Consider the following 144,179-nt stretch of genomic DNA (forward strand, 5'->3'; position numbering starts at 1 on the left):
AATGTTGTTGCATCTCCGTCTCGTATGCGTTAAAAACAAGTACAACTTGCGCCGAAGTTTCTTCGGCGCAGTCGAGTTTTCTGTACAGTATATAACAAGGCCACAGAAAGTAGATCTATCTTTCCGTGGTCTCGGTATAATGCTGTATGAGCTGCGGCCCATGAAACTCTCAGCCGGCAGTGGTGGCCTGCCCTACATCTTTGCCAGAAGCACGATTATGCTAATTTTAACCTTAAATAAAATCAAAACTACTGAGGCTAGAGGGCTGCAATTTGCTATGAATGATGACTGCAGGGTGGATGATCAACATACCAATTTGCAGCCCTCTAGCCTCAGTAGTTTTTAAGATCTGAGGGCTGACAGAAAAAAGTGCGGACGGACAGACAAAGCCAGCACAGTAGTTTTCTTTTCAGAAAACTAAAACACCAAGCATGTTTAAATAATTTTTTTTTTAACGAATAAGATTTTTGTTTCTTAAATGATATCGTGTAATACTAAATATCTACATTTTATCCTCGACTTTCAGCCATGGACAGAAACTCGCATGTTTGTCGCGGAGATCGTAGATGATAAAGGGAGGCTCACCATCGTCAAGTACTTTCAGCACGGGAGGTAATATCGTTTCGCAGCATTAGCTGTTTGTTGAAGCATTTCGAGGGCTAATGAATGCATGTTGAAATCTAAATGACGATCCTGATTTCCTGGCTCTGTGCTGACCTGGGTATTAGGCCTATTTATAATGTATGATGTAATATAGGACAGCTGTAAAAAAAAAAAAAAATCTTGGTATTTTAGAAAAATAGTGAATCGTGACGAAGCTAAAGAGTACTCGAAGGGAAATATGATGAGCAACACAAATCATAATTGTATCTGATTTGCTGGTTTCTTAAAAACCGCTTTAGAACTTCCTTTAATTAAAAATCTGTGTATGTTACTTTGAAAACACTATAGGAGTCTGACTAACATTTTATGGTGTTTGCCGATACTAAGCTAAAATAACCATTTTAAAATGTAGAAGTACTTGGAAGAGTAAAGCCCAAATTATTTCATGACTGAAAACAGTTTATTCATAGAGTATAAATTGCAAAGCAAAAATACAAGAGAATAACAAGGACACGAATTTTTGGTCTTTAATGAAAGTGCAATGCATGTACAGTTTGTTTATATTTCCGGTGAATAACAATTTTAAAGCAGCCTTAATTTTTGGTTTAAATTGCAATGGATGCTATCAAAGATAAGCTAGAATGATTTTATTCTGAAAATCATATAGCTCTTGTTTTCTCTAAATTTTTTTATTATTTTACTTATGTTTTTCTGTCGATATGACCTTGAATTAAGCACATTTACACAAGTAACACCAGCGTCTTCATTGGAGCCAAACATAAGCACAGTACAGTATAATACTGAATGACTAGTATCTTTCGTCTTCGAAGCAAGCTAAATTTACTGATATCTATTTGACTCTGTCCTTTGCTACGATGTAGTCTGTGAGAGCTCTTTAGGACCAGTTAGAACTCCCGAGTATAATCAGATGTGAGAAGATTTGACATTCGCGAAATTCTCTTTCTCAGCAGCATGATGACGCCTTCGTTCAACCAGAACAACGAGATCTTCTACGTGCACGACTCCACCGGGTGGTGGAATCTGTACAAGGTGAACAGAAGAGGCTTCGAGATCAACCTCACCAACCAGTCACAGGAAGTTGGCTGGCCCATGTGGCAGTGAGTAGGCGGGGGATTTTGGTCGTGTCATTCAGTGCCTAGTGTTGATGAATGCATCACTGTTTGTTTGGCATATTTTTTCATGACTGTTAACGCTGTTTTTTTCAGTTATTTCTTATTTTAGTTTTATTAGTTCCACTTTTTAAGTATTAACCCTTGGATTACTGTCTTTATATAGGTTATGCTTAGTTTTTTGACAGAGATAGAAAACGACCCTCAAGAACAATATTTTAATTTTGAATTACTTATACTTTACATTTACTAAAAGTGGTCATTTTTTTTCTCAGGTTTGGTCGTCAGGCCTACGACGTGAATCCTCGCATTGGACACGATGAAGTGGTCGCCATTTGTGGAAATGTAAGTTTAATACTTTTCCCTTATTTACACCCCTCCCCAAACATAATAAACATTCAGCTATTGAGAATAAGTTTACTTGACTAACTATTGAAATTCTTTTATACAAACTGTCTTTTTTCATCTCGGATAATTTAGTGTTGATAACACCAACACCCAGCTTTTTATGAGTTTCTGCATTCTTGCTCTAGCAGTGAAATCAACGCTGGTGAGTGAAATACCAGCACTGACCAACATTGTTTTCCTTATTCGTAGGACCTGACAGTGATTGACTCGATCAAACTCGAAAAGAGAATCCTCCACACTGGGTATTCAACGTACAGTCTTGGTGTTGTGTACGCTTTGGACGGCAAAAAGGTAAATCCATTTTAGAAGTTTACTGGTGTAACTTGACAGCAGCACTTTGACAGCTTGGTGCTGCAGGTGTTCAAAGAATAAAACTTAGATGTTTGCAAAATGCCGATGAATGCAATCAGGTCTCACCATTTTAAATGCACTATTATGTGATCTTTTCAGAAATGTCATGGTTTATTATGTAACCATAACTTTCATTGTATTGATTGGGACATGCGGTGCACTGTAGGCATTACTTAAGGTTCATAGTGCAACTGCGAGGTTTTCCTCCTGTTACACCTTTCAAACCTTTTACTGTCAGTTTCTGTTTCAGCGCTGAATGGCCTCCTAGGTCCCAGTGGTTGGCCTTTGACCTAAACTCTATATTCATTTTCAGTTCGTTTCACTGTTCATCGTAGATAGCAAACAAAATATCCACCAATAGTCAAATACTATGAAAGCTGTTCGGTAGTAATAGTTAAAAGTACTGCTAAATGCACCTGTTGTAAACGTGTGAATCAATCAACAGGTGTTCGTCGTGGCAGGAGACGAGATGAGGCCCTTCAGGCTGATCGAAGTTGACCTAGACACGGGAGGAGTCAGGAGCCTCAGGCAGCTCCTAAGAGACGCAGACGCTCCTTCGTCTCCATCATTGTCCTCGCCTCCCTTGCACCAGTTGGTCGATCCAGGATACATCTCGATAGCGAAGCAAATCCAGTTCCCTACGACGCAAGGCGATTTCGCTTACGGATATCTCTATTTACCGAAGGTTTGTTAGTAATGCTTAAAGTTCAGGCCAAGTATACACACATTCATCTTGGTTTTGGATGGGTTAGTTCCCAGCCGAGTGGTGTTTTTGACATTTGTCGTAGATGGGAATTTATCGTCGCCGCCAAATTTAAAATAAGGGGTTCGTGTCTAGTGTGATTTCTCTGTTACTGTCACAGGTTCTTTTTAAATAAAGTCTGACTAGATGGACAACTTCATGCTTTGATCAAAGTTAAAGTGTAATAATGAACGTGGAATTTTATGAATCCTCTTGCCGATAACCTAAACACCTTAAGATTCATTTAGTGAAAATTTAAAATTAATGTATCAACGTGTTGATTTACGTATCCTTTATGTTATTTTCTCGTATACTTGAGTGAGTGCGGTAATCAATGCAGCAGGTGTTTTGAAGTTCCAGTATAGTGGGAAGTTTAAGATCGTAATGAAAGGCATCTATGTTTTAACACAAGCTGAGTGTAGTTTTTCACTAGCATGTGCGGAGTGTAAACCTTATTTGGAAAACTTGAGCTTCGTTGATTCAGCGTACTCTTACGCCTGAGAATCTTTGTAACAATATATATATATATATATATATATATATATATATATATATATATATATATATATATATATATATATATATATATATATATGTGTATGTGTGTGTGTGTGTGTGTGTGTGTGTGTGTGTGTGTAAATCTTTATATATTATATATATATTAGTGTCCAAGTCACACCCATTCAGGTAAAGGAGAAAGTTCGTCTGATCTTCCAGCTACAAAATCGAGAGCAGTCACACCATTTAAAAGCGCAAGAAAACTTAAGAAAGACGTTAAATGAAGAAGTGATGATATATCTGATTTCGTGGAATTCAGAGATGAGGTTCAAGAGAAAGGCTTCGCGTTTCTTTCTAAGTGGTCATCCAGAATACATCAAGATGTTGACATATTTGATGGTTTTTCTTTGTTTTTTCAGAAGTATCTCTATATTTTCACATGTCTTTAGTTCCTGGGCCAGTTCACCGAATGGTTTGGGTGTCGTGGATTCGTGGGTCCATTTACATCTTTGTTGCATCTTTGCTCCATGTATGTATATTGACCCATGCTACTATTTGTAGCTACATTTAATGTGGTACATGGCCCGAGGTTTCCTACTTACTATAATTGCGATGTAGGTCAAAACATTGGTGAGTGAAACTACCACTCGGGAATTCGTTCATATTAGATTAGTTATCTAAATTGACAGGCCTTGTAACTTCGTTGGTAAGTAATGTTATACAATATAGAATATTATAAATTGCGTAAGTTTAATCTTGTGATTAGATGATCGTGTAGCAGCGTTATGTGTTTCGAGATGATTCTTCGGAAGAGCTATATTTTTCAGGTGATAATTAACGATTCTCACAACATTATTATCTTATCTGTCATGTTTAGTTCATAATTATTTCTTGTAGGTTTATCACTTCTTCAACGCTATCAATTTTCGCTGCTTTGAAGTCAAACCATTAGCGAGTTTTGTTTCGACCTGTTAAAACCCATTCATTAATTTCTTTTCTATTCAGCCTTTCAAGGCAATTTCCACTTTTATCTCGGGTATGTTATCTCAGACATTTTGCCTATAACGTCGGAAAACTGCTAAACTAGAATAACTGATATAGGTTCCAGATCACTGCCATTCGGTATTCTTCTTGTTGAGTTTTTACCGCAAATTACTCCACTTTCAGTTCGCGCATAATTTTATAAAAGTGAGCTAATTCCAAAAGCATTTTTTGTGCGTGTACAACCTCATTCCATTCTAAGTCTTGTATCACAGACTCGTGTAGTGCTGGGTCAAGTACTGCCTCAAGGTTCAGTATTAGTGTTGCACACTAAGACTAGAGAGAGAGAGAGAGAGAGAGAGAGAGAGAGAGAGAGAGAAAATTGTAGGAGCTTATTATCAGAGGTGTAGAGAGAGAGAGAGAGAGAGAGAGAGGATTGTAGGAGCTTATTATCAGAGGTGTAGAGAGAGAGAATTGTAGGAGTTTATTATCAGAGGTGCAGAGAGAGAGAGAATTGTAGGAGCTTATTATCAGAGGCGTAGAGAGAGAGAGAGAGAATTGTCGGAGCTTATTATCAGAGGTGAAGAGAAAGAAAGAATTGTCGGAGCTTATTATTCAGAGGTGAACTCCATCATTCGAGTGTCCCTTTCATGTCAATCCTGTCTGATCATGTAACAGAAAACAGAGCCTTCGTCTGCAACGCAAACTTTTCTATGTAACAAAGTTCGTGAAGGACGACTATATTCTCCTTTTTCAGAACAAGGATTACACGGCTCCTGAGGGCACAAAGCCACCATTATTGGTCAAGGCTCATGGGGGACCAACCTCTGCCGCTTCGAGGGTTATCAACCTTACGTACCAATTCTTTACTTCCAGAGGATTCGCTATTTTGGATGTAGACTATAGGGGGAGTACCGGGTACGGAACCCTCTACAGGAACAAACTCCATGAAATGTAAGTCTTCACTCGCCTTCTGGTCCCTTCTGTGAAAACCATTATCTGACAGGGGAACGTATTCGAGAAAAGCCAAATCTACCCAATTTTTTTTTTTTAAAGAAGGCTAAGTTTTCTATATTTACCAGACTGTTTTTTCATTGTTTTTTCTTTATTACCATATAATCTTTTTATTCAGAGAAGCACATTAGTTGGTAATATGCGATGAAAGTTTTTTCGCAATCCCTTGACTCATTTTAGGAAGAATGTTTTTCAGATAAATAAGAGTTAATTTTTTCCCATTCTTTACGCCCCCCCCTAAAAAAATATGAATTATGAAAAACTTCTGCATGAAAACATCAGTTACAGCATTCGGTCAACGCAGAATACCGCGTTAGATCATATCAACGCACCGTGAAATAGCTCACCAGTGCCATAGGTCACGGAATGCATTCCCATACTTGAGACCTGCAACTGATTTTAATTTATAAGTTAAACCTAACCCCTCCTGCCGTTGTTAGTAACGCACATTCTACCTACATACCTCTGAAACCTAAAGTACTGATCAAAGTTAAAGACTGTCTTGTTTAAGTATTTTTATCATCGTTATATTCGGTACAGAAACGAATATAAGAATTATCACGGCTACTTGATTGTGTTGCCTTCCCGTTACAGTTATCAATGATTTTGTTTTTTGAGGTGGGGAGTTTATGACGTGGCTGACGTGTTGGCTGGCTCAGAGTACCTGGTGAAGGAAGGCCTCGTTGACCGAAATATGCTGTGTATAGATGGCCATTCCGCTGGAGGCTACACCACCCTCTCGGCTCTGACCGTCACCGGCTCACCTTTCAAGGCTGGTTAGTAAACGAAGTGAAATTAGGAGTTTCATTAGGAAACAAGTTTCATGTTGAAATTATAATCTCTCTCTCTCTCTCTCTCTCTCTCTCTCTCTCTCTCTCTCTCTCTCTCTCTCTCTCTCTCTCTCTCTCTCTTCGTTGGCTGAGTCGGTTGAGCTTCAGACTGTCACTGGATGGGCCGGAGTTCAATTCCCCTGGCCGGCTGATGAAGAGTTAGAGGAATGTATTTCTGGTGATAGAAATTCATTTCTCGCTATAATGTGGTTCGGATTCCACAGTAAGCTGTAACCAATTGGTTCTTGGCCACGTAAAATAAGTCTAATCCTTCGGGCCAGCCCTAGGAGAGCTGTTAATCAGCTCAGTGGTCTGGTAAAACTAAGGTATACTTCTCTCTCTCTCTCTCTCTCTCTCTCTCTCTCTCTCTCTCTCTCTCTCTCTCTCTCTCTCTCTGTGTGTGTTTACAGTATGACAACAAATCGCATTTAGATGAGAGGAGGCAGAATCAGATTTCAGATTCCAAATTAGAACAGGTTTTAAATGTTGTTCATGTTAATAATGTCATGGACTTTTAAAAGATATTAAAATGTTTCAATGTTCAAACGTTTTTGTGCACTTGATTGTAAATGATTACTTCACTGCAGCCTAAGTTTAAACCATTCTTTCACGGCACTGAATAGCGAAACGGTCCTCGTGCCATGTCATCAGACCAAACTTTCGTAAAGAAAATCAAATGGAGAATCAATCACTTCATCGAGTTTGATATTTATTTTGAAATTCTGCTAAACACCTGAGACACTTTGATAATTCCAATAAGAATATTCTACTTTAGCAAGCGAAGGGAAGCCTACGCGCAGCACCGTTATGAAGCTACGTTTCTAGTGCATGTGCATGTACAGTGTATTTCAAAACGTAAGTCATAATCTTCTAAGGTTTAGTATGGCAGTGGTTCTTAACCAGGGGTGCGAAGCCGGTTCCTAAGGGGTGCGAGGATGCCTATGAATAATTAAAGCAAAATATATTTTTATATACGCATTTTATTTTTTCTGCAAAAATAAAAATAAAATATAAACAAAATAAACAATAATAAAAAAATAATGATAATAATAATAACACTTATTATAATTATTATTGTCATTTATTTCAGCAATTCAGGGGTGCGAGAACTGACTGCCGATTTGAAAGGGGCACATACATTGAAAAAGGTTAAGAACCACTGGTTTAAAGGCATATACCTTCGTCTTGTCAGGTGCGAGTTACTACGGCATCTCGGACCTGGAGCTTCTGGCGACAGACACGCACAAATTCGAGAGCCAGTACATGGAGGGTCTGGTGGGGAACATGGAGGAGTACAAGGCCAGATATGCCGCGCGGTCCCCCCTGAAGAATTCGGAGAAACTCGATGTTCCCCATGATATTCTTCCAAGGAACCGAGGATAAGGCGAGTGAAAGGAAAGGGTTCGTTAAACTTATTTATCTCCCATCTGCCGCAGTTGTTAAATCATCTTTGTGAGGTTTATGTCTTTTACAAAATAATGTTTCTATGTGATTTTTTATCGTGGTAGATTACGCACTTTGGCTTGCCAGTGGTGTTTTTAAGTTTGGAGTGGAGTTCTGTAACAGATTTTATTTCTTTCCAGACACTCGTATTGATCATTATATTTGATTGGTTAGGTTTTACATGTATGTGCGTCGTGTTTCTTGCATGGAAGAAGAAAATACAAATGTTGATGGATTTCCATTGTTTTCCCATTGGACAGATCGTTCCACCAAGCCAAGCCCGTGGAATGTATGAGTTAGTCAAGGGGAAGGGGCTTCCCACTGCATTCCTCTTGTTCGAAGGTAAGACCAAATACGGTATTCCTTGGCTCCTTTTTTTTTTCTTTTTTAGATTAATAAGCAAGTTGCATATTTTAAATCATCGTTTTATCCCTGTTCAATCATTCTGCTGAATTGTTCATTGTTTAATTGCTTGTTAGTTTCCTGTAAAAGAAAATTCTTGAGATGGCTCTGTCAGTCCGTCCGCACTTTTTTTGTCCGCCCTCAGGTCTTAAAAACTATTCAGGCTAGAGGGCTGCAAATTGATGTGTTGATCATCCACCCTCCAATCATCAAACATACCAAATTGTAGCCCTCTATCCTCAGTTGTTTTTATTTTATTTAAGGTTAAAGTTAGCCATAATCGTGCGTCTGGCAACGATACAGGACATGCCACCACCGTGCCGTGGTTAAAGTTTCTTGGGCCGCGGCTCAACAACATTATACTGAGACCACCGAAAGATAGCTCTATTTTCGGTGGCCTTGATTATGTGCTGTACAGAAAACTCTATTGCGCCGAATAAACTTCGGCACATCTTTTACTTGTTTATATTATTGATACGTATTGAGATTTACCCCCCAACATTCTCTTGTTCTGTTTACCACTATTTAGTGACTGCTGAGTTTTATCACCTAATATTCAGGTGATTGTTGCTTGTGGTGTTGGGCACTCTACGTTTGTTCTGAAAAGAATCCCTAAATGCTTAGTAGTGTTTCCCTGGGTACCGTGACTACCAAGGTGGCCCTGTTATTCATGAAGAGTACATTCATAGTTACCCACTCCACTTGATTTCTTGCTTTGCATATCTCATAGGTTTTCTGAACGCATCTGACAATAGTTGTTAAATGTCACTTCCTGCCGCAGTTGTGTATATTTAGCTAGCCAGTGTGCACTGTCCCTGCCTCTAGTTGGCATTGGGCTTAAATGTTATTTATAGGCCGCAGACGTTAAAGGAAAATTCTATATAATATATATATATATATATATATATATATATATATATATATATATATATATATATATATATATATATATATATATATATATATATATATCCTCTTCTTCGTTTTAACGTGCTTTTATACCCATTTTTATATGGGGTAAGCACAGTGTTCCTTCTTTATATATATATATATATATATATATATATATATATATATATATATATATATATATATATATATATATACATATATATATATATATATATATATAATATATATAAACAGATATATATATATATATATATATATATATTATATATATATAAACAGACTTGTTTTCTTAAAGAACTAACAACACTTCATTGCATTGCTTTCACCATGCTTGTTGCTACTCCTTGAATCACTGTTGAATACCGTGGAATATACTTACTGATTTCCTCTTCGCGTTCCTGAAATCCTCAGGGGAAGGCCACGAGTTCGTCCGAAGTGAAAGCCAGAAAAAATCGTTGGAGGGCGAGATCTTTTTCTTCGCGAAGATATTCAACATAACGCTGGGAGACATCACTTCTGACGTAAGTATTGGGAAAACGGATCTGATCTTCCGTTCGGATGGCTGCAGAATGTGACATTGGTCCCATATCTCATTCTGTGTTCTGAATTTGTTAGTGTTCGCTTCCGGTTGAAATTTTAGTGATCAGTCCTTGGTGTAAATTTACGTATGGACTTGGAGTCTGCATTACTTCCTTATTATTATTGTTATTTAAAAAATACTCATAGTAGCATGGGTCTTGAAATGGGGAAACAGATTCCCAGTTATGCATATATGTACATAATATGTTTAAAGATAAATCTGTACAGAGAGCTTTCTGGAATCTGTTCGTTTCCCCTTTTCAATCAGACGGGAATCGAACAGATTCCCGAAAGCTCTCTGTACAGATTTATATTTGTTCCTCTATTATTATTATTAGTTTTATTAAACAAAATGGCAGTTTCAACAGCATTTATTTTATATAGTAAACGCTCAGTTCGTCCTATCAATTGCTTTTCTTGCGCTGGAATGGTTGCAAGCAATTGGCTGATATTCATCTCCGGCACCCCACCGGAAATGAATATTGGTCAATTGCTTGCAACCATTCCAGCGCAAGAAAAGCAATTGATGAGACGAATTGAGCGTTTACTATATAAAATAAATGCTGTTGAAAATGCCATTTTGTTTAACAAAACCTGTATTAAAGAAGGTCTTTTTCCTAATATTATTATTAGTATTATTACACCAATGAAGGATATTATCCTTTATAAGGATAATATCGTGAAACAACAAATTTTTCGTTTCCATGTAGTTAATTCATTTCTCTTGTGACAGATCTTCATAGACAACCTGGACAAATGGCGAAACGAACCAAAATACACTATTCAGAAGATAACGCTTCAGTGACAGAGGATAACGCTCCAGTGACAGAGGATAACGCTCCAGTGACAGAGGATAACGCTTCAGTGACAGAGGATAACGCTCCAGTGACAGAGGATAACGCTTCAGTGACAGAGGATAACGCTCCAGTGACAGAGGATAACGCTTCAGTGACAGAGGATAACGCTCCAGTGACAGAGGATAACGCTTCAGTGACAGAGGATAACGCTCCAGTGACAGAGGATAACGCTCCAGTGACAAAGGATAACGCTCGATAATGCTTCAGTGACAGAGGATAACGCTCCAGTGACAAAGGATAACGCGTCAGTGACAGAGGATAACGCTTCAGTGACAGAGGATAACGCTCCAGTGACAGAGGATAACGCTCCAGTGACAGAGGATAACGCTCGATAACGCTTCAGTGACAGAGGATAACGCTTTAGTGACAGAGGATAACGCCTCAGTGATGTCGAGCCTCCGCAAAATAATGAATGGCCAGCAAGATGTACACTCTCCTTTATGCTGTCCCGCACAAGAAGCAAAAAAACCAGATTTTTATTTGAATGTTTATGCTAGGAAAACATTTAGTAATATAAATGAAGAATGACGTATGATTATACTGATCTTTGAATAATTAGGTGCAGCTTTAATTCTGCAGTTAGTAAAACGAATTGTAAAAATTTAACAAGGAGCATTTTACTCTTGAATGCTTTTTCACCAAAGAGTATGCAAGAACGAAAGTGTTAAATACAAAAAGTGACTCTTGCTGCGCAGCTAGAATTCATCAAAAATTATTTTATAGGAGAAATTATTAGCCAAAATGATATTACTCAATATCAAGGTCTGATAAGTAATTTTTGTTTTATGAATTCACCAAGAACAAATTAGATATAAGGAAAAGGCAAGCCTAACTTCTAATTGCAGTTAATTGTATGAAAACTCAAACATAACCGAATAAAAATAAAACCTTGAAAAAACAAAAATAAAAAATAAAATACTTGTGAGAAATTACAAAGATTTCATGACATAAAAGGGTGGTCCAGAATAGCAGAAATCAATTTATTTTTAAATTTCACTAAATAGCCATATGGTGAGTGGCTGTTGACGAACGAAATCCTTCATGAAGCAGGTAAGTTCAGTTGCAGTATTAACAAATGTAACAGAATAATTAAACAATCGAATTAAAACTCGTGCATAACCTGTTATTTATGAGTGGTTGTTCTCCTTGCATCAAATGGCACGAGGGTTCATCATTTTCAGTTTTCCGTAAACTAATTGTGTGCCGGCTTTGTCTGTCAGTCCGCCCTCAGATCTTAAAAACTATTGAGGCTAGAGGTCTGCAAATTGGTATGTTGATCATCCACCCTCCAATCATCAACCTTACCAAATTGCGGCCCTCTAGCCTCAGTAGTTTTCATTTTATTCAAGGTTAAAGTTAGTCATAATCGTGCATCTAGCAACGAGATAGGTCAGGCCGCCACCGGGCCGTGGTTAAAGATTCATGGGTCGCGGCTCATACAGTATTATACCGAGACCACCGAAAGATAGATCTATTTTCAAACTTTGTTTTGATGTATTACATATTTGTCATTATAAGGCTCGTTTCCTCAGCAAGTTGGACATAATTTGAAGTAGCGAAGATTCAAAGTTCATGCAAACGTTATTTTGGGGGCATCATATTTCTCGATAAATGGCGTACCTTCGACACTCGTTTAACCCTTAAAGATAATGGGGCACAAAAGACTGTTACTTGGTGCTTGAGAGTCCTTGTTCTTTGCAAGGCGAGCAGTGGGCTCTGACGTCATCAGTACTAGCTGGATCCTCGAAGGGAGTAGGTATACTACTGAGACATAGTACTAGCTCTCTGACAGCGTGTGTGCTGAGGTCTTGGAGACCCCAGAGTGACATTAGTGTATACCTGTTGGTAGTATCAAAGATCCCAGGATACCTACAATGTTCTTTCATTTGGGGTCTCAAAGACCCCATGATACCTACAGTGTTCTTCCATTTGGGGTCTCAAAGACCCCTTGATACCTACAGTGTTCATGCGCTGGGTGTCTGTAATACCCCAAATTGCTTATAATTTCAAGTGTTTTGGGTTATAAACACTGCCTGTATTAACGCTTTTATACTCTTCAATTGCTACCAAGAGAAAATGGGCCTAAAGAAGACAGAGAGAAGAGTGTTTATACAAAATTAAGCTCCCTGCTCGGTAAAACCCTGGGCCAAAGAAAGACTATGCAGAGAAAGAATGCCTAGGCAGTCTGTCTCCACAATTCAATCAGTTTTTGAGTTGAACCCCCCACCCCCGCCGTTTTAGCTTATGTTATTGAAAAGGAACCAAAGTCAAGGAAGAGATGTGCTCTCTGCTGTCGAGAAAGTGAGAGGAAGACTAAGTCTTTCAGCATTACTTGTCACAGACCGATCTGTATTGCTTCACACTACATTTTACAGTGTTCTTAAATTCATGAATTGCAAATATAAATTTTAACTAGTTTTGTTATATGAAAAGGACTTACAGTGAATGAATGGGAAAACGTAAAAATATGGATAACTATAACTGTTCTGTTACTCTCAATTTCCTTTTAGGTTTCTGGTGGTGTGTTCAGGGTAGTTGGATCTCATGTTTGATAAATTATGTGCACATTCCCAAATCACAAATAGGAGCGCCTACAGTTTAGTTGGCCAAGGCTGTCGTGTAGGTTCCGACTAGGAAACTGGCGGACGAATACAAACGAGACAAACTTTCCTGTAGTGCCAGGTCCTGACCTAACCAGATGTAAGCAATCTAACCTAACATAGAGCGGCGTGCCCTAACCTGGGGTGGGGGGGGCTTCGCCCTCCCTGGACCCCGCCCCCCCCTCCCCCATGAAAGCGTGATTGGTCAGAAGGTGTGCCGTAAAACTACCACACAAATATTAAAAAGAAATATTCCTGGGTCAGGCCGAAAAATACTGGAACTACTTACCTTGGTGGAGTGATTGCAGTCCGGGCAGAAGGTGTTGCGCGCCTGGCCAACTAAACTGTAAACTACCACACAAATATTAAAAAGAAATATTCCTGATTTTACCTGAAAACGAAGACATGAAAAATACTGTTTATTTTTTCAGTTGTGAAGTTTTTGTAAAGATGTGTCCTTTGATGCAGAGAAAGGGACAGGAACACTATAGTCTGTCTGCAGATCTGTCACTGACAGCTCTGTATTGCCCAGAGCAGTCTTTCCTGCACTGAGTGCCAGTAAGAATGGTAAAAAGCAATTTTTCGCTAATTCTGCATTTACTATCATAAATTATTTTTATCTCTTCCAAATATAAAATCTAATCGGTTTTGCTGTACGAACGAGCTTCTAGTGAATGAATTAGCAATGTAAAAAAAAATTATACATAATCATAATCCTTCTGTTACTCTCAACTTCTGGAGGTGTGTTGAGGGTAGCTGGCTCTTCTGTTTGATGAATTGTCTCCAGTCTCATGAAGAAAATCTCATATCTTTAAAAAGTCAAGTTTTTTCTTTATTTTTGCGTGAAAATGGCCATTAAAAATATTTTAATATTTTTTTGAATTCTAAACCCTTTGACCACTTACGCCTTCACCATAACCATAACTGAAGGTCGTATCAATAAAACATGTATGTATTAGTTCATTTATAATGACAAAATGAAATAAATTTAAAATGCACATTCATTAGTATTTTATTTAGCAGGGTCTGAAAGACCGCAGGTTAATGTTTACCAAACCAGAATATGAAGGTTACCTATTAACGGTTAACAATTTTGGGGTTCTGGAATATCTGTAAACTGAAGACCTGGACTACGTAATTCCTGGAATACGGAAAAAAATAAAAAGAGGATTTAAAACATCGGCACTTTAAAAACGATAGTTTAAAACAAGAAATATGGCAACAGCAAATCATATGTTCCACGGTAAAGGGAAAGTGATTTTACAAAAGAAGAGGAATTCGGAATGATGACGACAAGAAAGTGGATCGCTAAAAAGTAAAAGTTCCATTGGATGAGCGACCAAATTACAAGTATTGCTGAACGATATACTAAGAACCTTGAACATGTTTTGATCTATGCCACTTCCAAGAACTCGAAGATGGTGGAGAGAGGCTGAAAAACGCATGCAATTGTTTTGTTGTTTTCACAAGCAAGAACAAAGCATTGAATGTCCTAAACTTTGACAGCTGTCGAAAACTCAAGATTTTGCAACAAGCAGCCATATAGAATTAAAGGTAGTATTTCAAACTCTGGTTTATGTTGTATTTCTGGAAAATCGAGTGGGAAGTGCCTGATTCTGCTTTCAATGCCATCTGGGTATTGGAATTTGTTCTTAGCTTACAATTATTTTTGACCCCGTCAGTTTTGAAACGAGCATTCAGTAATTTGAACATTCTGAAAGCCCTGTTGAGTTCACCGCTACCGAATGAGCTGTCTACTTGAAAGTTGCTTTCTGTTGAGCGTCGAGAAAAGTTTATTCTTTAAAATTTCTGTGGATATTTCTCTTCTTGGGAAAAAACTCGACACAGTTTACTAGAGTGTTCGCTGTCTAGGTGATTTCTGCTTTGTATTTTACCGCGTTTTCCTTTATTAATTGCGCAATTGTTCCAAGTATACTTTGAAAACAATTTCAAATTATTTTTTTTTAATTGCAGTTCTCGGTTTATTTGCGCTTCAATTGATATTTTCATTATTATAAGAATATTGACGTTTTCCAGATTTACAATATGCACTTATCAACACAATACAACATTGTCGAATCGATGTTGCATTTTATTTGCTTGAAACCTTTTATTTTCTAGTGGTTCTTGTGTATTAAAGTTATATGGGCTGTTTGACAAGTTTCCCCCGGTAGAAATTTTAGCCCAGTCCAGTACTGGACTCGAGGGAGCAGGCTACTGTTGTTGACTTTAAGTGGACTTTTTAAACTACCAAAACTGATGGCCAATAGAAAGTCTGATCCCAGGGGAAAATTGTATTTCAGGTTCCCCAAATGTTTAAATAATGATGGACATTTTATGATGTTTAACCATTTTCGTCTATTTTTAGGTCAGTGGTGATTAATTCATTAGTTTCATCTTTTAACCAATCTCATCACGGCACTAAATAACCAGAAGGTTCACTACCATCTTATCTCACAAAACTTTCGTAGATCAGAGCGAATTAGTGCAAGTCGCTATCTTTTTAAAAGGCTTGACGGGACGATATATATATATATATATATATATATATATATATATATATATATATATATATATATATATATATATATATATAATATATATATATATATATATATATATATTGTGTGTGTGTTAACAAATGCAAAATACATTAGGTAAACAGTGAAACAGTGCCTATAAGAAGAATCAAGATAGTCGCTGTGGCTTATCATAACTCGCAGCTCACAATGTGCAATGCAATTCCCACTCGTGGTGACCTTGTTACATCACATTTATTTTGTATCCTGCTTGCCAGTTTTTTGGATGCACGCAATTTCAAGCACTTGTTCATTTGTTCAGTGATCTTTTAACAACCTTGATTGAATTCCGTAGGGTGAACATATTCAGAGAATATCTTGTTTATTTATGAATCAATTCAATGTTTCAGTTGCCAACTTCCTCGGTGCGTTCATATGGTAACTGTACCGCAGCGGAGTAGCGGTGTGCTGTCCTATGACAAAAGGTTATCAGTTAAATTGGATAATAGTGATTTACTGATAGTTTAAATTGTATGAATCTTTATGTAAGTGTGTGCATTATGAAGGCACAACAGTAAATGCGTATATAGAATTAATGTCATTTGGGTACATCGGCCACAGACCGAACACATATAGTTTACAGCTTCAAGGTTTACACCTCTGAACGTGTTGTCGCGTCGCCATGCTCGCGCACCCCCTAACCTCGTTAAGATGACCCACATGAACTTTGAGTCTGACAACAAGTGGTTGTGTAATGCCCCCTTCAGTGATTGTCAGCCTTAAGGAACCGTAGGTCTCTGCGACAAAATGGGTGGCAGAAACAGAGCGTATCAACTTCTGAAAGCTATTTCTTCGGCAACGTAAGATATTTGATGAATACTTAAGCTACGTCTTATAGCCATTTGCATAGGCATTAAATTGTACCTGATGTTGGGCAAATGTCCAGTAATTTTAGGGTTAGAGTAGACTGTCGACGTTCAATGCAAGCTACGCCGTGATTTTTTGGGAAGGACATTTTACTTAACTTTTATTTTACGCTTTTTTATCGTTATTATTGGTGCAAACTATTAGATTTTGTCTGATAACCTTACAGACAGTAATGACGGACGGGTTTCAGTGGAAACCTCGTGTGTTTGAGTAGGACAGTGAACTACACCAAAAAGAATTGTTAAAAATGCATATTATTGTTACATAACGAGACAAATTTTATAGCAAGCTTTAGTGATCCATAGTCACCTAACCTAACAGGCCTTCGCTGAGCCTTACCTGGCCATTCTTGCTTCACCTGTCTCTCCTTAATTTACCATACCTTAAGTTTTATTGTGATAATAAAAATACCGTTACAGTACATGTACTGTAATTTCGGCAGATACATGAACCAGCCCCTATATGGTCCAATGGGAATAGGCTATAAACTATTGTCTTCTACATTGGAGTATTCCTCAGCACGAGCTGAAATTGGTCATTGAAAGAGTAGTTTTATATTATGTTTCATAAAATCTACAATGACAAACATCCCCTACCCTCTCCTTTACCTGTCCAAGCTGTTTTGCGTTCACAGCACTGGGCAGGTTGATGCTGCGAACAGTTTTTCGTTTTCCAGTGTCAGGTTTAACAATGCACACTTTGCTGTGAGATTTATGTTGGCCACAGCTAAAGTGTGGGATAGTTTGTCTAAGTTTGTTATGGAATCCTCTGGCCTCCAAATGTTTAGAGTAAGGAGCAGTTGCATTGTTGCTTTCAGGTGACGTCTCCTGAATTCAGGTGTATCGGTCTCATTTTTTCCCTCTTATTTATTTATCACCTTTCTCCATTACTTGTCTCTCAGGCTGATTTCTGATTTCCCCGGGGGGCTCTCTAGGGTTTATAGTCAGTTGACTCTGTCGATAAGTTTTCAGTAAAGTTACCTGTCGCTAAGTTACCTGTTGTCCCAGGGGAAGCTAATTTCATACTGGCTCCTCCACCAGTGCATGCTTCTGTGGCAGTCAAAACGGAATTAGTTAACCTCAAACAACCCTCCCTCCCTGCTTATATCTTAGGCAGGGATGTAAGGGAGGACTTTGCTAAGTGGCTTAAACACATGAACTGCTTTGTGGGTGTTCCCCTAAACTCCCACTCCCAGAGATGCTTCTCTTCTAGGACACATTAAAGGAGAGGTGCAGTGCACACCATGGAGGACTGTCAACCTCAGGAATGCAGACAGAAGACGACCTCATTTGCACATCAGCATGTTGGAAATGCTAGCAATGCTACTAGCTCTGGAAACATCAGAGATCATGTGTGGTGGGCCTCTCCATAGTGTGATGAATAACACAACCCAAGTGTCATGGAGCAACAAGTAGGGCAGGGGAATGGTTTCCCCTCGTGGCTGTCAGTGGCGAACCAGATTCTCAAGTAAGCTTTTCTATCAGGAATGAACAGATGTTTACGTACCGCAGAAGGTCTTCCCGTGTGGTCGGTGTTGAAACATAACTATTTGCTCCATTGAGGTGATAAAAATGGATGTCAGAAATAGCTAAGTCCTGCCCTGGTAGGGCTAAGTTTGGCAAAAGATGTTGGATGATTTCTCTGACCCCACATGATGCAGTATTGCCATCCTCCCAATAGCCTCCTAGACGAACCCCACGCAAGGTTCCCAGACCAAATTTGGTATTTGACACGCTGCCTATAGAGCCGTATCCATTAAGGACATTTTTGCAGAAAAATTTCCTTTCTGTTCTGTTCTAAGGGTTTGTGTGTCCAGCTTGGTAATTAGCCTGTGCATATGACACTGTGCAGCAATAAAGCTTTTTATCAAGGCAGTTTGGTTTTTGTATATGAAGTCGATAATAACATAATTCTTTGACCTCTTCTTGAAAAAACAGCAATAAAGTTTATAGGCCCATATCCATGATAGTCCTATGGGACAGACACACAAGTTTGTATCTTTAAAAGTATATTTTCTAAGGCCTATGGGACAGACACACAAGTTTGTATCTTTAAAAGTATGTAGAATGGAATGGAATATAAAATTTAAGACAAAGGCCAAGCACTAGGCCCTATGAGGTCATTGAGCGCTTCAAATAAAGTTGAAAGTGAAGAGGTTTTAAAGTTGCAAGAGGAGGAAAACCTTGCATTTGCAGTATGAAACAATTGTTTTGGGAGGGTGGAAAGTGAGGTGGAAGAAAGAGAATATGAAATGAGGTAGAGTAAAAGGAGTGAAAGAGGTTCCAGCTGGGGGCTGAGGGGACGCTGCAAAGAACCTAAGTAATGCCTACAGTGCAGTGAGAGGTGCACTGACACCACTACCCCCCTACAGGGATTATGTATGTAGAGGACTACCTGTATAAGGTAAATTTATTACATCATATCCAAATGATATGATGTATGCGGTTACATTTAGAACCAAAATAGAAAGCTGCCCGAGACAGTGGTTTGTTTGGGACAAACAGTTGTATGGTTGTATAGTATTTACTTGGTACATTTCTGAAATTGTCTAAAAATTTTTAAAGACAGTTTTCTTCCTTTAATAAAAGTAGGTATGCAGTTGCATTTAGAATCAAAATAGAAAGCTACAAGAGGCACTGGTTTGTTTTGGACAAATGTTCATACAGTTGTACAGTATTTACTTGGTACATTTCTGAAATTGCCTAAAATTTTTGAATTATTTTTCCACTGATATTGTTTCATGAATATTGTAATTCTGTAATGTATTTTGTGTTTGATGTATATTCTGCATAAGTATATATTTATCTAATATCTTGCAGATGTCAGTGTCCAGCACATTCCTCGGGATGGTCCCAGATGAAGCGTTCTTCAACAAAAGCTGCCAAGTCTACTGATTATGCATTTGAGGTGAGGTAATCGTTTTATTTTAAACATGTAGTTTTGAAGAAAAATTGTAAATCTCAGTAAGTTCCCTTCAAAGTTGCAGTATAGATACAGTTGAAAATATTTTGGAAAATTCAAACCTAAGTTACTTTTTTAATATTTGATTCAAGTCATGAGTAACAAATATTTTGTGGTTAATCAGATGGCCTGCTCAACTGTCCGCTATGGGCCTGGGGTAACCAAAGAAATAGGAATGGATCTTCATTCAATGGGGGCCAAGAATGTTATGGTTGTGACAGACAAAACTCTTTCACAACTGCCCCCTGTGAAGCTTGTTGCCGAGTCGTTATCAAAGCACAATGTTAACTTTACTGTTTTTGATAATGTTCGTGTTGAGCCAACTGATACGAGGTTAGTAGTTTTGTAACATTTTTTTTACTTGGTACACTTTAAGCTGCACAACCAAGTTTAAATGAATAAATATAGCACAGGAGCCTTCGATCTTCAGCTGTACTAAGCAAAAATTACAAGTTTTAATGGTTGGCGGTCTTGCTAAAAGAGTACAGTATAGGTATTTTTGTCAGCTAACAGCTTATATGCTTTTAAAAGATATTGTTTCATCCATGATGACAGCCCTTATGATCTTGATATCTGTGTTCTTAACAAGGGAAACTAAAGCTGATATCTTCTAGGAAGAACACGTCTTTCACTGTGTAAGGGGAAGTGAGAAATTATACTACCTTTAACAAAATTGATATCTATTTCAGGACGAAAATATTTAAACATCAATGGAAATTAAGCTATTTATCAAATCCTCTTGAGCTAGATTCAAGACAAAAGCTCAAGCCTCTTTGGTCAGAAGAAAAGGACCTTAGTGAAGGCCGAAAGCTTCTGTGTTATATTTATTCACTTCAACTTGGTTGTATACGCTGGCTTTTTCTTAACCTTTCAAGACAAACACTAAGAATGTGTTTTTATTACGGAATGTGCTGTATGTTGCACAGTGTTAGCAGTACTAAAACTCCTTTGCAACATTCCTTCAGCCCATTGCTGCATTGCTTATTGCCTCGTACTTTTCATGTGTGCTTATTCTCTTTCTACATAAGCTAGTTTCTTCAATTTTACACCCCTTTGAGGCAGCCTTTGAATTTAAGAATCACTCTGTAGTCTGGTCAAGGGAGCGTTGTTTATGCTGTTAGGCCACGTTATATTAAAACTTGATATTACATGTATATGTTTGAAAAAATTTACTTCAAGTTCTAACTGGATATGAGTCATCTAATGTTTGTGGATGTGAACTTAATAAATATATGTGGAACTATGCCTTATGTCGTCCTGTGGAAGTGTATTTCATCTACTTCACACAAAGCATATCATAAGAAAAATAGTGTGTAACAGTAATTACAATAACGATGCTATCTTTGTAGATTTATTGTTTAATATAATTTTGATACTGTAATATGTGGTGTTGTCAGGCCCACGATCCTTGGTAGCAGCCAGTTCCTGGAGTTTCTAATCTGTGAAGAAATTTCTCAAACAGCGATTATTGTTGCTTTTCTAAAATGACCCAAACATCCCTCATGTTCACACCTTGTGGTGACCCTGCAAATTGGAGATTATGCAGTATCACAACAAGCAGCCACCTTTACATCAGGCAGAGCTGGTCTGATAGACGAGAAAATGGAAGAGGGAGGCGCATCTCTCAGTGCAACACCACTCGTCATTTTCTTGCCACCTTATAAAGAGCTTACCTCCTTCAGTTGGATTAACAAGATGCACAGCATCTGGGAAATTTTACATGCGAGTGATGGTTACTGAGAAATTGTAATTTATTACCCAATTCATAAAAAGACCCAAATGACTGTTACCAGGGACCTCTTATCAATACACTTTGCTTGGTCTTCCTTGCCTTTTGTCACCATCAAGAGACAATACCACTCATTCTGCCTGGAGAAGCTAGCATGCTGTCCCCAAAAAGTTCTTACTACTTCAGGGATGATGCCTTTTTGTAGTGCTTTCTGATGGAACAAAGGATGAATTAACTTTTTAGATGTTGAATTCCTCTAGACTATAGCAAGTTTCTGGATAGTCATATTGATATGATAGTTTATGGAATAAATTTTTAAAAACGCTATTTAATTCCAGCTTTGCTCCACTTTATACTCTTATGACTTTACGTAGATAGTCAGACCTGTACTTTGTCATACATGTTGTCACAACAGGCCATGGTGCAAGCTCATCAGTCTTGTTTTCATGGCACTCTGGAGAGTCTTCAGAGGTTTTGAATACTACCTTACTTGGTTAAGGTAAGCATTCTGTGTTTATGATTTTGAAAGAGAAGTACTTGGTACAAATGCCTTGCTTTACATTCCATAGGGTTTAGACTATACAAATTATTAAGTTACTGAAGATTTCTCTCTAACTCTGCACAGTCCCCTAGTGGTCTGTCAGACCTTATAGGCTTAAAAATATTAGAAATTACAGGATTCTGACCTCTCATCTAAAGAGCAATTCAAGCATAAGCCTATACTGTATATGACCAATGGGTTTTTGTTGAAATTGTTTTTAACACAAAGTACTTCTTTTATACAAACTCTTCAGTGACCAACACCATCTACTTGATAAGCCTAATCCTGCCCTGAAGAAAAAACTTTACAGTACGTAGTGCCGTATCTTGAATTTAAACTTAAATGGATACCTGATGAGATTTACAAGGAGAGTAATTATAAATAATCTCAAGATTGATTTTCTCTTGAAAAGGAAGCATAAGCTTTTAAATTAAGGATTTGTGTTTTGCTTTACCAATACCCTGTATGCTTCATAAAAACTGCATTAAGGTCTTTTTGCCCCTTGAAACTCATTAATCATATGGAAAGCTCCAGCCTCCCAGTTCCAAGGGTCTTACTGCCTCACAAATAGTGTCCACAAAAAGTAAAGTTTTTATTAATACAGTGAATAATTGAGAGTCCACAGGATGCATGTTTAGTAAGGCTATCTTCTTTTTCTTATGGCACATTAACAAAAGATTGGTGATCATGGGGACATAGTGACCACAATATTAGGTATATCTGTAATTAATAGGTTGGACGAAAAACTTTCATGTTGTAAAAATATAGCACTTTTACTTTCAGCTGTGAATGTTGAGGTTTTATATCTGGTTCAGAATTTTCTATTTACTGTGGGTCATCATCAATATGACAAGTATTGTGAAGTAACTTTGGCTATAATTGTTAATACTGTAATGCAGTGTTTTTATTTTATTGAAGTCATATTAATATTGTAACAGACTTTTGTTTCATTTTATTATCTGGTCTGTAATGTTAAGTCTATTATATATCATTTTCAGAGCTAAGCATCTGAAGATTTAAATATGCAACATGGTAATTTATTGTTTCCTTTCAGTTTCAAGGAAGCTATTGACTTTGCTAAAAATGGTAGGTTTGATGCCTACATTGCTGTTGGAGGAGGTTCTGTCATTGACACTTGTAAGGCAGCAAATTTGTATGCATCTGACCCAGAGGCAGATTTTTTGGATTACGTCAATGCCCCTATTGGGAAAGGAAAGCCAGTGTTTGTCAAGCTTTCACCACTCATTGCAGGTAAGTTGGGTTCAGTGGAAAAAGCTTGATGCTATTCTTGGCCATCCTTATTAACATTGATGTGCTTTGCCACTTTCTTGGAGTATGTAATGGTGTACTAGAGTTATTATTATTAGTACTGTAATTAAATAGGTATTATAAGTAAAGGTATTATCATTTGCAAATGCCATTGAGCAATGTTATTAGATACGTAGAGTCTAATTTGTACACAAACTGATTTATTTTACAATGGCCTTATTTGTAACAACTATCGATTATTAAGATAGGTTATTCTGAAATTCCAAATGTCATTTGTGCATATTTTTAGGAGTATAAAGGCAGTTAAGAACCTGTTCAAATTTGTTGTCCTCACATTTTATACCCTTGCAATTATGCTAAATTGTGTTGTTTTTATCTTATGGTGTTTTGGCATTGATGCCATGTCTTTACAGTTTTGTCTTTTTAAGCATATGTGCTTAATTAATTTCATTTTCATCACTCATAGACTTGCTGCAAACATGGTGTCCTGGTTCCACCCAAGTTCAATATTTCAGAGAAGGGAACTGTGTTGTAACAAGTATCTGTGGAGAGATTAATATAAATTTTCTCCTTTTGAGTGCAATTTTTATTTTTCTGAACTTTTTTGAGTTGCAGGTAAGATAAAGGCTCATTCTCTGAGATGCCCTCTTGTGGCCTTGGTTTTGACTGCCAAAAGAGTTAATGTTTGTTTCTTAGACACACTTTCTGATGGCCTTGGTTGTGGCCAAAAGAGTTAAATGCATCACAAGCAATATCATCATTAGCAGGGTGTTTAGTAATGGAGCAGAGCTATCTTTTTTGGTATCCGTTCGTGCTAAGAATGATCTGAAGACCAAAGCTCTTCTAAGAGTTTTTTTCTGTCTTTCTCTAGAAACTAACAGCTTGAGGAAGAAGAACCACTGGTGTAGCCCTTTTTGATTATGGCTCTAAGGAAACAGTATAGGAACCTATGCACTGTTAAGAACCCTGAGGTTCTTATGTCTAAGAATGCCATGGCTTTCTTTATTAAATCCTTAATCTTGGAAACACACCATGCATTGTTTGCAAGAAAATTGCACTTTTTTTGAAGTTAAGGTATACCTTAGTTTTAAACAGACCATTGAGCTGATTAACAGCTCTCATGGGGTCTGGAGACATTAGACTTATTTTACTGGCTAAGAACCAATTGGTTACCTAGCAACGGGACCTAACAGCTTATTGTGGAATCCAAACCACATTGTACAAGTAGAAATTAATTTTATCACCAGAAATAAATTTATATTTCTTGTATGAGGAGACTGGAATAACGGGCAATTAGGTTAGTGATTAATATAAGTGATACCGGAAGGGAGACCAACAAGGGACTTTTTTGGAGGTGAAACTACATGATGTCAGAGCAGTCCTGCATCCATTAGGTTTTCATCAGCACCCTAAACTAGCGTCAATTTTTGCATCACAGTGGAGGTGTAACTCTGTGTTCCTTTCGAACTACTGGAGGGCTGTTGAGATCCATTAGGAAGACTGCCATACTCTAGCACCTATAGTTTTGGCATGGGAGGGCAAACAAAGTTCATTAGTAAAGTAAGGTTGAACTTGTGTTGCAGAGCCATTAAGTTATTGAGAAACCCAAAATCTTGAGCACTGATTAAGAACCAGAATAAATTTTGTCTGGAATGTGGTTGTATTTTTCTAATGATTAGGCCATAGCAACTCAGTTAGGTAGGTGGTAACTCTTTAAGGATCATATTTACTTGTGGTTTTAGCTCCCAAAAGCTCTGCAGGCCTGTGGCACAGAGACCTAACTTGCCATTCGGCATTGACAGAGGGGAGTGGCTGTATTCAGGGCCCAAATAATGGTTTTTGTGATAAAATCAATTTTTTTAGTTACTTACCCTCTACCATTGAGATCCCTTCTCCCACCCCTCTTAAGAGATTAAGGGAAGAATAACAACCAAATAGAACTGCCCCTAATCCTCCAAAGAATATTGGTAACTATCGGGAGCATGCTGAAACGACTGTTAAGTTTTAACACTTGTTAAAGTTTGCTTTTTGGATAGTTGCAGATAAAGCAAATGATGGAGGATTAGCTTTGTTAAAAATGATTTGATGATAGAAATCATTAGTATTTAACAATGTACAGTAGATAGATACTTTACATTATGTAACAATATTATACTCAGTTGTTTGCTGATAGTAGATGAGCAGTTGGAACAGTTTTGTTCATTTATTAAAACCCTCAGTTTCTTGTTAGAACTTTAACACATAAAAAATTATTCACATACTTGTATTCTTTTTGAAAACCAAAAACATAGAAATCAGAAACCAGGTCTTTTCATTCCAGACCTGACAACACATCTTTAAGCATGAAATCTGACAAGTTGAGTTGCCTCAGTGCTCCAAGAATTTGTTTGAATGTTCAGATTTTCACATGCAACAGCCTTTAGCCAACTGTTTAAAAAAAATTAAATATTGCTAAGAAGTTGTGGAACTCTTATTGTCAGACCCCTGTCTGAGATTCACTAGGTGCCTTTAAAGATATCTGCAGATAAAAGGGGGATTACTGTTGATGGTCTAGGTATAAGGCTGTTCTTTTATTTTAAAAAGCAATATATAACTAATATTTATGGCACTAACATTTTTTTTTCTTGGATGGCACACTTATCCACATTTTATCCAATCTTTCAGTACCCACTACAGCTGGCACAGGAAGTGAGACCACTGGTGTAGCCATTTTTGATTATGAGCCTCTGAAGGCCAAAACTGGTATTGCTAAGGTCTTGGGAGGATGGAGACCAAGTCTGGATGCATCATAGACCCATTCTGACTCCTTTTCATGCCATGGAGTTAATGTTATAGTGGGTACGTAATAAAAAGTTACAATGAAAAAATAGCACTTTTTTACAGTAAAGGTGATGCATTAAACAGCAGTTCTATATTTACTACACTGTCATGGGAATGGGGACATTTGAGTTAATGGAAAGCTGAAAATATGTTACCTGAGGTTGCAGAGTAAAGCTTAAGAGTATATGGTTATAAGCAGTGTACAAGTAGATATGAGGAACTTTTATGAACAGAATTATATTTATGTATGAGGAAAGTGGAATAACTTGCAACAATTAGGTTAGTGATTAATATAAGTGATTTATGGAAGGGAGAAATTATATTTTTGAAATGAAACTCTCAGTCTCATTCCTGATAGCTATAAAGTATTACTTTATAGGATGATACTGTATAAACCAAAAATTTATGCTTAGATCATCTAGTTATACCATCTATTGACTAGTTGTACCATCTATTGACTGCTCACTTTCTGGTTAAACTGTGGATCTTGCATCTGTTGTTCTCAGTTTTGTTCCTATCCACACGAGTGGGGAGGTTGGGGTGCAGTTCATTCCATAACAGAAAGTAAAGGAACATTGGAGGTTGGAACTAAGTGTATTGAACTCTCTTAAAAATCAAATGACCCAAGAGAACAAAATAAATTTTGTTTGCCTATTTACCTAATGAAAGAATCCATCTCAGGTACTGCTGTCAGCCAAGGACCTAATTCATTAGGTCACAAGGACCTGAGGTTCTGGTGGGAGGTTCCTCCCTCTGTCCACTCTGAAACCATTCAGTTTGATGAGTGGGACAAGGGACCCAGATGTAACATCAGGAATCTGTTTTGACAGCCCCAGTGAGGCCAGGTGTTCCAATGTCCAAAACTCGACAAATTCTTAACTTCCTTCAGAACTAGGTTAGAAGTACCTAATCCTTCAGGATATTGGCCCCTTCTTTTTACCCCAAAGTATTATCAAGTTTTTCTTTTTTGGATAACATTAGAACTAGTGATTAGCATCTGTTAATTCTTTTAAAAGGGTGTATGAAAAGGAGGACATCAAGCACCATGGAAATAGTTTCAGATCTTCATCCAGAGAAGCAAAATTCTGTTTAATGATTCAGAGCTCTTTTTTTTTTTTGCTGACTCCATAGCTGAATGAATGGGGTAGAACAGTTTTGTTCTTTCTGGTTAAAATTTGTTGATTTGTGGGTATGCCAATATGCCTGGTTAATCATTTATTAGACTTATTGTATTCTTCATTCTTTTTTACTATATTGTATTTGTTCTGAAATCAGAAACCAGGTCTTTGGCTTGGTCTCAGATGTTTAGGGATCAGAGAGATTCTTCTCTTGCCTCATGAACCACCTCCAATTTTTTAGGTCCTCATGGGCTAATGAATTAGTCTTTGCATTCCCTTAAAACAGTCCTTTTAGCAGATGGGAAATCACTAAGTGAATCACGTCTTATTCCAGATGGTTGTTCTCTTGGAAGTTTGGTTTTGGGTCCTCATACATTCACCCACTTTCATTTTTCAGTGTGGGGAACAGCCATCATAATAGGGAGGTAAGATTAATTCATTTCAAAATTAAAATTTTTCAGAATAAAATTTATTTTTTTAAAGATAGATACTTACCTCTCTTTTATGATGAATTTCACCTCCAACCTCCACAATAGGTGCATGAGCCAAAGTTCACCCCAAAAAGGACAGGTCAGTAGATGGTACTGTATATCTAGGTGATTTGAGTAAAAATTTTGTTTTTATTTTGTTACCCTCCCAGTAGTGCTGGGCTTTATAGCTATCATAATAGAGAGGTGAGTATTTAAAAGTAAATTATAAAATTTCTATTTTGTCTTTTCAGCTTTGATGTCCTTTGCCATGCTTTGGAATCATATACAGCAATTCCATATTACGATAGATCTCCATGTCCTGAGAACCCAGCTGCACGTCCAGCATATCAGGGTTCAAATCCCATTTCTGATGTATGGTCCATACATGCCTTGGGAGTGTTGGCAAAGTATTTTAAAAGGTCAGTAATGTGCTGTTGCTTTTTTTTAATTAGAAACATCAGGGATATATTATAGAGTTAAACAAAAACTGAATTTTTATGGTCCTCTGTTGTATCGTCTGTATCTCAAGCTTAATCCATAGTTGGGTTTGGTGTTTTTATTGAACTTCCTCCAGCTGCTTCTGTCTTGAACAGCTCATTTCATGATTGGTTTTGGCAGATGTTTGTGGATGGATGCCCTTCTGACTCCAACTCTCCTTATTTATCAGGGCTGTTTTTACATATTCTGTTTTCCCCATGCCTAAACTTTTATGTCACAGGAAACTCATATGCTTAAGAATCAGAATTGGTAACTAATGTATAAAGTTTATTTGTATGACCTCATAGAATTTTTTTAAGCTGAATGCAGTAGACAAGCATATTCATGTAAGTCACATGTTAATACTGTAATTTGTGGTTAACTGTAGTTATTATTATATTTGAAATTGAATGTGTGTATGTGTGTGTGTAATTGTATTACTGAGTTTTGTTGATTGACTGTACTGTTTTCAAGTTCATGTCCTAAAATGCATGTCTTTCTTATTTTTCCCTTGTGTGTCTTGATGAACATATGTACATCTCAAGTAAATTGCTTAGAGCAGCAAAAAATTGCTTGCTCTTGCACATTCTCCCTCTATCTCCACTTGCTTGTTATTGTAAATTTGTTCATAATTTTTAGCAGGATGAAGTGAAAATAATTGCATCACAGGTAAAGTTAACAAAAATATTATAATCTTCATTCGATTTCATACAAAAATATAATCTTCATTCGATAATATAGTAAGAGTGGATATTTCGTTGTACTTGGGTGACCAAGGGAATGCAAATACGGTTATGTGTGTGTGTGTGTGTTACACATTTTTTGAACTAAAAAAAGATCAGGTTAGAGCATTATCAAAAGAGTACTTTAGCTCTAGTGGTTGTTAGTATAGGCAAAGTAATTAAGTTTTAAAACTCATTTAATATTGAAGTTCAACATAATTTAACTGAAACTGAGAAAATTCAAAGATAAAGGATCTTACTGTGTACTGGTAGAATATTTTTGAGCAATTCCTTCCTGTTTCTAATAATGAAGGATAAGCCTGTGAGTCATAGTGATGATTCGGACAGTGCAGTAATTGCAACAACTCTGATGGTGGGACCTGTGCTGTGAGAGCAACTATCTTAGCAGCATAGGCATGAAATTCAAGTACTGTAATGAGAAAAATCATGCAGTGGGAAAAATTTCACCTTTGAAGGCCAGTCAAAGTGGTGATGTCCCAGACAAGACTATGCCTGAAAAGACAATCTTCTTGCTTTTGTGTGGAGCAGGAAATTGGATTTCTGTTGTACTCTTTCAAAAGGAATAGAAAAAAATGTTGTTCAGCCAACAGATAAGAAGATCCTTTTATCATTCATTAGTGCTTTAATATGTGGTTGGTACTTTGTAAAGATACATACTCTTCCAAACCACTTTAAAAATGCACAGTGTACTGGTATCCAGTGGTAATGGTAATCTGGTTTTGATGCACCCTGTTCTTAAGTTCTGGTGAAAATTGGTCCACTACTCTGGGTCTGGATAATAAGCCCAATAAGCTTTAGGGAGCTTTACAGAACCAACTGCCTTCTTTCTTCCTTAATATACTCTGCAAGCCTTCCAAAATCAACAGGAAATAAACTTTTTCTTCCTTAAAAATATACACTTAACTGCATACCATAGTAGATAATTTCGCAATAATATAGAAAACAAGGCACTAAATTTACACTTATATACTTAAAACTTTCAAGGACCTATATTGCAATATGTATTTAGTCTGGATAAGCTTTTCAAATCAATGTTTTCTCGTTGTTATGTTTAAAGGTAATCATAACTAAGTTCCTTTTAAGAATGCCTGTAAAGGGTTTATTTACTTCATTATTGATGCATTTTTCAGTCAAGACTTTTGTCCTGTAAAATGCATTTACCCACTGTTTTGAGTACTTTAATGTCACTTGCACCTTTAAGTTTTATTTATTAAAAACTGTTGCCTATAAATTACAATAATTGATTATTATAGGATAAATTCAAAAGATGATTGTTAAAAGTTTGATATTCAAATTATTTTTTGTTAGTTTGCTTTTTTTTTTCACATTCATTGGCTCCTGATTGGTTTTAATTTAAATTATTCCAATTCTAATACTGTATTAGAAAAAACTTTCATGTAAAGCTTGTTACTTCAATTAGCTTAAAAGTGTATATTTTCTCATTTTTCAGATCTGTTTACAACCCTGATGACTTAGAAGCCCGATCCAAAATGCATCTTGCAAGTACATTTGCTGGAGTGGGTTTTGGCAATGCTGGAGTTCATTTATGCCATGGAATGTCATATCCAATAGCTGGAAATGTGAAAAATTTCCATCCTGAAGATTATGAGTAAGTGCCTCATATGATGTCTGTTGACATCTCTAAAAGTTTTTTCAGCATTTATTTGGTATCTGTGGGTAACCCTTATTCAGTGCACCACCAGATTTCCAGAGCCCATGGCTCCGAAGTACTGCTAGAATGTGGATTTTACTAAACCATCGTAGGTCATACACTAAACAAAGGATAATACACACTTTTTCAACAAAGACATAACCTTTTTAACATTGTAGTAAAGCAGGTTTATCTGGGGACCCAAAAGCTTGGAAATTGAGGTGACTGAAAAGAAGAAAAAGTTCAAGAAAAACTATGATATTTAGATCATAGACTGGCACACAAACTTTCCTGTTATTGCAGTGTTGGTCTTCTTCCACAGTAGCTCTGCTCTTTACCAATTACAAGCTGATGCTTTTAGAAGTCTCCAGAATTTCAGCATTTCAAATTGTACATTAGAGTGACTTTTTTTTAAGCATTTTGCATTCATATAAGTATGTAAGACAAATTAGTTTGCCTTTACATGTAAGAATAGATAATTTGAGGTTTTTGCCATAGTTATTTGTTATGATGGACAGAGTGAATATGACTTAAACATAGTTTGATTATATTCTTTTACTTGATCTAGTACATATTTGTTTTCCCCGAATATAAAATCAAATAAGATTAGCCAGTAATATTTACTTGGTTATAGATTTTGAAAATAAATATATTGATGATAAAGTATTGCAAACTCAAGAATTAATAGGGTAATTAGCTATTAATTTTTGGCTCTCCTATGAATTAATTTATTTTCAAAGTCAATAACCAATTAAGAGTTAAATTTATTAGTATTACCTACATATGCTGGATAATCTTGATCATCCATTTTAAATTTAGGGAAAACCCATACTAGATCAAGTAAAAGATTACAGTATAATCAAACAATGTTTTTCTTCCATCATTATTTTCTATTTGGCAAAAAGTATGTAAAGGCAAATTAACCTTTACAAGTTTCTCAATTTTCTTCCAAGAAACTCCTCCATGTCTGAATTCTCATTATTCTCACTCTCTTTGTCAACACTTATTTTTACCAAACATACTTTCCTCCATAATTCTTTCTGTCACCTTTACCGTTGTAGAGCAGAACAATTATTCCTCTCTCCTGTTCCTTCAGAATCTTTCCTTTTTATCCTTACATAGCCCATACTTTGGTTGTCAGTCACCAGATTTTCTCAAAAGCACTTGGAATTCTTGGTGTGCATCCCTCTTTATTTTTCCATGTTCTCCTTAAACTCACATCCTCAACAATCACTTCTACAAGCATTCTTAACCCTTCTCTAACTCTTTCTACAAGCATTCTTAACCCTTCTCTAACTCTTTCTACTACTGTGTCCTTCAGATCCACCTCTCTTCTCGCCTCCACATTCAACAGACATTAAAAATATTCACTCCAGTAGTGCAGGACAGCATTCTCTTTAGACAACATGTGCATCTATAGTTCTGAGACCATTTTTTTTTTTATTAACTTTCATCTTTACATTTACTATCCTATAGAACGGTTTATTCTTCCCAAAGTTCTTGCTTGCTCTTTCACATCTTTTCAATTTTTGCCTTTTTTTCTCTCACTTTCTTGAGTACCCAACCCATCTTCCATTGTTCCTACTCAACTCTTATGTCATGCAGTTGCACCTCAAGTGATAATGTTTTCTTTCGCTACATCTTTTGTTTCCTCATCCCACAACTTGATGTTTTTGTTCCCTCTTCCTACCATCCTATATTCCCTGCTGCCTGTATGGACCCCATCATAGACCATGTCTTTAGTCATATCCCAACAGTTATACATTGTCTCCTTGTTTACTCTTCTCACTTCCTTCCTATATGGAGCATATTGATTACACATAAAGCCTTTGTTTATCAATTGAAACACCTTTGACTGTTTTTAATCAGATACACTGGCTCTTTCTGTTCACAATAACATTTTTTACTCTTTTTATCCACACACACCACACATCCTTATATCATTCTTGGTTTTAGTCTGACATCACTGATATCGCTGATTTGACTGTTTTTTCTTATTACTGGAATATTTTGTAATTTTTTTATTTCTATCCATTTCATATCACTTGTTTTAGTCTCCCCTTTTTCATCTATAGTTCTAAATGCCAAACACCAGCATTTTTTCCATTAATCTTGACATTGTTAAAGGTCACACATACCTGTAAAGGTAAACATTGCATTTTCTCGTATTTTAATCCAAGTTGATTGATATATACAGGAGAGTACAGTAGGTGATTATTTTCATAAATATATATTTTGTACCTTGATCTACAGTCCCCACAGTTTGACTTGGCACTATGGGTGCCATTTCAAGCCCAGAACCAAACCATAAAAAATCAAATTTGTAATATGCTTTGGGACTGATTCACTCAGTTTTTATGAATCCACTGTTCGTCAAAGGGATTGGAATTTTTCCCTTGCCACACTTTAAAAGGGTTGCCAGCAGTCACATGAAAGGTTGCTTCTTCAGTGGACAACCCTCTTTTCCACTCATTTAAACCTCATTCATTTTCTGGGTATCAGTTAAACCCAGCTTCCTTTTAGCAGGCACTTTCTTTAAATCCAGCTTCTTTTTTGCAGACACTTTCTTAAATCCAAGCCTCTTGTTCAAATAATACTGATTGGTAACAAACTGAGGGCCTACAAAGGAAATCAGGATTTTCCTTCTTAAGCTGCCTGGCACTAATGGTCAGATTTGCTGCATCCTCTCTCTTTGTGAGGTTAAGGGTCCTAGGGGTTACCAGGACTTGGCTCCCCCATGGTGTGCTTAGATACCTCCTTCCTCCCAGTACTTCTTGAGAAAGGTCAGTTTGTCCAAGGCTTCACACCAATCTGTCGGATAATTTAACCCGTCTTTAAACTCAACTTGAAGTACTCAATAACACAGACTATGCCATCATGTGATGTACTACTGTATAAGAACTTGCCATGTTGCACTGATTCATGGGAAGTATTTCCAACCAATATCTCTCAAGTTCAAACAGGCAAAATTTCATTCAAAGTCATTCATGCATTCTGCATGATTGTTTTCTGGCCTTGATTCTTCCCTTCTCCTATTGCATTTGAGAATATGGCTCATTTGTTATTTAATCAGTTAATTCCCAATCGGTTTTTCCCGTGGATTTTGAAAGCATTCTGATGCATGAAAATAGATGTGGGATAGCATCTATCCCAGGCTCTGCCAAAAATTTATTCAATTTGTCCTAAAGCATATAAAATTGTAAGAATATACTAAGTATTAGTATATTAATAGGTTAGTGTTCCATAAAAATTTCATTGTTCTAGTACTGATATTTTTTTTACTAATTTTTTTCATTTCCGTGTTGGGCTTCAAATTGCATAGTGCCAAGTCACTGCATATTCCAAGGTTTCATAAATATATACTTTCTGCATTCATGTTTCTGTTAAGGTCACAAATAGAAAGGACAAAATTTTTCCCCTTTTTCTTACGGAACTTGGTAGCAGGTGCCTTACGGGTTGGTGATTATCCATACTCAAGGGGACTGTAGATAGAATCTCTGATTTATAAGAATGAATGCCAGGCTTACATAGCTAAATTTATTATTAAATAAATGTAATTTAAGAGAGTTTTAAATTGTATTTGTTCTGTATATTGATTCTGCATAGGTTATGTATATGTAATATGTACAGTACTCAGTTTATTAATAACAAAAGATAAAGGAAATATCAAAATTATAACCATCTGACTGATGCAATTAGGCATACTGTGTATTAGTAATTTCTACTGCTCAGCAGTAAATGATACTGTTGAAGCTATATTTCCATGGAACCTCAAATGTACAATACTCTTGAAAAATTTTAAACTATAAGTAAGCTATAATGCCAGAGTACTCAAGGTTCGTTGAGTGTTTTTGTATAAGTGTGATAGAAGACATGATGGATATGGCAGTTTTTGCTGAGCTTAGCTTACCTTAACCATCATATTTTTTGCCAATTTGATTGCATTTTTTTATATGTGCATTTAATGGAAAAATTATACTTCCATGTTGGCACCATGAATAGACATATGTTCATTATATCTTTTCATAGAAAGTCAGTTTCAGTGTTATCTTGTTCTGTCATTAGGGTTGAGCATGCCATTATCCCTCATGGATTGTCAGTCGTCATGACAGCGCCAGCTGTGTTCCAGTTTACCTCGGGGATGAATCCTGAAAGGCATTTGGAAGCAGCAGAGATCCTCGGCAAAGATGTTACCAATGTCAAAAGGGAAGATGCTGGTAAGTGACAGGGTTATGGAGGCTGTTTTGATATTCATATATTACCAGCAAGTGGGTGAACACATGAACTGTTACTTGGGCTTTATTTTCGAATTTGCAGTAGCACTTTAAAGCTTACTTGTTCCTATGGGGATACAAACATCATGCCTTTCATATGTGGAGCATCCTCCTGCACATGCACTGGACCAGCCATGTACTGACTAACGAAAGGCGGTATCCAGGTGGAGATAGGCAAGAGGGGATACCCATTTTGACCCAACCGTGCCCATTGTCCTTCTGGCCGTAATATAATTCAGACATGCTTTTTGCCTTGTCTTTTTCCATGTGGTGGCTGTTTGCTTTTGTGTGAATTATTGTGCTTCAAGTACTAATTTTGTGTGTTTTTTCAGTGTTTTTATGCTTGTTGGTGCTTTGTAACAATGGAAAGCAGACAAGACCAATGCCACTTTGTGGATCATGGTCAGGTCAACCTTGTAATTGTTTTAAGTCACTTATTGCAGTAGATCTGCACACACTGTATTTCTTTCAGAGACATAGAGTACTCTTATGATTCCCCCTGTCCTGAATGTGCTGCATGGTCTTATCCACAATGGGAAGAGGAGGAGAAAGCCTTGAGAAGGACACTTCGCCCAGCTGAGACCTCATGCCGAGTCCTTCCAGGTTAGACTGCTCAACTCCTACCCGCTCAGGGTGGTCTTGCTCCTCTCCCAGGGCACATAGGGACTGATCCCTTTCTCAAAACAGATCTTCCTTCAAGCCCTTGCCTCAGCCAAGAGACTGGAGAGTCACATGGATTGTTATACCTCGTCTGGCACCCACAAGGGTGATGGTCTCTTTCTTTCTCTTGTATTCCAGAATTTGTGTCTTGAAACACAAAATCCTATAGATCCTAACTCTAGGTTTGAGAGTTTTTCAATTCCCTCCCTCCGGAAATTTGTTTTTGGGGAGCCAGACGAGATGTGGCTGGGCCTGCTTTGTATCCTAAAATGTGACTCAAGAAGGACAAAAAACCTCAGAGCATTGTGTGATCACCTTTTCATGAGTATGGGACATTGCAAGGAGGAGGTATCCAAGCTCACCATCTTATGGCAGCAGGAGGTGATCTCCGAAGCCAATGAGTCCCCCAATAGTACAGAAGACCTGCCATCTTGCCACAAGTTCTTCTGGAAGAACTTCTTGGCCCAACAGGTAATGAGGGTGGCAGTTTGGCACTGTCAAGACTACCTTTACCTCATTTAATTAAAGAATGTCACCCACAGGTCTTGTGACACCTTTTCAGTGAGGCCTGTGGTGTCTGCTTAAGTAGTGTAACTACCGGGAACCGTCCGTCTATCTCATGGCTCATTCGAGTGCTTGGTCAGTGTGCAACTTGTGAGGGGAAGAGGTGGTGTGAGCACCAACCTGTCCTCTCTCCCACAATCCATACTTGTAAACACTCATGCCATAGAATAAGTTGGACCCAAATGAGACCAAGTAGGTAAGTGACGCTGTGAGGCCTTGTTCTACTGATGTATCATCTTCATCGTTCAGCCCTCTTTTGTTGTGTACACTCAGTCTAGAATATTTATTTCCTCATCCATTAACTCCAGTCTTAAAGCTGACTGAATATGATTTACATAATTACTGAATTCTGTTATATTTTGTATTGTTTAACTGAACCTCAGCTTTGTCATGTCACATGATTCAAATTGCTGAATTTGTTTCTAACACCTTCAGTCTGCCTCCTCCAAGGATTAAATTAAAGGCGGTTAACCTGATCAGATTTCAGCCTTAGCTCTTTGCACCATAGTCTTTCTCTCTGTTGTAAGATAGCTTCTCTATTTCCTCTCTAGGTACTATATAGGACATTTTTTTTCCTTGTTTTGAGCAGGCACATAACATCACTACAACAATTTCTTCCCACTTTTACTATGTGGAGATCAGCTATCATTGAAATGGATGATTCAGTACCTTTGTATTTCCCATTTGACCAAGTTTTAGAATTTGCTTCATCTATTTGTTTCCTCAGATAGTGACAAATCTGTCATTGCCTTCATTGTTAAATCCCCCTTTTTCCTGTAACCCCATGGGGTATCTCCTACAATGTGCTTGCACTGGCACACTGTAGGTAGTAGTCGAGGATCTTTGTAACCTCCCTTGAACCTCGGCTACATCTGTTTCATTTGGTTTCTTCTTTGCTCACTCTTCAACTTTTTAACTTAACTCCCATTTACACCTTTCAGGCTAGCCCCTGCTTCTACAAATGTGAATCAGTGGTGATGTTCAATTCCATTATCATTATCATGGTCTAAACTAGGTGAAGTATTTAGTTTAGTGTGTTCCATTAGCTTCTAAGTAAAGAAAAAAAGGTGATGCAGATGTTCTTGGGGACCTAATCCCCTAATAAAACTGTAATCCTCTTTTGGAGTTACTTCTGGATTAAAATGCTAATATCTTCCAGTTAATATTAATCAAAACAAATTACTTACCTTTCTAATTATTAAAACTCAAAACTCAAAACTTTCCAAAAATGTTGACTATCTTTTTCTCTTTTAGGAATGTAATGTAATCTTTTTTGTACTATTTCAGACTTTCGTTTTATTTTATGTAAGTATATTTAACAGGTAGATTGATGTTGAATATAATAATTATTTACCAGATGTCTTCATTAGAAAATGACATTAAATAAATTATTTACCAGATGTCTTCATTAGAAAATGACATTAAATACTGTATTATTAACATAAGCACTGTTAACTAAAATACATAAGTAATTATATTTTCATCAATAGGTCTTGTGCTAGCAGATGTCCTTAGGGAATATATGCATACCATGAAGGTAGACAATGGTCTTGGAGCTCTTGGCTACACTGCAGATGATATTCCAGATTTAGTGAAAGGAACACTACCTCAAGTAAGTTTATTGAGTTTTGGAAACTAATATGTTACTAATACTTACATCTGTTTGCAATAATAGTGCTAGAATACAACATTAAAGGGTAAGCACATCACTTTTTTAATGTTTACATTAAAAAATAAATGAAAGTACGTGTATATGAGGAAACTAAATCCAGTGGGAAAACATGATTTAATTAGAGCTTCAAACTTGATATTGGGAATATTTCAAAAATGGGTGTGACAGTTTCATCTCTGAAAAAAGACATTGTTGTACATCTGGAAATTGATGACATCACTGCATGATACTGAAGGCAGTAAAAGTATGCAAATGCCATTGTGTTTTTGACAAATTTAGTAAACTGTTGCATTAAGGGTGCTTTCTGTGATGTCTGGAGAATGTAATATGAAAAAAGCCCTCCTTCTTTCTTGTATGATTATTTTTGTATGTTTACATGTGTCACTATCTACATACTCCATTCTTTGGTTACTAATTAAAGTTGAATAATAAAATTGTTTGGAAAATATCTTTACAGGCATACAATTAAATTTCTGAGTATACAAAATAAGACTTATTCAATATGGCTTGCAGATACAAGAAAGGAATCCATGTAATTATATAATTAATGAATGGGAAGCAAAAACTTTTATGAAAATTCATTTAGAGTTACCCAAGCCAGCTTGGGTATGATTGATTGAGAGGGATTACTGTTGAGGATATAATGGCTGTAAAAATCATTACAATATTGTAGATTTTATGAAATGTTGTAAGTGCATTTCCTAAAGGACAAAAGAGATTTATTTAGTAACCTAAAGTAAACTCATTGGATTTAGACTCAATTTTCAACTTATCATTATATGAATTCATTTCTTGTTTATAATAAGCTTTGTCAAATGTTTTGCATTTTTCAGAATTGTGCAGTGATGTCACACTCTTAGAAGATTAAATGCAAACATGCAAATCATAAATTTTAGACAGTGGATATATATATAGAGTTTTTTTATATATAATCTCAAAAATCTGAAAGGCACCCTAGGTACATTGTGCTTACCCTCTAAAGACTGAAGAAGATAGTAGAAGATAAGAGTAAGAAAAATGGTTGATGCCATGAAAATTTACTGAAGAGACTGTGTACAATAAAGAAAATATAAGAGAACAGCTTTGTAAACAGCTGTTACATTCTATATTTATCGATCTGCCAGAGGCATTCAAAAGCCTACCAAGTCAGTTATTTAATAGGAATTACTAAGGCAGAGGTAACCAGAAAATGTGACATTCCTCTACTTACAAACCTTCAAGTTACGAACTTTCAGATGTGAACAACTGTGATCGTAAATTAAAATTTGTTTGGAGTGTTCTGTCTGCCACCCGGAAGTTCAAATGTTGTATCTGCTTAGTTACAATTTTTGCTGCTACCCACGCTGAACAGCACTGTAGCTGATGCCAATACACTGTCCTAGATTCTTGAACCTATGCAAGTGGTAAGACATCTCTTGTGCTCTGATTTATTCTTGTGATTATCTTTCTTTCATGGCTAATGGCAAGCATAAGGCAAATCAAGATAGTGGCAGAGGTAAAAAGTGGCAAGCTATCTCAATGGAAACAAAAGTGGCAGTTATAATGAAATTAGAAGGTGGTCAAAAAATGGCTGAGGTAGCATGCCATTATAATAAGAATTGCTCAACTACTGGCACAATCTTTAAAACAAATATTGAATAATGGAACACGTAAAAAGTGCTGTGCCAATGCAGTCAACAATTATAAGTTAGGGAAATGGGAGGGTGTTAGAAGAATTTAAAAATCTTTTGGGTATCTGGATGGAACACCAGAGACAAAGGTGTGTACCACTTAGCCTCATGCCGATGCCGATTCAGTAAACAGCTAAAAGCCTTATTGATGACCTGAAGGCTAAGGCTGCTAGTCATGGATGGTTTCATCACTTCAAAAATTGGACTAACTTGCATTGCGTGTCCATTGCTGGTGAGGCAGTGAGCGCCGACAAAGCAGCAGCCAAAAAATTCCCTGAGATGCTCAAGGAAACAATTGATAATGAAGGTTATACCTCCCAGCAAGTTTTTAATATTGACAAGACAGGTCTGTTGTGGAAAAAAAATGCCAGACAAAACGTACATCAGCAGTAAAGAGAAGATGATGCCAGGATTTAAGGCGGTGAAGGATAGGCTAACTTTACTGCTGAGTGGCAACACATCAGGAGACTATATGCTAAAACCTCTCCTGGTGTATTGCACTGCAAATCTACAGGCACTCTAAAATGTCACAAAAAGTGCTCTACCCATAATCTTGTTGTCTAATAACAAATCCTGGAACATCTATAAGTCAAATCGACTTTTTGATATTCCTAAAGTCCATCAGGAAGCTGTTGACCTCTACCATCAAAGGGTATAGGTCGATGCTCAGCTCAGTCTTTAAGCACAGAGGAATGGGTCTGTCTTCTAATCAAGATTTCAGCGACTTTATCAAATCCCTCGATACATCTAAGAAAGAAAGTTCTTCCAACATCTCTTGGAACTTAGACCTTGTACTGAAATGGCTTTCAGGTCCTCAATTCGAACCTCTCCGTTTTGTTTCCCATAGGAATCTCACGAAAAATACTCAAAATCTTTTTAGTGGCTCTCGCTACTGCCAAATGTATTAGCGAGTTACAGGCAATAGACAAGAAAATGGGTTTTGCACAAGGGAACGCAGTTTGCTCTCTTTCTCTTGGTTTCCTCGCAAAGAACGAGGACCCTTCTAAACCCTGGCCTAGATCCTTCATCATCAAGAGCCTTATGGATATCTTAGGACCTGAGGAAGAAGAAAGACTCCTGTCCAGTGAGGTGTTTCAGGTACTACCTTCATAGGACAGAAAAGATTAGAGGACCTTCGAGTAACCTCTGGTGCTCTGTTAGAAACCCAGTTTGCCCACTCTCCAAAAATCTCATATCCTTTTTTCTGAGAGAGTTAATATTAGAAGCCCACTCTCAGATGCAGGAAGAAGCCTTTCTCTTACTTAAGGTTAAGACTCACGAAATTAGGGCAGTCGCAACTTCCATCGCTTTTAGACATAACTTGTCTCTTTTAGGACTTTTATCCATGGCTGGCATGGTGCTGGGAGAGGAAGCATAGGGAAACTCTCTGTTCCTTTGCTATCCATTTGCCTTGACTTAAGGATTTGAGTCGATGGGAAGCCTGGGGGTACATTGTACCTGGAGCACCCACCAGTTTCATTTTTTATTTTGTAATGGTTGGATTATGGTTTTAATTCTGTGGTGTAGGTGATAGTGTTGTTGCACTATTTTGCATTCTGGTCTTCACCCAGGGCAAGGGCATCCTTTTAAAACTTTGTCAGCATAGGGTTCCCACTAATGTAGGGGTAACCCTTGGCTGCACAACCACGTCCACTACAAGTTGAGAGAAGCACCCACTACCTACCTGCAGCAGCTCTCTCAACAGGTAAGGAAACAACAAACATTTATTCAATGTTAGCAACCTTTCTATTTCAGTCATTACTTATTTAATGCTTTGGAGTAGAATATGTCCATGCTCTTTCCCACATCCTAACAATGTGGAATCAGCTATGTAATTACTTGGTAAGTTACTTACAGTATATTAAAATGACATTTTTATGATAAAATAAAGTTTTATATATACTTACCAAAAGTAATTACACGATCAGAGCCTGCCCACCTCCCCTTGCATGGATATTAGAGCATGAAACGAACTGAGCTCTTTGCTAAGGTGTCTCCTTGAGTCCCAGATAGTGGGCGGGACCTTGTCACCTACACTCTAACGATTGTAGCGCCACTGTGTGAATTTTGAATTTTTAAACTGCCATAGGTTAGGGAACCAATATCTATGTAATTACGTGGTAAGTACATATAAAACTTTATTTTATCATAAAAATGTCATTTTTATGCCTTACATGCATATGAAGAGCTAGTTAATAAGAAATGGAGGAAAATTGTTACTGTGGGGAAGCTGCACAGCACAAAGACTCTAGACAGATGGCAATGATCTTAAAAGTCATGTCATCCATCCATACAGCCTCCAGAAGTGAACCTTGCAATGTGAGTCCCTTCTCTCTTTAGTGTGCTCATGCCAATCCATCAACTTGAGCTTAATGCTTTGGTAGGACTTCTCTAGAGAAAGCATCCTATATCTGCCCAACTCCACTAGTCAGAGATTGGTACTCTGACTACTTCATGAAGCATACCTACAGGAACAAAAGCTTTAAGGAACAACAGGAATGGAGGAAAATAACATCTGGTCAGCAAGTTAGAGGTTTAAGGCTTGGGACTAACATATATCCAGGGCATTCACTGGGTCTTCCAATCCATGGTTTTGTACAACATGACCAGGCACCATAGCAGGGCCAGAATCTGATGATGAGGAATGTGTCAGTGCCTGATGATGTCTCATCCAGGAAGATCAACTTCAAGGCGATTTCAGGCTTCGATCCTGAGGGCTTCAGGAATCCAGGAAGGACCTCTGATGGCCCCAGTAATGAGTAAGGTGAAGTTAGATGAGACTTCACCCTGATCTTGCTTTGAGAAGGTCTTCTACTGCTAACAGGCTCCAGAATGGTCGAATCGAAAAGACATGTTCTGGCAATCAGTCACCATCATCTGTTACAGGGCTGGTGCAGAGAAGGAGAATGAGGCACCCTCCATCAAGGCAGTCAAATATCCCTTTTTTTTTTTTTTTTTTTTTCTTGCAAAAGGTAAGACATTGACATGAGTTCACAAAGTATAAGCCCAAAAAAGCATAAGGAAACACCTGTGGAAGCCACCACAGAATGCATTTTGTCTGAGTATGAATTTCTGTTCTCACACACCAAAATCACATGACATATACGAGTTACACTCCTCCAACCCTCTCACCATCAAAAAGTCAGTCGGCTTATGGCATTTATTACAAGTTAGTCAGCTTACACAAAGTACAGAGTGACTTAATCTAGTTGAACAGTTGTCATTAGAAAAGAATTTTCCTTACTCCAGTGTTCAGTCCTCTCTCTATTCTTTGTTGAGGCAAGTTCCGTTAAATTCATAAAGCCTACTGCACTGAGAAAAGTGCAGGCAAGGAAAAAGCAGTTTCAGTGTGCTGTAGTTTAAGAGTGAAATTCTTTTGGTTAATTTGGGTAAAAATAAACCTTGTACAGTTGAATTCATTGCATATCCCGTTATAAATACATTCTTGATCACATTTTTTTTTTTTTTCATTTCAGCATCGAGTGACTAAGCTCGCACCACGTGAACAGAGTGAGGAGGATTTGGCATTACTTTTTGAAAATTCTATGATGGTGTACTAGAATTTTTTTTGGTATTGTTTTTATACTGAAGACGTCTTCAGAGATGTGGTAGGCATGTGCATATATAATTTTCTTATTGGGATACAATATAAAGTGGCACCTCAACACTACAGATGGTTGGATTCTTCCCCATTTTGTAAGTAACAAAACATTTTAAGTAACAAAGATTGGCGTGTAACCTACAAAACTTGCCTAGTCTATAGCGTACTAGTTGACCAACCCAGCATTGCCTGGGATAGGTCTGAATGACAAACAATAAACTTTCTCTCTCTCCCTCACTTCTTCCCCTCTTTCCCCTCCCTAACACCCCCCCCTACTCTCTCTCTCACTTTTTCCCTCTTTCTCCTCCCCAACACCCCCTCTGCTCTCTCTCTCACTTTTTCCCTCTTTCTCCTCCCTAACACCCCCTCTTGAAGTGCAGGTGACTGCAGTTCTGGTTGATGCCTTGAGGCAAGAAGTTATCTCTGGAGGGGAAGCGTGTAACATCACTCCAAGGAGATAGTTGTCATCTAACCATTAGGCTCAGACTTGTCTCTCTTCCCTGAAAGAGGAAGGGAAGCAACGGGGGTCCTTGTCAAAGACCAGGACCCCTTCAATCTGCATTGAAGGGAATGAAGAAGCAGCCACCCATGAAGAACCAGCCTCCTCGGTGACGAAGGTGACCAAGAACAGCTTGCAACTGCCGAGCTGGTTGCACCTGTTGAGATGAGGCCAACCTTGCTGTTGTATCTGGTAGCCTTGCAAATGCTTATTCTTGCTTGGGTGAGAGTTTGGACTTCTCAAGTCCATGCAACTCTCAGGCTGTGATCAAATCAAGAAGTCATACTGACCTAGAGACGCGGGAGAGGTCAGAAGCTCACAACAGAGATGGGCACAGAGCCGTCTGCTCTGAGGAGGTATGAAGTCTTCCCGGGAATGAAGCGGAGGAACTTGCAAAAGGATTGACGGGTGAGTATTCAGAAATACTTGTCCTTCAAACCCAATGAAGGAATCAAGCCTGACTCCTTGATAGTTGCAAATACAGAGCATGTTTCTATCTTGAACCGAGCCTGTTGAACATTTCAGGGAAGAAAGATCTAGGACTGGTTTCCAATTACCCGTCATTTTCTCTACAAGAGAGGGACGATTGTAGAAACCAGGAAGCGAATTGTACAATTAACACACTGTATTCATCCAGCACCACCTTTAATTTCCCCACAGGAAGATTTTTCAACGAGCCAGAATGAATTTGTGGACATGGACCGGACGGTTGATGAGGAGTGGTAGGAACTCGAAGGGAAGTTGATATCCTACTGAAGGACATCTACTACCCAGGTTTCAGCCATTGTAATATGATGCTTAAGCTACAGGTACTCCCCACCAGAGACCGCACATGGGGAGGGAAGCCATCTAGGTATCTTATTCTTTCTTACCCGTACCTCCTCTTCAGGGAAGGAAAGGTGTTTGAAAGGGAAACCTTCAATTGCTTCTGTAGTCCCAAAGGGTCCGAAGAACTTCATTCTATTGCAAAACTTGGTTGTACGATGGCCAGTGGCTGAGACCGATCTCAGAATGTATCATTCTGAGGGTGACTTGAAAGAGAAGAGGATCAGTCCTGGCTCTTGACATTTCTACCTGGCACACTTTGGGTTCAATGTGTACCCCCCATAAATGGATCGGTACTGTCGAGTCTCGAACGCTTCACTAAAATTTCCGACTCCAGTCGACACTACAACCGAGTCAAGAGAATTTGAGGGAACCAGAGAAGTAGGTGTAGAATACTTCGAGCTGATCTGAAGACTGAAGGTTTTATGGTAGGTGAAGGCCACGGACGATCTGTGGAAAGAGAAGACGACATCCTGGAGAACAGTTGTATATACAAGGCCATGAAAATATCTGCTAGAGCTACGAAGGGAAGACACTGCAACTGCACACTCGAGGAAGGTGGTCCAATTGTATGAGTCAAATATCAACAAAACACCTGAAGACGCATGGCCATGGGGCCTGTCAGAGGCATGGCCGTCCATAATGTTTACAGAAACTTAACTGTCATGGCCGTCCATAATGTTTACAGAAACTTAACTGTGATCGGAAATGTATGGCGGTCCGAAGAAACCTGTTCTGTGGAAACTGGAACTATCCCGACTCTGGAAGAGAATAGATTGCCAAAGTTGAGTAGGAACAACTTAACAAATACTCCTATCCTACCTGTGGAATGTCAAAATGTTCGTGGATAAACACGGCTGTGAAAGTTTGTTACTCATGCAACGACAGCTGTAAGGGTCTGGGAGAACGATCTCATTCATTTGGATGTAGTCGTTACCGAAAACAGACATTGGCTGCTCCAGGAGATTGCTGCAAAATTACAGACATGCGCAGGGAGGAATGTATAGATGTGCCCTGATCCCACCAAAAGATGAATGGGTGCTGTGCCCCAGATGTCCATGGAAGTGCCATTAATGCCCCTCACCCGACCGTGGAGGTAGAAGCACTCTCAGAAGAGCAATCGTTCGCCAGGGAACTCTCCATGAAACAACATGAAGGGGGTGGGGTTACAGATGTGTCAGCCAACCGTCCACACAAACGTGGTGGAGGGAAACGTTCTCTGAAGAGCAATCCATCCACTATAGAAACCTTCATGTGAACGTAGGGGAAAAAACTCTCAGAACAGCCATCCTGTTCTCCAAAGCTACGTGAGCATGGATGGGGGCCCGGGCCCGGACGTGCCTTGCCGTGGCAGCGTTCCTGAACAGGAATGTACAGGGATGAAGAAGCATCCACATAAACTGACCGTCACTAGGCTAAGAAGAAGAGGCTCCAAGTCCATGTCCATAGACAGGGGAGAGCATAAGGAGGAGATAAAATCAGTGAAAACAACCAACATTTGTAGAAGGGACATGACCATGCAACATCAGCACGGCCACGCTTATTTTCCTTGGAGAGCAAATCTTGCAAAGACATTTGGCAAAAGTGCAGCAGAGAGATAAAGTACTTTCATTTTTTAAGCATAGATTTAACAATTTACAGCAGGTACATTACATCATGTAACTATTATTGTACAGTACACCACAGTCAGAACTTTTAACATGAAAAAAATAACCAAAAATTGCAAAACTAAGAGCACAAAGGGTTTTTTTTTAGCCAGACTTAACAAAATATCCATCAATGAACAAAATCAGCATGAGAAAATATAACCACACATATTGCAAAATTAAAAGCATGAAAGTAATTTTTTTTCCAGACTTGATAAAACATCATTAAGGAACAAAATCCAGTAAGTTGAGGTGCCAGTTATTTCATATTACTGTATATTGAAATGAATGTACTTTCCTATGGTATTTGCATTAAAAACAATTACAGTATTGTACAGTATTTTTCATATTATTCTTGAAATTTTCAGTGTCTAGACTAGAACAATTTGCATTAAAAACAATTACAGTATTGTACAGTATTTTTCATATTGTTGAAATTTTCAGTGTCTAGACTAGAACAATGTAATAAAAATCAAAATCATTCAAACTTTTAATTTCCTTATCCTTTTATGCTTATAAAATTCATTCTGATAGCAATTCTAGAATATTAACTATTACTGTATAACTGACTTTGTGACTTTGCCTTCATTTATTTTATTTTTTACTCTATTTTATTGTTTACTCAGATATTTAAAAGACAGGTGTTACACCCTATTTATGAAAGACGTTTGAAACTTGTTGGTCAGATATGACATTGGTCTATCTTTTAATGTGGTTCAGTATGTTTAGGTGTACTTAATCGTATCTGTGTATTCAAGCAAAGTAATGCTTTATAACTACCCAGATGTTGTATGGAATGGAATACTGTATAAAACTTAGGTCAAAGACCAAATGCTGGGACCTATGAGGTCATTCAATGCTGCAAGGGAAATTGAGAGTAAAAGGTTTTAAAGGTGTAATGGAGGAGGAAAACCTCACAGTTGCACTATGAATCAACTGTTAGAAGATGGTGGAAAGTAAGATGGAAGAAAGAGAATATGTAAAATAAAAGGAATAAAAGGGGTTGCAGCTAGGGCTGAAAGAGTATTGCAAAAGACCTTTAGTAACACCTACAGTGTACCACATGAGGTGCACTGACACCACTAACAAGCTCCCCCCCCCCCTGGGATACCCAAACTGAGCAGATCAACTTCAAAATTTCTAATTAAAACATGTAGTCAATTAGTCAGGACCACCAGAAAAAACAGGAGCTGCCTGAGGAAAGGTGAAAATGCCATACAATTTGTGCATCCTCTGAAGCATCAGGAGCACCAGTCACAGCCAGTGCAGGCTACAAGGAGGCACAAGGATTAGATACAGATAATACAGCCTCCGAAGAGGCGGGACTGCCAGCTACAGCTGGCACAGCCTCTAGAGGCGGACACACCAGGTATCACTGGTGCAGACTCCAGAGAGGCCGTAGTGCAAGGTATAGCCTATCTGGCACGACCTCCGAAGAGGCAGGAGTACCACAAACAACTAGCGCATCCTCTGAAGGGGCAGGAGTGCCAGAAATCACTGGTGCAGCCTCCGAAGAGGCAGCAGCGCCAGAAATCACGGGTGCAGCCTCTGAAGAGGCAGGTGTGCCAGAAATTACTGGCGTAACCTTCAGAGATGTAGGAGTGCCAGAAATTACTGGGGCAGCCTCCGAAGAGGCGGGAGTACTTGCCGCCACTAATCATCCCTTTGCATTACCAAAGAAAGCACTTTTGATAGCATTTACATTTCTTCTATGGTTCACAGCAATAGTACTCGAAAAGGATATTCCTGGTCAAGCATATTGGCTTAAAACTTTCTGTTTAGCCTTTGTAAATGTGATGTGTTAAAGTGTTACCCTTAAGGTCTGCATCTCCTTTTCAATGATGTACACATCACAATTCTGTGAAGAGGATGGATGATTCTCTCCACAATGTATACGAATACACTTTGCTTCTTTAAAACATACACCATGCTTTGGTTCATTTCACTTAACACGTGGTAGTCGCCTTGTAGCTTCTGCCTACAATGCTAAAAAGAAAGTTTCCAATGTTAGCATTAGTGTTAGTTGCTTCTAAGTGTCATGCTATATCACTGGAAGCTAAGGTGTCTAAGATAAACAGTATGAAAAGAATGAAAAGGTTGCCTCCATACCTCATGCTTTCAGCTTGAGTCAGAAGACAATATCAACATGGATGAGCACATAGACATCATCATCAGATACATGAAGAATTTTTCTTTGGTTTTTCTTTACATTAGCATTAACTATAATGAATAAACTTATCGAAAAGACAGTGAAAGCACTGAACTATCATATGAATGATTGTGTTAGTGACATTCTGGGGTTGCTTATAAGGGTTTATCAGGTGTCTAGGTAATTTTTCAAGAGGTTTATTTGACTTGAGTTTTTTTTTTTTTATTTAAGTTGTAGTTCTTGTAAGGAATAATAAGAAAGGTAAAGTGTTTTTGCACTACTTATAATGGTAACCAGCTAAACAAATTGCTTTATAAGAATTACATTCTGATGGCAAAGAGGAACCAATTAGGGAGACAAGTAGTGCTGCACTTCAGCGGGCACAGAGATAAAGAAAACAATTAAACTGGAAATTGTGTTCTTTACTTTTAAAGAATACCAATTAACAAACTTGAAATTTTGAGGCTAATTATGTAAACAACTGCCAAGTCAGAGTCAACAATTTCATGGGCAAAACAGCTATGTAGCAAACACGAGCGTTAAAACACAAAGCGATTTAGCACATTCCATGAACAGGTAAGATAAATTTATGTAAACAAGTTATTGATATGCAAGAGACAAATTATCAGAAATTACAAGTAAGTCCAGGGACACAAATTTAGATTTTTTAATACAAAAGCAACAGAATGCAACAATCATGTTGACTAAACAATTCAAAATGGACTTACAGTGAAAACCCCAAATTTCAAGAACACTTTTCAAGGCCAAGTGTCAAACAACAATCAAGTCAAATGGTACAAAAGTGTTACAAGAGAGAGAGAGAAAGGAGAACTGAAATGCAAAATTCTTATGTACAAAATTTCAAACAGCCAAAATTATTTTTAAGTTGGTTAGCCTAGTCATAATTTTGAACTGAATCGAATATAGAATTTAAGCCAAGCACTAGCGCCTATGAGGTCAATTCAGTGCTGAGACGGAAATTAACAGTAAAAGGTTTGAAAGGTGTAACGGGAGGAAAACCTCTCAGTTGCACTATGAATCAATCGTTAGGAGGGGGTGGAAAGTAAGATGGAAGAAAAAGAATATGAAAGGAGGTACAGCTAGGATTGCAGCTAGCGGCCGAAGGCACGCTGCAAAGAACCTAAGTAATGCCTACAGTGCACCGCATGAGGTACGCTGAGTTTGACTATGCTTATGGCTTTGATTTTTTCCGAGCTCCCTCCCAAGGATGGCAGCACCATCCTAACTTACTTTTTTAAAACGGTTAACCATTCCCTTTTTTTTTTAGTATACCTCACATTTCATATCAGATACATCAATCTAGAAAAGCCTTAACTATGCAATCCTACATCCTTGAGTTGGTCAACAACATGACAGATTTACACACAGTAGCTTCATTCCTAAAGTCATCCCAATCAGACAGCAACTATCTACTTCACTCACCTCCCCTCTGAATTTAAGCTTTGTAAGACAATGAGTTGTTTGATATGAATAAACCATTGCTCTACACAGGTTGGATCTCTCTTCCAAAAGATGATCAGGTAAGAGAGCCAGGAGTCTTGCCCTGACTCAGGGAAGATCTCTTTCCAAATATGGCACCAGACACCTTTTTTGTTTTGTTGAATGTATACAGTTGCCTAATTTAAATCAAATGAAAGACTATCTAAAACAATGGTTTGTACATATATATATATATATTTATATTTTGAAAATTTTTCGTATACAAAAACCAATTTCTCTACTGTTACCTGCAAGTCCCTATGGCGTATTTGTGACTGCATCCATCCAAAGATATTGGCGCAAATGTAAATCACACTTCACACAGTATCAGTCAATTCCACAAGGCTATATATGGAGACTTTCTGTCTGGCTTTCCTAATGTGGATGATTGCAGATGTTACTAATTCTGGCATCCATACCCACTGTTCACATCACTTCAGTCCCACACAAAAGTGAAGTGGTAGTCAGTACTCATACACATGAAATGTCTGGGTGAAATTCAAATGAGAAATTATCATAATTAAATGGCAGCCTGAAAAGTTGAATGCTGACTGTACCTACTATCCTTGAATTCCATATAAGTCAACTGTTGTTTCCCTATACAGTATTTGTGTTTATGAAGTAACAACACCAAAAACATATATTATTGTTACAGTTTCTGACATTGCCAGTAAGACTACAATAAGAAAAAAATTTAATTACTAACATGAGCAAATGCAAAGTGTAGTTGGTAGTTATAATTCATGCTCTAAAGCTTTGCAGATTTATGAACATGTGAATAAACTATTTACTATGAGTACTAGATGCTTCTGCTTTTAAAACCTGTTACAATCTTCACAATGTGAAGTGAAGCAGTGGGGCAGATTCTTGCAACCAAAAAGTAACCTACTGTTCCAGAACAAACATTCAGCTGTTCTTTAAAGAAATTAGACAAACCACTGAGTAAGGGGATATTTAAGTAATGCACTAGCTTTTCAAGTCTCCAAAGAGCCAGGAATGAAAACGATCTGAGAAGCAATTTCCCACAAAATACGCATTCCCTTGGTTTTAATTAGCATAATAAGATCTCAAACCACAATTCAAGAATTTTATATACACTTTTTTATGCATACATTATATAACCGCGTGAAGCTGGAATCAGTACATTAGAAGTGCTACACACTATATTGCAGTACACTGCAATTAGAAAGTTATTCACAATCTTACAGCTTATGAAAATATACTCTTGTCAAGAGCCATGGTAAACAGACATAATAAAAACAAAGTCTGTGTAATTGCACTGCATGTATACACCATTCCTGCCCTTAATCACACACATTAAAACATGTGCTTATGCAAATATTTATGAATTTAAAAAAATGTCAAAACTAAGCAAATAAGAGAATAAACCATTCAAGGCTACCACTTGATCAGAAGAAAATAACAACTCAACCAATTAATCCTTACCTACAAAAACTGTAAACTTGAAGACGAATCACAATAAAACAATTCTTGGAGCCAAATAAACTCAAGAGAACATTATTTTCTGTTTCGTCAGTTTTCCGGTAGTCTCTAGCAGTCCATGAAACTTCATCAGCTCTCATTAATAATATCCCAAACTGTAGGAGGAACTTCAACTTCCCAATTCATGACATGGGCTACAAATTAAGTAAAAATAAACATTTACTAGATTTTTGTGTATATTATTATAGTATATTACATTAGAACCTTGATTCAGAGACAATGTATATAGATGTTTGTGAAACTTCATAAGTAGCCCCTCAACTTATCACATATATATATATAGTCTATTCTTCAACATTCACTATATTCCACAGCTAACCGTCATTACAAATAACTTCTGTCTGAAACTAAAGAGTACTGTACATGTATCATTTAATTTCATCCAGATGAATCATTTCTAGTAAAGAAGGCTAGCAAAAACCAGCACAGTAGTGAGGCTGATCAGTATACTAGTCTTAAAAGTTGAGGGGTTACTGTATCTAAAAAAAAAAAAAAAAGTTCAAGTTACCCAAATAATTTCAGTTAAGAATTACCCACTGGTTTATTTTTGTTTTGCAACAATAGAATCAAGTACAGAATGTCACTGGAGCACAAACAATAACATAACAAAAAGAATACTATGACACGCTTTTTTATGATTAAGAGATCCACAGTTGTACATACATATGTATCTTTCTACCTATAACATCTTGAAACATGCAAAATCTGTTGTTTCAGTTATAAATATACAAAAGTATACAAAACTGTGGATATTTTACCCACAAACAATAACAATGTTAGATATCTATATAAAAATACTGTACAACATGACTAACCAATGAGCAGAAATATTTTATACTGTACCAAAATAAGTTTGTTTTTTCTTGAATGGTGCTTAAGCATTCAAAACCATGTTATATCATACTATAATAGTGGAAAGAATAGATACTTAACTACCACTCTCAACAAAACCATGCAGAGGTTTTGTATTCACCCGTAAGTTATTGATGGATTTCTACAAAAGTTTTGGACGGGGGGAGAAATGGGCAAGGGATTAGATACAGGTGTGGTCCAGGATATTTTTCCCATTCACAAGGAATCTTAAAACTTCTCAATAAATTTTCATAAGCTAACAATGAGTTGGTCAAATTTTGAAACAGGCCCAGGTACCAAACCTGGATTTTTCTCTTTTAGGACCATTTTTCTTAATTTTTTTGTTAATTCTAATTAAGTCATAATTATGTGTAACATAAAATCCAGGTTACCTAAAAGATTTCTTGTGGATACAGATAATTAACTGGAACTGTGGTTTTAGTATACAGGTACATGCTGGTACTTTTTCATAGTTTACTTGTGCAGTGTGCTGCTAATAGAACAAAGGTTCTTGCAACATCTCTTCAACCTCAGCCATGCGAGTCTTGATATTGTGACGATAAAAAACTGATTGCTTTATAGTTGAGATAAGTTTCATCAACTGTACACACAAATGAGCACATAACTTGATATGGCCATAAATGTCTTTAAGAGTTTTCAGTGTAATTTTGAGTGAAGGGATTCTCTGGAAGACAGATACTGTGAACGCATACATCAGTCTGTCTATCTTGAAAATTTGGTCATATTAGTTGGCTCCCCTTGAAGGACTGATAACTCTGGTTTCACTCTGATGGGAATCCAAAAGATGACATGATTAAGGAAGTTTAGGATAATCACTGGTCTCCATATTCTCATAACCACAAAGTTGTAAGCTGAAAGACAAGGGTTTAACAACCCTAGAATCGTTAAGAGGGAACAGAGGATGGTATTACCACCAGAAGAAGTAGGAACTATGAAACTGCTGAAAACTTGTATTGGTTGTTAAATGAGACTTCTTTGTGTACATGGTGTACACAAACCAGAGAAGAATACGAGGCAATGATCACCAGATCATGAAGGCATAAGTAGTAGTCTTGGTTTGTGAGCAGTCTAGTGATAAGTTCAGTACAAAACGGGTTAATGAAAAACACGCCATAAAAAGTACCCCTCCTTCAATGACCTTGAGCAAATTACTCGACCCAAAGTAGGGTTGATAAGATGGGGAAAAAGTAAAAACTGCCATCAAGACATTCAGAACATTGTAGAAACACTGGTACAGTGAAAGGTTTGTAGGACAGTAAGTGGACTGCTGAAATGCCAGTATAAACTTGATGGGAGTGTTACTTAACCTATTTAACCTTATAACTAACACTGGTGATGTCACAAAATTAACCAAGGCAACAAGTTAAGTGGCAACTCTATCAAATAACCCCATCCAAGTGACAAGTAACACTGACTACTGTTATGTTAGTAAAATCACTGGGTGGTTTGGAAGTTCACATAATCTGTTAAAACATGATTATCTTTTTTAATTTTCAATTTGCCTATAACATAGCAAATTACAGAGAACTATTAGCACTGTCCTTTATGTCTACCTTCAATGTTTGCCAACTCAACCTGTTCCAGAATACTACTAACAAATCCCAAAGTAGAATAACTGTTTTCTACTAACAAATCCCAAAGTGGAATAACTGTTTTCTACTCTTATTCATCAACTCAAGTTAACTGGGCTTTCCATTTCTGAAATAACGTGGTAGAATATACTTAGAATACTCTACAAGGAGAGTCATTCCCCAAAACTTTTTTCAGGGGCACATCATGCTGTCTAATACACCTCTTCTCCTCTTACATCCTCCACCTATTTATGCCAGAGGCCTCTTTAACTCTAAAAATTCAGTCCTGGCCACTTCCTTCTCAATCATTTACTTTCCACTAATAGGGATCATACTACAGTCAAAGTGGCACAAAAGAATTTTATTTTTCTTTCCCTCTATCAATGCTAATATTTTCTTAAGATGTGTTGTGTAAGCTGGTATATGTGTTATAAGTTTATCCTCCATTAAAACTAATTACATTCATAAAATTAGCAAGTAAATATCAAGTTAAATAAAAATGTGCCATAAAAAATAAACATAACATTCCCCTCCATTTTTTTATGACACCCACACACATTTTACAGCACAGGTATTAAAAATTATTTTTATATAATGTCATGTGTCATTATAATCTCTGAGGTTAAATTCCATGTCACAAGTCAATGTATTATCTGAATCTAAAAATGAAAATAAATTCCATACATCAAGTACCACTTATTGGTAGGTTATACCAAAGAATTTTCTCCGACCTCTTTTAACTTGTAAACTTTCTACTCAAGTTCCCATCTCGACAGCTTCAAATGCATACCTTTATGACTGTTGGCCTTGTGAGATTTCAATCCTGGTATCTCCATATCTACTAACTCTCCCAGTGATTGCTCCTCTCTGCAATCTCAATACATACCCAAACAATCTGAATCTTTGACATCTCAGTGATTGCCCAGGCATGTCCCACCTGCTTTGCTTGATCTCTTCTCTAGTCTTCATTATGGGACACAAAATTTAAGCCAAAGGCCAAGCTCTGGGACCTATGAGGTCATTCAGCACTGAGAGAAAAATTGACAGTGAGGTTTGAAAGGTACAACAGAAGGAAAACCTTGCAGTTGCACTATGAAACAACTGTTAGAGCAGGTGGAAAGTTGATGAAAGAAAGAATACGAAAGGAGGTTCAGTAATAGAAATGAAAGAGGTTGGTATTATGGATGTGAATATATGGTCCAGATTACACTATTTCTTCAGTCTCAACACTGCCTTTACTCCTAACACTGGATGGGGAAGGTACATGATTATTCCTCTTCCTCTATTGCTCACCGCAGTCATTCACTGTGCTCATCCTTACTCAAACCATCCAAGGACTGACTCCTCTATGCCTGCAATGATTGTCATCCACAGTGAAAGAGGGGAACAAATACAAGACTCAAGACTTCCAACACTCCAAGTCCTTACATGGAAATTTGTTTAAAATGCCAGTCTGGAATGAATAGTTCTTCAGTTGCCACCTGTTCATTGGCTACTTTGTGTCTACATACTTCTTAAGTGGCTTATACTGGGTCACAACCCATATTAGCCAGATTTGTCTTCCTAACTTGCTTTCTCCTTTCCGAGTCCATGAGTGGTACTTGGTCAGCTCCCCGGGTCCATGTCCACAACTGTTTCCTTGATTGAAACAATGACTAGATCACATTTATCTTTTCCCATGTCTCAGTATTTCTCTATCATGTTTAAGCAAAGTGTCTGCTTGACCAATGATGTCCTTTAGACAGGGTTTCCTTGGACCACATTTTTCTTCGAGGCCAAGACCAGATCTCAATTCTTTCCTGAAATGGTTCTTACGCTGTGGCAACTGTCATCCTTTCATGCTTTGTCCTTTCTCTTTTGCTGCATGGGTCCCGCCTGCACCTCATGGATTCAGGCATGCCCTGAATCCATGACCACTGCTGAATTTACCACCCCCATTACAGCTCAAACTCAGGTCACTGAAGAGAGAACCCATCTCATAATTAGCCTGCAGCAATACAAGCTGCTATAACAACTCCAAGAGCAGCAAAATCAAAGTCTTAATCACTTACCACCATCTGGGTGTAGATATTGAGTCCACCAATCCAGAGAACATTGCCCAGATATCCAGTCCTGATGCAGAACCTATAGATGTGGAACTTTTCACTAGTAAAGTCCTTGTTTTCCTCAGCCTATAAAGCCATGAAAGAAACTGATCGATTCCTGATGTGACACCCTTCCTCCAAGCATGGTGCAACATATTTTGTTGCACCATAGTGACATTTGGTAATCTCTCTTCCACTACGTAATGCTCAGCAAGTATACAAAATCAGACACAATGATACAACAAGGCACAATAATAAATAATAAGGTTAACTGCCATCACTACTCCCAACAAGTGACTGACTACAATATCATCCTTCAAATTATTATTAGCATTATGTATTTTAATCAGACTCTTAGGGGTGGCCCAAAGGATTTTCTTAAATAAAATGTAGGCTGATTAAAAATTTTAAAAATTACTAAAAGGCAGCAATGGTAAAACTTGTTCTATAATCACTAATCAGAAATATACAACCAGGAAAAACAAAATACACACATGCATGAAAATTATAAAATGCAATCTTTGTATAAGAGGTGAATACTTACTGGTTGCACCCACAATCACAAACAAAAATTCAGCTACTGCACTTTGACAAGTTTCTGAATAACTTCTAACAATAAATTAACATTACATTACAAGGATGAATAACTGAATAAGACAGCAGTCAAAAAAACCACTTATGTGAAACTAAGTTCAAGAATATGTTACGCAAGTGATACACAAGTTCAAAAAGAGGATTGAAAAGTATCTAAACTTTGCTAAATATTGTACTACTGGTTGCAACAGCTATTTAAAAGTTTGTTTGTTTTCTCCTCACCAGCTATTCAAAATTTTATTTGTTTTCCTTCATCAATGTACATACAACAAAGAGGTTTGTTGTTGGTACTGATACACCAAAGACAAGGAGTGAACCCAAGTCTAATTTGCCTGCTAGACTGATGCACAGACCATTAAGCCATTATGACTAAAATCCTGTTCAATTAATAGGTTAAATGTTGATACTCTAAATAATTCTGAAGAAAAACTGAATTTAACGCATAATTTTGCTTAAAAGCTGTGAATGTTACAAGCTCATCTGAAAACAAGACACTGTAACTTAAGAAATTTTAGTAAATAAATCCCTTATTTTGTCCATGTTTGTGCAAACTTTAGTCAAAGCCATTATCATTCAATCATACACTGAAATTACAGTATTATATCTTTATGGACTGATTTCATTAGCAATACAGTAATAAGCTTAATTAGAAGAACTTACCTTTTTAATTGTCATCTGCAATCCACTCACATTTTTGTTGTTTATTATATCTAGGCTTGAAGAGTTTGATGGATCATCAACCATACAGTGTAACAAATTCATGGACTAAAACAAATAAAACTGCAGGAACAGTGTACACTTTAGTTTTTAGGTATGGATAAACAGTTTCATACTAATGAATGCTTTGCTCCCATCTTTGTCAATCTTTCTGCTATATACATAACAGTGCACTAAAATATTTTACACTCAGACTTCATCTACATAGATGAGTTTAGAAAATTCTTTTGCAGCTAATGTTATATCTGGGTATTTAAATGTATAACCTGTTTCAAGAGCTTTTTTAGGGGTCACCTTTTGTCCTTCCGTCATGATCTTGCCTCGCTCTTCACTAAACAACATATTAACTGCAAAAGTTGGCAAAGGTATAAAAGAAGGCCTCCACAGAGCTTTTCCAAAAGCATTTGCAAAGTCTTTGTTGGAAATAATTTGAGGGGCAACACCGTTCATCACCCCACTAATACTCTCTGATTCAATTGCATGGATGAAGAGCCCTACTATATCATTAATGTGAATCCAAGGCATAGGTTGACTACCATGACCAACAGGTCCACCTACTCCACAGAAAAATGGAAAATAAAGCTGTTGAACCATGCCACCCTGACGACCGAGAACCACACCTGAAAAAGACAAAGATCAAAATTTTCACAACATTATTTCCCAAAAAAATCCCTCTTTTACTTAGCTTTCATCTGCCACATGAGGAATAACAAGATCATAAAAATAGATGAAATACCACTGACAGAGTTTGAGAGGTTAATACTGCATAAAGTACACAACTTCCGATGGACAGGATACAACAGATAGAAAGCTATGTTCACCGTGAACAGCACAGTTCCCTGCAGTCATGTCAAATTAATCTCTTGGGTAGGAAAAGGGACCTACATGCAAAATATTGAATACTAGGCTACTGAAGGTGGACCGTCTCAAGACAGTACATGTATTTAAGTTGTAATATAGAACCCTAGAAATGCATCAAGTATTACCTGGTGACATAATATTTTTCTTTATTATTAATAGGTAGTTTAGCCAATGACAAACTTTAATTTTCTTTAATAATCTGCAACTCTAAAAAATTCAATGACTACTAAAAATGATGAAACTGATAAAATTTTCTCAATTTGTTTCCAGTACTTGACATTTGGTGTTGGTTATGTTTGGACAATGGCATAAAGCAAGCCTAGCTGTTAGTTTTAGCCTGCATTCTCTACATAAAAGCATGAAATGTATGTGGGACAAAACAGTGTGACCATTTCTAAGACATAAAATATTTTCAGTGTGACAATTTTTGGTGTGAAGAACACCCGAGTTCAATGATGACTTTTACCATCAGGTTCATTATTATTCCTTACAGTTTGCCATTCATTAAAAAGTATAGGTTACAGCCCTTAGCTTTACCAGACCACTGGTTACAGCTAAGTATACCTTAGCTTTACCAGACCACCGAGCTGATTAACAGCTCTCCTAGGGCTGGCCCGAAGGATTAGACTTATTTTACGTGGCTAAGAACCAATTGGTTACTTAGCAACACATCTCCCACCCAATAACCCTTCACCATCCCCTCCCTCTCCTCTCTACTGTCTCACTCAGCGCAGTCCCAAACACTCGCTCAAGTAAGACTCACTCTCGATTTTTTACTGTTACTGTATTGCATTTGATTGTTTTTATATTGTATCATTATGTTAAGTTTATCGTTAAAATTCCCATTTTATTTTTTATGTGAATTTTTACTGCTTTTACATACATAGAGTAATGTTTTTACTGTCTCCTCTCCTACTCTTCTCAACAGTATAAACGCTCCCTCCCTCTATCTCAAGTCAGCTGTGTGTCACCGCGACGACATATGATTTTTTCATCTTTTATGTTAAATTTTATTGTGAAATGCTTTATTCTTTTATTTATTTTGTTGAATATGGTTATCATGCGGGTTATTGCCTTTGTTTTTCTCATAGGACGCAGCAGAATGTCCGGTACAAGTATACACGAGACAATCGGTTGGGTCGAAGTACGAGTATTTGTTGGACAAACAACAAAAAAATATCATTATTGTGATAATAAATTTGTTTTCTTTATCTATTAGTACAATATAACTGTATATTAAATACCTATCTTGGTTACATATTTATCACTGTAGCAACTACGTACTATGCATACAATTTGGTGAAGTTGTCTAAAACTTTCAAAAGCAAATACATTTTTTTTTTTTACTAAATTCTCATAAACTACCTATATTTTCAAACTATAAGCCACACTTTTTATGCATACTAATTATGAAAATAGTACAGTACTTGTAAAGGTCAAATAAAACTTACAACCCACATATTATCAAAATTTAAATCAAATATTGTATGAAATTTAGAAAATAATACATTTCTGACCCTGCAAACACACTTACACAACAAAACAATTTGTACAGTACTAATCCTTTAATGTTTTTCACTGGATAACCAATACCCTACCTTACTCACATAAAAAAACCTATCATAATCAGAACATAGAAATAAACATCCAATGTATTTTTATCAAAAATAAACAATTAACTATCGGTAAGCATCAAAAACATTTGTGGCAATAAGCACAAACGGAGATCTGAATAAACGTAGCTAGCCTACGAGCTTAAATCATATGATTAGCTGGAGGGTTAGGGGTGAAGGAGATTTCTTAGGTCTAGGCTGAAAAATTAAATAATGGTAGACTATGCACTTTCTCTTCTTAAATTACCATGTATATACAGTACGTGTGTAACACTGTATGTTTTACACACGAATTACACTAAACTTTTCATATCAAAGATTTTTCTTACATCCATGAAAAAGTTTTAACATACTTTATAAAAAACACTTCATTGGACCATGCAATCAAAAATGAATAACAAAAGTAAAAAAAATACACTCAAATAATAAATAATAAACATGGAAGAAATAAGCAATTTGTTACCAATACATACATCAGTACAGTGGCCTGTAATTTGCACACTCATTAAGTGACGCTTAATCAAAAGTCTTACTGTAACATAACTTCTCAATAAAAGCAAAATAAAAAATGTACTGCTATGAGGATCAACTAACACAGTACAAGGAACAGACATTTTACAAAGAATATATGAAATGCATCAAAGCACTGGGCTGCATTTCAAAAGCTCTAGGTAAAGGTTAATATAACCTTTTAACATAAAATATCAAAGGCTATATATATAAACTTTAAAATAAAATTGATAAAAGATTATAATGATAAAAAAATCAAGCAAGATCACTGTCATTTTTCTCTTTCAGAATATTCCAATCGCAGTTCATTAGTGTCTGTTTCTACTAGGTGCTTCCAGCCGTTGTCAGATCCATTTATAAAATCATGTACACCCTTCATTATGAATGGCCTGGCAGTGATAAGGTCTAAAGAGGCACTCCCTAACCTTTGCACTGGCTCATACCAATTTGCATTTGTTACAATTTCAAGTTTGGGCTGATTTTTAGAGCTTTGAAATATGTTCTTAAGACTTAAGGGTCCCTGAAATAACATATGTTGTGCCTTGTGTTTGTAGAAGAGTCTCTGCAGTAAATGTATAACTTTTCACTAAATTTTCTCCAACTGTTGTATCTTCTAAGAAATCTGCTGGCCCAATCGCACACACGCCATACATACCAAAAGTATATGCCATACTTACTATGAAAGACCCCAATAAAGACAGTAGTTTACCAGTGAGACAAGAGTTCCCCTTCAATGGGTTTTAGCTCATTTAAACCACTGTTTCACCCATTTAGCAAATATTCAGAATTTGGACTGTTTGTCCTTATTAGCAAATATAAGGGAATTTTTATCAAACTTCAAATGCATTTTACCATAAACTATAAGCAATTCTTACCAGTTCTAATTTTCACAGTTCTGACACCACTGTCTGGAGAAAGGTTTGCTGCTGCTTCCCAATCTGCACATAATTTTGAAAGGAAGTCAAAATCACCACCAGGACCATTTTCATCAAAAACCTCTTCCTTACCAGGAGGATAGAATCCTAAAACAATAATGAAAACATTGCAGGTATTTCAGTAAGAAATTATATGCTATGAAAATTTACACTTAAGTATTAGAAATGAAGTCCAGTATATCATGATATTTAAATTCAATGCAAACCGTAACTATACAGTACACAACGTTTCCATCACAAAAAATTTTACAGAAGTGAAGAAAGACTTCCATGTAGCCATACTAAGAATGAACATCTGTGTTAACTTTAAAAGCCAAGTTACTAAGGCCCTGGCCTCATCTGACTCCAACTTCGGATGCTTTATACTCAGGAGTTAGAAGACAGACAGAGAGAATAAACCTCTCGAGCCGAAAGGAAAGGGCTTTTAGTAACTTTGAAGCGGGTAATACTAAAGACAAAAACAACCAAAAAACCCTCTTCCTAAAGGAAGTTCTCTCAAGGTAACAACTCACGGCACTGACAAGGAATTTGGCAAGATCTGCCTTGTTAGAAAGCTGTATACATAAAGCAGGAACAATGAAGTTCTCTGCTGAATGTGGATGTGTCACTACAGCTAGGAATGAACTTCATTTCCTCCTATGGTCTCCATAAAGGGTCTAATTGAATATTTTTGTCCCTCCTTTGTTGAAAAGGGTAATGCTAAGACCTACCCATAGCCTGACAAATAGGAGTTTAAAGGTAGCACCTCCTGGCTGGGGTCCAGGTTTAAAGTTCCTTCTATATCTTTGATAAGGAAATGGAGAATACCTGGAAAAGTCCATCCTTTCATAATAGTAAGAGGTTCTGGCTGGTGTAGTACTTCAAATGGACTTTACTGTCTCCCTGGTGATAGTGGTATCTAAGCAACAGCTCATCTCCTACTAGGTCTGTCAAGAAGAGATAAAGGTCCATAATTTCTGACATGCAGAGAGAATCAAAATCCAAGGAGGTTAGTAAGTAGAAAGCCTCCTAAATATTGCATGTCTCTTTTTCAAAATGGTATTGGCTAAAGAGTAAGCCAGCATCTTCATATTTAAAAAGAAGGCTCACCCAAGGGAAGCTATGAATCTTCTGGCCTTTGACATTCCACAGCAGTCTATACCAGGGCCCTTGGGCACTTGGCTGATGGTGACCAGAATCCATACATGGTAACTGGAAAGTACCAGCAACTCTCAGGAGAATTTTTCATTATTATCCAACTAATGATGACCTCAGGAGGAAAGAAGATTCCTTTATTAAAGCCTCTGCTTACCATCCTGGAAGCCCAAAACCTAAGAACTAAGGAGTTAATGAACTATCACAAGAGTGAAAAAGCACCTACAAAATAAACAAAATTAATTAGATGTAATAATTAATAAAAGTAATCATGAAGTATCAAACACTGCAAAAGTCTGTGGATTTCACAGATATGCCAAGAGTGAGGCAGTTAACTGCTGGACTGTCTGTCATTTCTTCAGAATAAGGAATGAGCACTGGGATTTAAAAGTAAGCTAAATTATAGGTACAATAATGAGACCATTCTGAAAAAAGAGAAACTTTCAAGTAATTGATAATTGATGTCCCCTACCCACAGTGGACTACAAATCTTGGGAAACCATGGGTAGTTACTGTTAGTCTTACAAGATATACTTTCTCTATCATTGGCAAATAAAACCTCATATAAAGCTATAACATTTTCAAATGATCAGTTTTACTACAAAAATCTTTGGCATTAAAAGCTTTAAAGTGATTTACTTACCAACGCCAGAAGTTGTGACGAACACTTTTGGTTTAACTTTAGCAGACTCAATAGCTTGTGCTAAGTATCTGCCAAAGTACAAAAGAAAAAAATATTTTAAGCCTATTATTGTACTCACAAGATCTACATACTACTGCCATCATGATATATAAAAATTTAAAAAATTATATAACTTTAGTTTATATATTCGCTCTTATCAGTAAATATTAAAAGTAAAAAATGTATGGGCATGTGAACAAGGGCACATGTTTATAAAGCATTTGAAAATATTTAAAGATACAAAATCCTGAAAAAATGCATACTTAATCTTCTTTCATTTCTATCCAATGAAATTTTTCCAATGCCCTTCACTATAGTTTCATGGATGCCTATTCACATGTAATAAAGACTCTTACATAGATAAAACAGTACACCCACTCCATATCTTATTACATTAGCAACACAACTTGTCGGAATTCGGCTAATCAGATTTCACTTCTTACTGGATAAAGTTCAAAAGACCAGACTGTCTGGAAAAATGGATTTCACAAGGAAAAGACAACTCTCGTAACAGCAAGAGGCATAGCAAATGCTACAAATGGGACTAATGTTTCCCAGTCTACACCTGTAAGCATGGATTACTTTGCTACCATGGTAACTGACGCCTCATGCTCTGTGTGGCATTCTAACTCGGGTAATTTTCTGTGCAATATCAGCAGCATAATGTAATCACATGTCATTTTCAAAACTTTTCCTTGCTTCTGCATTTTGCAAAAAGTCAAGAGATTTTCTAGATTTTTAAGGAAATTACTCTGTGTTAAAAGTTTAAAACATACAGCATACGCTTACAGTATTAAAAAACAGCTAATGTTAAATTATGTTTAAAAAGTTACATTTGTCAAGTGACAGAATAATTTTTTTCTAGTAATCATGCATTCTAAAATTCTACTGTTACTACTCACTTTTCCCCGGGCCACAGGGACACAGCAGGGCAGCTGAGGTGGGTTTAAAGTATACAAAAGCTTTGGTTTGTATACCTAAGAAAATTTGTTATTTGCTCCTACGGAAATACAATCCTTGCCTTTTATATACCAGACTTACCCCTCAAAAAGGAGGTTGGTCCCTACAACTGACTGGAGTTGAGCAACCATGGAATTGCCAAGCACCCAGTTGCCTTGCAAGCAAGCAATGTCCTGTAACCCCTACCAGTCAAATGAAATGGTTGCCAAAGGAGTAGGACTCTTATCCCACATACCCTACATATGGAAGGGTGCTCAAGCAAGGAAAAATTTTCAGAGAACCATGATGCCTCCCGTAAGATACTTCAGCTAGAAGGCAATTAATTCTGGCTATTACCAAGTACAATAATGGGTTTAGATTTAAACTCTACCACTCCCCCCACCCTGCTCTTCCTTGCTAAAAGATGGAACTGAGGGCAACACATCCTGGCCTCAAGGACTAGGATAGGATACCTGAAGTGTGCCCACCCATATCTTGTCTGACTCCACTGTGTACTTCAGCCTATAGACTGGGTGTATACACAACTTGGGCAGCCACTACAGATACTAAAGAGAAGGTATCCAGAGACTTGTGGGTGTCACCCTCCGATAGAATAAGGTATAGATAGTCTGATTATGCCAGACACGTGCCCTCTTCTCCTGAAAAACTGAAAAGTTCTTCCAAAAAGCAAGGGACCACCCCACACCTGACTTAATGAGCTCTAAAGCAGGAGGGGAGGCTGATCTCCTCAGAGGAGATAGCTCCTAGACACCTCCTCCTTGTGCTTGCCTGTACTAAATGAAATGTTATCTGCACTCTAGCCTTCTGGAATGGGTTCTTTTAAAACAGTACCTAACAGCTTGTAATGGGAAAAGTAGCATCACACTTGGATTGCTACCAACAAAGTCTCAGAGGGAGGGTTTTGACAAACTATTGGATCTCTCGTCTGAAATAGACAGGTCCCAAGTTTTTGCCACAAACTCAGGAACAAAAGAGAGATCTGCACCCTTCCAAGTGCAGAATGAGATAAGACAGGCCTTGTAACACCCCGACCCTTTTTGCTGAAGCCAAAGTTAAGGGAAACACAGTCATGAGCATAAGTCTCTGTCCACGACACAAGACAAGAGGCTCATAGGGCATCCTGGTAAGGCGCCACAAAACAATGGACACATCCTACTCGGGAGGCCATAGTTCCCAAGGAGGACGAGACTGCTAAAAACTTCTCCTTAGCACAGACAACTCCTCCAAAGTGGAGGGGCCTTGTCCTTTCAGTTTGAAATCCCACAATAAGGTTGAGCAATAGCCTTTCACCATATGAGTGAAAGGAGCTTGCCTTGACAAAGATAAATGAGAAGTCTGTGGTCCACTGAATTGATACTAAAACCAGATTCCCCTAATATAACACAAGTCACAGAAGATGGCCCACTTTCTCTGGTACACATCCACTGAAGAACAACAAAGGTACCCTGCCATCTCCCTAGCAGCCCTGCATGGGAAAAGCCTCTCTCTCAAAGGAGATGATGGACTCTTGATGATACCTGCAATTATGTGGTTGAAACAGAAGGGTAGGCAACAGGCATCTCAACCAGCAGAGACAGCAGATCATGGCAATGCTCAGCTTGTGGCCAACAAAGAGCCACTGAAATCATAAACAACAGGCTGTGTGAAAGCACCTTCCAGCACTGCTCATGGCTCCAGAACTGGAGAACAGAAAACCAAAAGTGCCCTGTTTAACCTGGTTGTATGCTCATATCATAGCTCCAGAACTGGAAAACAGAAAACCAAAAGTTTCCTGTTTAACCTAGTTGTGAAAAGATCAAACATGGAAGACCCCCATAACTTGAACAACTTTTCCACTACTCAAGGATGAAGAGACCACTCTGTCCCTACAACCGGCTCTGATGACTGAGCCGATCTACCAGAACGTTCCACCTAACCAGACTGTGTCTTGCAGTCAACTTAATGGCTTGGCAAACCACCTACTCATGCATCTGCAATGTCAACTGATCCAGAGTCTGAAACACCATTCCCCACATTTGTTGACATAGAGCCATGTTGTTGTTCATCAACACCACCAAGTAACCACTCTACAGTAAACTCCTCGTATTCGCATTCTCACGATTCGCGAACTCACCTATTTGCGGATTTCTCTATGGAACATATATGCACATTATTTGCAGAAAATTCACCCATTATCAGTATTTTTCACTGAGAAATATTCAATAATTACTGTATTTTCACTTCATTTTCATGACTAAATGCACTTTTAGTGATAAAACTATTAAAATACTCCGGTATAAGCATTTTTAGAGATTTTTTTGTGTTTGAACTATCAAAATAGGCAGTTTTAAGTGTTTTTGGAAGAGTTTTAAGTATTCGCGGATATTAGCTATTCGAGGGGGGTGTGGTACGCATTCCCCGTGAATACGGGGGGTTTACTGTACAGTATACACAAACTGTTTACAGCCCCTGGATTGTAAGCACACTAAGGGAGAAGGTAGCTCTGACTTTACCAAGCATGCTTTCACAGAAGAACTGATGGAGAGCATTATTCCTCATATCCAGGAAACACAGGTCTACTCAGGTTACCAAACTTGCTTTGTGAGACCAGTATCAGCCCTACTTACCATGAACATAAAACTTACAGGTGCATAAACACCCATCGCTCCCCAAGCCAGGGAAAGGCACTCACTTGAATCCTAAGGGACGTCTTGTGAGAGGTCTTCCTGGACTCCTCTCTTCCCACAAGAGGAAGGTGAGGAAAATGAGGAGGAAGGTGAGGAAGAGCTCGACAAAGAGGATGTGGAAGGAAAGCACTTACTGCTACTGGATGTTCATCAATTACTCACCTTCCCATGCATACCCATCTATTACCTGAGAGTGGAGTGCACATGGAAGGACAGAGGGGAGGTCTGGGGCACAAAGGAGGATTGATAGGTTAACGGTACTCACCCTGCTACTCTACCAAAACCTTCCTGACAGCCATACATCCTAGCCCTACACAGGAGCAGTAACAGTGGAGGTCCAGCTGAACAGAGGGCATAACGGATCCATAAACATCTGGTCATGCCCTTCACACATCCATTATGCACACAAGAAAATGACATATAAAACACTCAAAACTCAAGTTACAATTTACCAATCAGCAGCACAGCAAGACATCCTTACTCGACAACAGCTGAAAAAAATGTTCTTGGGAACAGCTGACGAGTGAGGGCTGTTTTCCGACTCACCTCCCTTTACACAGTTAACTACCTTGTTATCAAGTTTCAACAACTAATTCCAACTTGCACTTAGGAATATTCCTTGCACTGAGGAATACCAAGCACTGGTTATTTCTGTAGGAACAAAAACATGTACAATACACTTTTAAATAGTGATTATCTTTCACTCAAGAAATAGGATAGTGACAAAATCTTGATAATTATAGCATATGCATTGTCTACATATTATGCAATGCAGATTCCAATAAACAAGAAAAATTCATTCACAAAAGCATTCAGCTATTTTTTGAATTGGTGTCAGAAGACTGCAATAATTTTTCCTTTATTTCCAACAATCAACAGATGCCTACCTTGTAGTGTTTACACGTGAGGCCCAAACATTTTGCTTGAAGCCTTCTGTCCATCTTCGTAGTGGATCCAATAAATTCTGACCAGCAAGGTTAACAACTGCAGTTGTACTTTCAGGTAATCCAGTATTATTTATTTCACTCTAAAATAGAAGCATTTTATGTAGCAATATGTACTAGGTACTGCAAAGCAATAACACTAAATCTTTCAGCATACAGTTTACTGTATAAAGTTTTGTACCTACAACTAACCCTGTCAAAAAACTATAAGACAATAGCAATTCTCACTGCACAATCAAGGATTAATATCTTTATTTTTTGTCAAAAATAATAACTACTTTTAACTGATACTGAATACTCCAAATTATTCTGCCTGTAGAAGGAAGTGATAAAACCTACTTTTTACTATTATTTGCCTGTTTCTTGTGATATGACATCAACCACTCTTCTTAATTTGTACATAGTTAACAATAGGCCTTAAGATATACTCTTATGCAATTAAAGTTACATCATTAATTAAAAATGGGCTACTGCATATGAAGACAGAGTAATGTTTTTATAGTAAACTGCTGACATTAAAAACTTTCCAAACTAAGTTAAAACATACCATATTCTCTGGAATACCTTCCAATGTCTAATGAACTCTGACATCTAAAAAAAATGAGTTACTTCAGCACAAATTACCCATCACTTTGGAAAACCACTACAGATAGTTTGAACAATGTGCAGATTTTTACATCTGATTCCTATATAAATATACAAAATATTAAATAATTTCCCTTTTACATGAATACAAAATTCACTGGGTTGTGGCAGGACATTAAGTAATCTTAAAATTCAGAGAAGCATTAAGTTTTCTTTCAGATAAATACTTGTATTCTGCAGCTAAGCAAAAGCCCCCCTACTCATACATCACTTTAAAACCTTAGCAAGCTAAAGCTAAAAAATAGCTACTATCAGTAAGGACAGGAGGACATCGACATCCCAAAATAAACAAAATTTGCATTTATGAGACAAAAAGTATCTTAGATTTTATACACATTCATACAATGAATACCAATTTCTTTACATAAGACAGCTGTTCTGGAAGGTAGTTTTTTTCACTGACACCTTAATCATTCACAACTCTACCTGCAGTGCATTATGCAATATTGCACCTTTTCTAGTCCAACTGTATACATGTACCTCTTACTGTTTGGGAGGAATCACAAAAAGTAACCCTGTTCAGCCAGCCAAACCTGATGAGGATTGTACACATGCTGACTGGCTTGATGAGAAAGTTGTGTGCTGACTGGCTTACTGATGAGGAGGGGAAGGGGGAACAATGAAGTTAATCAAGTGTATCAGGTGTAGGTGGAGGGAAAATCACACACTGCACTCACAGTTTGTTCTCTCAACTGTGGTCATTAACTTTTGCTCTACAGTAACATCAGTTCTTCAGTTTGGAAACTTGTTATTTGGTATTTCCCCTAAACTCTGCTAGGGGTCATGTTTCTGGTGTGTGTGCATATTTATGCAAATGCTAATGGCATTGATACATGTGAAGCAGAAGAAAACTATGTTGCCCTTGGTCACGAAGTCGGGGATTCAATGCCACCCTGATGTTGGGTGGGCTAAGTCAAGGGTAATTGTGCTATGGAGTTTCAAAAATGACTTTGCAAAAAATCATGCATTCAGAGGTGCACATAATAAGCCATTATATAATACTGTATTGTACACTTAACTCATAGCTTTTCCTTTTTTGCAGGTAAGAAGCCTGAATGGAAATTGATGTCCTAACCAAGAAACAAGGAATTGTATAAAGCTGTTTGATGTGGTACCGTCAATAACAACAATCAGTGCGTGTAAAGATTTGGGGGACCAAACTGACAATGGTTGCTATGAAGTTTTCAAGGCTGCAAGGCATCAGTGAATTCAAGACTTCTGAAGTTTGGCTCTTCCATTTCAAACTTCCTTATGGGCTTATTAGTTGTAAGGCCTGTGGCAAAACTTTGGACACTTCAGAGAAAGGTATCAAAGAGATTCCAAAGTTATTAGGTTTGATCAACATGCAATTGCTCTTCAGATCTCAAGTGTAGTGCTGATGAAACTGAGCTATTTTACCACTTTGTGCCTACTAATACCTTGGCTGATGAGTCTTAGATGAAGTTACCCGTTTGATTGCTTATAAATGTCTTGGGTACTCGCACACTGAAACCTGTAGCAGTTTGACATGCAAAGCAGCCACATTGTTTAATGGGACATTGGTATCAATCTTTAAAGGGTTGGTTCACAACCAATATTGTTAAGGATTGGTTTTATAGCCATATTTGCATGGAAGTAAAGGCTCTCCTACTATTACACAATGTACCTGCACATCCTGCTGAGCAAGAGCTGGTTGCAGAGGGCAGCTGTAGTATGTGGCCTTTCTTCCATCTAATACAACGTGTATCCTTCAACCAATGTATTACTGTAGGAGCAAAGAGACACTACTGATGGCCATTTCTCAATGAAGTAATATAGTGTCTGAGGATGAGGAGGAACTTGACTTGGCTACTCATACGAAATGGACTCTGCAGTCTCTAGAACTACTCTCTTAAGCCATGTCATCTCTGTACCACTAGCCACATGGGGTACTGCCTTCAAGTATGCACCCCAGGATGTACACTTTGGTAAGTGACCAAATTACTTTCCTGGGTACAGTACTGAAATATGTATGTGAAAATGAGAGAGAGAGAGAGAGAGAGAGAGAGAGAGAGAGAGAGAGAGAGAGAGAGAGAGAGAGAGAGAGAGAGACTGCAGTATACAATCATATAAGTTTTACAGTATGGAGTTTTATTGCATGATGTTTTTCAACTATTATTCTGGAGTAAACTGTACACTATCAACAGCACAGTATATCTGATTGGCTTATGATATAACTATATATTGTACCATATGTACTAAAGTAAATGTGACTGGTTAATAATTTTAACTGTACAGTATATTGTACAAAATGTACTGTACACATAAATGGAATCCATGGAAAATGAAAACAAGGGAGTCTAGTGAACCTGAAGTGTGCTAGCAATATACATTCATGGGCACTACTAGTCAACATTATTTACAATATGGTCATTGCATTTTCATTTTTTTGTTACACTTGTGCAAATTTAGCATTCACTATATTTATATTGCATACAGTACAATACCTTTGGATGTCTTGCACTTCATACTAGTAGTTACCTGATCATGAATATGTAGTTCCGGTAAGCTACACTCCTGTGATGAAGTTTTTGAAAGAGACATCTTCCTAAATATTGCTTTTTTTTTTGCTGATTTCTGTGTTTAATCCTTATTTCTCTGGCCCCTATAAAATATTTTCAGTCAGTGTAGCATAGCCTGGCAAGCCTAATCACTATTCCTTTTTCTGCAACTTGAATATATTCACAACCCTCTGGATGCATCATGGGGTTACTGTATTCCGGTTTGTCCTTTAATGATAATACACGATGCACATATTCATAACTTAGATAATGTTTACACATACATCAAAGAAAATAAAGAAATTTCAATCAGAAACAGATTGAGAACAAATGACATAAATGAGTTTTCCTTACACTGTTTTGCCAAAGGAACTAAACAGAAATAAACATGTTGTGTAAAAGATGTACTTTGCGGAAAAGAATTATCAGTTCAAAATCAAATTAAGATAATTTATTACTTTCTTGACAAAATTTACATGAAATGTGACTTTCCTATGAAATAAAATTCTGTACTGTAATGATAGTCAAAAGAATTCAACAGTAACTTACAGTGGTGTGCACAATTACTATATTTAATACTTGGTAGATGGTTTAAATGCGCCTGTAACCAATCTACTACTGCATTATGAATTGAATTAAACATTTTAAGGCTACTAGGCTTTGTTGAGCTATAGATTTCACACCCATAAATTAACTGACAAGACTTAGTTTTATCTAGCTTCAACATCTTAGTCTGGTCAGCACCCCAGGAAGTATGGGATAGAACTTTCAGGACATCCACTGCTTTCAAGCGCTTAAATATTTTTCAAATGTAGAATCCAAGTCTGCTTGCTATAAAAAACCAAACCAAGAAACTTTGTTTCAGCAACACATGGAATTCTCTGCCCATGTGTGGACAGATCTGGATCAGGATGGACTCCTGTTATATAGCAAAAGCATAGCTACAATTTTTCAAAATGAAAACGTAAATCCATTCATCTCAGACCACTTTACGACATTATCAATGCAGAGCTGAGGGCAACGTTCAGGACTGCTTTGCTACATTATCAATGCAGAGCTGAAGGCAACATTCAACACTGTCATCCCAGTTGCTGCAAAAGATATCAAAAACTCATCATCAAAAAGTATAAGTTGCAACTGAGAGAATTATTTTCAATATACCCCATTGATTACTAAGACCAACAAGGTTACGCTTAAACACTACCTTGAGGTACTCCACCCTCTTGATTAAATATATATGATATTGCTGTTCCAACCCAAACCCAAAAGTCTATTCTACAAAAAACCCTTCATAAAAAGAGGGAAATTGTCTCTCATGTTACATTCATAAAAAACCATCCGAATGCCACATCTCCATTCAAACCAACACATCAGTGCATACTTCAAAAGAACACACTGAGCAGGGGACAAATATTTACCATGTTCCAAGTACCACATCAAACATGTGTTCACTTTTTCCATAATCTTACACAGATATAATGTCAGTGCAATGAGATGATAATTCTCTGTCTTGAAAGAGTCTTCCCCTGATTTCAAAAACAGTAGTACTGTAATTTTAACCTCTCCCTGTTTAGGGAAGGTATGTTCTCAAAAAATTCTATTACAGTAATGAGGCTTGGTATGGAGAATTTGGTATTTTCTTGTGTATGTTTAATCACTAAGTACGTTACATCATCCAGTCTAGGAGCTGATTTACTCCACTTACTTGAGGCACATTCAAATTCCTGTCCGTTCCTTGACGTATTAAAATTAATTTCTACCTGTTCCATTTGTCCTCTCTGAGCAGAATATGGTCTGTCATTATTTTTCCTTGCAATGGTTTGTACTCCCATAGGAACATAAGAAAATTCATTCGCAGAAGCAGAAAGAGTCGCTCAGTTATCAACAACTCTTGTCAACCCCCAAGACAAAAACAAATAACTGGTTCAGAGGACGAAGCAGGGGTCACAAAAAAAGTTGATACACTGAGAGGCATACATGTGAGAGGAGTTGTACTACATCTTCCTGGATCTTTTCATCTTAGTAGCAAACTTCTTCCATTGAGAATAAAACAAACAGCAATACTCCATACATGGCAAATCCATGGAATACATTAGACCCATGCAAGAAGAACAAAACAAATAACGGTTAATGTTCAAGGGTTACAAAGCATCAACGCACACAGCATTGTCCCTCTTCATTCATCACCGGGAAAACTAACACTGATCATTCTTACCGCAACCAAAAACAGTGTCAGAAAAATAACCAAGGGGGCAATCCAGTAATTCAGCCAAAGAAAAAGTGAGGATTGACCGTCAGGGGAGTGGGTGGTACTCCCATCCCCTCACCTACCTGCCGATATTTACCTAGCAGCTTGCTCATGAGAACAAATGAATCTCTTTGTACCACTATGTTCTTGCTTTCCCTACAATTGTCTTCCCACCAACAAGTAAAGTAAACGGTACGAATCTGATGAAAATGTGTGATAATGATGCACAAAAAGACAACACCCAATACTCACCCAAGTTGTTCTCCAGAGGCCTGGTTTTCTAGATACAATAAGAATATCATAGCCCCGTTTTTTTAGACTGTTACATAAAGCTGTGCCTATGAATCCTGTGCCTCCACCTGCAAAGTAATTTGGTTGATAATAACAATCAGCAAACACAAAATATAGCACATTACTTAGAATGAAAATGTAAAAAGTAGCCAATATGCAAAGTAGCCTACTTGCTTGAAGAAGTTATTGATGTGACCAGTAGCTTTAATATTTGTGGTTATCCTATATGGGAGTAGTGCCATCAATGCACCTCTTGTGGTGCACTGTGAGCAGTGTCTCCAGTGTCCTGTTGATTCATAGTCCCACCCACTTTTTAGCCTTTTACTTTACCTCTGTTCCTTTCTATGATCTTGCTTTCCACCCTCTCGAACTGTTACAGCACTTCTTAATGCAACTGTGGAGTTTTCTCCCTGATCAACCTTGAGATCCTTGTACAACAAATACTCTTCAGTGTTATTTTAGCCAAAGATATTCTAAACTAAAGAGGGCACTGGAGTGGTTGGACAGCAAAATAAAGAGATCCACAAAATAATGGAGATAAAGTACAAGGATCTAAAGGTGGAACAGAGAGAAAACTCCACAGTTGCACTAAGAAGTGCTGTAATACTTTACCTCTGTTCCTTTACAGCGGTAAAGTAAAAGACTAAAAAATGAGTGAGGCTATGAACCAACACGACACTGGAGACGCCCTTAAGTAATGCCTACAGTGCACCACAAGCACTGATGGCACTACTCACATATAGGGCCTAGGATGTTTGTAACTCATAAATACCAATTAGTAAAGAAATCACTGCTACAACACTGATTGACTGGTTATCTAATGCATATGATAAAATAATTGGCCATATATTTATATTGACATTTATGCAAACAAGAAGCATAAAACACAAAATTAAAAATCATGACAACTGTTCTGTATCTAAATGACATGGGACTGTAATGAAACTTTGGGTCTAGAAATCAAATGTAACCACAAATATTAAAGCTACTGGTCACATTTTACTTGGTTAAGGAAAGATTATAAAAACTACCAGACATACCGCATTTATCTGACATCATATATTACACATAACATGCACGGGGTTCAATCTTATTTGCCAATAACTTACTTTCATACAGTGTCTTTTTCTGCAAAATACCATATCATTATTGTTTTTGACCTAATTCACTCTGTCTAATGTTGGCAAGAAATCAAATCATTAGTTAATTCTACTGCACTGTAATTTAAAAGGTGATGTAATGATTTTTATAACTGAAAGTGAAAAATAACAAATCTTGAATAAAAATTTGTATTTTTCCTAGGCATACAGTATATATCAAAGCCTATAACATGAGTACAGTATACGGAAAGAGGGGGAGCATTCCTTTCTCACCAACCATCGCACTCACTTTTCCTTCAGCGGCAGGGATTAAACTGGGTAGCTGATGTAAGACTAAATAAAAAAGCTCTGCTTTGTATACCAAGGAAATTTACTGAATGTTATTCAAAATTTTGTAGTTGTTCCTACAGGAATACAAACCATCGCCTTTTATATAAGACTTACTCCTTACGTGGGACACTATAGGGAGGTAACCTGCCAGTGCACATCACATGGTGCACTGTAGGTACTACTTAAGGTTCTTTGAAGCATTTCTTTGGCCCCTAGCTGTAACCCCTTTTATTCATTTTACTGTATTTTACTCTAGGGTTTACAGTGCTCTAGGTTGGGTTAGGTAGAGGGGAGGGAATGGAATGGAATATAAAATTTATGCCAAAGGCAAATTCTGGGACCTATGAGGCCATTCAGCACTGAAAGAAAAAAAGTTTTAAAGGTATAACAAGAGGAAAACCTCACAGTTGCAATATGAAACAATTACTTGGAGAGGTTGCAAAGTAGGATGGCAGAAAGGGAACATGATTGGAGGTACAGTAAAAGGAACAAAAGGGGTTGCAGCAAGGGCCAAAGAGATTCTGCAATAAATTTTAAGTAATGCCTACAGTACACCGCATGAGGTGCGCTGAGAGCACTATCTAACCCCTACATGGGGTAAGGTGGAAGGTCCTTGTTGCCAGGTAAGGACCCAGCACACTGGTTTGGTATGGTTAAGATTTATCCCTGTAATTGGCCTTGTGACAACTTTAGTCAATTGTAATTTTTGCAACTGACACCAATTGCCAACATGAACCATCTATTTTTCCATCTTGTGGTTTATGCACTTTAAACAATGGCTGTTGGTACAATTCATACATTGTTGTTTCCCCCCAAAACTAGGCTAACCCTGTTTTCTACTGGGTCCCCAACCCGTTATATGCATAGGCCTGAGGAAGCACAAAGTATATGGTTTGCACCAACAATAATGGTTCACAATGCATTATAATTTTCTTCCAGTTTCCCGCCAGGGTCTCCCATAATGGTTGGATGTAGGGCTTCAACAATAACAGCTAAAAATGGAAAAATGGCCGGTAAAATTTTATAAGTTGCCAATAAGACTCCAGCCAGCCATTTTTGCATGATAAACCATTTTGGGTTTATCATGCAAACATAACCTGCGGGTGTTTAACGGTTACCATTTTGCCGTACTAGCTGTGGGGGGGGGCAGTACTGTCTTAACTTATAAATCATAATCTGATTAATTTTTTATTTATCATTTGCGCATAGTGTTTATGGGGTTCAAAATAATGAGAATGAAGAATTCTTTTCAAAAATGTATGTTACAATTTCAATTTCATATGCGTGTATTGGCAACTTATAATACCATATGGCCTACATAAGATACAAGATAGGCTATCCTTACTAGCCTAGGCTACTTTAGTCAGGAAAATGCATACCATAGTTTGTGTCTTTGGCGAAGTTATAAGAATCATAGTATTATCCACAGTATTTCTAAGGGTAATTCTAAGTATTAGCTCTGCGCCTGTTTTGACCTTTGAAACTGGTTTTTCTACACTTTTGGGGCTTCTGACACTGGCCGTGCATTTGTTTATTGTCGGCCAATTGGAACGTCCCTTCGCCGTGTTTAGTACTGGCCTGGGGGGGGGTACCCATACGTTAACAAGTTGTTGCACTTGCCGGACGGGATATGAACCGTTCCAAACAGACGTATATACCCGTGCTCTGTCTCGTTAATTACAGGTTAATTACATTAATTAGTTGACAGTAATTAACGATCATTTTAGAATAATAATAATCAACAATGCCGGTGGCCCACCCTAATTGGCGTTGTCTAGCTTAGCCAGAGTAAGGGAGAACAGGGGGGCTATTCCCCTATTCTAGTCAGCTGTAAATCTACGATGCCATACATGTCAACCACCACAAACGCTGAACAGAAACCAAATCAGCTTTCATACCTATTACTACAGTTCCAAGAGACGATGACATTGCCGTCGTTGACAGTTGTGAGGCCTAAAGAAGGAGATGAGCAGAATTCTAAGACCAAATAGGCTTGTGGGTGTTACGAAAGATGTGCATCCTTTGTAACGGCACCTCACAAGACTGTCCCTTTTTCCCTTTTTTCTGCTCTTAGCTTATTTTTACCCTGATTGAAATCGTTGTACCTGATATATTCGTTTAATGCGGTTTCTTCGTATCTATAAGTTCCTAATTATATCGTCTAATAAACGTGAAAGAGCATATAGAACTTCAGTCTATGTTACACAAACGACCTTCGTGTGATTGCCGGGGGAAGTTTACATAACAAGTCTTGTGGTGTACGTAAATGGCAGTTTCACAGGGAGTTATCTCTTTGCATGATCGTCAGATCATTTATGCACACAACCATTATGAATGCTTTATTATCAGCTATGCACACCACAGATCTGAATGAATAATGAAAATAAAAAAAAACCTATACTAAAAATTTATGGGATATACCGCCTTTCCTGTGTAGAAACTGACAACGTTTAGGTTACCGTTGTTGAACAGCAAAAATGATTAAGAAAACAGCTTTAGACCCTTGCCCATATTTACGAAACTGACACTCCTAGCATTAAGTTCCTTGTACACGTTAGTCCTGGCTGACTGTCTGGCTCCACAACCTCCCTACGGAAAATTCCTGGCTTTGCTCTGCCCTACCAATCTGCAAGGTTGCTAGATCATCAAGAACCTTATTAACAGAGGACTACGTATGTATATATGTGTGTGTGTGTGTGTGTGTGTGTGTGTGTGTGTGTGTGTGTGTGTGTGTGTGTGTGTGTGTGGAATCTACTGGTCACTTTTTACCAGATACATAATATGTAATTGTAATAGCCACAATGCCCTCTTAACTTCTCGAATTCTTCACACTTTTTTTGATACGCTTGTCACTACAAAGCCTTAAGATCCAAGCGCAAGAAATATGAAGATATTATGATGTCCAGTAGTGGGAAACTAACCACCAACATGACCTAGTTGTGATTATGGAACCCGGGTTCATTCCCGCTACCGGACATCATAATATTTTCATATTTCTTGCACTTGGACCTTAAGGCTTTGTAGCAACAAGCGTGTCCAAAAAAAGCGAGAACAACTTGAGAAGTTAAGGGGGGCATTGTGGCTATTGCAATTACACATGTATATTTATATACATATATAAGCTATATATATGTATATATATCAGATACTCCTAAGATGCTTAACTCAGATATTAAGCTTGAATTATGAGCATATGTTTTACTTTCCCAGTATGAAAAGACATCTTAATTTTATCATTTTGTAAGCTCTGGACTGAATAGGTAACTTGCGCCATCCTATGAACTTTTGATGCCAACATACTGAAAGAGTGGTTTGCAAATTTTATTTTTATACTTTGGATGAATAATGAAGCTGATCAATATACGATTCACATGTTTTATTTGTCAACATTATATACAGAATACATTCGCTTAAGGGTAGTTGGAATGGCATTAAAAAAGAAAACAAGATGGATGTTTCATTGGCAATGGGTATGGAGGGAAACTACAAAAATAAAGAATGCTCGTAAACATTGAATGATGCCATTACGAACTATACTCAGTAATATCACCCTTCACTCGGTTCATTGGTTCAGTTGTATGCTGATGTGGCTCCGGAATAGACAATAAATTCATATTGAAGAGATCATTGTACATTTGAGAGATTAAGAAACGAATAAGTACTAAGCAAATCCATTGGCCACCTCATGATCTAGTTTATACAGCAATATGGAATGTGATTTGTGCATTTACTTTTAAAAATTCCACTTTCAATTAACCTGGTATAGTTCAGATAGGTGTGACAAAACAAATTAGTAATTAAATCCGTTTGGATAAAGTTCGCAGTAATAATCCTGCGATGTTGGAATAAATATATATATTCCATTGTTCAACCCATGAATTCAGGAAACATGCACAATACATAATAAGGCTACGATATTTTATGCAAGATTCATCTTTTTCTTATGGAATAATCAGTCTGCAGAGATTGGGCTCACAAAATCAATCTGGCTTGATTAATTGCGAGTAAAAAAAATACAAGAAAGTTTACACTACACAGTTAATTGAATGACAATGTTTTACAACTCTAACTTTGTTTACCTTTACAATGAAAGGGTCGAATACATCTGCATTTGGCAGACTTTGCTTATATTTCATAATAGCCTATGTTCCTACATTACACACATCCCTTCTAAAAATAACAAATGACTAGACACATCTTTAGAAAGGGACCGCTTACATATATCTTTTGCTCAAGCAGTGGCCTGCGTTCACGGATTAACAACCGCATTTGCATCCTGTCATTTACGCATATATATATACGAAACTCACGTTTAACAAAAATACTGAATGTCCTGAACAACATGAAAATCTACACACACACACACACACACACACACACACACACACACACACAGCCTGGTACCAGGTAGAACTTCTTTTACACCTGGTATGTAGTCTTCTGGTTTAGGTAGAATTGCCAGCCTGACACTCCTAAAGTGACGATATATAAACAGGCCGCGATGATGCAATTAAACGCATTCGTTTTGAATCCACGATGAACTTGAGTCATATATTCAGCGATGTCTTCGTTGGATGCTTCGACCGGAAGGTCTTCTAAAAACGCAGGTGTTTCAATATAAAAAAGAACCCCCATAATAAGGAGCTGAATCAGGCCCCAGATGCTGATCAGAAAGAGACACAGCGAAAACTTGTAGCCACAAAACTTCATGGTCCCAGTTAGGATGAAGTCCTGTCTTCTGTAAAAAGAGAAAAATGTATGGATAAGTTTCATGTGCTTAGCTAAAATCTAAACGATCAGATTATATCGAATTTAATGTAGGGAAAAGATACAATAGTTGTTTCATTTTTCTTTATTTTCATGGCCTATAACTTAGCTTTATGTGACACATTAGCCACATTTCCACAAAAATGCATTTTCTACCAAGGAACTGAAAATAATTTCAATAAATGTGAGCACAGTCCGGAAGATAATATTTTTGTTTAAAAAACAAAAATATTTAGAGAACATAAACATGATTTAGTCCTCATCATGAATATTACTGAGTATTCTCAAAAATAAGAGATGCAGTCCCATTTTCATCTCGAGCACGAAAAATCAAAGAAAAGGAATTCACCACAAATTAATAGCAATACAAAATTTAGTTTTTATAAAAAAAGTTTAACATTTTCATTTGTCACATGTGTATATTCGTATGCATACATGCAAACTCATCCACATACGATAATGGTACGTAGGGTTTCGATTTCTTAAGCCTAGATCGAGCATTCGAAACTAGGCTAACCAGTCCAAACAGCAAAGGACCTTCTCCCCAAAAGCTACCATTCCATCTGTCTTGAAATCAAATCACTTGTTGCTAAATATACGGCCCACCTTCAGCACTTTGGTATAATTTTCGTAAAAGTCAAGATATAAGTTCTTTCGTAATCCTTCTAATCACGCAAAAACCTAACCTCCTTGGCGAAGATCTAGTGTGTCGTGCTTCCTGAAACACACACACACACACAAAGCGATTCGAGACAGCGTTCTATGTCAATTTTTCGTAGAAAAAAATTCGTGCCTGAGTTCAGCTTGATAAATTTTGTAATTAAGAGCTTTATTACTAATATTAGCATATTGTCATCGAACATTCAATTCAAATAAGATTTATAACCACTTTCATTCAGGATGCTTTAATGATAAATTTACCCACAGTACGTTTATTCTCTTCCATCTGAAAAGAAAAAAACCTTGGCAATCGCTTTTCACTGATAGAAAAATACAAAACGATTTCAGTCGACATTATTATACGTTTTACTTTTTTTGTACCAACTTAGGATATCCCCATTTAATAGTTACTTTTGTTCGTTTCGAAGGCTAAGAAACACAATAAAGTCTTTTGTTTCATCTAGAAGGATTCCTTTTTCTTCCAGTATGAAATCCATGCGCCTCTAAACTACTTTTCATTTATGCATGGTAAGAAATATGTTTTCACACAAAGGTCACGTTCTCCAACATTTGAAGCAAAGACCCCAATAAAAGTAGCTCTACCAAGAGACATAGCTCTCAAGAACGTTTTGATTATAAAGCGCTGATGCCGTTCAGTATTAAAGCAATATTTCAGGGCAGGTAATGAACACAATGTGGATGGAAGATTCGACAAATTTCACCAATACGTCAAATTCGTAACTTGCGACATATAAATATCTCTGTCGTTCTTTTGTTTCATTATTCATTAAATCAACCCATTTCCTACCAACTGGGCTGGTTTATTCGTGATTCACTGATAGATACAGTTAAACGAGAAATCTGAAAAACTTCAAAGAACTAAGTAGAAAGCAAAGTGTAAAATGTTGCCTGTCTGAAGCACTGTTAGTAAAGTCTTAGGATACGTCTGTGAACTCTTTGATGTTGCATCGCCTAATTGAAATAAAAATCGAACTCACGCTAAAACTTCAATTATCTTTGATCGTACTTATAACCAAGGGACATATACAGTTCATGTCAGACATATTTAACGCCCTGTTGTATCGCAGTAATAGTTTCTTATCAAGAGAAGCCATTCTATCACAGATACTGAAAACGAGTAACAATTAATGCTTAGTTCATTATGATGGGCCTGAATGCATTAATTCTGGATCCATTCGTTAAATATGATGTACAAAATACTGGACTAAAGTAGATGTAAATCCCACAGCAGTAAGAAATTCACTCATGGACCTCAATACAAGTCCTGATTCCTGAGTTCCTAAATGAAAGATTTATAGAACACCGTGCATAATAAAAAAACACGTTTTTACGGTCCAGAATACAAGAGTGGGTTTCTGGCGAGAAAACTCAAGCTGCAAAACTACAAGCTTACCACTATGTCAGTAGCAAACGGGAGCAACGGAGTTGTGATCAGATGTCAGGTGACTCGCCACTAGCAGACGACTGATCAATATTGTTACTCCTTTTCATTCCTAGCTATTCTTTGAATGTGTATCTCATACATGTTGAGATAGCTTTTTTTAATGTTATATATAAAAAGCTATTTAAAGTGGTGAAATTATGACAGCAGTAAAGCAAAAATATTTGTAATTGCTTCAAAAGCGTTCTATGTCGGAATGACAGCTATATAAATCCGGGTTAGGTAGTGTTATTATCGCTAAACAATTCATCATAAAACATATTAATTCCTAAAAATATCATATCTTGCTGAGAATTTATAAAAATTATTATATATTCATGTATTTCAGCACATAGTCCTCAGTTATATTCAACACACACAGTCTTAGAATATTGCTAATAATTTTATTGCAAGGATAGCAAAGAATTCTACTTTGCTCAATAAGAAGGTGGTCAGTTAGCCAGTGGTATTTTTGTTAAACAAGACTGTTAACACTAATGTAAAACTTTTAAATTATATCTATATTTTATATTTTATGGTTTTATTTAGATTTAGAGTCTTTGTTAGAGTCGAAGTTTTGATAAGAAACTATTACTAAAATATAAACAACTTCTACGGGGTAGACTGCAAAACTTCAAAACAAATAAATTTTAGATGAAAGGAGGATATGTCCTAGATCCAATTGGAGGCTTAGTAAACCTAGAACGCTAACGTAGTTTTGTGGTAAGTGTTTTTAATTTAGTGTGTATTTGATGATAGTGACGCTAAGGGTAATTTGTGATGTATTTATTTCTCTGTAGACACACAGGAAGCAGGCGGAGGCTGTGGACTGAATAGGGGTAACTATTTATGTTTTAGGTTATACGCCTCTGACCCTTATACGAGGACTGTTAATGGTGAAACCAATAGTTTTTTTATTTATCCCCTCTCCTGCTTAAAAAGCATACTTTCAAACCAACAATCCAGAAGAAAAGTGAAATGTAGAAAAAGTGTTTCTCATAGGGGTCACAAACTACTTTTGGGGGTCCAGGAGGGGCGAAACCAACGGCCAGGTTAGGATATGTCGTCCAAGGTTAGGTCAGGTGAATGTAAGTCTGGTTGGGTTATATTCCTTCAGAAAATAGGATTTTTAGCTCGTAAGTGACATGGAATAAAAATTTTTAGAAAATTTTACTTGTGTAATGAAAATACGAATAACAAATCGTTTGTATGCCGAGGAACCACTGTGTGTGTGTATATATAATGTATATGTATATATGTATGTCTGTGTGTATATGTATTTATTTAATCATTTCATAAAGTAATTGCAATTGCACGTGAATCAACAAAATGATCAGTTGCTGTATCCTTAGCACCTTGTTCTTGGAGTTCTTCTGTTGGTACTTTTTTCAAGATAGTAGGTGGTGTTCCTTGACCCTATGGCACTTTTTGACCTTGATAAATTATTTAATAGATTTGGCTGCACAGCTTAAAACCTCAGCCATTTTCCTTGTAAACAGTTTTTAATATTTTGTTAATGAGTTTATCAGCCATGAATATTATATCTTTTAGATACATTTTAAAGTTAGATAGTGGTTATAGTATTGGTGGGAAATTTTAAACAGGCAGCACCACAAATGGCCCTGAATCACTTGGAACAACTAGAAGGATTGAGTTGACTATAGCTAAGCTTAGACCTGACAAAGGTTCCAGAATACTGCCTCGAGAAACCCAAGTCACATGTAGGATCATATAGGGTAGTGACTCCCTCTAGTTTCTAGATGGTTAATGTATGTCGTAGATTAAAAAATAACATTTCAGTTTGAAGGTATTTTATAATTTTTCAGTTGACACAAAGCACCAGCATGATTAACTTGGTTAAAGCTTAATCTCCTGTCACTTTGATTGAACTTGAATATTCAGTGTTTTTAAGAGTATGGGTGGTGTACATATATGTGGGTGTGCTTGGAACCTCAACACAATCTTTAACTTACACTGTAACAATGCTAACAGCAGTCCATCATGCCTGTAGGTATTAATCCTGTCAGCAGCAATTGCTACTTAGTGATCTCATTTAAGCATTGTAAATAATTATGGTATATGAAAATTATGTTTGTATATGAGAACTTTTAGATTTTATTTTTAATTTTCTGCTTGTTTTCACTCAAGACTAATATTTCTGTTTTTTGCTTGCTTTGCAGAATTTTTTGTAAATATGATGCGTCGAGCTTCTGGTTTTTCTGCATGTAGGAGACCTTTGCGAACTCTGCTTTATGTGGTTTCCTGCATTGGAGCTTTTATGTGTGGAAGTTTGATGACTCTTATGTCCGTTGACCCAATGTCTTGTGATATTCATCGTTGTACTGAAAAGATAAAGCGAACTGATGTTGAAGATACCAACAGCTGGCTTGGTATGTGGGGTCAAAATGTCAAAGGCCCAGAGAAGCATGTTTTTCTTGTAATTGTAATTTTGTCTGCCCCAAATAATGTTGAACAAAGGGATGTTATACGACAGACCTGGTTGAGTGAAGAAAAGTCGGATACACTTCATTTCTTTGTTGTAGGTACAGAAAATTTAAATGAAAGCATTAACACCACAATTCAGTCAGAACAGAAGCGTTTTGGTGATATGATGTTGCTGACAAATGTTATTGATTCATATGAAGCTTTAACTAAGAAGCTGTTAGCTGCTTTTGTGTATGTTCATTTTAATGTTAAGTTTAGATTCTTCATGAAATGTGACGATGATACGTTTGTGCAAATACCACAACTTCATCGAGAATTAAAAAGTGTCCCATACAAGCAACGCTTGTATTGGGGATTTTTCGATGGTCGGGCAACTCCAAAAAAGAAGGGTCCATGGAAAGAGGCAGAATGGGTCCTGTGTGATAGATATTTACCCTATGCTTTAGGCGGAGGATATGTTTTGTCATCAGATGTTGTTACATTTATAGCCACAAATTCCAAGTATTTAAAACTTTATAAGAATGAAGATGTGTCATTGGGTACATGGGTAGCCCCACTTGATTTGCATCGAGTGCATGATACGAGGTTCGACACAGAATACAAATCCAGAGGATGCAACAATGATTATCTAGTCACTCACAAGCAGAGCACATTGCACATGCGAGAGAAATTTACATCCATCAAATCCACAAGCTTACTTTGCAGAGAGCAATTTCAAGTACGAAAATCATATAACTATAATTGGAATGTACCTCCGTCACAGTGCTGCATTCGCAATGACAGTTCCCTGCCATGAAGAATTTGTTATTCATCTGTCATATAGAATATGATGCTTGGTTTTGCCACGTGAATTAACCGGGAGGTTTCACATTATATAAGTGACTCTAACCCTTTGCAGTACCGCTCTCTATCAAGAAATCTGTTTAAAGGTAAAGTAAAGAATTTTTCACTACAGTACAATACAGTACTGTACTTCATAACTTACTAATCATGTCAGTATTGTATATTCATTTCCAAAAGTTTATTGTTACTTGATAAATGTGTGTCCTTTTACTGGATACTGTTATATGTAAGTGGTTCACTCTGGTGACATACGCTTCCCCTCCATTTTCCCTCTTGGGAGAGCTCTGATCAAGAAGGTATTATCATCTAGATGTCTGCAGTTAACTTTTGTCCATTATTGTGGCTTAGCAGGACAGGTGTCAGCTGCTGTTGCTGTCAACAAATATACTCAAAGATCTTCCAGCATTGCACAGTCTTCTACAATAACCCTATTTCATTCTGTTTTATCTTATCCTCCAGTGACTTAGTCTTCAGGGTTGGAGGTTATGTACTGATCCCTGTGACTGGGAAGTTTTCAGCTGGTGGATTTGTACAGACCATTTTCTGTGGTTGGTGTCTTTCAATTAACTTCTCTGTACTCTCCAATCCTGTTTCCATTTTAGTAGATTTGTTTTTTATTTCACAGAAGAAGGAATTTACCTTTTCTGCTAGTAAGGACTATAGATCAGCACTTTCTGGAGGACTGTGCATCTAAGGATAAGACTTCATGGAATTAGTTTTGAAGAATTTTCTTTTGAGCCTTGTAAGTTTGCTATAGACCTAGTTTCACAGGGCCTTTTAAGGAGCCATAAGAATCCTTAAATCCAAGCTTCCTTCAAGGATTTTTTCTTTTGCAATAAGGCAAAGAGTGAATTGTATGGGTTCCTGTTTGAGGTAATGCATACTTGGGTTATCTTTTGCCCATACTTTGTGATGTAGACTAAGTTCATGATAGAGAGGCCACTTTAATAGTACCTTTTGCTATTCCTGCGCTAGGTAACTTCATGGAGAAGAACAGGGAGGATGCCCTTCCTTACTACAAGTACCTGAAGAGAACAAGATCTGTGAACACAACTGTTTCAGATATTTTCTCTATTAGTTGATGAAAATGATTGCTAGGATCTCCAGATTGTCTCAGGATTGCATACTCAATATGATTAGTGTGCATGAAGTCAGAGTTAATTTGGTATCTGTACTCTGTGAAGTTGTATGTTTATTAGTCAAACTGTAAATGAAGATTAATAGAGTAGCCATTCCACATTCACCATGATATATTTTAGGAATGGCATCCTTAAATACTGTTAGTAGTTGCAGGAAATATGTTGAGCTAGCAATTATCATCATCATCATTGTCAGCAGCTTTTTCATTATCTTGAGGACATCCAAATTGCAAGTCAGCATCTAGCCTTAGTGTGGCACATTTGATGGTTAATAAACTTAGGTTTGTTATACATCTTACGAGTAAAGAATTTGAACTGTCACAAACTAATGAAGATACACAAATACATGGATTCTGTTAGTATTAATCCAAGTACGTACAGGAATGGTATAGATGTGTTAATAGCCTGATGGTGATCTTCAGCTAAATAACATGACACATCAAAAGCTTAGAAGTCATTGCTTCTCCCCCATAAAGTTACTTAGAATATTAATAAGTAAAATTAAGGGATTTGTAATTTGTATGACTGTTTAGAAAACTTGAATTTCCATAAGAACTTCTCCCAGTCCTTTTGATTGATATGCTTGTTTGAAGTACAGGAAGCACTAAGAGAAATGGAAGTAATTGATGGTTAAAACACAGGCTTCACCTGGATCTACCAACTGTTAGTTGAAATGACTTTGGCACACAATTTGCCCAATTCCAACTAGACAATAGAGGATAAGTAAATGTAAAAGTTTTTTATGTGGATCACTAGAAAAGTACAAAAAAGTAGCCAATTTGCACAGTAATGTTTAGCGGATATCTTTACAGGTTTGTATGTGGGATTTATCAAAAACGTCTACCATACTAATTATTTAATCTTTGTTCGTATAAGTTAGAGGAGTATTGTATCCTGTGCCAAAGATGTGCCATGCATAAATTATAGTTATTTGTGGTATGGTGTCAATAATGCTTTCATATTTTTCCAGTTCATCTTTCCACCTCTTAGAAATATAGACCTCCTTGTCATCCCAAACATAGTGTGACCCAGCATATTGGAATTTTGCATTTATATTTTGTTCTTTCACTATGTGGTCATATAAATTTTAATGATCAGTGTCTACTTGATGTCACGACACAATTAAAAGTTTGTTGTATGTTTTGAACATATAAATTTAGAAATTTTTATTTTTCAAGAATCCACATTTCATAATCATAAATTTGGGAAGAAAATTATTATGTAATTATTGTCACTCCATTTTTGTGTCCTTTCTTAACAGATTCTGTACTGTTATTAATGAAAAAAAAAGACCTGTTAAAGATTAAGGTAAGCAATAAAAATATGCTTTTTATTTATTTTTATAATGAAATCTGAGAAATTGATTTGGATATGGTGCTGTAATAGTTTGTTAGAAGACTGAGATATTCATTTATTTTTTGTGTGTGTAGTTTTAATCTTATATAAAGTATATCTCAAGGTATTTGATATTTATCCTCTTATTTAAACTTAACATCAGGAAAGACAGTTTAGTAGCGGGATTCAGAACATACTGTATAAGAATTCGTGAGTTGTTCTCGTAGGTATTTCCTTACCATAGGAGGAAACCCATCTTCTTACTCTTATACTGTACTTATATTCCACAGAATAGATTACAGAGTAAGTGAGTTATCAGAAAATGATCCTCCGTTTTCTCCTGTATCCTTTCATTTTTAGAGGAGGTTTTTTTTTTATAGTGATTTCATTTTATTCAGTTAATCAGGAGGGTGGTTGAGTGATTCCCAGTGTTTCGGTACAGTACTTTACTGTTAAGTAAAACCATTTTAACAAATTGCTCTTAACTTACTCAGTACTTAGCATTACATGCAACATTTTCAAAATGGCTGTGGGCAGAGTTAAAACATGGCTCTAGAGAAAGTACCACACCATGTTCTCGACAGGGCCATAAAGTATGTATGGAACCAGCTGATGTAGGATAACATGAAATGTAAATATACTGAACGAACTGGCTGCACTACAAAATTATATAAATATATGGAAAAACATGGTTAAGGTCATTTCCTTAGGAAAGTTCGTAGTCGTTAAACTGTAGCATTAGTAAATTGCAAGTAGATGATCGTGTGTAAATCAACCAAATTTTATGGTGGAATGGATTTTCCTCAGAATTGAGTACATTAGTCCAAATCACCACCATTATATGTATGAAATTTCATGTCCTGTATTGCATAATTTAATAACACTGTTACTTTTTTTGTTCCCCTTGGATACTTACCGCAACTGTGCCCTTATCTGACACATTACAAGAAGTGCCAAGGGATCTTCACAGCATGCACGTAGTCCCCAGTTTTATTGCTTTTAGGATGTTTGAATATGAAGCTATTATATCTATATGTTTTCTTCCTTGTTTGGAGTGCCATCCTCCTGTGTGATCCTTGGGAGCAGACTCTCATCCCTGACTCTTGGATAGAGTTATGTCATCAGTCATGTTTTTTATTTGGGATAGCTGTAGTCGGATTATAAGTCAGAAAGAAGTTTGGCAATGTAGCTAATGACAGCCTTGTTCATAGTCATTTTGGTTTTACAGTAGATGGTCATCCAGGCAGCCATTCGATCTCGTTTGAGTGCCGACTCACCTGTCGGCGCAAAGATACATATTTGCCAACTGTTAATGTTGACTTGTGGAATAGACATAAAGTTACTGCATTATGTTTGTTGTATAAAATGTACTATACTGACAAACATCCTCTGCACTCTTCTTACCTGACCTTGCTGTTTTTGCTCACATCATTAGGCAGGCTGCTGTTGCAAACAGTTTGTCATTTTCGTATCGTCAGGTTTAATACTACTCAGTTTGCTAGAAGTTGTATTTTGGCATGAATAAAATGTGGAATAGTTTACCTAGTGTAGTTGTGGAATCCTCTGATCTCCAAATGTTTGAAGGGAGGAGCAAATTCATTCTTGCTCTCTGCTGATGTCTCCTGAATATCAGGTGTATCAGTTTTATTTTCTGTTCCCTCGTGTTTATTTATTTATCATCTTTTCCTATAACTTTTCTCCCTGCAGGCTGATTTTCCTTTAGAGCCCTCTTGGGTTTTGAGTCTGTTGACTCATTCTGTAAGGGTTTTCATCAGAAGATTTAAAGAAAGAAAGATTGATAAATAATGACAGAACAGGTTTGCAGTTATCTTGAACTGAGATGCAACCGTGGGGACAATTAGGGTCCATTCAGCAGAGGTGGAGACTGGACACTAATCGTCCCACCAGAAATGGAGACACTGTACCAGTCGCATCAGAACTAAGACCATGGGCTTAGGAATATCAGGTTTAGGTATAGAACTGGATCACTGGAAGACTTACTCTCAAGATTGTGGAGAAGTTGTTAGTAGTGGCACTAATCTATGAATGCTTATGTTTGGCTCTGAGAATGAGAGGTAATAGTTGGAATGCAGTAATTCATGTTGAGCAATTATTTAATTTTATGAGAATACTCTTGAGCTCTGCATAGTCATAGGTACGAATATTAAAGGAGAAAGAAGTTCAAGGATAGCTTTAGGTTTTAGAAGTAATACTTAGATATCTGCGAGGGAACTGTTCACATTGGAGAATCAGTTATTTATCAAGGACACATAGGATGCGGCCCTTCACGGTCATCAGGATGAGGAACCTGCACTGGTTATTGGTAGAACCAACTCACCCAAGGATGAATGCTTATAGAATAGAGTATTGATTGCATGTGACCCCAGAATTAACAGATTGTATGGGAGTGTGAAGACTGTGGGAGCTTACGGTTAGTGTGTACCGAAGGTAATTTTGATAAATAATAGAGTAAGATGCTCAACCACTTGTTTCCTGAGAAGAATCATACAGATTACTTAACCTTCAAGAACTCAGTAATTCCTTAATAGAGTAAATTAAAATCCACAGCTAAACTGTTCCTGATATTAAGCTTACATTAATTGGAGATTGTATTTAACATTTCTATTCAGAGTATGTTATGAATGAATTTTTCATCTGAAAAAAATTAATGTAATATTGCTTAGGAAATTATGTATGTAAAAAGTTTAGCAATTCATATCCTATTTTCTTACACTACTGGGCAGTATTTTGTTTATGATGTTCAAATTGTATTCATCATTAGTGTATGTTATACAGTAATGCTGATGTGAAGTCACAAGTGTGAAAGTTGGGATAATTTGTCCGTTTTGTAAGAAAATAATTTGTCTATCATCATTATGATTGCATAAAAACAAGTCATCTTTAGCAATAGAGAATATACAAGACATTAAAGATTTTTACAAGTTTTTTTTTAATTTGAATTTGAAAATCTAGTTTGCCTACTGTTTGGTATTGTAATTATTTTATCATACTTTTTCTGGTGCTTACTAGTTTTCTAGAACACTTGAGTTACAGTAAAACGGAATGCCCATGTTATAATTGTAATAGACCTATTAAAACCAGTGCAAGTTTGTATAGATGGCTGTATTCATTGTCTTGTATACTTTCCTAACATCTAAAAATCAGAAGCTGTTCACAAAAATTATAGCCACAACTGTAAGCCTTACATACTTATATACTTTATTTTTGATTACCCAATTCTTCAATGTCTTTCCATGGATGAAGTGTTACAGTACTGTACTTGTCATTAAATTTTTTTTTTGTTTTACTTTTAGCATCTTTTTAAGACATTACTGTGATTATTGTCATCTGAACAGTAGACATTATGATGCAGAAGTATGTTTGGCTATGGCACTTATAATATCGCTGCATTGTTTGACAATGGTTTATATACTGTACACCATTTATAGTGTAGAATTGAGGCGTTCAAACATTGCATTGCTTATTATTATTATTATTAGTATTATTATTATTATTATTATTATAAAGAATGGCTATGTGATGTCATTGACTTTATAATGCAATTTCTCAATCTCCCAAATGGGTTTCTTCGTAGCGACAGCTAAAAATACAATGTCTGTCCATAGTTCATTTATTCCTTAATCTTTCAATATTTCTTTTTACCTTTTATAAAAGGTGAATGAAGCCAGAGATACAGGCATGTCGCACTTATACCCACAAGTGGGCTTATAGAGTTTCCATGAGTTTTTTTGATTTGCTGTTGAGACTGGGAAGCTCTTCCTACAGGCTGGGAGGTGGATGATTCATCCAGAGGGTCTGTCAGAACACCAGAGGCACTGATTGCCTGACGCTAGGTAGCAGGAGTCCTGCTTGTAAGGCGCACTGCTGGAAGTAGTGGGTGGCTGGAGGGTTCTCCTAGGGGCATGCTTTGCTGTTCTCCTGATGGTGACAGTGAAAAGAAGAGTCTCCTGGGTCAGGTTCAGTGACGGTTTCTGTTGGACAGCTGATATATAATTTAACTGCTGCTCTGAAAAAACTCATTCAGGAAATTGAGAGGTATACTTAACGGCATCCAGACGGCCATTCTTTTGAATGGAGCTGGTTTGAAAGAGGATCTTCCTCTGAGATATTATTATTACTGTATTATTATGTATTATTATTATTAAGAAGTAGTTTAGGATTAGGTTGGTATACACTGAACAGTTTTCAAACCGTGATATTAATGCAATTACACTAATGTACTTCCAATGGTGCACAACAGTTTTGCTGTTTAAACAATCTATGTCATTGTAAATTTCATGAAATCTGGTCACTGTAAACAGTGTGATGTACATACATTACTGATACTTCAAGCGTTATCAATTTTTAATTGTATTTTCTTTTACAGTTTACTTTATTAATTTAAAGAAATCATCCAGTCATTCTATGCAGATGAAACATTTAACTTGAATGTTGGTCTGAGATGTAACTGTTTGAAGGGATCCTGTTTTGTGAAACTTGGTCTTGAATGTACAGTCGACCCCTGGTATTTGCGGGAGATGCATACCCCTACCCCCCACAAATAGCTAAAATCCGCGAATACTTAAAACCCCCTCTAAAAATACTTATAACTCCTATTTTGATCATTCAAAACACCAAAAAACACTCTAAAAATGCTTATACCTGAATATTTTCATAGTCATATCACAAAAAGTGTATTTAGTCACGAAAATATGAAAATACAGTAATTTGTGAATACGGTATTTCTCTATGAAAATGCCATGAATAGGCAAATTTTCCGCGAATAATGTGGACAGAGAAATCCGTGAATAGGTGAGGCCGTGAATCCAGAACCGCAAATAGGCAGGGGTCAACTGTATTCTGCTTAGTAGAAGGGTTGAATTACTGTAATATATAAATTTCAAAATGATAGGCATTGTGCGTTTAATGAAGCTGTGAGTTTTTCCACAGTTCATAAGGTTATTGTAGAGCACAGTAAGCTGATATGAAGGAGTTAATAATCACTGTGAGTATTGTGGATTAGATATTATGGATTTACTGTATTTCAGAAGTCTAAAGGATCTTGCACTCTTTTCATTTACTATTTAAAGCACTGTAGTGCTCAAAGATCAGTGGTACTGGACTTGCACAATTGAAAGACAGTGCTGAATTTTTTGCCCTTTCTTGTAAATGTGTTTGATGTTTCTTTTCAGGTGCTAATACTCTTTAACTGATTGAAATTTTACACTCCTGTTGTCATTATCAGCCTGTTATGTTGGCATCTTTTGAAATTTTATAATATGATACACTGTAAATTTCAAATTAATATTTTAGTAAATGGTATTCATGCTGTTCATATACTGTACTGTATATTATTGTAGTTCATATATCAGTGACTACAGCTATTAGCGTGAATTTCGCTCGATAGGATTAATTACCAGTTTGCATTTTGTCAGTACTTTTTTCCTTGGTGCACCTTATGAGGTGAAGGTCAAGTGTACAAGACTCTATAGCCTATGGCATATGATCAACTGCTTTAAGTTACATGCAACAAATCCTACCCTATGTAAACACAAACTACTGTGGTCTCACATAACAAGTTAGACCATACAGATGAAAGATCCTTGCAAAAAATATTACTTGGTAATTTGAAAAGTTCTATTTTCCATTACAGAGATAATGTGAAACTAAAAAATTAAATTCAATAAAGTAAAAATTAAATTCAGGTAAGTTCCATGTTGGGAAGAAAGCCTTTTATCGTTTGTATTAATAACTACTACAGTATATTCTTCAGTTGCCAGTAAATATCTAAAGTAAGAGTGCATACTGTTTGTCTATTCTTAATACAGTGTCCAAGCATAAGTTTTTTTACATTAATTTGTACAAAGCAACTAGCATGAACAGTAGTAAACCATAGTCGCTTTGCATTGGTCTTTTTTCTGCCGAACATGACGCTTCATTAGCTATCATAGTTTGTGAGCAAAGATTATCTAAGGTAACCATATAAGGTAGTGTTTTCATCATACAAGTGCTAATCAGAACGGTTTTGTTTATTATGCAAAGAGCAACCAGCTCCGTCAGTTGTAAAATGTGATTGTACAGTATGTTAACAAACATTCAGTTTGGCAGAGTTGTAAATTCATGCAGCCAAACATAAATGTTGAAATGATAGTTCAAGATTTTGTATATCGTACCTCTTAAATAATAATACTGATATAAAAATGATGTATCTTCAGTAGACTCGAAGTTATTATGTCAGTAGGATATCATAGTTGTGCATGAGGAGAGAAAGGAAAGGAAGACTGTTTTTTTTTGGCTAGCGAAGCAGAAAGATGTTCATGAACTAGTGTAGTTCTTGTGTACATTACATAGGCTATAACGATGATTTTTCATATACACTGCCATACAACATTTTATAGGCCTAAAATTATACCATCAGGAGTATGTGCATGTTTATAGTGGAGAGAGAGATAGAGAGAGAAAAAATATATTTAGATTAGTCAAACAATTTGTTTGTATGGTTACATAAGTACAAAAAACTATTTTAAATTTTTTTGTTGTAATGATAATTTTTTCTTGTGCCATACCTCAGTTGTAATAATCTTGAAATATTGTTTATCTTTATTAAGCTTAAGATTTGTATCCAAAATTAACATTAATACATAAAGAGAAGACAAGAAACTGTAGGCTAGGCTTATGCTAGCCACTGAATTAGTCAGAGGCCATTATTATAATTCAGAAAAATACTTATTTTATTAAGGGCAGATCCCTTAACAGCAAGTTGTACAACATTGAGGTTTTGTTCATTTTTGGAGTAGTGTCCTTGAAGAACACAGTTATTATTGGCATTGTTTTACGCCAAAGTTAAGGTATATAATTAGAATGAACTGATGCTGGAGCTTTGCTACGGCAGAAACTAAGCTTATTTTACAATACTGTAGTTTGCAGCAGCATTGTCACTGTCCACATTCTAGGACCAGTGCCAGACTGATGCCACACCATTTTCCAGATTCAGGCCAAGAGCTAGTCTAGTACTTACTTCAAGTAGTGCCACACCAGGTCCAAACCACATTTGATCTGTTTTGTGATACCATCCAGCTTAATTGATCAACCATCCTATGTCTGGTGCCGAGATCAGATGGACACTGATCAGACTGGCTTTAATTTTTAATCTCGTTTGGAGGAACATAGAAAATTCTGAGCTCAGGATAAATCTTACGGTTAGCAAGAGTAGGTGGACAACGTTGATCAGTAGATCCTAGAGGAATTTCCCAGCATCTTGTTATCTCGTTCATCACTCTTCTTTGTCTTGGAAGTTTCCTTGTCAGAAAAAGATCAAAGGAATTTAGAACTCCAGTGGTCCTTTCATCTATAGGTTTGATTAGAACTGGAGAGGAAAACCAGTTGACCACTGAGGACTGTAAGTGTTCCTTTCATCTACAAGAAAAGAAAAGTTTTGATTAATTGTTACAATAGGCGTTGGAGATAGCTGAAGATCCTTTACTGATCCTTTGCCAACAATGGCTTGGTTTAGACCTCTGACTCTAAGCATGGACATTGCTGATGGATTTTCTGGACTTGATGGTTGGACAGTCTGGTTTATGCTCCCAAGTCTAATAGAATATGCTTTTCCCTTGGTTTCAAGCTTCAGCTTTCCCTGTGAAATTAAGTTCTCAGTGAGTCATACCTTTTCTCTAGAATACAGAGGCTTTTTTTTTTTCTTTTATTAGTAATGACCCTCCAAACCACTACCATGTTGCAATCTCAAGAGTTTACTTTATCCATCTGCATGGATAAATGCTGCTGTAGAAATAATTAAAGCTTCCAGTGGTCTCCATATACAACAAGCTGACTATGTCTTTTCAAGCACATTTCGTAAGAATAGTTTCATGACGTGTTTTTAAAGAATCTAAACCTTTCTCATGCAGATATCTTCATGATGTAAGAAGTAGCTTAAGGATGCTGGTGCATCCACAAGGAAGGAAGGTTGCAAGAATGATTGGTAGGCATTATATAGCTTGGGTTATAAGAAGCAAGTAGACCAATTTCCTGAGTAGCTTACTTGGACTTTTTACCTGGTGGAGGGCACCAAAGTGTGCGTAATCTCGAAGTTCTCTAAAAGAAGGCATTGTGATTATGGGTAGCCTCAGGTTTTGACCTTGGACCAATTGCTATGTACAACCATATGGAGAGCTGTGTTGTGTCGTTTGTTTAGTCTCCTTACTGCTAGTTGCGAGCTCTCAACTTTAGCTTCACCTTTACACTTCCAGGAGCTTAGATGCTAGTTGGCTTACTGCTCCCTCTATAATTGGGATATCCATGCCTCCCAACTCTGCATGATCAGGCCAGTAGCAATCAAGATTTCTTTATTCCGATGACCAGTCATTAACCAGAGGATCCTTACCAAGGAGAAATAGCCCTTGTTCCTAGCTTGCTCGTACTTTTCTTTGAGATACTGACTGTTTACACACACACACACACACACACATGGAGCCTGAAATAGATTCTTTGCTTTTCAGGTAGCCAATATTTTTAAACTGTACAACCATTTTCCTTTAACTTTACCTGGCAAGTTTAAACTTTTTAAACTTATTCTATGTTTTACACAATGAGAAAACTTATTTGGACTATCCTTATTCCACAGTTATTGGAATTTCTCTTTGTAAGGAATTGTCAGCTTCTTCCATGGAACCTTTTAGATTGGCGTTTCTCTTGTGAGCTCTCTTAAGAGCTGATTGCGTCTCTTCAGCACCAAGCAGGCAGTGATATCTTCTTTGAAACTTTTAGGTTGGTTTAGCTGCACATTTTATATAGTTTCCCTACCAAGGCTAGAGAATCAGTAGATGTTCCTCCTACAGTCATATTTTAGGTAAATTAGTTTTGTCAGGTGGCCAGGACTAACCACTGCGCTCTTTGCCACTCTGTTGCTCTTGTTACAAACCAAAGACAGTGATATCTCTCCTCAACCTGCCAGAACAGTTCTTCCATTATCTCCTGGATTCTGGGGATGCAAGAAAGCTTTTTGCATTTTTCTCACTCAGGGAAAGTTTCATAAAGCTGGAAAAATTTATCTTCTCATTCCAGCATACATGAGTTGATATTGAGGCACAGGATTTTCAAGTGGTGGAAAACAAATATTTGTTCCTTGTCCATGAGGTCTGAGTTTTTTCTGTTTCTCTTCTGGATAAACACAGTGGGCTGTCATCACATAATTATAGCAGTCGTTGGTAGTGTCATGCAGTTTGCAGACTTGTTCTCAGGGATACAAAACAGGTGATTAGATGTGTCATTTTGGATCCTGAGTGCGCAGTTGAACAGTTGAACTCTATTCTTAGGTTCCTGACTGTAGATTTATTAGTATTCATTTTTATTTTTATATTTTGTTCAATAATTCTTTACTTGAATCTTGAGGGTTTGCAAGTCTCATTTAGTAGTATTAGAGTTTATCTTCTTCAGTGTCATTTCCAGGAGTACCCTGGCAGTGTAAAGCTCTCTCCTGTGGTATTTCCTGTCTGTCCTAAGTTGAAAATTGGTTTTGTAACCCAGTTGCTAATTTTGCATCTTGCAAGGTTACATCATATATTAAAGTTTGTGTCCCTAATACAACTCCTTCAGCCTCATTTGTCTGAAGGATAAGGATTCTGATACATGTAGCAGTTACAAGTCCCTTTTGTCATTTCATGCTCAGCCCATGGGTATTATCAGTTTCATCTTTCCCATGTAAGTTGCAGCTCAGAATAGAAATCTTACTTGTAGGTGGCCCAGCTACAGAAGCAGAGACTTTTCACTTTTGCTAACTCCAAACCTTGTGAGGGAGTCCTATTCTTCTTTGGTTGCTGAGATTTCAAGGATTTAAACATTGTCTCATAACCACTCTAGTAATAAGGGTTTACGCTTTGTTCCATAAAGTCAGTGGCGTCCATGGACACAGTATTGCCATAGGCAGTCTTCCTGTGGTTGGACACTTGAATTAAAGGACAAGTTAGGCACTCTCCACAATAACTTCCAAACAGTAAAGGCATAAGTCTGTCCTTCATGTCAGGCCAGCAGGTGAATGGGTAGTTTGAGTATGTGTAGGTAACCAGGACAAACTGCACCTTTCACCTTTTAGATTGGAATTGGATTATAAAATTGAGGCCAAAGGCCAATCACTGGGACCTATGAGGTAATTAGACAATGAAAGGGAAATTTAAAGTAAATAAGGTTTGAAATATGTAATAGGAGGAAGACCTAGCAGTTGCACTGTGAAACAATTCTTAGGAGAGTAAGATGGAAGAAGGATATGAACGGAGTTACAGCTAGGGGCTGAAGGAATGCTGCAAAGAACCTTAAGTACTGCCTACAGTTCACTGACGATACTACCCCCCTACAAGGGTTCACTTTTTAGAGATGGAGTGGATCTTATCCTTTGCTGAATTGGAACAATAGTTTTTTCTTCATTGATTCAGATTGGCAAGCAAATGCGCAGTCTGTTCCTTTTTATAGGCCATTTCAGGAGATAGTACCAAGAGATATATCATCCCTTGGACTCAGTTCACTTTGGAAGCTTATGGTAAGGTAATGAATGCCAGAACTTCACAGTCTAATGTTTTTCCATTTAATATTAATCAGAATTCTTCCGTTTTCTGATACTTTGAAGAAATTTTGATGGCAACACACTCAGGGACATAGAGATGCAAGGTATTCATAATCTTCCAGGTAGGTTGGATGCATATGACCATCAGAACCCAGAGTAGATGTGAAGGTAGGCACTTTTGGATCTTGGGATCCTTTGCAAATCTCAGTCTCATGAGGTTTAAGTTGGATTCTTTGTTGCAACTAGTACTCTTGGTTTCTTCAGTGGCTCATTCCTTGCACCTAAACTGCAATTCAGGCTAATGAGAATGATGAATTTGTCAGAAAATCCATCATTTACATCAAATGTCCATCCTCACAACCATGCTTATTACTTGTGGCTACAGCCTAGATTGCAAGCGAAGTGAGTCTTACCTGACTGGAACCCAGGATCCATGTGCTCCACGGCTATCCGGCCAGCGAAGGATCATTTTCTTTTTGATCAAGAATGGAATGTGAAGGATTCATGAGTACACGTATGTTGGCTAATGTAAATGAGGGGTTTATATTGAAAAAAATTGTATTTTCATTCAACATTAACATTTTCTTCAAAAAAATTTTGGACGGCTACGGCATCTCCTTTACGCCATTACCTCTTGCAAGAACTTTAAGTATGTACTTGAAAGCTGGATGAAGTGCCTGCTGTTGTCTTTGGCTCTTTCAGTGGACATGAATTGTATTTAAGCTGCCTTTACAACCAAAACATTTGTCTACATTCAGTAATTCAGCCATATGTTAAACATGTTTTCATAACTAGAGCCCTGTGTAAACATAAAACTCCACCAGCAATAATTTGGTAGCAAAGAACTGATAATGGCTATTATGCAAAACTAGTAAAAAGGTTTAGGCTTTTACCATTGTATGTATCAGGGTTGCTGTCATCATGCTTGAAACTGAAAATTTAAAAACCTGACCCTCAAGAATTTACTTAGGCCCAGTGATGCTCTGAGTTAACGTGACTCGAATAGAATGGTAATTAACTTACGACTGCAATAAGTTTTTCATGGTTCCCAGCACGTAACTTATTTTGGTGCAAACTCGTTTCTTTAAGCAAGCACTGGACCAAGAAACAAATTCTGAGGATCAAAATAGCTTACAACAAAGAATGCAAGTCACTTATTGTAATACACTTTAAATATTTGCTTTTGCACAAAACTAAAATGAGTTATGAAGGTATTGAATGTCCTTGGAAACCTGTAAATTTTAAAAACAAGGCAAGGAAAATCGTAAATTACACGTAAACTTATCCTGGAATATTTCTCAATTATAAATAATCCCTGTTAAAATCAAGTAAATTGGTATGAGTTGATAAGTATTACCATACGTATTTTATAATATACAAGTTTCCTACAATTAATGAGTGAAGACTATTACCCATATTAACATGTTTATTTCCCCCCCAAAGCTTCCTACTTTGGCTATAAATATGGAACTATCTTATTGCTTGCGATGTTTGCAAAATGTCTTTCCAGGGAAATAAAATTGTATGCTTCATTTCACTAGTGATCTCATGTGCAGTATCACTCCTGAAAAAGATTACACATGCTTTCTGTTAAGTAATAAAAACATTTTAAAAGCACTTTTTCATTTTATGGTAGTGCTAAAGAAATTACTGCTTGGTACTGTAATACTTAATGTAAGGTCCACCCTCATAGACTCATGCAAAATTATATCTTTATACGTGAACTTTAGTTTAGTAGTTGCAAATATTGTAGAAGAATCACCCTGACATGTCATACCGTTGTCTGAGGAAATTATGTTATTTTTCTGTGTTATTCAGGTAAACAATAGATCCTGGCTTTCGTGACAGTTAACTCTCAATGTGGTAGTAAAATAAGCTTCATGAATAGTTACAGGTGTTCCTTTTAATGTGATATGTGAGTATTTTGTTATCAAGCCTAGTCATTCCTTATACCATTTTTCAAATTCATGTCCTGAGATCTCCATTTCTATTAATAAATTACTTTTATATATTAAGTGTTTCTTGTTCCTTGTCCTACAGACTGCCATCACCATTTTGGAACCTCCATATTGTCAGTAGTCTCAATCATTTTTTAATTTATAAACTTATGTTCTTTATGTTCAACTAAAGGACAATGACTAAAACAGTTAAAAAAAAAATTTATTCTATGTCTATCATTTAACGGATACAAAATTGAAATGTCTTAAATAATTTAAAACCTTTGTTCTGCTCCAAAAAAGATGATTAAATTTCCTTAAGAGTGCTCTAGAAACCCTATTAAAATTTTCTTTATGGTGCTATGGAAATCCTATCCATTTATATATCAAACAAGATCATTTCAATTTAGTAAAATGACAATAAAAAATTCCCATTTGTAACAAAACTATTCCTTTTAATTATATCTCGATAAAAATAAATATCACAACTGCCTATATTGCTCTTGTTGCTATTATTTCTTCTTTCTCTCCGTCGAACATTTCGGACAATACCACTTTCCTTTGGGCTTTGTTGTCAATCCAACACATGCAAAATGGAACCACTCGATTGGACACTGAAAGAATACACAAAGAATTAAAACGAAACGGAAGTAAACTAGATCTTACCTTACATTCAGTATCCTTACAAAGTAAATTTTAAACAATGGTACAGTATTTAGAGTAAGTTGTAATAAAAATCAACAGGTTCTGTTCAGTATATACTGAACATTGAACCACTTCTATTAACAGTATACTAAAATACATTACCAACAGTAGAAGGTAAAAACTTGAAACTCACATCCATTTTATCACAGGCAATCATCTCTCCATACGACACTTGATGGCAGAGACAGTACGTAGGTTCGTTGGGATCCACAGGCATGTCCAGTACGTCTGACGGATGTGCAATTGACAGGCCAGGGAGTACCGATGCAATGGCAGATTCTGTTTCAACTTTCTTTTTCTGTTTCTTGCGACCCGGTTTCGGTGGGGCTTCCTCTTCATCAGACTGATTGCCCTTTCTCTTATTTTTCCCTTTGTCCTCCTTTTTCTTACGCCCTTCTAAAAAAGTTCAGATGATTCCATTAATGATACTGAATATAAAGTACAAAGATATGAAATAAACACAAATATCTAAAACTGTCTATCAAAGACATCTTCAGCAATCAAAAACATTTCAAGAAATAAATGTATCTTTATATATACTGTATACAAAACACATCACTGTGCACAGAAAAATCAGAAGGGAAAGATGATCGACAATAATAATAATACCGTAGCATAACATTAATACTGCAATAACAAAAGAATAACAACTGGAGATGAATATCAAGCAAACAGGAAGGAGCTGAAAACAATTAGATACATACAAAAATGCAAAGCTAACATAATAATATATCAGGACCCAGACTTAGTCGCTTAGGGTTAAGAGCACACATTCACCACCCCACAAGATGGGAGCGAGACCATCAAGCATAAGATTTTGGCTTACAAGGGCATTTTGCCAGCCAATTGCAGTGCAAATTTCCGCTTTGGCCGATCAGTGGTCAACATGCATTCTACTCCAGCTTACCCTCTTGCATATAATGACCAGGACTCACCATGATAAACAATTTACTCTAAGCTAAGTACTCTAAGCTAAGTAGAGCTGAGCAGAATGTTGCCTGGAACAATACTGACAACAATTTTCTCCTCATGGACAACTGCATAGATAATGAATGCAACATTTCAACCACCATTACAGTTACTTTGTGACTGATACAATGTACTCTTCCTCAATAAAACTAGCCCAATTTACATCTATTTATGTCTCCAAAGAATAACGAACATTAGCGAGTTACTGGCAGAATGCAGTAATCCTGAGAAAACATTATTAGAAAGACAGAAAAACTCTATACAAATTGAATGCAGCTCTAGAACACTAAAGGCTTAAAAGAGGGTCTCCTACCTACAGTTATTTTTAACGTTGTTATTATTATTATTACTGTTATATTCATAACACTGACCACTGCAACACAGAGTGGATAATGACAATTATATGACAATGATGGATTTAGAGCAAAATAATATTAGTTTTCTTACTGGTTTTTAACCCCTACAGGACTGGCTAAACGTATGTTAACAATACCCAATAACCAGGTAAAATTTAAAGCTGGCCAATTTAAAACGCATCGCTGGAAAGAGGAAGATATGCAAATCCACATGGTATAAAAAAATTCTAAAAAAATTTCTATACCTTCCACAGGAAGTTGAAAGCAAATATTTTGAACCCTGTGAGGGCCCTCTGTTCCAAGACACTTGTAAAAATATGCTAACTTTTGTGATTCATACATGTTCTGTCTAATATTCTTTTTTACTTTATTTTGCAAAAATACAATTAGAGTTCACATTTAAAAAAAGATCACTAAAATCAGCAACAATCCCTAAGTATATTTAAGGACAAATATTTACAACATATATTTTTGTGGACTTCACTTTGCAAAATTATAATTACAGCCGACATAGCCTACTATTGTAAAAGGTAAGAACTGAAAGCAGCAACAATCCCTGAGTATAGTTCATGAGTAAACATATACAGTACAAGATGTACTGGGACAGGCAGGTGTAGTACATTCCCCCATGAAATAATAAGTCAGACTATTCTTTTTAATATCCTGAGCTGAAGTTTGAAGTGTTGCCCTATATTCATCTAAGGCCCATTCAAGTGATTTGAAGGTTTTCCAGTAAAATTCATACAAATACCAAGGTGCAAAATAATGATTATCATATGATACAGCCCGCTTCTCCTACTATGCCATTTTTGTGCATCATAGGATGCGTGATGGTATGAAAGGGTTGACATAGTGTATACCAGATTGCATGCTATAAACTTGTATTGTACTTCATGAGCATTATGAATGAAGATACCAGATTGCATGCTATAAACTTGTATTGTACTTCATGAGCATTATGAATGAAGATACCAGATTGCATGCTATAAACTTGTATTGTACTTCATGAGCATTATGAATGAAGCCACTTGGACTTTTCTCACAGCCACCAAACATACCATTCATGCATACTGAAAGCCCACTCTATATTCACTATATTAACACTAATAATAATGCAAGATCATTTAAAACAAGACTACTTACTCTTTTTAGTGCTGGTTTCCTCCTCTTTTTTGTTATTATTGAGAGCTTTTTCCTTAATTTCGGCTTCAAACTTAGCTAAATCCGAATCCAGTCTTCGAATGTGTTTATCAACCTGGAAATTAAAATACTGCAGTAGCATGGTATTTTAGAATGTTCCTTTCTTTTCATAACAGTAAAGAATTTGGATGTTAAATATTTTTCAAGGGAACTTAATCAGTGTCAGATTCCTACGGCAAGTGTTCCATACTATAAGTAAAGACCCGTAAAATAATACAAAATACATAATTTTATGCAGGTGTAAGCCAAATGGCAAAATGCAGTAAACAGTCATACCTGTACCTTAGTAATTACCGCATAAAATTTTATCTACCTCGTATTATTTCAACGGCCGTTTTTCTTTTCAAGACAAGTGGATACTCTTAGAACAATGTTAACAATACCTTGTGAACAGAAAAGTATTTACTTGAAACATACCTATAACTGGACACTGACATTAAGAACGTTGTGCATTTATCATATAAAAACTGAAAACATTTCATGATGCCACACTGATTTATATAGCAGAAATTATTAGTCAAAAAACAAAAATATCCTATTTAGGATAAAGACAATTCTTACCACTTAGACTCACTTACATTGAGTCTAAAAATTGATATGGAGTTCTACACAGGATTGGCTACAAAGCTAAAATTCTAACTGAATTACAAAAATTGTGCTTAAACTCCTTCCACTACTTTTATTCCCCTTTCTGAAGTCTTCTCTATACATTTCATGGCTTGCATGTCCTGAAGCTCAGTAGAATATCAAAGCTTTTTTTTATTAACAACTTAGTTGTTAAAGAACCTTAACTGGTCCATTTATATAAGCTCAGTACAATATAAAACATTTTGAACAACTTTCTTATTACTGTATTTGCCTAACATTAATACTCACTGCTCTGCCTAGTCATATATATAATACCATTGCTTATTAATATATAGTTTAAAAACCACTGAATCAAAACCTTCATCTATCTCAGAATTGAACAAAATTCCATAATGGGGGGAAAAGAAGACATGACAGTCATCCATCATCCAAAAGAGAATGGGTGCAATAACAAGTACCAAGTCTAATAGGGTACACTTGCTGAAAACATGAAGACAAGTAGTTGATGGAAAGTGTATAAGAATCCCAGACAACATATGGTAACATTGATTCGAAATGGTAACATTGATTCGAAAGTTAACTTGCTTCCTTCACTCTGGAACACAGGTTCACCATGGAAAAGTGGCACTTCTTGTGCAACGCTGGCTTCAACAGTTATAAGCAATACATGGAGCATCATGATCAAAGATACAAAAAAAAAAAAAAAAAAATGTCCCAATGTTCTTTCACCAGTCTGACTCATGGTGAAAGGGAGCATAGGATGGAATCAGTCAGAGGAAATTACTCAACATATTTGTATTGCAGGTTTCATTTTTCATCAATTACTATAGAAATCAATTAAGAACCTCATCAATTAAAGAAATTTAAAGAACACTTTGAAATTAGCAATACTTACCAATTCATAAGTCTGAATTGCTAGTTGAACTTTATCATCGCTGTATTCTTTGGCACGATTAAACATCTTTTGTATCTTGCCTGTTTGTTCAGAACGCTTCTCTGGACTTAAATTTTTAATGTTGAGTAAATATTCATCAGCAATCTGTAAATAATGTTAAGAAATAATAAAAAAAAATATAAAGTGATTACAAGACTTGTAAAGGAATGACCTGATAAACACATGGCAAAGGTTACTCACAGCTGAAAACGAAAAGTGCACGACACAATACTGATACTATATACTTATCACTAAACATCAGCCACTAAATGGATTATCATGATCATCATCAGTACAGTATAATAATTTTCTATTTACTATCATTTTCAGAAAACCTTGAGTTAATTTGGTTTTTACAATTTCAGTTTTGGACTTAAATGAGACCATTCGGAAATCCAGTTTCTTCTTAGAACCAAAACAAGTGTACATTATTTGCAACTTTTCACGTCAGGGAACTCTGATTTCACCAAGCATTAGCCATCCTTATAGCTATCTTCACAGCATTACCAGTCTCCCATTTTTAGCAATTTGCAAGCCAAATAACTGGCTAATTTTAAGCCAGGTATAAAGTTCTTTTTATTGTACAGCGACAATTTTAGGCCATACACTTATAAAAAGTGCTACAATAAAAAAAAATAATTATATAAAATGAACCTGATAACACATAAATAGGAACCTCATACATGCTCTATTTGAAATGAATGACACACGAAAAGTTTATATTTCCATGTTTAATATTGCATGCTCAACACATCAGTTACGCTGATAAAGTCTTTCCTACAAATTTCTCTCTGGACAGGTAACACACATGCCTCTAGTAGCCACTATGAGAATTATCTGCCATTAGCTGTTTTGAATAATTAGTAAAAATTAGTCTGTCTAAAAACACATTGCCTTTGAATGAAGTCTTAGATATTTTATCAGACTTGAAGGCCCTTCTTTGAACCCTCGTGAAATCACTGAATATTTTGTTTATGCAAATTAACATGGTTTAAAATCATCTAATAGTGACATCCAGTAAGAACTGACAAGTTCTCCTAAAGGGTATAAAGATAATCTCTCTTACAGTAAGGATACCTGATGGTTCATCTGGTTTTCAAGATTATTTTATAATAGAATTATTTAAGATTACTTTAAATTGTTTCAGGAAAATGTCTTTCATGCTATAATGGCATCCTGATTCATGTTGCTAGACATCTGAATTTTTCTAGAACTCAGATTTAAACTCAATTTACCATTATTTAAAGATAAAAATTAGAATGGGCTCTTCACTAAAAGATAAAAATATAATGAGTGATGGGAGGTCATTTCTGCATTTCTAAAAACCTCAGTGGAAGCTCCATGCATTCAACCAACAGAAAGTGAGGCATTTTAATTCCAAGCTAAGTTCCATATGTGAATAAAATATCCTCACCTGGTCAATATTTTTCATGACATCCTGAGAACGTTGATCAAGATCTCTCATTAGGTGGAAATTACGCTGCAGCTCTGTTGGGAGATTTTCTAAACCTGAAAAGAATAATAAAAATTGTTAGGCTATATTCCATCAACCAAAAAGAAAATAAAAAACAGTAAGTGAAACTACCCAAAAATTCCTTGACAACTTTTGCAAACCAAAAATTAGTTACATAATTATTTCTTAAAAAAAAATTGGTTGTCAAAGGTTATCTTAACCAGGACCTAACACTTTTTCATCTTTCCTCACCTTACATTTAAAACCTATCTGTCCAAATTTTTGTATGAATTTGTCACAGGATGGGGGACAAAGAAGCAAATGGCAAGACATGAATGAGAATCTGGAATTACTGACTCAGTGGACTATGGTGAAATCACCAACAGTCTATACTGAAACATTAACACTCTAAAGCCTTCCAATCCTTCCAGAACTATGGAGACACAGGTTCACGCCAACAATCTTTTCTCACCAGCTTTCACAGGTTCTGTCCAAACAATGAGAATTTTCACATAACAGGTTGGACAAACCCAACAATGAGACCTATGAGAATCAGGTTGACTCAGTGGACAATGAGATTAACAGACACAGGTAACAACACTTGCAGCCTGATGAGAACGACAGACACAGGTTCCGCCGACAAAAAAAACCTAACCTTTATGAGAATGCCTTGACCTAACCAGACCTTACCTTCCTAACCTGAATCAGGGGGCTGCGCCCTTACCTGGCTGGGGAGGATTTTACTCCCCCTCCCCCTGGACCGCCCCCCAAAAGTAACAATGAACACCAGAAACACGGAATAAGCTTTCGATCAGATTTAGAGTTAGGGCCTGCGCCTTTTGTTCTGCAATCTAGCCTAAAACTTACTTATTACTTAATGTTGCCATCATCACATGGGGGTTAAGATTACATGTTTCCTAAGACTAGGCAAGCCTGGCTTAAGCCTATCCAATGTCATTAGGATGCTAGCCAGGCCTCGGCTAGCAAAACCTTCGAATGGCATCACATCCATTGTCCTTCAAAAATAAGAATTATTCCTTAGGTTAGCCTCGCCTACTCTGGAAACAAATACTTGATCGGGATATATACTAAGTGACTACAGATCACCCTGCATTCAGTGTATGGACCAGACGTCTCTAAACCATTTGTAAATCTACGTAAATCTTCATTTTCTTACGAAGTGAACAGTCTTCCTTGTCAGTCCAGCCTAACGTGGCTTTATCAGGTAGGCTAACCATCGTAAATTACCGGCAACAGGGGCTAAAATATTAAACAATTCACCCTCATTTTGCCATTTTCCTAAAATTAAACAAATTACGGACCAACCCTCAGCACTGTTCACTTTCCTTACAAATCTGCCGTCTTAATATTTCATATTTAATTCTTGAAATCTACGTTTTCCTTCGACAAGGCCTCCACATCCTTCCCGCGAAAGCTCCATTTTGAAAGTCGAAATCCTCCCAAATGGCCGATTTAATCCCGATAAAATCGATCTAAATAAAACAATAATACGCCGATGTGTTGTTCTTCTTCCTATCATCTTTCTAAAACGAAGTAATCAGTTAAAATTTCCCTTACTATCTATATATTGCTCGAGGTGTAATCCAGTCGCCATTTTGAAACCTCAATGTTTTGATGGGCTGTGACGTCATTGTTATGTGACGTCACGGGTCCGTTACGTCATGAAAGTAGCGTCCCGTTACTATGGTAACAGTTCGCTTCACTTTCGTTGGCGTCCTTTTGGTAACAAAGACTTTGGAATTCATATCTCAAGTTCACGGTGGCGAGGCTACAGTGATAAATTTGGTTGCCAAAATCACTATCATGCGCCAGTAAAAAGTATGAAAAGGAATAAATGGCTACAACGCGAGAAGCAAAAACATATTGAAGGTGATATGTGGAAAGACGCTGTAACTGCCTAGTGAGTGTTCCGTTCAACACAAAACATCTCTGTTGAATTAGTATTCAAGCCTTAACCTGACAGCAAATCGATAGTCTTGCCACTTACTTTCCATATTAACTGCAACTCGACTGAACGATCTCTTCTTCTGTAGTTTGTCAAACAATGGAAATGCTTTAAGCGATCACAACAGCGGCAGATTTGATGGCCCCCAACTACTGTAGCTGTAGGAGAGAAAGGACGTAGCTAGTAGTGTTGGCTACTGGTGGACGCCAACTAAAACGTTCCCCTCCTCTGCCTAGTTGACAGCTGCCCCGTGTGTGTATGTGTGTGTGCGCGTTATGTGTACGGAAAGCACAGTATTGTGTATATGTGCGTGATTGTTGATTTATTTAAAGCTTTCCCTCCATCAGTGTTCACGCGTTTGGAATTTGCGAGAGACTAAAAAGTTTGTTTCAATGCAGAAACTTTTACTCAGTGCATTCTACTCCTTATCATGACAGCCAGGTCCTCAAATATCTCTTAATTTGAAGCTTAGTTCCTTATGCTTCAGAATTACTGATGCAAATATTTACGGCATTAAGAGTTTTGTTTGTGTAAACGGAAATAAGCGATTCGTTGGTATAGAAAGTTGTCTTATCGCAAGCAAAGAAGTTATAAGTTTATAAAATGAGTATACACTTTATCACTGGGGAATCAGAAACGGAAAAGGTCGATAGTGAAGGAGTGACCAAACATGAAATAATATTTTCCGATGCTGAAAGTAGACGCCACATTTCCATATTAAATTACAGATGAATTGCTAGGGTTATGAGCGAAGGCTTTCGAAATTATTATAGGAGATAAAGCAGTGGTACGATTCTCCTGTTACACTGCCGAAGACACAGTCTACAAGGATGGGGGAAAACCCTGTGTCAACTTTTCCAAGCATCCGGCAATTCTGCAAAATCATTGGTTCGTTTTCTGTAATTTCTGGCTGTCAAGGTAATGATTCGATGCGTTACTTTGTTATGAAAATGCTATTATAGATGCAAAACATACATAGCCTTATATATATATATATATATATATGTGTGTGTGTGTGTGTGTATGTATGTATATACTGTATATTCCTTGGTGAGACAGGCGATCTGGACATTCCCTTACATTCCGTTCCTCTTTAAACTTATAGCTGTGAATTAGGTATTAACCAAGTCAGTCGACAGTGGTGGGTTGTACAGTAGGTCTGATTGAAAGAATAGGGAGCTAGAGACCTCATTCATTTTATTCTTTATTAGTACCAAGAACAAAAGGTTTCCTTGGTTACGTGTTTACCTTCTAAAGTAAATATGACTTTCATCCTTATTGGTGATACTGTAGGATCTGTTGTAACTTTTTTGCCTGAACGTATAAAAAGTACTTTTAATGTAGACAGTCTTACATCTTCGTATATTCAGAATAGTAAATAAATTACAAGGAGAAGTTGTTAGATATATGAATATGTTTTGTAAGTAACAAAGTACCACAGTAATACTAATAATAAAAAAAGTCTACAAAAATTCGTATGGTCCGTTCTATCGTTCAATAAGAAATGACAGCCAAAGACAAAAGAAAAATAATGTTGTGGGCACTGTCACACTTTCTTCTCCTCCAAAGAGTAGTATTTCATCGGATGATGATGAGTGCTTGATAAGATACGACAGAGACGACGATTTCCTCTGTGGTACGTTCAGAGTTAGGGGATTGCGTAATAGTTTTTTTTATGAGAATAGGACAGGATATGCATTTGGTTAGAGACCAGTAGACCAGTGTATGTAGAAAATTAAAGAAGAAGCATCGGAAAAGTTATTTTGTAAGACAGGAATCGTTGTTCGCGCGCCTGGTAAAAAGTAAAAACGTAATACAAGTTACACGCAAGACTTAGGGCCAGAATAGTTCTAGTCTTAGGTAACTTAAAAATTTAATGAATTTGAGAATTAAAGAAGAAGAATCGGAAAAGTGATTTTGTAAGACAGGAATCGTTGTTCGCGCGCCGGGTAAAAGGTAAAAAAATGTAATACAAGTTACACGCAAGACTTAGGGCCAGAATAATTTTAGTCTTAGGTAACTTAAAAATATAATGAATTTGAGAATATTACCGACGCCATAACAAGAAGAGTTGGGAGGAGCCACAGAAAAAACCTAAAGTCCTTTGAATTGTTAAAATTCTCGGTGACAATATCTTATCTGAATAGCAGAATTTTGAGTTTGGACCTAATGATTGTCAAGTCTTGTGCTGAATCCTCTCTGAAGGATCGAGACATATTCAGGCCTATTCCTCCCTGGCCGGGACGTCAGCCTAAATCAGAACGGTCTGGGAGGCTTTTGTCCTAACAGAGATGATTATCATAGGATGCCTTACCCAATAAGGCGAAGACCAGCTGCTACAGCGTAGCCTACTACATGTTCACAATGCCGTTAGGTTTGATCAGTACTTGGATGTGTATGCTAGTACTGTATGCCAGTCATATTTCTTTGCATCGTTGGTTTGTCTCTCAGAGAGTTTCAGTGAAATTTGCTCTGGTCAATGTTCCGATATCAAAATGGGCTACCGACTGACACGCGATGTCGTTGCCTATTAACCTAATCGAAATCAGACAATCTAAAACTTCTGTGCATCTAGGACATCCAAGAATTTTGTTTTGGGAAACAAAATTCTTGTTTTAATTTGCTGACTAACACTGCCATGATCTTATAAGTGACGTTCGTTCTTTAAATCTGTTTTCTTCATTACAAAAAATTAAAAAAATTGCAGAACGTATGTTAAAGCGGAAAGTACACGTGAAAAACGAAGCCTTTCGGTTTATTTTTTTCCCCACTGGTCCTTTTTATATATATATATATATATATATATATATATATATATATATATATATATATATATATATGTGTGTGTGTGTGTGTGTGTGTGTGTATGTGTTTATATAGTATATATGTGTGCGCGTGTGTGAATTTGAATGACAGCGCACTAACTGTTTCAACTGCAAGTGGGGATAACTGAGGCAAATATAGACTTTAAAGTTAGAGGGACGGAGAGAGAGAGAGAGAGAGAGAGTGCGTTGAATTCTATTTTTACTTGTGATCGGGGGGCCAGAGAAAAAGCTATTCATTCCAATTTGCTCCACTTCAAACGTTGGTCGCAGAGTGAGGTGAAACTTGTGCACCGGGAACCAAAACAAGATTTCCGAATGCAACGTATTGGCGGAGGCCTGCTGTTTTAAAGGACGACAGGTTTGCCAGCATATTTAGGCCGGAAATGTTGCGATGTAGGTGTGGCGCTGACACCACTCATTTCTGTGCACAGCCATTTTTTTTTTACGTAAAGACGACATATTAATTATTCGATGTTCAGATTTTTATACTTTTGTTAAAATGAAGTTTTAACATTATCAACTTCGTCGTCATTGTTATTACTATTATAATGAGAATGCTGACTATGATTTGCAATATTACGTCATAATATTATTTTCTCATAACGTGAAGAGATTGTTAGTGTTTCACTTCAATACAGTAGTACACTGACAGGGTATACCAATGACGATGATGTTCGTACTAAGTTAACATGAAAATGCGTTGATTGTTTATTATCTGATAGTTCTCACATAACTATATGTGTGTGCATCTAGGGGAATGGGTGATACTGATATTTAATACTCGCATTTGCGCGTCTGCGGAAAATCAATGAAATTAAATCACATAATTCGTTCTGGTTTACATTTACTTTCCCCTGGGCATGACAAAAAAAAAGAGAGAGAGAAACTTATCTGACAGATACACTGCTCGTGAATGTGATTGTAAGATCAAGTTCAACTGCAAACACTGCATAAATAATGCACCTCAATATAAGCACACGTAGAAGATATCAATGGCCATTCTGGAAATTAGGCCGATAAGAACGGACTGGAAAAGATGCTCTGGCGTGTGTGGTATTAATAAGAATTCCCTGAAAGGTTTCAGTTTTCAGGATCGGGAAAATCCTTATATAATCTTTCATTTCTTAGATATGGCGGAGATGTCACATCTGTTTCCGTCAAAAGTGTGTACCTTATAGGTCTTTGCTTGCGAGGAACGCTGAGTGGCTGAGTCGAATGTCGCTAAGTTTTCATTGAGGTAACACAGATTGTGGTTAGGTTAGATCAGTGGTTCCCAAGCTTTTTTGGCCATGCCCCACCTAATCACCGCTAAAATCCTGGCGCCCTCTGTGGTGATATGTAATTCTTATATTCACGTGGAGGAAGCCTATAAAAGGCATTAACTTGGTTTAAACATTCTCGAATTAGCCCCCTTAAAAATCAAATTACTCCCCTGGGGGATGGGGGACGTACGCCCCACGCTGGGAACTGGGTTAGATTAATATGACTTATTTATGTCAAAATTAGGCCCTTGCTATAGTTTCAAAGGGACTTCGAAACTCTGTCCCACCAACAGAGACCTGTCAGATTAGATAACTGGGTTTTAGTGCATGTCTCCGTTTTTCGGAGACGCTGCGTTATATCGCCGTTAATATTTTGAATGGTTGGTTGTTGGTTTCAGGTTTGAGTATTAGGGCAGATGCCTTTCACATCTGTTCCGTATATCATATGTATGACTGAATGGCATTTATGGCCGTAATCCATCCGTAGGAATTGAGAATTTTTTTCTATAGTAGCCAAAACAGTTGTTATTTGTGTTCCGCGGTGGATCTATTTTTTGTGTCCGGATTAGGTTTGTAAGCTTTGAGACAAGATATTTTTTGGTCCTGGTTTCTGGTTCCTAGGCTCCTCACTCCACAAACACAGTTGCGGGCACAATACACTGAATAGTGTACAGAGCTTTGTAACTTGATACAGTTTTACTTTATACCCTTTCTTTTTCATTGTTTATTAAATTATTTACACTCAAACTGAATTTCCTTGGTTTTTCACGATTATAAATGTCTTTAGCTTTACTTTACAATTACTCTTTGCTGCGACAAGAACCCCAAAAAGTTAGAGATGTTTCTAAACTGTTTGACCCCGAACGGCTTAAACTGTGGTCTTCTTCTTACAGACAAGTTTTGGAGAGCGCTTACGTTCTTTGGCTTATCATTCTATGTTTCTTCTTCAGGAGTTAATTCTGAGCTTTGGGGTGAGGTTTCTAGTTGGATGACTGTCCTTTTCTTACAAGTGCTCTTGGATTCACTAGGATTTTTATTTTTTCAGGCCGGGCTTGTCTGCTTCTACTCAGATGAACGATAAATTGTTGGTTTGTTCACTGGCCATCGCTTCCCTGTGCATATATTTGATACAGTTTTAGAATGTTTTAGGGTGACTAATGGGAGCCTAGGATATTTAAGTGAGATCAGGCATTTTACAGTTTCTTTTTACTGTTCCTTACGGTGCCTTATTCCTTGGTAAATCAACATTGCTTTCATGTTTTTTTTGTATATTGACATCAATGCCTGGTACCAGCACAGTCTGTTGTTGTGGAACAGCTAAAGATTACTGTTCAGTTGTGACCAGAATTGGAGAGCTTGGATGAAAATTTGCTCTGATAAAGGAGAGGGAAAGAACGGATATTTTATGGAACCAGTAGACTTCCGTACATTATGAAAATGTAAAGAAATATCATTATTTTCATATGATGTACGCGATTGTATAGATACGACCGTGTGTGTATGTTTGTACGCGATTTATGTGTGAACTCCAGAATATGCTCAAGTAGAGCATCTCATTTCAACAGAGAGACCCTTTTCAGCTTTTGGGCCCGTTCCCCGTTAGAGAAATTCTCTCCTGGCAGTGTTGTGGATAAATAATCTAGTGATGTTATTAATTAATAATTATAGATATGAGTTACGGACCCCAAACCGTAATAAAGTATGTGTATAGGCCTATATCATTAGGATCCTCACCTCATTATAATTCCAGGTGCGTCTTTTTTTTATTTTGGACTTAAATTTTAGAAAAAGGTTAAGGAGCATATAAAGATACTATCTTTATTTATTTCTCATTTATGTTATTATTATCTAAATCTTCAGTATTATTATTTTATCATAATTTTTAATTGGGGGCACGTGCCCTGGTGGGCAGCCCCCAACTAGTGCAGTCCACTGTCTTACAGGCGACATCTTTACATGACTAAAATTTACTTTCAGCAAAGGTTCTGCTGCTTATTTTCTGCCTCGTTATCAAGAGACGACTCACCGTCTAGCCAAGTTTCATATATGGATTTTGAACGCAAGGTTTTGTCTGGTTAGATCTAGCTTGAGAGTCCAAGCTTATCGGCGGGTGTGACTCCGTTCCAACTTCCAGCTCGGTGTCAACGACCACAAATGCCTGTGGGCTGTAGTGACGGCAAATCTTCATGGAAGAACTTCACCGTAGTAAGAACTATAGTCTACGATAAAAACCTACTGCCCTGAGGATGATACAAAGATTTGGCCGATATTCCAAGATGCAAAACCCCGCTACAGTTTCCGTTCAGGATTTGTTTGGAAGTACTGCTCAGAAAGAAAAGAAGTAACGCGATATATTCGTAGCCCGGAAGATCAAGCCCCGAAGTATGTAGTTTGACCTCCAATCGCAAAAGACTAAGAAGTTGCCACTAGTCGCCAATGTGAATAACTTCAAGCAGACTCGGCTTCCTATCAACAGACTGAGTGACTATTGAGTGTTGGGTCCTCTGCTCTTTAAATTCATAATATATTATTTTGTTTATACGGTCTAAGGGCGATCTTTCAAAACTCTTCGCTTCTCGCGTCGTCAACAAATTGAATTCCTACAAAAGTTAACTTTAAATAATGAATGGGATAAAATTAATTTCGCCATTTATAATTAATTTTTAATTACGTTACCAAAAATTTTTACTATTTGGGGATTCTATGCTTTTCCGAGAAATACGAAGTTCATTATGTAACTGTAATAACAATCGGAGAGCGTTTCCCAGAAAAGCAAAGCGTAGCCTACGGCTACAAGAAAGGAGACATCGTTATTGTTACGTAAGCTCTCTCTCTCTCTCTCTCTCTCTCTCTCTCTCTCTCTCTCTCTCTCTCTCTCTCTCTCTCTCGTCCATTTATATAACAAGGAGTACAAAACAAAGCCGAAAGGGAACGCCGTATTGAAACGAGATGCTCTACTTGAAATTAAAAATCAAACGAACTTTTTTTTTACCGTAATGAAATGACAAGATTTACGATCAATTTTATTTTTTTACATGAGAACGGGGTACGAAGAATTGCAAAAGAAGTGGGAAAAATCCGGTGGGAGCTAAAAATTTGTTGCTATGAAAACCAACTGAACTCTGAACCGATTTCCACCTAAAGGGAATGATCAGGGGTCCCAGAATGAGAATACGTACCATATTTCATGAACAGAGTTCGTCCGTTTCGAAGTATCAAGACATAAAAATGAGAATAATTTGCTTTTTTTATTTTGGTTTTCTGTTTGAACACATCACAGCCAGCGACGTTTTTGAGGTCATGGCCGGGTGTACTGTCTACTGAGAGGACTCTGGTCCGTTACTGCGGTATGATAGAGGTACAAGCCGCCTCAAAACCGGTGATGCTCAAGCTGTAGGCCTAACAGCGCTATTGCCGTGGCACTGAATGTTATTCTTGTGTACGCTATTATGATATTATCAGTCACTTTCATTTCCATCCTTTTACTAGCGATCCCACTTTTCAAAGATAATCACCCACACGTCAGATGTCATTTTTACTCGTTCGATCTCATTGCCTCTGGTTCTTACAGTACTTAAACCGGATTAAAAGATTCCTCCTATAATCCTCACGGTTCATAGTCATCTGCCACAGTGTGGCCCACATTAAAGATTATCTTCCATGCTGTCATCATGGGTTACATTAAAGGTCACCTGTCATGGGCACCAGCCTTCTGTACAAGACTGAAACCCACCTGTTACAGTTTTACCTTGTAAAGTCCCTTGAGAATTCACTGATAAATTCCATCTCAGTCAAGGTGACTTAATTTGTGACATTATTATTATTATTATTTCCTCTTTTTACGTTGTCAGGATAAGTATTGAATTGAAATGGAGTCGTATAGTTTCTCGTGAAATTTCCTGAACTGTTAATTTGAAATAGGCACAGTATTTCGTTCATTCCCATTTTAAGATTCTTTGCCCTTTTCTCTACCTAAAAAAAAAGTATGTGAACGTAATATTCTAGACTGAAGGAACAAACGTCACCCAACCGTCGCCCTCTGCATTCTCGATAACCAGCAATTTATTTTATTATTATTTTTTTTCATTTCTTGCTTTTAAGATTCTTTTCATTCCCTCCATTAGCTTCGTGTTAATTAATCCTTGACATTTTCTGACGTCCGCTTTATCGAATTTTATTTTCCCACATCGATTCGTGTTGAAATCGTTCTGTCTAGCTTTCATGAAACTCAACCCTTTCTGAGTATATCCAAGTGCATTTTGCTCTTCCTTCTCACATTTCGCCTAGTAATATATCGACCACAGCTCTCCAGTCAGTCAGTGTCTTTCCTGCATTTGGAGTTAAGATCTTATCCACAATTCCCTCTACCAGTTCCATCTATTTTTCCGGAATATAGGCCTACACATTACCCTTTCCAGTCTTCCTTTTCCCACGTCTTTTGCACCGTGATTCGCAAACAGCTTGGTTCTTTTTTTATTTTTCTTTGTACTTCCTTAACTAGACGAATCAATTGATTCCTTAAAGGGAAAGTCGCTTTTTATTTCACTTTCTCCTTTAATTTGCTTTTGTTTATGCCTGCGTTGGTGAAGGAACCCAGTAGCCTGATCGGTCTACCTCTGCATACAGAAACCGGTTTGGGAAAAAAAAAATCCTGTCATTACTTGAAGGGAAAAACTGTTGCGTAATTCTTTTGAAATATCAACCTCCAATTCGTGAATATACTAATGACGTCCAGCAAGTAAGTATAAAATATGTTAAATGACAGCAGCTCGCAAATCTAGAAAATGAATGACGCAAGACGAAAGTAAGCTGGCTTGTTTTTCGTGTTTAGTACAAGCTCGTTGGGGGTTATCGTAAAAGCATAAACAAAAGACTGTAAATGTCATAAAGATAATGACCCCCAGGAAATAATAGTCCCAGATAACGACCCCCTAAAATTTCCCTTGGGGGTCACTATCTAGGAAACATCCCTAACAAATTCACATGGGGATAATGGATTTGTTCGAACCTTATGGTCGAGGCATGGCTGCCATGAGTCCTTACGACTTTCATAAAATTCATAACAATACCAGCTGTGCTTTCACCTTTAAGTCCTTCAAATAGACATCTTGTTTTTAAAACTTACGTCTTCAAAACAAACAATAACATTAAGAGACTGGAATGAATTCTACAATCGGTAAATAAGAGAAGGCCAGTAACGATATTTTCCACCGTACACTCTCTCTTTGAAGGGGTGGGCAGGGTGGCGCCAGAAGTGAGCAGCCCATGAAGTGGCTAGCCGTACCACTATCCGCTTCTTGACGACGACGGATGTATAAGTGTGGGCGTGGGCGTGCGTGTAGGTTCTGCTGAAGGAGTAAGATATGTTTTATGGCGTTTTGAGATACACTGTGAGTGTCACGTAGGGTCGAGGTCGGAAAAAGGATGAAAACGACGGGTTGGTCTCCAGGGTTCGGCCACTTTTATTGGTTTAGTGCAAATGGCTGAACCCCCATACTGCAAGCACTCTTAGGAAATAATGAAACTAAAGCATTAATGCTAAAAATAACTATTCAAGGGGCAATTTATTTACCTGTTGTTGACGCGAGACAGTTTGCAATGGACATTAAAGTAGGCATAGGGCCTAGGGCCTAATCACTTCAGAATTCAGACAGAAATTCAGCACTGTACGTCTTAGTGTAGTTAGGCAAAAGGAAGCACAAAAACGCATTACGCGATCTCTCAAAATGAACAAAGCAATCACTTGAAAGAAAAGTGTATGCAAACAAAGAAGAATAAAATGAGGAAGAAAAGAGAAAACTAACTTGTAACGGATGGAAATGAAAATGCGTCTAACAATAAAAATGCTAGCACAAATCTCTCAAATAAAATTGCAAAAAGACAATTAGCAATATCACCATATTTTGACGTAAACATATACAATATCCAGTTAGTAGACAAACGGAACTGATTAATGAATCGCTAGATAATAAATAAATAAAATATGCGATGGACAATATAACGTCTCTAGTATGACCTAAGTGTCATCTAAATGATAATTGCATGTCTGTACCTTACGAGACATCCTGGATCTTCACTGACAGCATTAAGAAAGCATCGAATGTGCATTGGATTTACTAAAATCCATGTCAGTTTGAAAGTACTTTTTTTTCAATAGCCGCAGCCATCTGCTGCTCACCATTTCAAATAATTTGCCTCCTATGCTATAAAAAATATGATATTTTTTCTGGTTCACTACAGAGACGTACTGTAGAGTACTGATGATGCATAAAGTTAGCAAATTTTTTATCTTTTTCCAGAGCTGCTTAACTTTCCAGGTCGAAAATGCACTTCTTTAAAAGTACGCTAATATAGTGATGATTGAATAACGTTTATTATGACAGTAATGCTGAGAGCATCCCAGGGGAGAATAGAGGCTCTGTAGGCTCGGTTTAGCATAGCGAATGCAACTAGCTGATAGCTGCATACGGCGGTTTACGGGTGACAGCGAAGTGTGAAAGCCTTGATTAAGTTAAAGTTTGCATGAGGGCAAATTTCTAGTCGTTGTTAAAAGTAAGGTTGTGAAAACAAAGGGACTTGGAAATGATGGTCTGATGAGTGTTATGATAAATGACCAAAGAATGAAAGAGCTGTAGCAGTCAAGCATTTGTGGGTAAAACTTATGGATGATGGAAGAATAACGCAATTCAAAATATGTTCTCTCACTTCGGAGAATAAACCTGCGGGTATACTTTCAGCTGGAGAACTGCCTCTTCCCCTCATATTTTGTCTTGCTCTGTGTTTACAATCCGCTAAATCGACGTCCAACAATGATATGCATTCACTAAGTTTTGGAATCGCACATGACTGCCAATCTTAGTCTCATAAGCCTTGGACAACATAGTTCTTTCATTTTTGTTACTGAGCAAGGCTCTTAAGGTCGTGGAAGGTGAGCGTATAATACGCTCAGCTTGCACGGATATGGTAAACTTGAACAGTCATGGCTTAAGTCGACAATATTCGTTGTCTTCTCATTGATTCTGGATTAGAATAAAAGTTTTATCTATTCATGGCACGCTTCTCTCTGTAAAATGTCGTTTCGTGTCTTCTGATAGCATTTTCTTAAAAATCGCTTGGTTCACGTGCGCGCCATGCCCCCTCCCCAGCCAAAACGCACACACACACACATACACACACTGCCAGCCCAATTGATTTACATAGTTTCCTGTCTTTCAGCCTCTCCACTTAAAGAAAATTTCAGCCAGAAAGTCAACGGCATTTAGCTCGAGTCAGCTTACATTTATGTTGGTCGCCAGAGTCACAAACAGCCATACAATTGATTTTAATGTTCGCCTTCATTGATACAAGTTAAAGCATCACTATCGTGTTCTGAAAAAAGAGAGTACAGTGCAAGTCCATGAAAACTGCAGAAGACAGTATTTATCTCTCCTGCTGAACATAGCTTACAATCGTCGGACGTCACTTTAGGTTATGGTACCTACACTGCAAATGCCTTAGAGGTAACAACAAGATCGAGGCGAAACAGATTTGATACAGGCTTGCAGAGACCTCTATGCACAGTAGCGACAGGAGAGTTGACGTCATCGATAAACGTAGAAATGATTTAACGATGTACGATAATTTTGTTTGTGAGTATCAACGATCAAATTAAATATTCTGTGTCATAGAATGGACACCATATATTTTTTCTATCAGTTTTGTGGAGAATATCCTGCTGGCAATTTTGTCCATGAATGAAAAATCAGACGGCTAGTTCCTAATCATAGGAAATGAGATGGCACTGTATATATGCAGACATATGTTGGCAAACATTCATAATGCTAAACATGTATTTAATAGGAGTCACATTATTTGATCGTTGTTGAACTATATCGTCAAAAGTCATAGATGTTCTTCCTTCTTTGGTTAACGTGTTTCAGTATAAAATATTAGGACCACTACATTTTGCTACACGATTATTATTATTGTGAAAATGGATTTACAATGCCATTATTGCATGTGACAGCTGTTGTTATTAAATACATAATTGTTTTAGCTTCACTTTTATATGTATAAAGACGTTCTTAAACAGATTGCAACTACCAATGCCAAAAAATAAGAATAAATTGCAATTGCTCAGTTTACATATTGTCTTCATAGAGGTATTTGGCATCTACTATCATCGCTGTCGGGCGCACGAAGTTACAACATTTTTTTTTTTATATTCATGTCTATCCTTTTAACAAATATGAATGACACAACTTTATCATTGTAGCATATCTAATACTTCTTCCTATATATACGAAAAATGAGAAGACCCAAATGCATCTCATTCAATCAAACCAAAATTGCAGTGTCGAATCGAAGCTGCTCTTCAGTAATAACTGTTCTATTCCATGAAAATTAACTTTGGTACTTAAATGTGCGTCGGTTGGGATTAAGTTACACGGAATTACGACACTCATAAAGGAAGAAGTATTTAGTATGGGTTGTGAATGTTTAATATCAAATGCTATACTGTTAGATTAAAAAAATGTCAGATATTCCCATTTAAATGCGAATAGCTTCGTGCAATCGGAGACGATCTGAACCCCCTCCATCAAGGACGTTTTCAGTGGTCGCCTTTGAGAGCCTATGAACGTAATTCCGATTCGTTCGCAATGAGTCAGTCTCAGACAGTGTCGAGGGTGAGACGTGTGTCGTGGCGGCTACCCGACGGACTCGCTTAAAGTTATTTTCGTCCAGAACGGTGTCAGTGCTGGTGTAGACCCGAAGGACCAGGAATGTGCGCTAATTTTATGGAAGTGAACTGACGAGATCTCTCCCGCTGTCATAAAAGTGTTTTCACGGGGTGGATGATTAAAACCACGTTTTGTTTTGGGGAGGTACGTGCTATAGCAGTTTTGCATTCGCCGGAATTAACGGTATCGTTGCAAGGGGAAATGACAGTTGTCCCCGTGTCTGGAGTTGTACGTAAAGTTCCTTGCAAAGGGCTACGAGACCAACTGTACGGAGGTTATATAAGCAATTGTTAGTATATGGGGTAAACTAGTAAAAGACTCTTCCAGCCCAGGAATGTGACATTTGACTTGACAGTGCCAGAGCCGAGTCTTACTGTGCCGAGAAAATATGAGTTTTCGTGACTGTGAATTTCGGAAATAGCCTTAGATAGGTCCAGTAGCGTAAGTGAAATGTGAAAACACAAAGGTTATTCGAGTTTAACAAAACTTGATATATCGGCTAGGTTACACTTCAACCGGAAAGTTGAAATCACGAGTGATAGATATAGGATTATAGGTCCATTAATTCAGTTATGCCGAAAGAAATACGCGGGAGACTGCTTGTATTATGTAGGCCAAACGTTATACTTTCTTGATTTAATAACCAGTGTTGACGTAGCCTATTATTATCACCTTAACACAGTTAAATTGGAAGGGCTTAGGCCTGGGGAGGGGGGGTTAAGGTTGTAATAGGTTTTGTGATTGATGAATCTCGGCATCTAGTTTAAGCGACGATTTTAAAAGGCGGCAGTTAATGATCTGTCAGTGCTCTAAAATGCCAACACAGTAATGCGTTCATGGTATTTACTTTATTTCCGGACTTCCGGATTGGAGTTTCTGGACTCAGTTGAATTTGTAGTTCATTCCAGTTGACGCATTCGCTATAACGCTGTTCGTTCTATCAGTAAAGTTGAGACTTTGTCTTAGTAAATACTTCGGTGGGTGACCACGAAGAAATTTCAACTTTATAATGAGTTAGCAACCCCATTCCTAAAAGAGCTGCCAAAAACCTGCGTATATATGTATTTATATATTTGTACACATACACATTCATGCATACTACATTTATTTACATACATACATACATACATACATAAAATTAAGAAAGGCCAGTGTTTGGTGTATCATGGAGACTCGTGATGAGCAAAAGTGCAGATGTGTTACTTTGAGTACTACTTAGACACGTTTAGGTATGGGAGGAGAGAGAGAGAGAGAGAGAGAGAGAGAGAGAGAGAGAGAGAGATATGTATGGGCCAAGAATGGGAGAGAATGAGAGTGAAAGAGTGGGTTTTTGGTTGTCTGAATCTGTGCCCGGCTGGGCGTTTGTGCCAGGTGATTTAAATCGAAGAATAGTCATAAATATACTTCAAGGAAAATTCTGAAGAGTTTAAATGTTAGCACAGAACATATTGAAGAGTAATATAATGAATATTATGGATGTTATTTGGTTGAGATGGAAGTTGAAATATTTAATGTGCAATTTGAAGAGGAAGGGGCAAAAAATGTATTTGTAGGTTAAGACGGGTGTGTTTGATAAGACGGAGAAAGTGGGTGAAAATGGGTGAAATATATGGAGTATGTGAGAGTGCAGAATTCCAGGGTGGGGTCAGAGTCAGCAGTGAATCCTTGTTACTATAGGCTAGCAGGAAGTGGGATCGAGTGTTTCAAATACAGGAGGTTGGGCAAGGTAGTCAGGGAAAAGTAAAGGGCCATATTTAGAGGCAGGAGGGTAAATGTCCTGTGACCCTGCAACCTCGTGAGCCCTTGCTTGTCAAGCAAATTTTTAAAACAGAAATTTGCAGAAATTTTATGCTAACCCATTGTATGATACATGTAGAGCTTATCCCACATCTAGAATGTGTAATCCTCTAGGCATAGGCCTATGCCTAATTTCTGATTTTACTCAGGTCCCCCATATTCCCACGAGCCTAGACCCCCATGTATCATAAACCCACCTCTTAGAAAGTTTAACTAAATTCATCCAGATTCCTAGAAGTTAGGAAGTATCTTGGGGGGAGGAAGTATCTTGGGGGAGAATAAGGAGTTGCTCTACAAAGAACTGACTAGAAAAATAGGGTCAATGGGCATGTAGATCCCAAAATACAAGATGCAAATGAACAAAGATCATATGAAGTGATTGCAATTCTGGCTGATGGAGTAAACATTTTGAAGATTTTTGTTTGTGAAACAAAGAAATGAGGCAGAGTTATATGATCCAGAAATGGAGAAGATTAATGCAAGCTTGAGAAATCTTTTAGAAGGTTCCGTTGATGACGTAGGCTAAGAAAGCCAATTAAGAGTTTGAAGAATTGAAAGATACCAAGGGTTGAGAATTTGTAAGCGAGATACCTTGGACAGGGAAAAAGGATGGGTGAACGGGTGAAATGATTAAATGAATCTTTGTTCCTTTGTATTAGGATAAAAACCTTCTGTGTAGATGTATGAAATGGCTAATGTTGTGGTATCGTGTACTGGGAGCCTTGTCACGATTCAGTTCACAAACACACACACACATTATATATATATATATATATATATATATATATATATATATATATATATATATATATATATATATGTGTGTGTGTGTGTGTGTGTGTGTGTGTGTGTGTGTGTGAGAGAGAAGAGAGAGAGAGTGATTTTTATCGTTAGTCTTTTTCTCAGGCAGTGCTTGTTAATTGCTAACGGATATGCGGCTTCCATTATTTTAAAATATTACACACACTCTCTCTCTCTCAAGTATGCCTGCACACTGAGAGAGAGAGAGAGAGAGAGAGAGAGAGGGGGGGGAAATTCTCTCCCACACAGGAGTTGTACTAGAATCTAAGCTCAATGCCAAATGCTTTCCTACAATGTGCAGTTTCTCTGCACGACAATGAAACGAGACCAGAGACCTCCACCGCGTGCTTGTTGCGAGTTTAAACTTTTGGCTGTTGGATGCTCTCCAAGAAATTGTGGAGGGCGTTAGCCATCCTTGAAGAGAGCACTATTGAGGGGCGTTGACATCAAAGTTATAATCAGTCTTTTAGTAAAGCAGTCTGTAATGTTTTTTTTTTTTTTTCGTAATCTATCTTGTACTGATCTGTTCCCGAAAAATTAAGATGATGACTTCTCATGATCTGTGTATACTCTGTATCGTATTCATTATGCTGTTGGGGGCGGCATCATTGCTTGTTCGCTAGACTCAAACCGTTGATTGCGCATTCACGAAGCACAGCAGCGTTGGTTCTAGACGTAAAAAGTCGTATGTTGAATATAAATTATATATTATACTGTTCCTTTAATTTTTAATGTTCACATAATGCTTCTGAATACGAATTCTTTGAGAATTTTGTTTTGTATGATCTTCTGAAAGGAAAGTTTGTATCGTCATATCGGTGCGTTTTTTATGTACAAAAAATTAGACTGCTGGAAAGTGGCTTATATGTGCACCTTTGTAACTTCACAACTGAATTTCTTATTCGGTATGATGAAATAAAGCGTCTTTTGAGATCCTGGTGATTCCTAGCAATTAGGCCGTCCGGGGATAGTGTAATTTTCATTTTGGCGTTTTATGTTGTGAGTTTGATGCCAAGTGTTTAGCCTACGGTTAGAGGACGTTTGTGGATTCCATCTTTTATTTCATGTTGATTGCCGAGATAAAATAATTGACTTAGTATTGCTCAAGTTTTTGTTGTTTTGAATACCCTATGTTGAAAGATAAGTAGATGATGTTTTGGCAAAATAAAAGGAAAGGTACATTATCAAAGACTTGTAGAATTTAGTGACTAGGCTAATTGATTTGTCCTTACTCTATCATGGTAACAATCATTATGAGCATCGACCTTGTAATAAAAAATTCTTAGAGTTTAGTGGCCACAACAACTCTCTCTCTCTCTCTCTCTCTCTCTCTCTCTCTCTCTCTCTCTCTCTCTCTCAGGATTGAGAAGACGCTTTTATGTTTTACGTACATCTCCAAGGGGCTGGTACTAAACACGGCGCCCATTTTGCGCGTCAAGTGCTTACGGCCTAAATGACTTACACCCAGGTGCACTGTAGGCATTACTTAAGTTCTCTGCATCGTGCCTCCGACCCCTAGCTGCAACCCCTTTTGTTCCTTTTACTGCACCTCCTTTCATATTCTCTTCCTTCCATCCTACTTTCCACCTTCTCCTAACAACTGATTCATAGTGCAACTGCTTTGAGGTTTTCCTCCAGTTACGCCTTTCAAACTTTTATTTTAAATTTCCGTTCCAGCGCTGAATGACCTCATAGGTCTCAGTGCTTGGCCTTTGCCCTAAATTCTATATTCAAATCAATGTTATGCTAGGACTCGTAAATTATCTGCAGAAGATTAACGGTTTCGTGGTTCGATCTGTAAATAGTCCTGTCTATTTTTGTCGTTTCCGGTGCTTTCATGGGAATGATTGTATTTGTTGGTGTTATATAAAGCAAAGTGCTGCCCGCTCTCTGCTTGTTATCTATTTCGTTAATATTTCATGTTGTGAGAACGGATGTTTCTGACTTACCTGTCTTACCTATCTTTATTTATAACTTTGACTTAAGTTTTTTCGAACATTTATTCTTTGTCATTTTCCTCCTGATATATTTTGCGTCTTCTTTGCGCACTTAGTAAAGAAATTAATAACTTATACCAACCTTTTTCTGATTTCGACTTAATATGCTAATTACAATTTTCAGGATTTTATTGACCAAAAACTTCAGGTCGGAATTTCAAGGGAACGTGGTGGGAATGTTAGTCCTGGGCTTAGGGGCCGTTTCAATCAAGTCGGGATTGAATGTAGGCTCTTTTGAATCCATAAACTGCTGTTAGTACTAAGATCGTAATTCAGTGAGAAAGATACTGCCCAGTGATTAGAATTGTCAGCCTGGATGGGCGTAAAATAACTATTTGTCAACCAATCGCACATTCACTTACTTATGGCTTCTATTGTGACTCATTGCTCAGACCTCTGAGTTCAGAAGAAAGTTCCTAAATATTGATTTTTAAGTGTCTGGCCCCACGGGATGGTCTCAGATAGCTAGTGTTATCACGGCCGTTATTGGTGGTGAGGAATCCAAGTAGTGACGAGACCCGTTGTTGCTTATTTTCACTGATCAAGAGACTCTCGAAAACAGCTGCCACATCTTTTAGTACAAATCTTTATCTGGGTCTTATTTCCTGACAGAGATTTTTGTTCTTTTAAACTTACCGTGTACCCCAACGAGGGTCCCCCGTAGGGAGTTAGTGCCGTCAGTGCACCTCACGGGGTGCACTGTAGGCATAACTAAACGTTCTTTGCAGCGTCCTTTCAGCCCCTAGCTGCAACTCCTTTCATTCCTTTTACTGTACCTCCATTCTTATTATCTTGCTTCCATCTTGCCATCCACCCTCTCCTAACAATTATTTCACAGTGCAACTGCGAGGGTCTCCCCCTTGTTACACCTTTCAGATCTGTCTCCTCTCAATTTCCTTTCCAGCGCTGAATGACCTCATAGGTCCCAATGCTTGGCCTTTGGGCTAAACTCTGTATTCCATTCCATTCCCAGCAAGGGTCCTACCCAGGAGTTGATGGTATTTTTGATCCAGACTCCTTTGACCTGAAACGACTGTCCTGTCGTAAGGTGCCACGTAGTATTATTATTATTATTATTATTATTATTATTATTATTATTATTATTATTAAAACTAGTGGTTTTCATGCCTCAGTACGACCCACTGCTATTGATGCTCAGTGAGAGAGGGCTTGCTTGTACTGCCCCTCGCTGGGGAACTCATGACTGGGCTACAAGGCATCTTGCGTGGTCCTCAGTTCATCTTGTAGCCTATATCTTGTTAATGTCATCAAAAAGATGTCGTGTTCCGTTGGTACAGTCGGCTGGATCATCCGGGAATATTAAGAATAACAGGGATGGTGGCGTTAGACAGGATTACGTGAGAAAAACAACTCCATATCAAGGATGATGAAAAAACAAGGAAAATTTGCGCCGAAGTTTCTTCGGCGCAATCGAGTTTTCTGTACAGCGTATAATCAAGGCAACCGAAAGCGGCACTTTATTCTGTCCGCACTTTTTCTTTCTGCCCTCAGATCTTGAAAACTGTTGAGGCTAGAAGGCTGCAAATTGGTATGTTGATCATCCACCCTCCAATCATCAAACATACCAAATTGCAGCCCTGTAGCCTCAGTAGTTTTTATTTTATTTAAGGGTAAATTCAGTCATAAATGTGCTACTGACAACGAAATAGGCTAGGCTACCACCGAGCCGTGGTTAAAGTTTCAAGGGCCGCGGCTCATACAGCATTATACCGAGACCACCGAAAGATAGATCTGTTTTCTGTGGCCTCGATTATACGCTGTAGTGGCAGTACAGAAAACTCGATTGCGCCGAAGAAACTTCGGCGCATTTTTTACTTGTTAAAATATTATACAGTATGATATTCACTGGCAAATTCATTAGATCACATATTACTAGAGCGATTTATTATTCATTGTTAAATAGACATTTTTAATTTATACGTTACTATAACTCGTTTTCTTCTCATTTTCCAATCCGGGATAGCAAGATGTTCATGAAGAAACCCCTTGTTCATTATTATCGCGTGTGTTCCCACATTTCTGATCTCGCGTTTGCTTACCCGAGATTTGTGGCCTCGCTTTGAAAACTGTTCAGAGCTGTCACTGTTGTGGCATTAACCTACTTGTCCAGTCTCCTGTATCTGTTCATGTACATTCAAATAAGTCTCCTATATCCGTTCATGCAGTACATTCAAATCTCTTGACAGGACGGAGTTGACAATGGACACCTGGCTGTCGATCGATGCATTTGGCACATCAGCATTTCCGGAGATGTGTGCTTTCAGAAATGATAAAACGCCCGTCGCGGTGATTTGAAAACTGCCAGGCGGCTTTTAGGTCAGATTGACTTCGCCTCTGGCTTCTGTTTTTTGGGTTCGAGGGACGCCTCGGCCGTCTAGACTGACGGCAAAATGAGATTGAGTGATGTCATTCATAAAAAATGTCTTCCTGTCAGAAACTCGAGCGCGTACGCATCTTGGCTGCTCTTGTGTGAAGCTTTGGACCTTGGCATGAAGAGGGGAAAGTGACGCCTGCGGAGTAAAAAACCTCTCTCTCTCTCTCTCTCTCTCTCTCTCTCTCTCTCTCTCTCTCTCTCTCTCTCTCTCTCTCTCTCTCAGTTATAAACTTTGTGGCTCGAGTAAGGCACCATGTTTTCATTTCTTCTGAGCAGTTGTTAACGTCTTTGTTTAAAGGATACTAAAATGTTTACGGTTAACCGCGTATTGATGTTCATTTTTTGGGAATGTGTTTCAAAGTTATTATTGTTTTCGCAAGACATTCCTTCTCTTCATTTCTTTCTTCCATATTTTTTTTATTAGATCTGTTGCCACGCACATTCAACGTCGAGTATGGCATTCCTGTAGACTTTTTATATGTTACACTTCAGTCAGTCACCTTCGAAGATCAAACGCTGACGTGCATAGAGTTCACAGGCCACAGCTTCCAGATCTAACTTAGGTTTCGTTTTCACCGAGGAAGCGAAGCAGTCAGCCTCTCGCATGGGTCGGGCCGCACGTGATTCGTCGGGAGTAGCCAGCCGGATGGGCTACAGAAAAAGAAGGGCGTGGTTCTTCCCACTTTCTATAGAGGAGAGGACGAAGAAGAAGGAGAAGCCAGTTGGAACACCAAAACATACCCACCCGCGTTTTGTGTGCTGACGAACTTTATTATTAGGCGCGGTTTTTTTTTTTTCTTGATGAGCTTATGATGTGTGGTCTTGCCCCGTCGGGTTTTTCTTGCCAGTAGGTAGATCGCTCTTTATTCACCAGCGTTCTCCTTGGGAAAGATATGTTAAGACATTACATATATATATATATATATATATATATATATATATATATATATATATATATATATATATATATATATATATTTAGCTAAGGCCACGGAAAAAATGAAAGAAAGGAGTACCAAGCACTTTCAGGTTAATTCCAACACATTTTCGGGGTGCATGTGTCCTTAGCTGAATATATTGTCACACGCTATTTAGTGACGTATAAGCATTTATACATATGTGTGTGTGTGTGTGTGTGTGTGAACACTTAAGAGATGATATATGCAAGAGTTCGCAAATACCCCGTGCTGTTGATCTTGGAAGTGAATACCTAGGCATAAATTACACTCGCATTCAGCATACTTTTTTTATAAATTCAAACGCGTACACACACACACAAATATATATATATATATATATATATATATATATATATATATATATATATATATTATATTTAGATTCTTTCTTTTATTTTTAGGCTAAGTAACAATATGGCTAAAACGCTTGCGATGGTGAAAATGGGCCTATCTTAGTTGAAGTGAAATGCGTCTAGATTGTTTAAGATAAAATAACCTTATGTCCCTGCTGGTATAATAGTGACCAAGATTGCAGCGTGCCTACGGTCCCTAGCTGCAACCCCTTTCATTCCTTTTACTGTACCTCCATTCATATTCCCTTCCTTCTATTATGCTATCCAACCTCTCTTAACGTTTGTTTCACAGCGTGACTGCTTTGGTTTTCCTTGGCCTTGGACCTAAATTCTGTATTCCATTCCATTCCATAGTGACCAACGGGTTTACTTAGTCTTACTAGCAGGCAGGGGTTCGAATCCTACTTACAGATGCGAAGGCTTTTTATTGGCAATTATGTCCAAAAAATTTTAGGAAGTCGAGAATATAAGAGGCACTTCATCTTATGCTAATAATATTTGTAGCCTATATGTGATAAAGTGACCAGTAGACTCTCTCTCTCTCTCTCTCTCTCTCTCTCTCTCTCTCTCTCTATATATATATATATATATATATATATATATATATATATATATATATATATAAATATATATATTTGTACACATATATGTATGTGTGTATATGTATATATATACATACATATATACATACATGCATACAATACACACACATACACACTGCGAGAGAATGTTCTGAAACTCCTCGAAAACAGACGACGAACGCTTACTCTTGAAAAGGATACGAATAAGGATTCATTGAACTCGTTCTTCGCCCATGTTAAAACCCGTTTAGAAGGGAGACTATAATAGTCACTTACAAGACGGAAAATCCGTGAGTCGAAATCCACTAAGAACAGAACGTGTGTGTGTGTGTGTGTGTATTGAAGATCCTTCCCAGATGATGAGACTCCCTCCTCGGATGAGGAACCGAACACGGTGCGTCATTTGGTTCTTTGCGTTGTTTCTGATATATCATAGACTCGTTTCATACTGCTTCGATTCCCGTTGTGGCGAGTTTTTTTTTTTTTTTTTTTTTGCAGCTATTGTATCTTGATATGCATCGGGTTTGAGTTATGCTCTGTTGGTAGAGATAAAGGAAAAGCGATTAAAGTGTTTTCCGTTGTGGTGATTCATCACTTCTTTTTTTCCGTCTTTATTGTATGATAGTTCCTTCCTAGTTTTCTGAAAAGAAAACTATTGCGCCGGCTTTGTCTGTCCGTCCGCACTTTTTTCTGTCCGCCCTCAGATCTTAAAAACTACTGGGGCTAGAGGGCTATAAATTTGTTATGTTGATCATCCACTCTCCAAACATCTAACGTACCAAATTGCAGCCCTCAAGCCTCAGTAGTTTTTTATTCTATTTAAGGTTAAAGTTAGCCATAATCGTGCTTCTGGCAACGGTATAGGATAGGTCACCAGCGGCCCGTGGTTAAGGTTTAATGGGCCGCGGTTCATACAGCATTATACCGAGACCACCAGGTTTTGTGAACGGCGAAGATTTATTGGTTTTCAGGAGATCTCGTAATTTAAGAGTCTTATAAACCTTTGACGTTTGACACGTCGTAGATCTGACGTCAGGAATACAGTTACAGGTGTCGTTTGTGATGTTCTTGCGTTAATGAATCAGTTTGTATATCTTATTTTTTTTTTTTTTTGTTTTTTTACTTGATGACTGCAATTACGCTGCTCCTTATAAACACACAAGTGCTATAGATTTCTCCGTAGGGGGTTAGTGCATCAGTGCACCACATGCGGTGCACTGTAGGCATTACTAAAGGTTCTTTCCAGCGTGCCTTCGGCCCCTAGCTGCAAACCCTTTCGTTCCTTTTACTGTACCTCCTTTCATATTCTCTCTTACTTTCTACCCTCCGTTCCACCCTCCCCTATCAATTGCTTCATAGTGCAACTGCGAGGCTTTCCTCCTGTTACAGCTTCCAAACCTTTTACTGTCAATTTCCGTTTCAGCGCTGAATGACCTCATAGGTCCCAGTGCTTGGCCTTTGGCCTAAATTCTATATCCCATTCAGTTCATAAGCTATGCCACTGGTTCCGGTAAAATATTCCTAAGTAATTAGGGTTGTGAATCATCGTTATAATGATACTTTCATTGATAATACCCCGCAAGAAATTGCTGTTTCCATTAAAGCGTGAACATTAATGGACGAAATGCGTCACTAATTGCCTTCTTTGATCCCTGGAATACCTCTCTAATCGGCGTTATTTATCTAAATTGTTGGGGCGTTCATTTGATTCGGATGATCTGGCTACGCAGTGCCGAGATCAAGGCACCGTTGACTGCAGCGAGGCCCTTTTTATTGTCTGAACTACGCGAAGTTTTCAAATCACTCATTAGAGTCTATTTATCCCGTAGGGGAGTAGTACCGTCGGTGCACTTCTTCGGTGCACTGTAGGCATTCCTTACGGTTCTTTGCAGCGTCCCTTCGGCCCCTAGCTGCAACCCCTTTCATTTCTTTTATATACCTCCTTTCTTATTCTCTTCCTTCCATCTTACTTTCCACCCTCTTCTAACAGTTAATTCTTAGTGCAACTGCGAGGTTTTCCTCCTGTTACGCCTTTCAGACCTTTTACTGTCAATTTTTCCAGGGCTTGGCCTGTGGCGTAAATTCTATATTCAGTTCAGTTCAATTCAGTTTTATTTATTTTGATTTATTTCTATTTTTATATTTTTTATTTTTACTTTATTTATTTTTTTATATCCTGTGAAGCATATCGTCCTTTAAGTCCTGTCCAGCCTCAGTACACCGAGGTTTGGAAGCGAATAATGTGTAACAGTTATCCTCAAAAATTCGGAAAACTTACGAAAAATTTAGAGTTTTTCAGGCCAGAGCGTAAGTTGCCAAGCTTTTTTTAATTTGTCTTGATTGGTTGGTGATGATGAAAATATATACTTTCGAAGCTTTTACGAAAAGTCATGTTGATCAGTAGTGCATACACTATATATATATATATATATATATATATATATATATATATATATATATATATATATATATATATATATATATATATATATATATATATATATATATGTATATATATATATATATATATATATATATATATATATATATATATATATATATATATATTGTGTGTATATATATATATATATATATATATATATATATATATATATATATATATATATATATATACATACATATATATTTTATATCAGCACAGGAATGTTTAATTTAAGAGTATTGATGTCAACCTAGGAATGCATACACTTGATCTATTTCTTTCAGAGGAAATTTTGTAAAATGTCTACATTTTAGAGAAGGTAGTTCACTGTGCTGTTTTCACAGCAAGGGTGTGAGTTTTCATAGAAAAACTAAATTCTTTAAAGGAGCATGACCTCTTGTCACAAATGAGGTCACTTCTCCTCTTTGTCCTGCCGGTTGCAAATAAAATTTTCAGCCGTCTCTACGTTCGTTTGTACTGTCACCGTAGCAGATTTAATGTGAATCTCTGCCATTATGTGTCATTGTTTTGATTTTTTTAAAAACTAAGACAGAACCACACACAAACACACACTATATATATATATATATATATATATATATATATATATATATATATATATATATATATATATATATATATATATATATATATTGTATAGTGTGTGTATATGTTTATGTATACATGTATATTTTTATATGTATATAAATACAAATATATAGATTATATATACACTTCAAATGAATACGGAAATTGCACAAAGACGTTAAATGTAGGATTAACAAGTTCCCTGACCCCGAATTCTTCTGTTCGCGTTAATTCTTTTCAGAACTGTGTGCGTGACAGATTTTTTTCTTCTGTCATATTTAAGCGAATGTTGATTCAGAAGCATTTTCGAAACTTCTCTAATTGAAAGGATCCTTGAATAAATAAATATATCTCCTAGAAGCCGTTGCAAGGATATTTAAAGTCCATACCCACGGGTACTATCTGTGGCTATTTTTGTTCTTTGTTGTACTGTATTTGATCGATAATTCCGTTTTCGTGTAGAAGTACAGGAACTTTGTACTTTTAGTCCTTACATGTTAATGTGCAGTCTACCGACTGTGTCCCTGAATATGTCGGGCATTTGGAACGTCTACAATTCAAGCGAAGTTGCAATACATTACTACCCTAATACAATTCTCTATGTATTTTAATAATTTACTTACATTTGTATCTATTTATTTATTAATTTGTTAATTTATTTTTTTTTCTTTTCCAACGTGATCTCCTCTTTTTGTATTTCCCATTACCTTCAGTTACTCCTCGCTAATGAACAGCATATTCTCTGGAACTTGAATTTCAAGTCAGTGGCCCCTGTTGGCTTGTTTCATATGAATAGGGTTCATCTTCTGAATAATAATGTTAATAATAACTCTGTAATTAAGTTATGGTCCCTTTCTTGATTTTTGATGAAAGGACGGTTGGGTTAAAATAGCGAATAACTAATAGTCTGCTCTTCACATCTCGGTTACAGTATGTGTACTGTAACCTAGTGTCTTGAGTGAGTGGAGAAATTGTGATGTTTGTCATTTTTTGTAATCCAGAGGAAATTAATCTAAATTATCCCTAAGATGATGAGGAAAGCGGAACAAATTTTAGCTCGTATAATCATCCACGTCCACGTTACCGAATGTAGTTGATAGATAATTTTCATCCTTTGCTATTTCCGGTTAAAGGTTCGGTCTAGTATGATATTTAATGTATTATTTCTTAACTTCTTTATTTTCATTTACCATTTGGAACGAAACTGGTTAACCCTCCAGTAGTGCGGTTCAGTATTTTTCACGGTTGGTGCGGTGGGGTATGGTGAACCCCACTCAAAGTTTTAGCCATTTTTATTACTTTTTATTACTTTATGTGTGTTCTGAGGTAGTAAATTTAACAAAAAATATATTCTGATATATTTATTCAAGAACAACACACCTGTACAATGTATTTTATTAGAACATAAGTAGAAAATGTGCTTGCATAAAAGTTATCCTACAATTTTCTTTTGCCATGTATTTACTCATCTCAAATATCAATGTATTTCACAGATTAAACTTTTTTAATGTTTTAAATTAAGTGAATATGATTTAATACATTTTGCTTTGGTATTAAAATCAGTCATAAACACAATAATGATTAGTGCTAGTTACATAACATTGTAATGAATTTTTATTACAATTAAAGATAATCTCACAGAGAAGCATGTTATAATTCAGTAACTCTACAGCTCTAATAAATGTATTTCATGCATTTATAACACAAACCAACATATTTTAATGTATTCATTGTCATGAAAACAAAAGCAAACAAGTATTCTTTGAAAACGAAAGGTCACACAAAATAAAACTTTTTTTTTTTTGGGGGAGGCTTGTTTCCTGTTTACTGTTTACTCATCCTCATTGTTTACACTATCACCTCATCACTCTGAGCAGAGCAGTCAACACAAATGTGTATAGCATGTTCCAAGCAGATAGGCTTATAACACTTCTGGCAGCAATTTTTGTCTTACGATCTTTTGACCTTGGGCACAATGAGCATCTTTGAATGAAGTCTTCACGATGACGTTTTGGAGGTAATTCCTTAGATGCCGAGAAATGTTGATCTTCCTTTTCAAGTCTTTCCTCAAATGTGGGTTTGTCTTACGATGCTGAATGGTCCTCCACCAACTTGAGTCCCAATTCCTTCAGAAACTTTCGGCGTCTGATAGCTGTTTGAGAGTTAGCCATGAATATATTGTATGCATTTATTCCTGCAACATTGAGTATGGTGTAGAAAACTGTAACTGGCCAACGTCGAGTATTTCTGAAACATTGTAGATGGAATACAACTGATCCACAGTATCTACCCTCCTTTAGTACTGTTATAAAGGTTATAATCTCTGGCTTCCTTTTTTCTTTTTGTGCTTTCATCAATTGCAGCATCATGATGCATTGTGCTCAGTAGGACAACATTTTTACCTTTCTTGGGAACATATGAGGTCAGTGTAACATCCTTCTGAAACCAAACAAGCTTGTGTATTCAGTTCTGCCTCTTTGTGGCAATAAACTGAGGGGGAAGTTCTGCCTTATTCTTCCTCAGAGTGCCAACTAATGTTAATCTATAATTCTTCACGAGATCAACTGCAAGTCCGTAACTGGTAAACCAATTATCCATAGTAATATTTCTTCCAGACCCATTTATATGAGACACCAACCGTTTTACCACTGCTGCTCCTGAATTATCTATTACAAAAGGGCCTTCTGGTTGCTTCCCCAAGTAGACCTCCATACGTGACACATAGAAAGTTTTAGCATCTGCCAAAATAAATATTTTTATGCCATATTTTGCTGGCTTGCTTGGCATGTACACCCTAAATGGACACTTTCCTCTAAAGGCAGCCAACATTTCATCTACTGTCGCATACTCTGAGATATTATAATTGGAGATACAATTATCAACAAATTTCTCAAAGAACATAATTTTCTCACTTTTTATGTCACTCAAAACCATAGACTAACAAAAAAAAATGTTTGATCAATTGACAATAATATACAGTTTTATGTGAGAAATAATCAACCTTTCAGATATATTGATAAATAAGTAAAATAAACAATAATAAGAATAATATACCTGCAATAAATGGCACAGTGAATGGTGTGGTGGGGTCTGCTATACCCCAGACACAAATAACATGTGTCTACACTCCTCACTGGTCAGCAAGTAACTGAGTGGAGTTGTGCATTAGCTCAGTGGAGTGTGCTGAGAAATTACATGGATGGATAGCACTATCACTGCTGCCAGGCGTAAGATACACATATACAAACATCACCTGGGGTATGGGATACCCCACCTCACCACTGGAGGGTTAAGGAAACCTGGTCAGAAAATATAGGTTTCATTCCGGAAGGCTAATTGCCCATTGGAGAATGTCAGTAGACGCGATCTTTTGTAGAGTAACAGAGACCCCTTACTCTGATATTTCTTGACCTTTCTTATAGGAAAGCCTCCCAAACTTGTCCACAGGTGCGCGTTCAGTAGCGCGTTCATGTTGATGGTAGTCACAAATTGATTTTGTGTTGTAAACACAGACCTTCCAGTGATTACTGTACCGCCTTGGTCAATAGATCAAGAACCCTTCCAGTGACAGGCGACCTCATTTGTTCTGAATAAGAAAGAGGCTTATTGTTTTTATTCGGAATACAGGCTTTAGGCCAAAGGCCATGCGCTGGGACCTACGGGGTCTTTCACCGCTGAAAGGGAAATTGACAGCTAATAAGGTCTGAAAGGTGCAACGGGAGGAAAACCTCGCAGTTGCACTATGAAACAGTTGTCAGAGAGGGTAGAAAGTCAGATGGAAGAGAGAAAATAAAAACGGAGTTATAGTAAAAGGAATGAAAGAGGTAGCAGCTAGTGGCCGAGGGGACGCTGCAAAGACCCTTAAATAATGCCTACAGTGCACCACATGAGGTGCACTGACGGCACTGCCCCCCTTCGAGCTATTTCTACATCGATCCAGGCGTTATCCGTTCTAACAACTCTTCAAATGTGGGCATTGTAAACGACAAAAATAGATGTGAATAAATAAATAGATATAAGAATACCTCGTATAGATCACACGAAAGAACACTTTCCAATTTGTTAAGATTAAGGTGTATAATGGGCGTTAAATGCTGTATCGATTATTGAATTACTGTAAATGGCGACTGTGCATGACAGGGCGCTGTGTTCAGCAGGGAATAAATACAGAATTGCTAAGATACATGCATACGCATTTTTCAGATGGTATTTAGGTTGCGTGTTGAAAGATTATCGTTCAGGGATTTCAATTTTAATCAAGCATTTTTATGCAGCTCGTTTGTGTTTATATGAATTTATTAACATATATAAATTTACATATACATATATATATATATATATATATATATATATATATATATATATATATATATATATATATATATATATATATAACCTTTTTCATATATATAAAAACACACACATATATATACATATAAAATGTACTTTTTCATTTATTACTTTTATGTGAAAATAGAAAATAACCCTGCCTTAAGTACAGAAAGTATGTATGTATAAGTATGTTTATACACACACAAACAATTCTTTAGCTTTGTTAGCATACAAGAAAATAGAAAATAACCCTGCCTTAAGTACAGTATGTATGTATGTATGTATGTATGTATGTACAAGTATGTTTATACCCGCAAATAATAATTTAGCTTTGTTGGCATGTGAAAGAGAATACATTCTGAAGCTTACAAATATGTTCAGTGAACTGCTGGCAAAGAAGCGGTAAAAATCGGTTTGTGTTAGTGACCTTGAGATCGATTAAACATTTATTTGATCTCAGGCATGTCATTCAGTTTGCCATTATACTCACGCAGAAGTATCTGTAACACGTTGCAAAAGTTTGCAATGAAGGATGGTGCTTATTTGCGTCTTCTCTTGAATATATCATTTGAGTTGCCCCCGTTAAGCAGTTATTTCGAAAGTGGGTTTTACCTTGTCAAGGTGATAAAGTACTTATTGCCTTGAATTCATTAAAAAGAATTCTCTCTCTCTCTCTCTCTCTCTCTCTCTCTCTCTCTCTCTCTCTCTCTCTCTCTCTCTCTCTCTCTGTATACTTATAATGAAAGCTATTAACGACGTCAGTCTCACTCCTCTTGAAGGTATTACTCAAAGTGGAGAAGTGTGTAATGAAAGCTGCGGTTTGTTTTATGGTCGAGTGACGTTAGAATGAGGGCGGTGCGCTCGCACAAAAGCTTTTTGGGGGAGAGATTTAGAGGCGGTGGTATTGGTGGTGGTGATGGTAGTGGGGAGGGGGTTGCCAGAAGGCCTTGATTTCAAGCGGTCCAGTCACCACGGTCCTGAGATTGGCACTCCACTAGGACCATCATGGATATATATATATATATATATATATATATATATATATATATATATATATCTATATACATATATATATATATATATATATATATATATATATATATATATATCTATATATTATATATATATATATATATATATATATATCTATATACATATATATATATATATATATATATATATATATATATATATATATATATTTATATATACTTATATGCGTTTTGTGTGCCATGTTCTTTATGCCTGCAAGTAAGTATAAATGTCCACATCACGTATTCCATATATATATGTATGTATATACACATATATATTATATACATACATACATACATACATACATACATACATACATACATACATTCATTTATATATATAGAAATAATCAACGCAAATACCGTGTGGAACAGAATAATTTTTGATTTCACATCAGGATCGAACCCAGGCCTTTCAATTGAAAGACGAGACCGCTGGCAACCAAGACCTGGGTTCTGATCCTGATGTGAGTCAGAAACATTTATATATATATATATATATATATATATATATATATATATATATATATATATGTGTATATATATATATATATATATATATATATATATATATATATATATATATATATATATATATATATATATATGCTTTTTGTTCTTCATGTGTGATTAAGTGAAAAAGTCTCCATCACTGAAGGTCCATATAAAAAAGTAGTTGAAGGACTCCGCCGAACTGGCTTGACGCCAGTGACCACTGACGAAACGATGCCAAGGCAGTTGTCAGTCAATGAATCAGACTGTTGAATGTTGCTTGATTGCTTCAAGTAACGTGCGTCAGCTATTACTCCCGACGCATTCTGTGGATGTCAGGGCTGTTGGTCACTCATCCAACATCATCCACCAATGACTCTTGGTCTGTTAAGCGGAAGAAATGTAGAGGGAATTGTTGGTCGGAGAAATTGAAGTTTCCTCAGCGTAGTCGAGTTTTCTGTACAGCGTATAATGCTGTATTGAACTTTCAGTCACGGCCCATGAAGCTCTTAGCCGCGGCCCATGAAAATTTCAGCCATGGCTCGGTGGTGGCCTGTGTTGTTGGTACCTACAGCGGCGCCGGACGCATGATCATTGCTAAATTTAACTTTCAATAAAATAATAACTACTTAGGCTAGAGGGCTGCAATTTGGTATGTTCGATGGCTGGAGGGTGGATGATCAACCTACCAATTTGCAGCCCTCTAGCCTCAGGAGTTTTTAAGATCTGAGGGCGGATAAGAAATGGCCATCTCAATAGTTTCCTTTTACAGAAAACTAAAAAGCGCGATAGATTCCATAGCCCGCACGCCCTTGGGAGGAATTCAATCACCCTTCAGTTCTTTTCCTCCATTTGCACCCGAGAGTCCTGCAGTCTATTCCTTCAAAAAGATTTCGATGCCACAGAAGAGCAAAGACGTATACATTCTGGAACCTCCAGTAAATCAATTTATTTCCTGTTAATATGTATTCAGAATTCTTGTTTGAATTCTCTGTTATTGGCTATCATTCAGTTACGTTAATATTGAATAACTAATACCTTTTTATTTTCTCAGATGTAAAAAGTGAGCAGAATTTCAGCCTTTAACCTATTTGTCTGTTTACTTATAGGCGTCTACAAACGTCATATGAGTTTCTGCAGATACCTGTTAAGAGTCAGTATCTGTGTAAATGGTTAATATAAATCTTTTTTTATTTATTAGATTATCTCTGGAATAATTTCATTTTTCAATTCCCAGTCTGTTCTGTACTGCCCTAAAATGGAAAACTGCAGTATCTGCAAAATTTTCGAATGGGAAATATGCCACCTATTGGGCTCGTGAAACACTAATACGCAAGTTACTGCAGTTTCAGAATGATTCTTCAATGCTTTCCACGAGTATTTAGGGGGTCCCATTGGCAGTATCTGCAAAATCAGTAGATCGAGTTCGATTCAGGTTTCGTGTGTCTGATCTAGCTTTGTGACAAATCGCTTTATTATTCATTGTTAACAGGGAACTGTCATCGGTTAGCAGGCCAGTGGGGGTTTTGCGTAATCTGGAGATGAGAACAATCGTAAAATCTCTCTTTCTCTCTCCCGTAGGGGGATAGCGCCGTCAGTGCACCTCATGCGGTGCGCTGTAGGTGTTACTTGAGATTCTTTGCAGCGTGCCTTCGGCCCCTATCTGCAACCCCTTTCGTTCCTTTTATATTCTCTTTCTTCCATCTTACTTTCCACCCTCTCCTAACAATTGATTCATAGTGCAACTGCTTTGAGGTTTTCCTCCTGTTACACCTTTCAAACCTTTTGCTGTCATTTTCCGTTTCAGCGCTGAATGACCTCATAGGTCCCGGTGCTTGGCCTTTGGCCTAAATTCTATATTCAGTTCAATACAGTACTCTCTCTCTCTCTCTCTCTCTCTCTCTCTCTCTCTCTCTGTTGTTTTAGGGTCTATTGTTTGCATTGCGGCGAATGGTGCATTACGTTCTGTTACCTGCACATCCTATTTTAAATTCGTAAATTGGTTAAATCATTAAAAATAAGATACCCTCACCCCACAGATACGAAGTAGAGTGCGATGTTGTACCTGATGACCACGTATCTCATGTATTCAGTCGACGCTACATTTGTTCATGAAACCATTATACTTTAAAAAACGATGCATTTCGGCAGAAGTAGGGCACCAGTGAATTCAGGATAACGCCATGGTCTTGATGTTGCGTTATATACTGAAGGTAAATTTGTCATATCTATAAACAATCTTCCCCTTCCCTATTGCATAAGTCCTGTTATTTCGCCAGAAGTACCCGGTTCGTGATTTCTGTTTGTTTTGGCACTAAACCTTCTCACGATCGCTCTACATATCCTGAGCAGTTTTTAACACTCACAGCGTTATTTTACCAACACTCTTAGCTTTTATATCACCCATTTGTACTCCTTTTTCCTTGGCATCTCCGTGGGTCGTCACTTCTTACCCTTTTAAGTTCTTAATGAGCGAATATTTTACCAATATCGAATTTTAGCAGCTTGATTTTCTTTCTGTAACAATAGAAAACCCCAAGTCTTCGTTTAACAGTAATTAAATCCAAGTGATCTCTTTTGATACGGAATTTTCCCATACCACCTTGTATAGTAGTTTGTTAATGAGAAAGACAGGGAAAACATTTTTAAGTATATCCCTCATTTTTGCAACAGAAGTTTTTATAGCCTGGACTGAGTTATGTCTATCTTCTAGCGTAATCCTGTTTTGAGGTACACCTGTCAAGCTTTGCAAGAGCAGAGTTTATCAGAAGACCCGCAATAATAGGCAATCTTAAGTAATTAATGTTTAATCAGTGCCTGTTAATATTGTCTTGGGAGCCTCGCCGCCATGATGTTTGGGTTAGGTGCTATTTTCATCAAAGGTGAACTGACTTAAGCGTGTTTGCGTTCCCTGAAAAAAAAATTAACGTTCGTCCCTCATGAGATATTTGCTCTGTTATTTCTTGTAACTTTCGAAATGCTTCCTGTTTATGTGAGTAATTTTTCCATTTATTTGCCGTTTTGTTTATACATTTTGCTTTTTCTGTAGCATGAACGAATACAATTGCTTGCACATAAAATTTAGTATCTTTTGTGTACGTATAGATAGCGATCGTAAATGGTGTTATTCTTACATTCTGTGCGTGCATTTGTTTTCGTGCATATTTATGCAGTGAATCTTCGTCCTATTTAAAGCAATCTCAGATAAGTGTTCGTTTCCTCATACTGTATTTGTTGGGAATATAAAAAGATAAACGAGAAGCCACATCCGTTCGTACAGCAAGGTCATTCCTCAGAATATCAAGGTCCCATCCGTTCATGCGTACCTCTTAATATTGTTGAATTGAATATAAAATTTAGGCCATAGGCCAAGCACTGGGACCTATGAGGTCATTCAGCGCTGAAAATAATGCTGAAACAATTATAAAGAGAGGGCGGACAGCAAGATGGAAAAAGAGAATATGAATGGAGGTACAGTAAAAGGAATGAAAGGGGTTGCAGCTAGGGGCCGAAGGCACGCTGCGAAGAACCTAAAGTAATGCCCACAGTGCACCGCATAAGGTGCACTGATGGCACAGCCCTCCTACGGGGGATGAAATTGTTGTCTCAAATCGGTAACTTATCCACTTGGGTAGGAAGTTCTCTCGCAAAACTCAAGGCAAGCTTTTTGGTCTCGCTTCCTGAGTTTTGCCACTAATTGTGTATGGATCTGGATCGTGTCGAAGTTGATAGTGAGGTAAAAATTGTTTGTGCTTGCTCGCAAAGTATTGCAGTGCACCCCTTAGGGAGGTAGTGTCGATAGTGCACCTCACGCGGTGCGCTGTAAGCATTACTTAAGGCTCTTTGCGACGTCCCTTCGACCCCTAGCTGCAACCTCTTTCATTCCTTTAACGGTATCTCCATATCCTCCTGTTACACCTTTCAGACTTTCCTGTCAAAATCCCTTTCAGCGCTGAATGACCTCATAGGTCCCAGTCCTCCTGGGCCTCTGTAGGCTCATAGGGCAGGCGCTGATCTCCTGTTTCTTAGGCCGACAGCCAGGCGGGGGGACCTGCGCTGATCTCCTGTTTCTTAGGCCGACAGCCAGTCGGGGGGGACAGGTCCCAATGCTTATGACACGTGGCCATATATGTATTTAAAATGTTAGAGGGTAAATTGTCCATTCAAACACTGACTCATTGCGGAGACTGACAATGGATTTCACTGACTTCGTGTCGTACAACCAACTGCCAACTCCACCACTATTTTCTCCTCGCCTAATTGCTCTTGTGGGGGCGGGGGGCGGGCGGCGACGTTTAGTCAGTAATGTGCCATTCTGTGAGATGAAGCTTTTCAACTCCTCACAGTAATGTTCGCTGACGGGCTGTTTTTTTTGTGTCATTAGGAAATGAATGCAGATATTCAGTGTTCTTGCCTTTCGCTGCAGAAGGCATTTTGTAAGTTTTTGTATTCTCTCTCTCTCTCTCTCTCTCTCTCTCTCTCTCTCTGTTGCTTTGCTTCTCTATATATATATATATATATATATATATATATATATATATATATATATATATATATATATAGTAACATGCGTGCTAATATAAATAACCAAGGACTGATGACGTAATTCTTGATATACATCGTAATCTGCAGTACGTCGATATCAATTTATCCTCCGGCACGTTGGATACTGCCTTATCTGACCTTTTTCTATTATTATATAATTTTTACGATTTCCTTGTAGGCTGTTCATATGTGTGTGTGTGTCTGTGTTTGCGTACGTGCCTACATACACAAACATATAACGCATAGGGCAGCTGATTTATTTCAACTAAATTTAGGACCAGTTCCAGATTTTTCACTAACAAAAACAAGGAAAAAATGCGCCGAAGTTTCTTCGGCGCAGTCGAGTTTTCTGTCCATCGTATACTCAAGACCACCGGAAATTGATCTATCTTTCGGTGGTCCAGGTATAATTTTGTATGAGCCGAGGCCCATGAAACTTTAACTACGGCCCGATGGTGGCCTATCCTATATCGTTGCCAGATGCACGATTATGACTAACTTTAGCCTTAAATAAAATAAAAACTACTTAGGCTAGAGGTCTGGAATTTGGTATGTTTGATGATTAGAGGGTGGATGATCAAAATTCCAATTTACAGCCCTCTAGCCTCCTCAGTAGTTTTTAAGATCTGAGGGCGGACGGACAGACAAAACCGGCGTAATAGTTTTCTTTACAGAAAACTGAAAGAATCATTCTGAGAGAGAGAGAGAGAGAGAGAGAGAGAGAGAGAGAGAGAGAGAGAGAGAGAAGAAAGGCTTACAGTCACCCTCTTGACCGCTATTAATTTCAAAGAACCCTTTCTGCGGAAGTAATAATGATGTAATTATGGTTCATGACTATGAATTTCCTTCCATGAAGGAGCATTGCCCTGAAAGAAAGCCGATGCGGAATGCAATGCATCCCACGTTAACACTTTTTTTATTTTATATCTCTCTCTCTCTCTCTCTCTCTCTCTCTCTCTCTCTCTCTCTCTCTCTCTCTCTCTCTCCCTCAAGTGTGTGGTAATGATCGCTGTGTGACAGGTCCAGGACCCACTAAGACCCGGACAGGTCCTCCCACAGGTCGTTCCACCCTCACCCCCCTCCACCGAATCTTGACCTGATTTGCCCGCAGTCCAGGACCTTATAGTCAGTAGGTCCCACGGGGCTATTCCTAAGGGCCCTCTGCCTTAGTTTCCTAATAATCATTCTTTGCAGGTATGGGGGGCTCTGGCGCCGCAAAACACCATGATGAAAGCGGAGTGGATATGCGAGAAATGCTCATATGTAATGGAAGGAATTTGCCTCATTTTTTTTTTTTTTTTTTTAATACTTTCGTTTCTTGCTCTATAGGTTTAATATTGCTGCATC

General features: G+C 37.2%; 6 protein-coding genes and 2 long non-coding RNA genes across 15 annotated transcripts in view; 5 read left to right on the plus strand and 3 right to left on the minus strand.

The window, feature by feature from the left end:
• The window catches only part of LOC136855659 (uncharacterized), a 21,455-nt gene extending 9,789 nt beyond the window's left edge, over window positions 1-11,666 (plus strand). The window contains 12 exon segments of the mRNA XM_067132872.1: window positions 527-612; window positions 1,575-1,721; window positions 2,009-2,078; window positions 2,331-2,432; window positions 2,938-3,177; window positions 5,471-5,667; window positions 6,346-6,503; window positions 7,750-7,907; window positions 7,909-7,941; window positions 8,261-8,342; window positions 9,726-9,835; window positions 10,627-11,666. Of these exon segments, the coding sequence (XP_066988973.1) occupies window positions 527-612; window positions 1,575-1,721; window positions 2,009-2,078; window positions 2,331-2,432; window positions 2,938-3,177; window positions 5,471-5,667; window positions 6,346-6,503; window positions 7,750-7,907; window positions 7,909-7,941; window positions 8,261-8,342; window positions 9,726-9,835; window positions 10,627-10,698 (1,455 nt within the window). The 3' untranslated portion in view covers window positions 10,699-11,666.
• Window positions 11,667-16,558: 4,892 nt separating this feature from the next.
• Window positions 16,559-46,467, plus strand: T3dh (Type III alcohol dehydrogenase). The gene is given in 11 exon segments (XM_067132873.1): window positions 16,559-16,729; window positions 19,616-19,703; window positions 19,882-20,090; window positions 23,082-23,278; window positions 25,961-26,079; window positions 26,082-26,134; window positions 27,956-28,123; window positions 30,375-30,533; window positions 34,641-34,792; window positions 37,564-37,685; window positions 42,892-46,467. Coding segments are annotated over 11 exon segments (1,404 nt in total). The 5' UTR covers window positions 16,559-16,676; the 3' UTR covers window positions 42,976-46,467.
• A 4,829-nt stretch (window positions 46,468-51,296) lies between these two features.
• On the minus strand, window positions 51,297-76,460 carry LOC136855662 (epimerase family protein SDR39U1). Its single transcript, XM_067132874.1, has 6 exons — window positions 76,314-76,460; window positions 72,947-73,053; window positions 67,226-67,365; window positions 62,674-62,741; window positions 60,837-60,983; window positions 51,297-57,597 (listed from the first exon to the last, which is right to left on the minus strand). Exons 1-6 carry the CDS (start codon window positions 76,342-76,344, stop codon window positions 57,167-57,169), a joined length of 924 nt encoding a protein of 307 aa, XP_066988975.1. The 5' UTR covers window positions 76,345-76,460; the 3' UTR covers window positions 51,297-57,166.
• A 1,316-nt stretch (window positions 76,461-77,776) lies between these two features.
• Window positions 77,777-81,491, minus strand: LOC136855663 (uncharacterized). Its single transcript, XR_010858096.1, has 2 exons — window positions 81,257-81,491; window positions 77,777-79,153 (listed from the first exon to the last, which is right to left on the minus strand). It is a non-coding gene; the product is annotated as an uncharacterized lncRNA (long non-coding RNA).
• Window positions 81,492-81,890: 399 nt separating this feature from the next.
• On the plus strand, window positions 81,891-88,635 carry LOC136855666 (beta-1,3-galactosyltransferase 6-like). The gene is made up of 2 exons (XM_067132883.1): window positions 81,891-82,006; window positions 83,464-88,635. The coding sequence occupies exon 2, from the start codon at window positions 83,478-83,480 to the stop codon at window positions 84,522-84,524; it is 1,047 nt and encodes a 348-aa protein (XP_066988984.1). The 5' UTR covers window positions 81,891-82,006; window positions 83,464-83,477; the 3' UTR covers window positions 84,525-88,635.
• A 2,871-nt stretch (window positions 88,636-91,506) lies between these two features.
• LOC136855668 (uncharacterized) lies at window positions 91,507-99,611 on the plus strand. The gene is made up of 2 exons (XR_010858097.1): window positions 91,507-94,399; window positions 94,479-99,611. It is a non-coding gene; the product is annotated as an uncharacterized lncRNA (long non-coding RNA).
• A 136-nt stretch (window positions 99,612-99,747) lies between these two features.
• On the minus strand, window positions 99,748-107,925 carry Ing5 (inhibitor of growth protein 5). 3 transcript variants are annotated; one of them, XM_067132886.1, is made up of 6 exons: window positions 107,751-107,925; window positions 105,704-105,798; window positions 104,251-104,394; window positions 102,711-102,822; window positions 100,376-100,638; window positions 99,748-100,151 (listed from the first exon to the last, which is right to left on the minus strand). In XM_067132886.1, the coding sequence occupies exons 1-6, from the start codon at window positions 107,755-107,757 to the stop codon at window positions 100,050-100,052; spliced, it is 723 nt and encodes a 240-aa protein (XP_066988987.1). In that variant the 5' UTR covers window positions 107,758-107,925; the 3' UTR covers window positions 99,748-100,049. The 3 variants fall into 3 exon arrangements, with proteins under 3 accessions (XP_066988987.1, XP_066988986.1, XP_066988985.1); XM_067132885.1 differs by lacking the exon at window positions 107,751-107,925 and adding an exon at window positions 107,321-107,458; XM_067132884.1 differs by lacking the exon at window positions 107,751-107,925 and adding an exon at window positions 106,920-106,995.
• A 12,436-nt stretch (window positions 107,926-120,361) lies between these two features.
• The window catches only part of LOC136855664 (calpain-5-like), a 118,440-nt gene continuing 94,622 nt past the window's right edge, over window positions 120,362-144,179 (plus strand). For 5 of the 6 annotated variants that reach the window (XM_067132875.1, XM_067132876.1, XM_067132880.1 and 2 more), the window contains exon 1: window positions 120,437-120,659. The gene's annotated coding sequence lies outside the window, so the exon portion shown is untranslated. Of the gene's footprint in view, window positions 120,660-144,179 lie in introns of all 6 variants that reach the window. The other variant, XM_067132881.1, reaches the window with a different exon arrangement.

Source organism: Macrobrachium rosenbergii, chromosome 32 (assembly GCF_040412425.1).
Source record: "Macrobrachium rosenbergii isolate ZJJX-2024 chromosome 32, ASM4041242v1, whole genome shotgun sequence".
NCBI classification, from domain to species: domain Eukaryota; kingdom Metazoa; phylum Arthropoda; class Malacostraca; order Decapoda; family Palaemonidae; genus Macrobrachium; species Macrobrachium rosenbergii.

Excerpts from the sequence above, each read along its gene's own strand:
- LOC136855666 (XM_067132883.1), top strand. The coding sequence starts at position 83,478 with ATGATGCGTCGAGCTTCTGGTTTTTCTGCATGTAGGAGACCTTTGCGA.
- Ing5 (XM_067132884.1), bottom strand. The coding sequence starts at position 106,980 with ATGGTTAGCCTACCTGATAAAGCCACGTTAGGCTGGACTGACAAGGAA. Across the intron at positions 105,799-106,919 it reads CAAGGAAGACTGTTCACTTC|GTTTAGAAAATCTCCCAACA; the intron begins GTAAGAAAATGA and ends TATTCTTTTCAG. Across the intron at positions 102,823-104,250 it reads CAATTCAGACTTATGAATTG|GTTGATAAACACATTCGAAG; the intron begins GTAAGTATTGCT and ends TTTAATTTCCAG.
- LOC136855662 (XM_067132874.1), bottom strand. The coding sequence starts at position 76,344 with ATGTCATCGTCTCTTGGAACTGTAGTAATAG. Across the intron at positions 73,054-76,313 it reads TCTTGGAACTGTAGTAATAG|GTGGAGGCACAGGATTCATA; the intron begins GTATGAAAGCTG and ends ATTACTTTGCAG. Across the intron at positions 67,366-72,946 it reads GCCTCTGGAGAACAACTTGG|AGTGAAATAAATAATACTGG; the intron begins GTGAGTATTGGG and ends CTTCTATTTTAG.